Consider the following 144,179-nt stretch of genomic DNA (forward strand, 5'->3'; position numbering starts at 1 on the left):
TCATAATTACTTCTCTAACCCCTTCGTTGTTTCGTCCTATCGCTTTGTTTAATGATTAATAACAAACCGTTGTTTTTTCTAATTAATAATAGTTAATAAACCAGTTTCCAAAATTTCAGACTCAACAAAAATAATACCTCTCCACTTGGATTCCTAAATAAAACTTTTAATCATGATTAACATATAGAGTGGGTAGGGAAAGCCCAATTATAACACTTTATAGAGCTGCGGTTGAGGTTATTATTTTCATCATTGTGTATTTAGGCTCAAGATAAAAATAATAATGATAATAAATTACTATGTATTAAAAAATTTCCTTAATTTATCATGGCCTGTTATTCTGGTTGCGAAAGTCCATAATTCAATTTTTAGTAACAGTCAGCTGCGCGAAAAGAGGACAGTGTTTTATCTATATAACCACAGAATAAATACAGTATGGTTGGTATAGCTGTATGTAGTATCGCAACGCTGAAAAGGACGAATAAAGAGACGAATTTCATACGGATACCGGTACCGGTTTTAATGCAGATATTTCTATTTTTTTTTAATGGGTGAAGACGGAATTGTAACCCCGCCTGTTCTATCGGTATACGCTGGCGGCGCACCAGTGATAAATGATAGGTGAGGATGAAGGCAGGTCAGTTGGCTCATAGTAACCAATTGTACAAGAATTACCCACTATGGTTTCCAGGGAGAACCGCGTAGAAGTCGACCTGATAGGGTGTATTGCTAGAAGTGGGGCTGTTAAATCTCATTACTAATAATCACTTTCCCCCTTGATAAACAACTTGCGATGAATCTTATGCTATGTGAAATTATGCTTGGTAGAAATTAGATCGCCTTCTATTCTTTTAGGATCAAAGATATCTGGTTAAAATTAAATAATACATCAAGTTTGTCCTCAAATAGTTTGTACTCGTATATGCTTCTGTACTTATTACGAATGTACTTTACTAATATTAGTTTTATTGTTAATTATGTAGAAAAAGTAAAGGAAACAAAAAACTAGTCATGAAAAATCATTAAATTTAAAATGTTTGTACAAGAAACTGTATGATACTCAATTTAAATGCCAAATTATGCCGTGAGACCAGTTCCCTTACAATATTTTACTACTTAAAATATATATTGTTAAGTGAAAACTATATCAGCAGAGATTTGAGATATAAAAAATATAAGATAAAATTATGAGTTAAAATTTCGCACTCATGTTTTGATTCATCTTATTGACTTAAATATTTTATTACATACATATGTAACCAGTGATTGCACTAATCCAATATAAATGAATTGAAGCTTGAACAAGATAGCTGATCGTAATAATTATAAAATACTTTTTAACTATGTACTTACTTACTGCAGATGTATTTAGTTTGGGTTCATTGGCTTTATTTCAAGAAACTGTTGGCTCACAGGATGTCAACCAGTATCTGATGGGGGGAAGGGATTGTTAGTAATACAGTCCACATTGCACCAGTACCCATTGCAAATAATATACCCTATCAGCTCGACCTTCCCGTGGTTTCCCTTGAAACTATCGTGCGAATTTCCAGGTGCATTCATTACGATGGGCTAACTGACCTGCTTTTTTATTCTCACCTATCACCTCTCACTGGTGCCCCGTAGTATATCGTTAGCGAAGACGGGGTTATCATTCCATTATCATCCATAAAAATACCAGTATCTGATGATGACCTAGGTCTGATTATGGAGCAAAGCGGTGGTTATAGAAACTCACATTTATTAAAGGTACACAAATTAGCTAGTTTGGAATTGTGGTTTAATCTTAACGATTTAGTCAGTAGGCAAATGGTGACCAAGACTCATAGTGATGTGTAATAAAGCTCATATCTAAAGTTTGATATTTGTACAGGAAGAGGTTAAAAGAGGGATGTGATAATAAGTTTGATGTTTTTATTTGTGTATTCATCTGTTAACATCGTTAGATTCCATAAAAGGATGGATATTAATGTGATTTTTTTATTATATTTATACATAATGATTTTAGTTATGTTTATAAAAATTTTTTCATCAAGGTTTTTTTATATTATTTTAATTTTATATTAATTATTCGGAGAGAACAAAAAAATGATTTATTTTTCTTATTATATTTTGTATATATTATGAACAAATAATATTATCATTATAATTTTAACCATAGATACATACAGATGCTAAGATTTAATAAAAGAATTGGTAAATGAGTGCTTAAGTAAAAAAACTACAGAAAACTGACATTCACTGCCCTTCTAACTTTGCGAACCACACCACCGCGAGAATTTCATTAGAATATATTAAAATGCGCATAATATTGCAGGTAGGCGTGGATGGGTAATTGGTAAGTAATAGGTCGTTGAGGTAAGGTCGGCGCAGTTTGGGGCGCTATCTTAATCGTCCAGCGTTTAAGCATATTTATGTCGCAATAAGTTATCAGAAGGCTAATTACGGCCGCGAAACCACCTGTCCGCTATCATCTGTACATAGGCCTCCGCATATACTTCCGTGCGTCTTACGCGCGGTCCCTCCCCCGTGGTGCGATTGGTTGGTGAGGGCGGTGCGCGCGCAACGGCCCTCCTCGCAGCCTGGTGTGAGACGTTGCGACTCCGAAGGAGCCGGTCGCGGCCGCGATGTGCGCCCGTGGACAGTGTCGTCGCGACCACGCCGTCACACCGCCGTTGCCGACGCACCCCACATAGTGCACGCCGTCGCTCGGACTGCACGCGACTTTATAACTTTTACTACTTATACGCGCAACCAAATATCAGACAGTTGTAAATAAAAATATTCAATTTCTTATAAAAGTTTAGCAGTAAAATTTTGACTAAGTAATACATAACTTTTGTATTTAATTAGTTTTTATTAATTACGTGATAACTATAGAATCTAAAGACCGGAGGAGTTGGTGATGTGATATGGCCAAGCGACAATTGAACGGTTGCGGAAACGCTTGGTGCGCGCGTCTGATTGTGGTCGGATGCGCTTGGGCATGCGCGCTGTTTGCTACCGCAGTTGCTGATGCTCATGCCGATGTCGACACTTCAACTGGTCTTGGAGATAACACGCTCACGAATTCAGGTATTTTTAATAAATTATCTTTTCTTTTATTCTTTTCTTCTATTCTTTTCTTCTATTTTGTATACCCAGGTATTTATATGAATTTTGAAATTAATGTTCCTCTTAATTTCGAAGATTATGTTATACACCTGTACACCATGAGCATTGGCATGAATGATATAATTTTTACAGTGGGAATAAGATATTTTAAGTAAGATAAATGCATATTAAACGTCACAGAAGAAAAAAGTTAATAATTTATAAAAAATACTATAATAATAGACATACATAATAGTTTTATGTCTACATACATTTTCATCAGAGGATCAAATAACTAATAGAGACGCGGTTAAGTAAAATACAATTTTTAAAGAGTATAAACGATGTTGAAGTAAGTTTTTGTAGTCGTCCTATTTATTCTCGATATTTTCAAGGTGAATTTAGGTTTTGCGGGTAAACAATAAACAACTGCGTTAGAAGTTTTACACTAACTTTTTAATTTGTTTATTGCTATCATATTATTGTTTTCTTTTGTCAAAAATTAATTTATTTAAGGTGTTCTGACGTATACCTTACATATGCAATTTTTATGTATTTTGTTTTTTATATTATTATTTTATACTCCAATATAATATGGTATCTAGCAATATTTGATCATAATTTTTTTTATAAAGAATTTGTTCTGGTGGTTTATTTTTTACTGTTCTAGGTAGTCTTATGTTTTTTTTAAATGCGTGCTAAGTTATATCAAGTATGTTTCGAGGAATAAAATAGTGCAATCTCTAAGTGCCACCGTATGGTTATTCAGTTCAATCATATCTATGATTTTGTTTAAATTTAATAATAGGTAATGTTTAAGAATAAATAAGTAAAGATTTTAAAAAGATTTTTGAAAAATATTTTATCATTGAATCTAAATCAAACACACGTATGACCTAAACCAAAGAGACATAAAAAATTTGATTTTTTTGTGTTGTATTCAGATGAGAAATATTCTTTTAAAAAGAATATAAAGATTTTACTTCTTGTATTGTACAGATATATAGTTATTAAACAATTTTTAGTTAATATCGATTAAAAAAGAATTAGATATAATTTCTTATTACTTAAGTAAGTAATTAAACTTTTAAAAGTCTTTTATCATAATATGTTATTTTGTTGACGGATTTTAAAAAACCGTATCATTAGATTGTCTGACAATATGTATGCGATTATCTGGTAACGCTTTAGGTTACATGATGACAGTATAAAATACATGGTGGTGGTAAACTATCAAAAATAATTTTAACGGCGATTTCTTTGAGGATTTTACTTATTTTTTTTATAGATCATGCTTGGAATTAGCGCTTGCAACACTTATAGAGTGTTCATTTTAAAAATGAATGGATGATTAATTTCAAAATGACACGTGACATCCCTAGTGCTGCAGGCATCCATAAGCTATAGTAACTGTAAAGCATACAGCTTGTCTGATGACGGACTGTATCATATATAAATATAAAAAATGTATAAGAAATAGCTGAAAGTACTTTCTGGATTTTAATATAAATAAATTGTATTATTATTTATTTAGATTCAAAAAATAAATTAATTGATCATGAATCAAGACATGTTTCTTCTAAATTAATTAAAAGTAATTTGATACAATTTTTGCTTCTTTCTGCTCTAAGTTTTTTTATCTTTTTATAATTCTCAAGATGTTATAAGAGTAGAATAAATATGCGAAGAAAAAATCAAAATGAAGCTGTACCTACTTATTTACCAAGTCATCTGATTTGCCTAGTAATGATAGTACTATTCTTCTATCTATTGCTGTTTACTATGCTGATTTATAAGACTTCATAGAACGTAAATCATGATTTGATGGATACCAAAAATTATAGATCTATATAAATTTCCAAGTATTTCAACAGAATTGAAATAGATGAAACACCGTTAACAAATCAAATCGCGCGAGGTGGATAGACTCCCCTGCCATGTTGGAATTATTAATTATTTAGAAAGTTAATGACTATGCTACTATGCTATATAAATTACTTGGTTGGTTGGTTTATAGTCTCGAGTAATAGAAGAGGGTCAACATAGAAAAGTCAGTTTCTTAAGTTGACCTGGGCAAGAATCGAAGTTGGGACCTCATATATTGGAAGAAATCTTATGTGAAGAATTATGCTACACTTAATTTTGTTTAACTTTAGACTTTATGTAATTAAGAGTATAACGCAAATTACGTTTTACGTACCGCCTCCTTACCTTTCAAGGCGCTCCAAAATCATTATGAAATTAAATAATAACTTAATATTAATTGATTAAATAATAATTGTTGTGAAACCCATCTACGTCAAATAATTATTTTTCATTTTTACATGATTTTCATAATCAAAAGAAAAAAAAATGGTTCCATAATTTTCTTGTGAGTGGCGGTGGGCGGCGTCGGCTTTGAACAACACCTACTTATTCGTGTACATAACACTCAAGAAATATATCACAGATAAAATTTGTGCTGTCTTGATTATGATTTATTTTATAGGTTTATTTTTGTTTTGTTTGAAAAACGTTAATTTACGCAGATGCCCTTAATTCATGTTACAGTATAAATAGATTACATGAATATAGCGATGTAATATATACCTATAATATACGAAAATCAGAGGATTTAGTAGTTTGCTAAAATAATAATGTAAAGTTAATGAAAAAAAAGTATAATAAATAGACTTGGATGTATTTCACATATAATCTAAGTCCCCACAGTGCACTCTAGTTTTAATCTATGGGATAGTAATACCACTAGGATACAAATATATTAGATTACTTATATACATACTTAGAAATTATTATTATTAAATAAAATATATCATCATGAAATTTAAGCAAAATAATTAGATAACAATACTTTAAAACATTAATTGAAGATAAAAAATTCTTTGAGGTCACTGCTAACTGGTAGGGCGCCTAGGAGGTTTGCTGCATTTGTACGTTGAATGGCTATGGAGATGCGGGGACCAAAGTATAGGCCAGCCTTCTAGTCACCAGAGATTTCTAGCAGCCGGCGTGATATCTCTTATCTATCTTCTTCTCATATTTAGATAATTTTAGTACATGAAATATATAAAAATACTCAAATATATCCATTATATTCGTTTGTTTTGGAAAAATATATACATTGGACTATTTTTTATAGACTATACATCATTTAATACATATATGGGAGTCATATGGCCGTGTGGTCCCGGCATACAGTAGGCTACCCCTTTCTTTTCTGTAGGTGTCGCAAGAAGCGCCTAAGGGAACTGAATGGTAGAGAGATGGGCAGTAGCGTTTCTCTTAAAATATCTCTAAAAGTCTAACTGCGGTTGTCAACCAGCCTGCTAATCGTAGTAGCTACTGGCAAAACTCTCCTTATGGGAAAGGCTTATGTTTAGCAGTGGACAATTAACGGCTGAAATGATGATGGAAGTCTACCTAACCTAAAAAAATCTAACAATAATTTGTTATTTTTGCTACATTGTACTTCTAAAATGAAGTTTATTTATTTGAATTTGTTTGAGTTGGATTCAGTTATTTTTGGTGTTAAATATAATGATAGATGTATAATAGGGGAAAGTGGGGGAATTGGGAACACTTAACTTCCAACGTCCAAAAATAATAGAAAAAAGTCTTAGATATAGCAACTTTTATTACAATATAAACTTTACTTATCTATCTACTTATCAGTTACAGAAAAACTCTCAAGAATCAACGTTTCATTAGAAATTTTAACGAAAACAAAAAACGTTGTCGTTTCTTTTTACCCGATACCCTATGGGGTAATTGAGATCATCCCGAAGGGTAAATGGGAACGGTATGGGGTAATTAGAAACGACACAATTAAATCTTTATAATAAACTATAGTTTTTTTGGTTGGCGCATATCACACACGTACCCTAGACTAGTCTCGCCAGCAGTACATTTTTCATGTGCCCAGAGTTTACAGATGACGCACATAATCCAATCCTCTGTCGGCGGAGATTCATATTTTTCGTTGCACATTATACAAAAAACTCTTCTTCGAACTTATTTTCTTGCAAAGCCTTCTTTAAATTTTTCCCTCCTTTGCCCTTGACTCTTAGATTCTTTTTTATGGTTTTAAAGTTCTTTTATAGTGTTTTATTCGGAACTTTTTCTTTTTTAGCTTTTCTCTCATTTTGTTTTTTCTGCTTTCCCTCAAGTTCAATTTTTATCGGTGAGCTGGATAAAATTTGAGAATGTCTCTTATTCTGTCGCACAGAAGTGGTTCTTGTTTTAGGTATGATAGGCACATTAATGATTTCGGTAAGAGGCACAGAAGTGGATGGAGAAGGGGTTTTACTTTGACTGAGAGTGTTATCGGATAAATTTAAACTTTGCTCAGCTGTAGTTTTATGAGCATCGCATTCTTGAATCTGACTGATGTAGGATTCATTAGATGTCATATTCTCAAAGATGTCTTTAAATTTGTCAGGATTAATAGGATAAATTTAAGCGGCTCTAAATCCACTGACAGCCTTGCTTATGTTAGCTGTTTTATTGCACGCCTTTGTAAAAAGTTCTCCAACCTCGTATTGGGTTATTCGTTTCCCAGGATTGTTAACCATGTACAACTCACATTCCTTATTGTATGCTATCTTCAGTTTCTTTGTTAAAATTGTGTTTCAGCTTTTTTAAGAATTAGCTTCAGCAAATCGAAAAGCAATTCTACGTAATGAACTTGGTGTTATTCCATAAAAAGTCTTGCAGCAATCAAGTATATATTTTTCTAGCTAGTCTTATTGTTCTCTATTAAATACAGCAGATCGACCTTTTTTTGGTGTCTTGACTTTGTTTTGTTTTAATTGTTTGAATAATGTTGATTTTGGTATTGAATATTTGGTAGCAGCTTGGCCTAATGTGAGCTTCTTACTTCTAACATCTTCAACTGCAAGGCGAAGATCTTCAATTTTGTATTTCGATTCAGTCTTTCATATATAGTTTCGAGGCATGTAAAACAATTTTTAAAGTTAAAACATTTTTACATAATTAACCAGCAGTACTAGGGGTAAACTAAGAACGCGAGAGGTAATTGAAAACGTTCCCAATTACCCGCCTGATGCCATTCCCAATTGCCCAAATTAGTCAATATATATCAAAATGGCCGCCATCCTCGATAGTATTTTTGATAACCTTCAATCACGTAGGGTTTGGAAGCAGATAGTACATGCATGATAATAACAAAATATGGTGCCTTTGAATTCAAAAATATGATAGTTACACCTATTATAAGACACGACAAAAATTATAAAAGAAATGCAAAAAACATTGTTCGACTTACCGTGACAGCGTACATGTGGTCTTTCACTCTTACTATTTGGTGTACATTGAGGGGCGCTGGATGCGTCCGTTGAATAAGCGCGGGATGGTGTAATGTGGGGGGAAGTATTATTTACCTAGCTGTTCCCAATTACCCACCGTTCTCAATTCCCCCACTCTCCCCTATATCTCAGTATGTGATAAAAGTTAGTGTGTAACGTATTTATTATTATGCTATCTAATGACTTACTAAGCCTCATTTGGCTTCGTTTAAATAGTTAAGGACAATGACAGAATATTTTTTTAATATAACAAGGGAATTAATTAACGAAAAATCTCGAATGACATTGAGACTATGAAACTAAATGAAATGTCTTCTTTTTCATATTGAAAGAGAAGACATTTATTTATAAATTCAAAATAAAAAATATCGTTTAACTTTAGGAGCTTAATTAGACCCATATAATTGTCAGGAATTTTGCAAAATTATTATTTATTTTATTTATTTACACTTTATTGCACCAAGTAAAAAGAGAAATAACAAATACAGTAAATATTAATGAGAAGTGATACAAAAGGCGGCCTTATCGCTAAGCAATCTCTTCCAGACAACCTTTGGGTAGAGGACATTGAGAAAAAGACAAAGAGTAGGTGGCGCACTATTATATAAATATTATCATATACAAACATATATAAATACATACATACATATATACACATACATATATAATATATACACAATTAAATATATACATAACATACATACATACATACACATACATATATAATATATACACAATTAAATATATACATAACATACACATACTTAACAGCATACATACAACAGAAAAAAATGATGAAGGAAAACGAAGAGAGAACACAGGAAAATAGTACTAAAGTGAGAGGTAGTAAGATTTAACAGAGGTTTTGAAGCTAGTAAGAGTTTGAGCGCACCGAATAGAGGTAGGTAGTGAGTTCCATAGACGAACTGCCTGAACAGTAAAGGATCTAGAATAAAAGGAAGAAGAATGAGTGGGAAATTTAAGTCGGAGGTTATTGACACTGCGTAAAGTATGATCATTAGCCTCACTGAGAAACAAGAATCGGTCTTTTAGATAATCAGGAGCAGCAGGATTAAAAAGGATTGTGTAAAGAAGAGACAGGATATGCAGATTACGACGAAAACGGATAGAGAGCCACTTGAGTTGAGTACGAAATTGAGAAATGTGATCATATTTGCGAAGACCAAATATGAAGCGGATACATAAATTTTGGAGACGCTCAAGCTTGTTTAATTGCTCTTCGGTGAGGTCTAAATAACATGAGTCGGCATAATCAAGAATGGGTAGGAGTAAGGTGTGTGCGAGCGCAATTTTGGTGTTAACTGGGAGGAAATTACGTAGTCTATTTAAGGCAAAAGTTGCAGCAAACATTTTTTTACTGACCTCCGAGATTTGTGGAGACCATGACAAAGTGTTATCAAAAATAATGCCAAGATTTTTTACTTTTTTCTGGTAATCTATCATAACCCCATCAAAAACCACAGGCGGAAGACTGGTCGAGGAAATTTTGGAAATAAGTATGGGACTCCCAATAATAATTGCTTGTGTCTTCAAGGGGTTTATAACAAGACCATGAGATTTACTCCAGGCAGATATACATTCCAGATCGGCGTTAACAGTAGATATTGCTAAAGAGATATCAACCAGAGGGGCTAAAGAGTAAATCTGTAAATCATCTGCATAAAGGTGGTAGGAAGATTGAAGTTTCGAAGTGATAGTGCTAATAAATAAGGCAAATAGAAGAGGAGATAAGACGCCACCCTGCGGCACGCCAGCTGACGTATGGCACCAAGAAGATAAAACGTCATCAATGCGAATACGTTGCCGACGTCCAAACAGGTAACTACGAAACCAGTCAATTGCCGTTGGAGATATGTTGAGAGAGGTTAGCAATCCTAACAAAATATCAAAATCAACAGTATTAAAGGCATTGCTAAAGTCCAATAATGTTAAGACCGTTAATTGAGAATTCTCCATGCCAAAACGGATATCGTCAGAAATTTTAATAAGAGCAGTAGTCGTACTATGACCAGGACGGAATCCAGATTGAAGAGGATTTAAGAGATTGTTTCTTGATAGGTAAAAGTTAAGTTTTTGTTGGACAAGGCGTTCTAAGGCTTTGGATAGAAAAGGGAGTATAGAAATTGGACGGTAATCTGAGAACGAGGAAGGAAGTTTCTTTTTTGGTAGAGGGATTATGAAAGCTGCTTTCCAAGCTGAAGGAAAGAAACCGGAGGACAGGGAATTGTTGAAAAGTAAGTAATTACTCGAGGAACTCACTCTGATACAGGCAAATAGTAAAAAGTAGTTAGATGCCGGGATTAGATGTTTATGATTTGTTTCTAAAAATATTATTATTATATAATATTTTTAATTACATAAAATCTTGCGTTTTTAAGTTAAAAAATATTTAATCTCATATTTCTATTACAAATTGAAAGCTTATATTGTTTTTTGTTTCAAATCATTTTCCAAAAGTGCGGAAATGAGTCTTTCTTAATTTCAGATCAAAAATTTTATCTCGAATCTCCAATTAGTCAAACTAAAACATGTGCTTAGTAGTTTTATATTAAGATTTTAAATAGTATCTTAAGTTGTACTTAATAATATTTTTTGCGACCAATGATGGCAAAAGATAGCATTATATATAAAATACAAAATCCAATTTATAACTGTGCCTATGTAACATTGATTGATTGAGCTTTTAATGTAAAAGAAGATGAATCTAAAATTCTTGATTTTAGCTCTAGAGGATATTTTCCAAAAAAAATGTGGAAATATATATCTTTTAAATATTTTGGATAATACCTAATTTATAGAGTTTGTAGTATTTATTATATTTATTTATTGAGATTGTACGAGTAGTTTTGAGATATTTGGGAATTTATTAATTGTAAAATGTAATATTGCCATGTGGTTCCAGCATAGAATGGGCAAATGTTTTAGGACATTTCAATCTCACCTGATTATTTGATCAGGTGAAATTGAAATGAAAATGAAAGGGACGAACGGTCTGAATATGATGTTTCTGAACCGAAACATTAAAATAACTTTTGAAAACTTCAAGAGGTACAGATTATGTTTATCCGTAAAAACAAAGGCTTGTAGAGCACTTTATTTTTTCCTTAGCCACGGCTGTGAGAAAAGATAACGGATACATTTTCGTACTAATAAGTGGAATACATGTATCTAATATAAAAGTAGAAAACTGGAATTTCTGTTGTTAGAATGCTAGTCTGAAAGGTGAATATGAAGGTTTGTATCTGTCCCTGAACACATTCATATATAGGTACTATGGTTATAATTATTTATTATTATAAAGTGTAGTTTGTTAATACTAACGATCATAACTACTTTGAAAAAAGCGTACAAAGAAGAAGATGTAAAAAGTAATTTGCGATAAAATTATGACAATTTTTTTCTAATTTAAACTTCTACAAGATTAATCCAGTGACTTGAAATTATTTGAAGAGTATTATGTTTGATTCAAACAACATTCTACAACTTCAGTTTCTTACTCATAATGTATATGTATACTATAGATCAAGATCTGTAATATGTAGGTACATTATGAATACATTCGCTGGGACTCAGATTTATAATTCATCCAATAATTCTGTGACTGCTTAATTACATATTATTGCAGCGAGACTATACATTGAATGATTGCTACAAAGGCACTCATTCGATTATCATTGCTGTATGTAAAATATATCAAATCTAAAAAGAGTTTTAATAGTATACTTAAATATATTTTTAAATTAAAACTAAGGTTGTACTGAATTGAAAAAGTTGATTGTGAGAAAATATTTATTAGGGTTTTAATAAGAACAGATTTTGCTTTCTGAAGTATTTATATATAGTGGATAAGGTTATTAAATAACACGTTGAAATTACAGGTAGCTATATCAGTAAATATCGTTTATTTATAGTATAATCAAGCGAACTATTCATGTACGCATCATAATTGGTATGTTGTGTATCATACCTCGCACACTTGTCAACCGGCTCGTTGGAATTCGCACAATTTGCATTTATCAAATTGGAATACTGTATGGATCGTATTGTTGTTAAGGCTCGTATCAAATAGTCGGACATAGTGATGCCAGTAATTTGGCCAGTCATAAATTACTCGTTTAACTGAATTACGCGAGTTGAAAGCATTCCGGTGCTGCCGAATTCAAACCATTTCCATTTCCCTGCAACTCTCACGCGGCCACTGATATGTAGGCATCCAACGCACTTCGCAAATGAGCTTTGAATCAATGAAATTTAATTAGCGACGCATTCGCCGCACAAGTGTTACGTGATTGCTTCTTACCACAAGAATCTAAATTGAACAACTGTTAAAAAATATAAAACAAGTGAGCAATTTATATTTATTTTAATACGTTAGTTTTGATTATATTTAATACGTTAGTACTGATTGCCCTTTTATTTGACAGGTCTACTTGCCCATAGGAGAATCTTACTTTATATGGAAAAATATAAGTGATTATGTATCGAATATATATTATATAATATAAATACTTCTTTATTTTACTTCTAGTACAAAATATTTGATTTAATAAAATGTTACATAATTTAGTTGACATATTCAACATAGTCCTTAGGAAAGGACGTGAACCATGGGCATCATAATATATTCTACGACTTCTATGGAGCTGTCCATGTCTACAGGCTACTCTTGCTACTTTCTATTAGGTAAGTCGCCAACTTGTTTGCCTCTCTAAGTATCATAAAAAATACTTAATCTTCTGTCTTAAATTTATAATACTTAAAGTTACTAGATAAATAAAATGTATGGAAATGCATCAGCTCTATTATAGGTAGGTACGCGACAATGCAACTCAGAATTTATAACGATGTAATTATAGTACAATTCAAGCCAATCCTTTCATTGAAGTTTCTTGGCTGGAACTATCGATAACTATGAACACAGTAACGAATTAATCAAAATTTCACCTCCGGCCTAATATGAGTCACGATTCAGGGTGTTAACAATAGAGGAGAAGGCGCACTCAAATCGAAGTTGAATCACTACGTATATTTGAGTTCCTTTGTTATCGGACCGAGTAATGAAAGCGCTAGCTGATAATAATTTACGAATAGCAGAAGTGTCGTTGTTTAATGGCGAAAATGGGGGTCCGAGGAGCATTCCAGCGATCTAGCGGGCGGATGCGCGCCAACACCGACTGACGGCCGCGCCGACAGCAAACTAAAATAATTATCATCATTGTCCTGGCCACGGCAAGCGCTTTAATTGTTCATTTACATTTGCAACGATGATACCAGTTCCGAACTATTTCACCCGGCGTTTATTTTACTCTCGCCGTTACGCTGCTGTGTTATTGTCCAGGATTAATGGTCTGAAAAATAGAAATGTATTGCATTTTGTATAATGCTATTATATAAATTACATATACAATGCACTCACTTATATTGATATGCGTATGGATTATATAGATTTATTAATAGTAAAATAGATATAACGGTCAAACTACACTCCTAACGATACTATATTAAAATTTTCTTTACTTTGTGTGATTTATTTTGAGAAATGATTCCTCTTAATTCCCTGCATTTTCGAACTAATGGATTTAATGATGAAATGGATTATAATTAGACATCTTGCTTTACCTCTACCCAAAAGAAAATCTCTAGTATAGTTTATTACTCATTTGAAAACTGGAACTATCCTACTAGTGAAACCTCAGTCTAAGAGGGAAATAGATTATTAGGACCAGAATAAAGACTAAGGGCTTCAATGTTAGCGATATATTCTAACAGGAAACCATCGTGGTTATTTCCTGGTGAATTCGTTAGAATAGACTAACTTACCTGATTTTATTCTCACTTATCATCGACCACTGGTGCACGTCAGCGTATACCAATAATGGGGGGGGGGGGTTATCACTATTTAAAAAAATGTAATTTCTTCAGCTTTACAGATGATAGCAGCAGGAAGAGATAAGTCTTAGGTTAGCACCGAATTGCCTACTATAGGTATCCTCGGTACTTTTATTACATTTATACAAACATATATACTTTACGTGTATGTAAAACATTATCTACATTTATTATTAATATCTGTTATTAGATAATTTTTCTAGAAACAAGAAAAATTCTAAAGCAAATCCAACTGACCAGCGTGGTATCATTATTAAGAATAAATAGAGTAGAAATTATGTCATTTTGTTTCCTACCGCAACGCAACTTAGTAACAACGTAAACTATTAAATAAGTCTTCAGTTGTTGTAATGTTTTGGTGGCATTGCGTTCACGCGACTCTCGTAGGGTTATAGGGGTGCGGAGACAGTAGCGGTGGCGCTGTAGTGCGATGTGCGGTAGTATTACGAAATGAAATTAGAAGAGACGCTCGCGGAGTCCTCCCGAGGCATTAATTTGTATCAAGAATTTGTAGAGATTTAGCTTGGGACGGAGTGTTCATCGCAGCCGGCGAACGTTAACACTTATTAAGGGGGTGCATCCCTGCGACAGATGTAGGGGAGGACCCGCCATTTGCGTAATGTCAAGAATGGTTACACTCGATTTAATAAAACTCCGACAACATTTCATTCTGAAGAATTTAAGAGTCAATTCGTTTTAAACGCCACAGTAGCATAGCGAGAAAAAACCATGAGCCGAAACGTGCCGCGAATACATTCCCAAGGCTTGGATTTCTTATCGGTAGCAATTGAGATGAGTACTTATGGCTTTTCGAGTGGCTCGGCTTCGTTTAATTTGTTGTTTCAGCGTGGAATTTTTATTAACGTCTCCCCTCACTTTACATTTTTAGGGACGTGGTCCTTATTGGCAAGCAAGGTGAAGAGAAAGTTGAACTTTGTCGTATATATTCGCTTTTATTATGAAACTCAGGCCTCTATATAAAATAATATTGTCTCTAAGTATAAAATATTATATAAATATTTTTGAAAAAAGAAATATTTTATTGTACAAATTTATATCTACGCTACATACAAAACAAAATCCAGTTAAGACAAAATTCGTAATAATAACATTTCTATAACTTTGTAGGTAGGTATGTACCATTTCTATATCTTCAATGAATGTTTTGAAATTCCATTTATTTTATAGGACTGTATTTATATTAAATAAAATATTAATATTATTTTACTATAATTGTCAATAAACTTATTATTATTATAAAACAAACGTGTCTAAAAAAAGAATTTATGTTAGACTCTTAAAATTGAGACTTAGGTATTAAAAAAATAGTTTTCTGAGAAGGTAGTGAACGTTTATACTTTGATCAATCTATAAATAACTGTTAACTAGTAAGCTGCATTTTTATTTTAAAATTACTTTATTGGCGACGAGGATGGAATATACACTTTAAGAATAATATAATTGGTAAAAAATACGAAATACCTATCTGATGCCAAATAGTATTTATATTAAAATGTAACTTATAAAATCGATTTTTAAATGCGTATCTTTGCGTAGCCTTTAAGAAACTTTTTTGTACGTAAAGTTTATCTATCAGATCGCATATATCTCCACAGCAAAGTATATGTAAGTGGCTCTCACAGGATTTTCTCTAGCGCGATAATATCGCTGCATGAAATTATAGCCGTAAACACATTTTACTTGCAAATATAATCACATTATGTCCAAGCCTACGTATTAGCTTTGTGACAGGGTTCAGAAATTAATAGCAACAGTGAACGCGCGATCGGAAAACACAAGGGGACCACTCAGCAGATGCTTATCTACACACACGCTCGATGATTCTATCGACAATTTTCTCCTTTCATATACATATTATACAGCACAAGATGCTTTCTTATAATACTGAAAATAGGTATGTTGTTAAATTTTCGATTCGATTTAGCTTTAGAGAAAATTCGAGAACAATAATTGTACGTGACAAATTAACAAAATCCACCTTGTTAAAATTCCAAAGTCACATAATGAAGTTTAGCTATTAAGAAGGTTCTTACTTTGTTCATAATTTTTACTGTAGGTAAATAATATAAAAGGAACTATTTTAGACAAATTATTATTGGGTTAGTTCGTTTATAAGTATATCTGTTACTTTCTTAATCCCTTAACAATCTGTCCATTAGTCACAGCAAGAGAAAGCTTCATAACCCTAGTTAAAGATTTTTTATCATCTAAACTTATAGATAAATAATGAAAAATATGTATTTTTTCTAATAAAGTTGTTAAATAAGGTGACATAACAGGTATGTATTCTAGAATTAATTTTTTGTAGAGTTGTTAAATGTCGGTACAGCATTTACCATTTACGTGTCTAATGAATATCATGTTTGTTTTAATATGATATTATCACGTATAATTGTTCCAAATTGAAAGTGATGATGGGGATGAACCAATGTATTTGTCAGATATACCTATCCGACGCACTTTGAAATGTTTGTACATCTATCTAGTTTATAATTTATAAAAGAGACGCCCAACATTCTAATCAATATATTTCAATTAATTAGAATAGCCATGTGGTCCCGAAATAAAATAGGTCACCCCTTCCTTTCCCGTTGGTATCGTAAGAGGTGACTAACGGTGGACAAGAGATGGGCAGCAGCGTCTCTCTTAAAATATTTCCAAAGCCTAACTGCGTTTGCCAATTCACCTGCCAAGCGTAGCAACTACTGGCAAACTCCCCAAGGGGGAGGCTTATATTCAGCAATAGAGAGTTAAAAGCTGATATGATGATGATGATGATGAATTAAAATTATTCTATATTCGATATAGTAGGTACATAGATATATAATTAAAGATATAATTGGAAATGCATTAATGGATTTAACACAATGACCAATATATGAATATGTATTTATCCATATTAGTATAATAAATGCGAGCTTAGAATACGCACATCTTAACATGTGGCGCGTAAATGTGACTAAACGTAATTAATGATCGATTGTAGCTTGTCGACCATAGAGAATGGACTGCAACCCTCCGCAAATCTTTGCCAACTAAAATAGAAGTCCCCCAGGAGCGCCGCGCCTTTTAATTTGCGAGTATTAGGGGTGCGTCGCTGTACGCTCTTAGTTCTTACAAAATAGACAATATTCGCATACTTTTTTTAAAATTATTTTCTCGATTTAAAATTGGTTTATAGCTCTACGTATAGGTAATTAATATTATATAAGTATTTGTTACTTATATATTATTATGTATTGCTACATATTTCATAGATGTTTTTACCGTCTAAAAATATAATCATATGGAATATGTAGGTATTTATATAGTGAAAGTACCTAACAACCAAGTGAGGGGATGTTTTTGACAATCCGATTTTCAACCCTTTAAATTTCAAAAATAATTTGTTTTTAAATAAATTAAGGAATGTAGACATACATAGATAAGTAGAGATTATAGAAACTAAATGTACATACACAAACACTGAGATAAAGTAGGTATTTATACTATTTATGTATGGGATTAATTGGTGTTTCACATGACGACTTTTTTATTATGTATAATGAATAAAAAATATTTACAAAATTTGAAATTACGCCAATTAATCAACATTTATATATATATTTTTTATTATTTTAATATGTCAAAAAAAGCTTATTTATTAATGCGTATTATCTTAAGTGTTATGGTTTTATATGAAAGCCGCCCCTCTGTGAACGAAACGTCTGCAGTTTGATAACATTGGCGAATCCCTGTCGAATTTTTAATCGTACATTGATGTCGTATATGGCTCGCCGAGGTGCGAGGCGCAGTGTACCCTGTGCCGCAGGCGATCGGTTCGGCTCGCACGCTCCCAGCAGCGATCGTTCCCCGTACACCCCACACCAATTTAAAATTCATATCATACTGGCTCCGTAAATTACTTTTCTTTGTTCACTATCTGTACCAAATCTTAATAAGAAGAGTTAGGACATTAGAGTATTAATACTGTATAGAGCAATGTAACACTAGTTTTGAAATACGTATCTAAATTCACTAACGTTCGTGAATTTAAAAAATAGCACTGGGATAAAATCAAAGGGACTTCGTGAAAACACAAATAGATTTTATTTACTTTGGTATCACGTCCGGAAGGCAAAAGGTACAATATTTACATTGGTGGGGGTTGTTACCTCCCTTAACTTTTGACTTGGATCCCATTGAGGTAAAACTAACACAGAATAGAGAATATTTTTTTTTGTAAATAGTTTACACTTGTAGATATTTTGTAAAGTTCAATGTGTATTTTAATGAACATGTAGATATTATATATTTTATAAAAGTAAATAAAATACTGTCCTTCATAAAGATGTTCATCGATTTATATAGTCGTTTTGTGGGTTGAAATTTGTGTTTATTTTATACAAGTTTTTAAATTTAGAAGAAACTAATCACTTTTATGAAGAAATTCATTTATTATGTAAAGCAAAGTTTGAAGATTTTTAATCCTCCCTCCTTTCATGTAATACGGTGTAACAATTTTCTGACCTCCCCCCCTAATCGTTTCGTAACCACGTGACCATTTTTACCCAAAAGTCACAACTCTAACAATTACTATCAAAATGACGTACAATATAATCGAGGAATTCGCCGTATAACATAAACGAAAAGGGTTGTCAATTCCTAAGTTGGTCAATTTAAATTACTTAGATTTTTATTTAAATAAAATAAAATGTTACGTAACGGGTTGTTCGAAGCCCCCTCCTGCCGTTGTAACACATAGTGACGTTTTAGAAAACTCCCACAATTCTCCCCAAATTGCGTTACGTAATACTTAAACGTCGTCTAAATAGTATATCATGATAAAACACGCACCAGATTTAAAGCTAGAACTTTAGGAATACAATTTGTTAAAAATGCACATTCGATTTGGTAAAGATTTGGTTATATACATAAATAAAAATTATAAAAAAAGATTGTTTTGGCTTCTATTTTTCTTATTACGATCATTCATAAAATTTTTCTTAAATATCTCTTATATACAGACATATGATAATTTTCATACTTTTAAGTTACTTAAAGAAGTTTTCAATTCAGTTGTATTTTTTTTTTTGTTTGTTTACCTAATAATTCCGTCAGTTGTATACCGATTTGAAAAAAATATTTTTATCTGAATATATTATCCTTTATTTACAGACTGGTCCCATAGAAATTTTATTGAAATCGGTTGAGTAGTTTACTTTTTAAATCAAAGTACAGTTACTTTGATATAAAAATTTAGTTATGCAATAATTAAAATAGTTTTTGTCTGTAGCACATATTTTACCAGAAGGAAACTTTGTACAAAAGTCGTTTGCTTGGGTACCTCTGTCCCGTTCGGGTTTCAACCGTAAAGCAGTTGTGTTTGCATGGCTGTGTTTCAGCTTGAAGGGTGGAATATGGCGTGAATTTACAGGGTACAGAGAAATAACATCTGAGTCCTTAGGAATAGCAACGTGCGCGTATCATGGGCGAAACAGTATACCTACTCTGTTATGTCCATGGTACTGCTCATGTCTATAGGCGACTGTTACCATTTTCCATGAGATGAGCCGTCAGATTGTTTGCCATTCTAATTTGTACAAAAAAATATATTTTTTATATAATGTAGGTTTGTAGTACGTAGGTACCTGCTAAAGTCATGTAGGTATACAAAAATCCATTATGCAGTCCACATCAATATCTAGCTGCTGTTCTGTACACTTAAGCGCCAAACTAGATTGTAATAAGCCGTGGACGAATCTAATCGTAAATCAATTTTGTTACGGAAAAATGACGATATCGTTATTGGTAAAACCGCACACGTTCCCCGATTGTAATATCTATGAGAAGGCGAGTCCGGCCGCCAGCGTAATGTTTATTTGATACATGTAATCGCCACATGATGTATGGGTGCGATCGGGTATCGTAGTCCGTCCGTTCACTCGCCCATCGGCGTACCACTCGCCGCGACGACGACGTAAGGTTTATGATGATTATTCGCTCTAAATGATGATTTATTACAGGATTAAGCAGACACGCGGTCCATTTTTGGGGAGATTCGCTTTTTATATTATAATACAATCCACACATTAAATCAGAAAGAAATCGCCTTACTGAATATAAACGATCGTGTTATTTGTACATTTAAATGTCGGGTCGATCGCTGATAATAAATTAATTTACGACCTTAGAATTATTATTTTAAAAGCAGGGTAATAATTTTAAGATCTTAAATCAAAACTCTCTACAGAGTAATTACGATAAGAAGTGACATCTACACTTTTAGTATATATATATATATATAGTATATATATATATATATATATATATATATATATATATATATATATATATATATATATATATATATATATATATATATATATATAATTTTTGTCTGTAGCACATATATATATATATGACAATTATTTTAATACAATAACCCATTATTGGCCTGCAGCTTGATATGGGTCTCTCCCGAGGAGGAAAATATTAGTCTCTTATTAGCACATTAGTCAACGTAGCCCATTTGTTTTATTTCACTAAGTTTTATTTTGAAATTTTTCACAACAACATCTAGTTTTAAAAATAGAGCTTATTCTGTGGGTGGTACTTAATTATTAGATATATTGAAATATATATTCTATTCATAAATATAAATGTAATATTATATATAGCAAGTAACGATTGTCCATGAACACATGAATTTACGTGTATAGTACATTTAATTATAATCCATTTAAAGTGACATCACTTAGCTTCATAACTTTAAATTGGAAATAATTATAATTCATAAAATTGTGCAATTTTATAATATTTATGTAAATTTTAATCTTGTTGTGGTTTATATCTCATATTCTTTATGAAAATAATTTAACCTTCTTCAAGATTTAAGAATTTAATATTAGCAGCAGCTTGTATAAATGGACGGATGGTTTTTTGTTGCCATAATTTTGAAAGCTGAGATAATTAAATTACAATTTGACGAAAAATGCGGTTTAAAAATTGTTGGAATTTCTCGTTTGTGTTGAACACTGTAGTAAATAATAATTACCGCGAAAGTCGTCCCCTAGCATGCTCTAGACAAAGCTGATCAAATTATAATTTTAAATTAACCTTTGCTGCAGGCAACTTGTAACAACACAATAATATATTAATTTAAAATGAGTCTTTTAATTTGCTCACCAAAAATAGTATAAGGGGCGAAATTGCTTTGGTTATTTTTAAAATGAAAAGACAAGTGTTGTCTTTAAATCTCTGGAGAATATTGCTACTTGAAAGAATTTAAGCTGCCTACTCATTTCATATTAGAATAATGAGTAAATGATATAATTTTATTATTTTTAAACGATTTAAAATTGGAGAAGGTTTATATCTGCGATATCGTGAGTGGATAATGAAACAATGCTAATTATAGTTTTTTAATCAAAATACTTATGTCGTTCTCTTATTTTTAGTTAAGTTTAAAATAGAATTTTTTGTAGAAAATGTAATGGTTTAGAAAGGTCAGTGAAATGTCAATTAATATAAATATGTTTTATATTGTTAGCTACCCGCAAAAAAATACGAAATGCATAACTTCTGACTTCGGGCAAAGAATAACAAAGCTGCTATTTAAATTACTTTAATAATAACTTTGTTTCTTTGGATCGCAATGTTGAGGGTAATTTTTGGAATTTCCTTTACAGTATTTCTTGTAAAGAAGCTTCCGACATTGCTTTGAGTTAGACTATAAGTTAAATACAAATGTAAGTGAATTTTAAATACACTTCCTCTTATTTGAATACAAAATTATCATTTTTAAAATGTTTATACCTATTGGTATACAACACAATTTATACTCGGTTATTTTACTAATACGTCATATTGAATATAATTTTTTTTATTATAATCTTCTGAACAAAATTCTACAATATCTTTTAGTGGCAATAAATTTTTCAAGAGAAACGTTCTAGTGAAAAACGATTGCAAAACTACTATCCTTGATAATACAACACGGCCCCGGGCGGCCATTGATTCCAAAGAAAGACAAGTAGAAAGTTTCCCGCCGAAGACGTGGAATCATAGAGCAATTTTTTACGACTTCGATTTCAACTTCATAGCGATGAATTATGCAGAAAGGATGGAGATTTCTTAAAGATAAAAGTCGTAACGTTCAAGAGTGATCTGTAAACTGATTTTAGTAGATATGTTTAGAACTAGCAACTTTTAAATGTTGTGTTATTATTACGTCATGTTACGCGATTCAGTTCGTAAACACAAACAGAAATGTATGAAGAAAGATAAAAATGAAGAACAGGATAAATTTGATATTGTGGTCAACGTTATAATAGTCATGGTTCAGCAATGCAGTCTTGAAGTGAACCGAAACGAGCTGCGTACCGCAGTCGCTAGACGCAGCGAGCGGGGTGCGCTACGTCGCGCGCGTCCTGAATACCTAATTGACTAATATTAGTCGCTGTAGGGGGAACTTCCTTAGAGGTGAGTACAAAACTTGAGACAAAGAACACGTACGAGCTTTGTAAGGGCTACTTTTTAACTTTTAATACGAGAACTTGGTCGATCCTCGTCGTCTCGATACACCGTTATTGAGAAACTCATTTTAAATAACTTATGAATTTTTAATTACAAAGGTTAGCCTGAAATATAAGAACACCTTATTTTGGCAAAGAATTATTTATTAAATTAAAATTATTATAGTAGGTATTGTTATTGTACATTATTTAATGCAGTTCATATCTGTTGATATAAAATGATTAGGTAAGTAAATAGTACTTCATGTATTATTTGTTTATTTTTTACTCCTAATCTAATATGATATAATTGTTTTCATACATTATTCAACTCGTCATTTGAGGATATAATATATTTACTATACACCTACGATATTTTTGAATACTAAAGTATATAGATAAAACAACGAAGAGTTTATTTTTTTTTAAACACAGACCATCCAAAACAGGTTTTTGAGAGTACAAGATAATTAAGATTGTGCTTCATAAAACAATTGATTTCAATTGTGGCTAAACTAGTTATTTGGATTTAAAAACTACTGAGCTGATTTTGATAAAAAAATTTACAAAACCAATTTGTAAGTATGCCCATTCATATAAAAACAATATTTTTTTAAATTGGTTTACAATTGACGAATTTGAATTTTTGAATCGAATTTGATAAAAAAAAAATACAACCGAATGAATACAAAAGAAGGAGGTTCTCACCTCCTTCTTTTTGAAGTTGGTTGAAAAATATCAAAATGTTTTTTGAAAGCAGTTATTTATTTTTATTGTAATATGTAGGTACATAAATGAAATCTAAACTAATATCTGTCTGTACTAAATTCTAGTTTTTATAGCATATACATATAAAAAATATGTTTTTATTTTTATATGTTGACTACAAATAAAACTTTTTAAGATAACTTAAATTTTCGATTTAATCGTTATAAATAGATATACCTTTATAAATGCACTCAGACTGCACGGCGCGTCTAGTCGGAAAAAAACATGGATCCGAAATGAAATAAATTCCATTAACGTAATTGGTACTCAGTTCAGTTATCGAGGCTCGTTTGTACTGACGGCTGGTGGACGACGCGACGGGTGCCCCGCGTTGCCAAGTGGCCTGCTGTACCCATATTATGGTATATGTCATTCATACATTTGTCTTGTTAGGATCAAATTATTTATGTACTAATACTGAAATTATTCACAGATATTAGTAGATGAATTTTCGTTGCTTCAACAAGTTTTATATATTTACGGTTGTAACGATACACTTTATATTAGGTATTATATTTTAACAAAATTATATGTACTTTTCGAATCTATTTATAATTATAATTTTCATGATACATATAAGATGTTAGTATATGGGATGGGCAAACAGGTAAATCGTCGCCTCAAGCATATTTTAATTATTTGGTGATATTAATACTAAGATTTGTTTATAAATAATGATAATATGCTTACTACTTTTAGAAGGATCAAGCTCCTTTAATAAATAATATTTCAAAACACAGTCTTGATATGTCCCGTCTCCGGAATGACAAGTCTTAGGATGAATATTTAATTCCTTCATTAAAATAGGTGAATTTAAACATATGTAGGCAATAATAGAATACGGATACGATGTTTATAAAATACAGTGATATTTTAAGAACATTTTTAATTCTAAAATTGTCACTTGAATATTGTCCGCATAATTTTTGCACACACCCTTAGCACTATTAAATAATCACACCTAAAGCAAACTATTCACTATGATATTATTCATAACGTACAATAGAATGCAAACGGTATGAAATCCGTTAGGAATCGAAGCTAAAGAAGTCATCACGATATGATTGATAATGAATTCATCATCATTATCAGCTCTATGTGTGTAGAATATATTTCACTTTACAATTTAATTTTATAAGACTAAAGTAGTAATGGAAAAAACTTAATTAATTACAAATAATAAAAATGTAATTTTTATTTCGTATACTCGTAAACAGTCCTCTGTCAGCAAATTTTAAAAAAATCGCCTATAATTCGCAAAATGAGATGAAATTACTAATACACTAGCTTCGTATCTTTTCTTAATTTTCAACAAAATTAGGGCTGAGACAACTTTGTACGAATGAGTTTCCAGTTTGAAGGGAAATGTCCATATATTAATTTATTTATACTTCTACATAAGGTTATTTATTTTAAATATATGTAAAATGCTCTACTATTAGATATTCAGATCTACTAAGGATCATACGTTATTATAATACATAAAGAAAGTTAGTTTATACTAATTTGCTTAAAATTGTTTATATTAAGCATCGGAGTTATTTAAAAAACACTTATATAAATAAAGTGGGTACGAGATTTCTAAGTTGTAAAAGACGCATTCCCTGAACACAGTTTCAGCTTACTTTGTTATGCTAATCTTCATAATTCTTTAGGCGGGGGAAGTTTTGGGCAAGTTGCTTTTTTGGAAATAACTTGTAACTCAGTCGTAATTTGTTATGCCGAAATGCGTACTTGAATAAAGCAAAGGATCTACAGGTTGAAGTGAAGGATATAATATGAAAAATATTCTTGTATATTATTTGTCTACTGTATTAATTTAAATGTTGGATTAGCAGTATTATGTATATAGTAAACGTGAAACTTTGTAAAGAAGTTTTGATGTTTGTTATACAATCACGATTAAATACGCTGTATAAACTTGGTAGATACATAAAACATTATACCCGACTAAGAATATATATACATATTAAATGGACAATATTCATAATAGTTATGAAAATCTTCAATTTCAACACATTGTTCTTTTATCAATCTTGTCAGTTTGGCGAAGCTCCTTACTAGTTCAAATTAACGGAGAAAACTTCTCGATCAAGTCCATCTACCTGAAAACACAAAGTAAACTCCGTGCCTTCGCAACTTATCCATTAACTTAAGTAGAATCTGTAGACAGCACCGGGAGAATAGTGCCTTCGTCGTTCGTTGTGTTGGTAGTTTGAACGTTAAACGAAATTTATGATATTAGATTGATAGGTAACTACGCACTTTGTGTTATTCTTGGCTCGTTTCGCAGATCGAAAACAACATACATTTTTTACAGAAGCTTTCGTAATTTTTCACATGGTTTCATGAAAGGACTCTGGAATGCGACAGGGAAAAGATGAAAAACGACGAGTCATCCTTTTACATTATATCTTATAACGAATAGTCTGATCATGTGGAACACGTTTAGATTGCTTAGGTACATAATTTTATTGACAAAAATAGGTAACGTGTGTAATTTATACTTCAATACATTTAAAAAAAAACGTAAGTGCATTTACTTTCTTCGATTAGCTTGGATTTGAAAGTCAAAGCACAATCTCTACGAAATCTTCATTAATTTAAGAAACTTCCAACAATTTCTTTTTGACTCGGGGCCCGAAAATGAAAAATTATTTCTTGAAATTTTTACTTCACTTAAAATCTGCACAACGTTGTAGTCGACGACCGCTTTATTATTTATGACAAGGAACACGAAACTCATCTCGAGTTATAAACTTCTTGGAATTTCTCCTGAAGTAATACAGAGCTATTATTATGATGTCCCCACAAAAAATATTCGTTGTTGCGGGCCCAGACGGCGGGGGCTGTCGGGGCAAGCGGGCAAATATAGTCGGGCAGTAGAGTTCAGGATGAACACACGTCTCCGGAACGCTTTGTGTCTACTTCCCTTTGAATACTTTGAAAATATCCCCAAGTCTCCATCGGGACAAGCTTCTTTATGAATCTCCGTTTTAGACACGATTTTCGTAATTTTTGATGAATGTAAACTGACCTTTCAATATAATTTGCTTGAAAATATTTCCCATCGAAAGCAATAACCTTAAAAATTGTATCGGTTTTTATTCTCATATGCACAATGAAATGCGAATAAATATACCTATAAAATATTAGAGTCCCAAATACGCAGACTGCATAAAAGGGGATTTTGAAATTCTCTCTTTATTATCCTTCGATCCTTTTACGAGTATTTGACAGTCGTAAAATTTTATATCGTTCTCTTATCTTATCATATGAACTTGTTCCGTCATTGTTACGTAGATTTTAATTTTTTTTAGAAAACGCATAATTATTATATATCTGTATTTAAGTGAAACATAAATCCAAAGTATGTTTCAATTATAGGTCATACTGAACCTTTAAAGTATTGTTCTTAAAGTATAATTCTTAAACTATTGTTAAATAACTAGCGACTAAGAACCTCAATATAAAAAAAAAATTGAATAGAAAAAATGCCGTAAAAATCTGAAAAAGTAATAGTGTTAAATCACAGTGTTTAGAGCTTAAGACTCTATATTTAAAATATCTCTGATGCTCTGTGGACTGCATTAGAATTATTTTATATTTCACATCTATTAGAGGCGGGAGCTATCAGATGTATTGTAAAGAAGAAAAATTCCAAAAGATGAAGTTAAAATCATTATTATCCTTTTTATTTAATTATTCGAAATGATGTCCATAGCCACTTTTTATCATCATACTGCTCGCTATTGACAGGGAATTTATCCTCACACGCTAGAACCTAAATGGTCGCACATAGTGCCGTTTCAGTTTAGTCCTGCGAACGCTCTGACTATGGAGTAAGCTCCCTGTCGAGGTTTTCCCTAGAGATTAATGTATGGGGTTCTTTAAAAAAGGTATATTAAGGTTTCTTATGAGTCGGTAATGCGCACGTGACGCTCCTAGTATTGCAGGTATCCATAAGCTACAGTGACCGTTTACCAACAAACGGGCTGTATGCTTGTTGATCACCTTCGTGGTACAAAAAACCCCTTTTAAGGCAGCGTCTTACTAGCCTGTAATTGAACATTTTTGTCAAAGAAATATGAGCTGAATAACAATAAAAAATTGAGCTTTTTGTACAAATACGACACGTCCAGTTATCAAGTTAGAAAGGGATTATGTGTATTTATCTTATTATTTTTGAATCTAGTTTGTTTTTTTAAATGTTTAGACTGCAGGTACATTATTTTAAAGTGGCATAATTTGGCGTTTATTCTGTATACTAAAATCAATTACTCGATAAAAACATGTACATAAACGTAACGTAACTTTTACATATTAGTTAAAGCTGCTGGTATTTGGAAATATAATAAAATGAAAACCACATATCATTCCTATTATTCAGCTATTAAGTTGTGTTATACAATCACGTATTTTCAAAATATTTACCGAAATTCTAATGAAATATGAACACATTGTTTACACCACACATTCCGCTTTCCATCTCCAACATTAGATACCTATTCTATCAATCTGATAAGCGAGCCTATCCTCAATAATATAATAGTACCAGTGACAATATTGCAAAGAAGATACATTTCTTTTCTCCCATAAGCCGCTGAAATATATAAACTGTGCTTACCTATACAAAGGAATATGGCTTAAATGGCCTACTACAATAAAAAAGTTTTTGTGATGTTTTTCTTCCAAACCACTTAACAAGCTTGGCGCACGTAGACATGTTTGTGTCTTGCTTGCATTATGACACCGTGTTGCTATAAGATTTAGAGGGGACAAAAGTGAGCAGACTCTGTGGCGCCAGACACGTTGCCTGTTTCATAACCGCTGGCCAGATGCAGTAAATAGTTAAGTTAAAATGTGAAAAAGGTTTATTATTTAAATGTACCAGTTTCAACAGTAAGTGCATTTAACAAAATAATAGTAGCATAGAAGTTGAAAAATGAACAACTACCTCCTTATAATTTACTCTTATTTAGAACTAGCTGTATCCCGTGGTTGTGTACATATGAATTAGGATAGAAAGCATCCTTAAAAGTGTGTAAATTAAGTGTATGGTCTTTTCCTCTGTGTGCTAAATTTAATTTAAATCTGTTTATTTTGCAGTTTAAGCATAACTTAATAATAAATATCTAAAAATAATTAGACTTTCATATTTCTAATTTCATCTATTTATAATATTAAATAGAAAGTATGATCATTAAAATAATATGATGGATGGATTAATTAATATTGAGATTGATTTTGTGATTACATTTATAAAATGTAAATTTGGAAAATCTGTTAGTAAAGAATTAAAACCTTAAGAAATAAGATAATGAATACAAATAAAACAGAGCTATTTAAAATGTAACCATATTTTGATGCATATAATTATTTTAATAAAAACTTGTCCTATGAAATGCATGCATGCATAAAATCGAAACGGTGCGTTTCTTGTTATTACGACAAAGTCTGCCGACCGCGTCCCGACTCGTTAAGTAGAGGGGCGTCGAAAAGTTGAACTTTGTTAAATTCACCAATATTTACACACCCTATAGAGTTAACAAAATTAAAATTAAGTAGATTTTCCACATTATTGCAATACCGTAATATTATAATAAAATATACACTATAATCGTCAGATCATAAGGATGCACTTATTATGAATTAATTAATAAAATGTTAAAAAACATAAGCGAACTTATGCTATTACTTTTGTTAGATTTTATTTAATACCTAATACAGTTTGTACCGTAGAACTAAATTCTGATCATAGTTTTGTACTTGACGTATAATTATGTTCATTACATACGACAGCATAAAATACTTTCGTTAGCACAGTTATCATAATCACCTTGTAACATCTGTTTTGTTGTATGTTTCTGTTACCTGTCTCTTTCATTTGTCGCCATGTGTTACTATTACACTGCCTAATTTTTCGATAGTATTGTATCATTGTATAATATCATTTTATTATTAGAAATGATTTACTGGAAATGGACATTTGCTTTTCCATATTTTTGTATGTCTATTCGTCTTTAAGCAAAAAGTATTATGATTCAGCGGTAAAAACCGCTGAACCATAAAACCAATTTGGATTAAAATTGGTAAAACATATTTTGGATGGACGTCATCAAAATTTTACGTAGCCAAAGTGACTAGTATGATTGGTAGAATTCTGAGTATCGTGGATTGTAGTTATGGACAGAACAAATAAGGATTCGACATTTCAAGCTCAACAATTCTATTCATCCATTTGTTATTGCAATGCTCTTATACCGGCTTGTTATTACAAAGTTACCTCCGCTAGTGGTGTCTCTTATTCGAGGAACAAACTTTTAATAAGCTACGATATACAAAATAGAGCTAACTTAACTTGATTTAAAATATAAAACTGATCTGATGCTGATTTTTTTTAATTTAAAATCAAAATTTTAAAGTATTTTGTTTCTTTTTTTATGTAACTTAGAATGACAAACAAGCTGACAGCCCACTGTACAACGAACTACTGATTATGGTACTCCATAGACATAACAGAGTATACTGTATGGTCTATGACATCTTTCATGCGTAGCTGTTTCTGTGGACTAAAATATTATGCCCTGAAATTTCATCAATTATATTAGTAAAATTGAACAAATTTCGCAAGGAAATGTAAAAAAAAAACACGACACAAAATTTTTAAGTAACTCCATAGCTGGGTGAGTTATATAAGTATGAGAGACAAAAAAATTTATGTTGTTCTTCAACACTTGTTTTTCCAGTTTTACTAGTAGAACACTGCTTTAAAAGGAAGCTAATCATTTCGATTTCACCCTGTTTAGAATTATTATAAAATTAATAACTACATTGGTTTTTCTTTATTACATTATGTTATATGAATTTCTTCTATGATATTAGTTAATGGTTAATTTTATATTAACGATGAAATACGAAGTAGAACGCCGGTGTCCCAAGCTAAGCGGCGAGTGGCGTACGGCGCTCGGCGTAATATACGCTAACGGTCTGGGACAAGGCAAATGTGCTTTCTCTCGGTAGCTATTAGACGCATTTCGTTGGCTCTCGCTGTTTACCCCCCGGGCCTTGATTGAAAACAATAGCTTATTATTGGATAAATAAAGTTTTCACATGAGATACGTACCATAAGTACTTTATTAAATAGAAAGATTGGGTTTAACCTACATGAAAGAAACTCACTCATTCATCAATCATGAAATTTTAAAATTATTGATCTATACGTAATGTCGCAAATTAAAAACAAAACCAAACCCCAGAAAAATTAATTATATTTTTTGATAAATTTTCTTTCTCTTTTTTTTTAATCTTCGCTTTTTTGTGTAGATTACAAAAAAAATTCATCATTATAATTCCAGTTTTTAACGTAATAAATATATTTTACACCAAAGCTAACCCGCCTCACAAGCGTGGCAACTACTGGCAAAACTCTTACTTATGGTGGAGGCCTAGATGCTGAATCTAGGCCTCAAGTGGACAATTAACGGCTGATATAATGATGATATGGTGAAGTATATTTTTATTAATATAAGCCATTGATTATAAAATCAATATAACCTATTAATATATCGAGATAAGTTATAGTAGTACAGTAATCATTCTTCCAAGTAGCAATGTTGAAGAGAGATAACTTGTTTAGTTTCAATAACCTCACAATTGTAATAACTTTGGTGTATTTAAATTCGACTTTATTACGTTTTATTTTAAATTTCATTAATATTTTGGCAGCAATTTTAATAATAAGTTTTGTTTCTTGGATTTGTGGGTGTGGGTGTCTATACCAAACAATTCAGTTAGGAAACGAACTTTTCTGAATTGCCTCAGGTCTGGATAATCCCCAGTTGTTTTTAATCTACTTTTTTCTAATTAATAAGAATTATTTAATTGCAATTTTTTTTATTACCAATAACAAATGTATTTTTTATATTTTGTTTTAATAAATATAAATTAAGTTGTTATTATCCTTCTTGTTCTCATTCTTTTTTTTATGTGAGGTTAATTCTTTAAATAATTATATGGGTCCAGGTCGTCGAGTGTTAATTAAATTGTTATTTTTTAATAATTTTATTACAGCGGACCATTGTTATTCTTAACCACTCGTAATAATACCAGTAACTTTCAGAGTTTAGGCTCATTCATTCAGAGTATGTTTGACTGAGAATGTCTTAGAAAATCCCAGCTGTTTTCTCAGAACATTAGATAAGGGAAACGAGGACTTGATTCGTTAGATAGACAGATATAATATAAAGACACGGGTGGCATTCACGTCTCAGCTAGTTAGCAGCGCAAACTGGCTCGTCGCCGGCGTTCGCGCAAATTGAATTTATCCCGAACACTCTGCGAGCTGGCAGCGGCGACTACCGTATCGCATATTGTGCGCTCCCTTCAATAACTGTCATTTTCGACTATGGAACAAACGTCTGATTCAAACCTGGAAAATATGTTTGTCATAACACAATGACAGTAAATATGAACAAGCCTGTAGTGAAACATTAGGTAACAGGAAATAAAAATTTTTTTTTTTTGGTTACGTCTTGGAATGGAATATCCATTCTGAGTCAATATTTTGAAAATTATAAAAAGTATTATGTATGTATTATTGGTGTAAAAATAGAAATTTTGATATTCTAATGAAATCATTAATTATATCAACCAATTAAAAAAATATATTTTATGGCGTTTGTAAATATATTTATGTTCTTATTTTAATTTATATATTTACCTAAAAGATATAGAATGAGGGATGACATTGGATGATTTTTTAAAAGTAAACTAAATAAAAATATAACTATTTGGTTTTTGCGAGGACTGAGATTAATTCTTTAACCTAAAATGTTTTTAGTAGAAAGATAAATCTATTTACTAATTTTTATTTGGTGTGTTGCCTGCTGTAACTTTTCAGACTGCATGCTATATGTACCAACAATTTTTAACAGTTAAGAAATGTTGCCACGTTTAATATTTAGTTGAAGTAATACTAACAGTGAACGTTAAAATCTGAAACATTTAACGAACTTTTTCGTGCACGTTAAGGAATGCCAAATAAATATTACATTGTGTGATGACTTGCGCTTTATCGAGTGTTAGCGAGATTAATGTTGGCTTGTCGCACGTTCGCGGCAATTACACGCGCAATGTGGCGCGCGCCTGTGTCGTACACTCGCCAGACGTACGGAGAGAAATGACGCGCGGTAAGAATTGGAACACATTTGGCTTATGATGCTGCGTGTAATGAGAAACATTCTTTGTTTTAAAGAATTTAGATATTTTTTTTCCTTTCTAGACGTAGTGTCAGTTCCGCTTGTAGCTTTAAACCTTTAGTGTTAGTAGAAAAACAATCAAAAGAATGCGTCAGGGGCAGATCAACAATAATAATTATTTTTGGTAACCAAATATCAACAAATGTTTAATTTTGAAAATTTAATACAAAAATAATAATTATTAACAGTTTGAGGTAATTTTAAACCGGATACTATTAAATTTTTACTTTCATAAATGATGAGTATGGTTTTGTTATGTGTGCTTAAGTGTATTTCTTGTTGGGTATTACTGCTTTATTATTATTATATTTAAAAAATTTGGTACTTATAATGATATAATATAATTAAGATATGTATAATAATTATAATATAACAATGATATGATAATAATAAAAAGATCATTTAACGTGATGTTCGAGATGTAGTGGCATTCTAGACGCTTATACACTTCTTAAGAATCTACAGTTTCTAACGTTTATAACGATTTTCGTATAAATTTTAATGGAATATATTAATTTTAAGCCTTTGCTGTTATGTGATTTATAGTTTCTATAAGTAGAAATTTAAGGTGATTATGCTAGTAAATATTATATACAAGAAAATATTATTAGCATTGTCAGTAATATATTATATAAAATCGTAACTATAAAGGTTATTAATAGAATTGAATGTACTATAAATATAAATGCCAAAATTAAAATCAGCCGTAGGATTTTTTAACATAAATCCGCTCATTAAGAATGTAAATTTACATAATTTCCCTCTAGTAGCCAAGTCCTCATACATATGAATTTCTCATTCATAAAATATTCAAAATGGTTACATGCTCCTTAATTATCTGTTTGTACGGCGGCAGAAAGTTTCATGAATAGGAATCGCATTTATTACTTTTCATTTCTAGCGTATATATTAGCACGACAATTATAACATAACGTCATATTTGTGAAATACCGATATAAGCAGGAGTGGGTAATATATAAGAATATTTACCAGAGGGAGACTGTACAAAAGTCGATTGCTTAGGTACCTCTGTCCAATTCGTGTTTCTACCGTGAAGCAGTTGTGTTTGCATGGCTGTGCTTCGGTTTGAAGGGTGGGATATGGCGTGAATTTACAGGGTACAGAGGAATAACATCTCGAGTCCTCAGAAATGGCAACGCATGGGGGGTATCATAAGCGAAATAGTATACTCCGTTATGTCCATGGTACTGCTCATGTCTATAGGCGATGGTTACCACTTTCCTTTAGGTGGGCCGTCAGCTTGTTTGCCATTCTAAGTTGTATAAAAAAAATTTGATTATAATATCTATATATTGGCCTAAGAACGAATATGTTAAATGTCTGTTATCCAATATATAATATCGAAATGAAGAACCCAATTAAAATGAACATAGACATCTGATCTGTATGTGCGATTTCGAAATGGATAACGACCATGTTCCCGTCATCAATGTTCAGAGGAACTCAAAATATAGATATCGGAACGGTACCGACATTGCTCCTGTCTAATAAAAAGATATATCTTCCAATGTGACGTATTTGTTTAAATTTACCTAACTAATTGTTAATGGATTAATTATTACAGAATTCTGTAGTAGACTTGAAAGGTTTTAGTGTAACTGGCATAGGAGTGATCTCATCAGGCTTACTACATTATATGATATCTTTTTCTTCTTCTTTGAGTTTTACTCCTATCGGAGATTATATAATATAAGGGCCAATTTAGCTAGTTCTTCAGCTAGGAGAGCTGCTTACTTTCGGCATTTCTTTTACCAGCATTTTTGTTACGGATGTTAGCTAGAGTATTCTGTACTTTTAATTTTCAATGATGTGATCGAAGTACGACATTTTCCGATGCTTAACGGTGTTCATAAGCTTCAACTGTTTTCCTAAGCTTATCTAATATTTTAATTTCTGTGACTCTATCACGCTTGAGATTTTCAAAATACGATGGTATGCCCTCCTCCAATTGTAGGATTGGAAGGGATTCTCATTGCTAACAATATACTCTGACCATCATCGTGCCGAATTCCAGGTATATTTATTACGATAGGCTAATTGACCTGCTTTTTCATTCTCACCTATCATCCCAAACTGGTGCATCGCCAGCGTATACGCAGTCGGGGTTACGATTCCATTATAATTCATTAAAAAAAAAAAGAAACACCACCAGTTTTTTCATATAGGATCTCTTAAATATCAATTTTATGCTATATTTTCTAACTATATATACAATTATATATGTTATATTAATAAAAATTCTTTTTAATGTTATAAATTCTTGTTTTATCGAAAATATACATAAATTTTTTTAATCTTCGATTCAAATGTCAATGTTAATTTATATATTGCAAGGTTTTTTTTTTGCTGGCATTGTCAAGTTTACTAGGTCAAAGACATCGCAATCTTACGTCAAAGTTCCACGTCATACTGTATATGTTTTATTTAGTTGTTGTGTATATACTATTTCTAGCTGCAGTGAAAACTATTTCCCGCGGGTGTACCGAAGTGCTGTTAATAACAAATGTTTGCCAAACTTTCCATGGTAGGATCCTCTTTGCTGTTACATCTATATTGTTGCAAACATGGATTATTATAGTACCTGCGGTCCCAATCTTTATACAGTTGTAAAACTTTTGTAAAATGTATCATTTTTTGTAAATATAATCTCATACATATAACATTTATATTTAAAATATAAATATCAATGTTATATTTTGTTTAAGAATTATTAGAGTCTAAATTCTCCATACTTTTTGTTAATCTTGATAGAAAGAAGATACGTACTGAATTCCGTAATAATATATTTTACTAAGTTTTACAATTGTAAAAATACCGACCACATAGAACTAGAAGAAATGTTATGTGCTGAGTAATAACAATCGTGAATGTCACTTAATTATTTTTCTCACGGGCTTGCCTAATAAATCTAGTACTCATAATAATTTATCACCGTGTGGTTCCGGCATAGAATAGGCCACTCCTTTCTTTACCGTGGGTGTCGTAAGAGGTGACTAAATATATAATGGTCGAGGAATGGGCAGTCCCTTTTAGAACATCACCAATACCAACTGCGGTTGCCAATTCGCCTACCAAACGTGGCAACTATTGGCAAAACCCCCTTTAGGGAGAGGCTTATGTTCAACAGTAGACGGCTAATATGATTAATTAATTATCAAGTTTAAAACTAGTATGGCAACCCCTAAAATAACAAGCATATAAGTAAGAAATATAAATAAATGTACTCGTATTTATGTTAAAATTATAAATAAGTGCCGTACAATCACAATCAATCGCCTCGGTTTAAAGCTAAGATATGTATGGTATGAGAATGTACTACGAAACATCAGCGGGCAAAAAAGATCATCCTTGGTATCAGTAAAGATCAGTACAAAAATCTTCAGCGATATCCGATGGGTTAATAGAATTTTCTAATATAATATACCGTACAACGTAGTTGGCAGCTACATGTCGCGTAGCATTCACATAGATAGCGGCTACCGTAGAACAGCTACGAGCTCATAGTTTGTAGACGCGTCCTCGTAGCACGTGTCACCGCGTCAGCTGCGCGACGCAATTACACGCCAACGTACGATCCACAATTGCTAATCTTGTTCACCACAACATTATGTTTGTGCGTTTGATGAAATTATTAGATTAGATAAATTCTTTATATACAATAATCTTTATAAACGAATTATCGATTGTTCAATGTTCAATACTGAAACTATTGGTGTCTAGAAATATAAAACTTTGTACAGGAGTCCCTTATCAAATGCAAAAGAGCAAAAATGATATTAAGGATTTTTTTAATTCCCACGGAACAGAAGCAAATAGTTTGATAAACCATGGACCATAGTATATTAAATTGAAACCAAATATTCTTTGTAACTGATTATTAGTCTGAATTATACTTTACACTACGACTAAAACTATACAGTCTTCATATATTTACTCTTTGTGCGTAAATTAGGATAAAGAATGTCATGTTAACCTGGAATACGGTTTGTTGGTGAATCAAATCAATCATTTAACTCTTTAAGCGTAATTGAGGAACAAATTTCTAAATATAATTACAAATTATCATAGCTCTGTATCTGCAGAATATATTAAATTTATATACAACTTAGAATGGCAAACAAGCTGACGACCCACCTGACGGAAAGTGGTAACCGTCGCCTATAGACATGAGCAGTACCATGGACATAGAGTACACTGATTCCCCCATGCGTTGCCATTCCTGAGGACTCAGGTGTTATTTCTCTGTACCCTGTAAATTCACGCCATATCCCATCCTTGAAATAGAAACACAGTAAATATAGTATCAATAAAAGGACCTAAAATTGACTTTAAACTAGACCAGATAGAGATTTTGGTCTTGATTCTTTATATTGAAGAAAAAATAAGACGATATATAGAAGAGCCGTATACAAACCGCAATCTTGTTTCAATCCCTTTCAATAAACAGTACGGCGAATCTAAACATACGCTTACGAAATCTGCTAAGAGGCCCATCTCGGCGTTACGTGACCGAATCGAAAAGAATTTGTCCGCAAAGCCGCAGCTTTTTCTCACATTCGATAGACGGATAGAGATAGTGGTCCCTTCCAACGAATTGCTCGCTAAATCCTTAACACTCAACTTCACTGTAAGTTGCAGCTCTTTTAGGAACAACATCAGATATAGGAAATAGCGACGATGTTCGTGAGATAACAGACCTTTTTTTTCTTTTGGAGATATTTATATAATGCAGTTTTTATAGAAAGCTGTTTATGTAATATAAATTCTCTGGTATTAAATATATAGAGTATTTCAACCATGAAGCAGTTGTATTTGCATGGCTGTGTTTCGGTTTGAAAGGTGGGATATGGCATGAATTTACTAGGTACAGAGGAATAGCACCTGAGTCCTCAGGAATAGCAACGCATGGGGGGTATCATGGGCGAAACAGTATACTCTGTTATGTCCATGGTACTGTTCATGTCTATAGGCAACGGTTACCACTTTCCATCAAGTGGGTCGTCAGCTTGTTTGCCATTCTAAGCTGTATAAAGAAATATAGAAACTAGTCATCTACCAGAACTATCTTCAGACAATAAAATGTGTAGTTTCGTGTAAAATTCTTTTTAATATTCTTCAAAATGTTTTTATTCAAATAGATTTAATTATAAGAATATTTAAAATACTCATTTTTTATGAATATACCATTTAGTTCATAATGAAATTTCAGCTGAGAAGAACGGCCAAAAACTTTAGTTTTAGTATATTATTTCTATGTAATTGTGTATTAAAGTTTATATTGCTATTTAGTGTAATTAATAAAAATCAATTACTGAATGTGTGCATTTCATTTCAGAACATTTGACAATTTTTTTTATTATGTAAGTGGTGAAGGACACAGGTTAATGTTTGCCCTGATCAGTCAACATATATCGGACGAAGTTTTGGATAAAGGCTAATATTAAAAAATATTATACATGTTACAATTAAAATTTTTTTAACACGTCAATAGTATTACTAAACTCTTATATTATAGAGCGTATTTTACAAAAAGAATTATAATATTAATAATTTAATGTAATTAGATTTCTGAGCTTAAATATCTTTTAATTTATTTATAATATTATCGCCATTAATTCAATAAAAATATGTAGGAGTCGATAATTTGAAACAGTGCAGTTTCAGACAAGGTTCATAAAGAAAATAATGAAAACAAATCGTCAGTCTGGAAACGAAGAAAATTGTCTCACGAGACTTCCAGGTGCAAAGATGTTTCATGATTTAATTTGGGACTCGGGGATATGCTCTGCTGAATCTGTTCGATCGTAAAATCTCTTCGTCGTTATCAAACCATGAAAATTTTATCATTGTATAAAAGCTTTATATGAGTACGTTATCAGTATATACTTAATATAAAAATATTAGGTCGTAATTAAGCCCGTTTTTTTTGGAGTATTTACTACTAAATAATAATATTTAAATTATCTTCTTTTTATTTAGAATCCATAGAATCGTAATATCTTTTAGATGTTTTGCTTTGTCTGTTGCTGGTATTTCCCTTGTATCGGAGTAATTTTTCGTCCAATATTATTTATTTATTTATTTATATGTATGTATGTATGTATAATGTAAGAAATTTGAGATATTATATGTATGATATCTTTGAATTACTGTTATAATTTAATATTATTCATTACAGTTGCGTCGTCAATTATATTTTCTGTTGCTTCTGTCTACGGTCGACTGGTAGCTAACATCATTTGGTATTAAGATGACCATTTACACTTTCTATGTATATTAAAGTTTAATAAATAAATTTAAAATTTCAATATCACTAATCATTGCTTTGAAAGGATGTTAATGATTTTAATTTCACCTGTAGAAGTGAATTGGTTAAAATATAATAGAAAATGTTGTGGTCACCGATATCAGTTTATCAATAACAGGCAACTGTTTTATTTCAGGATAAATGGTTTTCGAAATATCCAAATAACCACAGTAAAGCGCGCAGACACTGAACAAACGCACAAAAACAAAATCACGCATGGTTGAGCGCGCCGCGAACCGCCGGAAAAATGAATGGCTATTTTGCAGTAATTGCTACCCCACACACAGACAATGGAATGCATTTATTGATATTATCTAACGATATTTCGTATTCAATATTTATGAATAGTTTGTAACATTATAATTGATGTATTAACGAGTACATATGACATGATTGCTAATATTTATTGGGTGTTTCTAAATTTCTACTTATTTTTTTTTAATTATTTCAATCAAGAGAGTCTGAGAGAGAAGAATATAGATATAGCCTTTAATATTCGTAAATGTGAAAACGATTCATGGCTTAACATAGATATAAATTTGATTATGTATTGACTGTAATTCAGCTGTACGTTTACCAAAAAATAAATAAATAAATACTAGCAGAGTCAGCACAATAGTGTCTTAGATTAAGTCTACATTATGAAACTAAATTCATAAATCATGACCATACATAACATCAATACATATATTATTTATTTATCTATAAATTGCTCACTACACTATTACTTCATTATTACTATCACAAGTTTTTTAGTATAATATACAACGCTAATTTCACATAGCATTTTCATGATAAAATTAGTAGCATGGCACTAAAAATATTACAAAGACCTCAAAGTTGTTTCGATTTTATAAAACTGATATTGCATTAGAACAAAATTAATGTCATAAAACTAAATTCTTGTTATTATCATGAACATTAGTTATTATATTTTTATTTATTTATACATATTTTTAGTCAAGTTAATTTAGTAAATATTCTAAAATTAAATAGCATAAACACACAAACCAAGTTTATCACTGTATTTTATTAATTCTAATTTATGGTTATAGAAAAGTAGAGATATTCTTTATCTATGATTGCTCCAAAGCTGTCAATTGTGGATGAAGAAACATGTTGTTTTTTTTAAAGTTCATGTAAATTCCGTTTATAGGATAGGATCATTTCATAGGACATATAATCGTATATTATAAAGGAATAGTAACTTTACAAAAAATTATAAACCAGTTCTGTAATACTAAACGCAATATCTGAAGCTACGGATTAGAATCCATATACTCGTATAGGTTTACATAGAAATAAAAATATTTAGTAGGTAGCTAATATTTATATCCGTATTATCTTTGTCGTGTTAATAAATCATGTCGATTTGTACTTAGTTGCTAGTAAACGTGTTCATATCTTTAATTCAATGTCTAGAAGCAGTAGGTAACATTGGGGCAAGCGCAAGGCCGACGTCGACTGGACAGGGATGTTGCGCGATGAATACCAAGCAGTTCTCGGCCTCACCAGCCCTCGGCTAATATTGTGCTGACTCACATACCTAACTATCTAATGTGCTCCTTTTACCGTTATTTTCTTTTTACATCACTGAAACTTTTTTAATTAACGTTGCCAGTATCATCATCTTAATAAAGATGTTTAGTCTTATAAAGCTGTTCTTATAAATATGTACTCTTAATTTATTTTTATAAGTATTTACTTAGGTAATGCTAATTAAAATTTAGATTGACAATTTTTTAACGCGTATTAGTTTTAGTAAAAAAGATAAAAATTGACTAGCTAATAAATTTTTGCCGAGGTTTAAATTTATTAATTCAATCAGTTCAGATCCATTTATCTAAATCAGTAAAATTAAATGCATTAGTTTACTTTTTGATCATTTATTTTTTCAAAAAAGAACAATTTTTTAGATTAAATTAATTAAGATAGTAAAAATGGCATTAACGTTCTAATAACTTGTTCCACAATTTACTTGAATTTTGTCAAAATTACGAGTAATAAGAGTTCAACTTACATCTATATTTGATTTTTGAATATTTTGTAAAAATGTATGACAATAGAAGATGTAATAATGACTGCATATATTTATTTAAATATCATACATACTTATAAGATATTAATGAAATCCACATATATAGATGTTACTGGAATGTAGGCGATAGACTTGATATCTAAATTGTGTTATGACAGGCAACTAAATGCACAATATATCGTATGCGATGCACTGTCATATTGTCATTATTATTACATCAATATTAATTGCTAATAGTATAATTTTATGAGTGTATCAAAGATATTTTCGAAATTTTGAATTCGTTATCGTTTTAATATCTAGTTTTTAGTAACAATTCTTAATTTTAATTGCTTTATTTTGGCAAAAATTACAAACAGTATATATGTAGCACCTACATAGTCATAGTCAATAATTTATTTATAAACAATATTTTGGTAAGTATGACATCTACTTTACATAAAAGTGAAACATTCAGCATTATGAAATCTCTTTGATATTATGATGTGCCTTTCCTATTAAATATTATTTTCTTTGCACACAAACATGTCTTATACTGACGACTCCATTATATACAGATAAGCAGATTATCATAATATATTTATCTACCTGTTGCCATATGTTGATTTATACTTATATATAAATAATATAAAAATCAGAACGAATCAATAAAATGATAAAAGTACACAAAGGCAAGCTAGCCGTGCGTTAATCCCAAAGAGAATATAGTCAATGTGTAACTTCTCGCTTCTTTATCGTAGGTACCGATGAAATCGTACTTCTTTGTGAGTAATCCCTCCACGTCCCTGCGATGTCGCCGACGAAGATAGAGCACGATCTTCACAAATAATGTCACATGCGATTCGTTTCAGACGACGTGACTCGCATCACCACGGTTGCCGTCGTGCCGTGCATAATGGGATAAATATGCTGCGGTTATGTGCCCACACATGGCCACAAATTAAGTGAACGCTATTTACTGCAGGCGGCAAAACTTCCTTGCTCGCTTGATTAACTAGACTGTTTACCTTTACATTTGCCTTATTAAATGCAAGACGTTTACTGAGCTGATGCTTAGATACAACGTCGCCGCATCTCTTTGTCGCACGTCAGCTGCATCTCATTATAATAATGTGGAAACACACGTTTTATAAGTATGGAATTAAAGTTAAAGATGAGATGAAAAGAATTTCGAAACTTAACACGAATCTGCAATTAAATATATTTAGTTTGTGTTCTTAGTTTTGTTTCCAATTTATATTATGTATTTATTTGTACATGAAACATGGTTAGTCGAACAATGGAATGATATTAGAATATACTTTTAGTACAATGTTACTAATATCGGGAGTAAAAGAGTGTGATTCCAAGAATGTCTCAAGTAAAATATGTAATTTAAGATAAAGCAGCATCCCATTCCAGATAAGACGCAGCACGACCCACGTCGAGAGCCATCTGACTCGTTACGAGCCGCCCGAAGCGAGGTGTGATACAAAATCATCAATCTTACCCGAGATTGTACTATTAAATGCCTCTTCGCTCTTTTCCTTCGAACTCGAGACCAGAAACAAATGTAAAAAGTTGTGTGATAAGTTCAATTTGAATTTGTAAAGCCCCTTTCAGCGTTTCTCGCCTGTTTATCTCGGCGAGGAAAGAACGAAAAATACAAAAGTAAGAGATAGGAAATGAAGAGGCGGAAAAAAGTGTCGGGTGAGGAACAAACGCGGAAAAGTTGGCGTTATCCGGGAGACAAGTTAAATCGCAATTTATTAGGGCGTACCAGTGGGCTTAACGCCGGAGCGCATCATACAACCACTGCCGTGGACGCTGTTGACGTCGATCGCGCACTCCTTTTTATATTTTAAAACCCCAAAACTTTCTTTTCCAAAAGAATTTATATACAAAACCAACTTGTCTTTGATCATTATATCAATTTAATGGCGTCTATTTTTTATACTTATCTTCAATCCAAATTCTCTGTGGGATAAGTAGAGAGAAATGAATGCTAAAGCTATCTATATTTACATACAACTCTTGTTTCATACATATCGATTGCGGAGATCCCATTTTTAAATAGAATTTGGTTTATTTGTTCTTAACTCTTGGCAATCTTTGATAATCACTTTCGTCCCGGTCAATCAATATATACCGGGCACACAGACGATGTCGTAAGAAAAAACTAGTGTTTATGTAATTTCTGTAACCTAAAGAAATATGTTATTATACGTTTTTTGTAGCACATTGTAATATAATAGAGACAGAGACGGGCATCGTAGACTACACTTGCATCAGGGCATAAGTAGGCACGTGCTTATGACTGCGTTGTACTATCGCGGTTCTCAGCATTGTTCACAAATCTTTATTCGAGTTTATTTACTTGGTGCACGGTGGAGTGTGCTACAGAATACGTTAACCTTTTACAATGTGTAATGACTGTGTTGGCATATTAGGATTTGGAATAGATTACAAAGTTATATGAACAGTTATGAATTTACTCACAATATCTTGTGGGTAAATCGATAAGTAAACAAACATATTAAAAAAAAATATTTATTTTTGATATTCAAATACCCAGTACTTACTACAAAATATTAAGTTGAGCGTTTTGCCTTGTTTCATTAGAGCAAGTTTTGAAAACTAAAATAATTAAAATAAAAATTATTTGATATAATATTAGTACTTTCTAAAATATTTTGCAACCAGTTTTATTTAATTTAAACATGTCTTAATATAAGAAAGAATTCAAAACATTTATTGATTGTGAAATCATATTGCAAAAAAAGAAACAATACCAAATGAAAAAGAAAAGTTTGTAATTAAATATGTTCTTATACTTTTTAGTTATATGATATTATAGATTTAGCTGCACTAAATTAAACAGCAAACAATGCAAGTGAAAAAAAAAATCGTAACAATATTAATAGGGAATATCGCATTTAATAAAATCGGTATAGAGTTGATGAAGATATTACGTAACATTTTATATTATACAACATGGTAAAGTACGCAAAAGCAATAGTATGCAAAATACAAAGCGATAACCATTGCATATAGACTAAACAGCATCCATAGACATCATAGTGTAATATATGCTGAACATACTAGAAACACCCGTTTAAACCATAAAAAAGGATCAATTGAGATTGAGAGAATTGAATCTATCTACTGCTTATGGAGAGTGTTTAAAAATTAGTAAGGTAGTTTTTAATAAATATAGTTTTCTTTTATAATATGAAAATAAATTTATTAATTACGATATTTCTAATATCTTTTCAATCTTTTTATCGCAGGTCCACTGCTAATTGTGGCGGGACTAATCGGATCCGCTACCGTGTGCAGATTCCATTATCTGCAGGATCATGCCCACTCGCCCATACATATTCATATGACGTCCGTCGACTCATGTCTCTTTAATCAAATGAATCTCGTTATTAACTAATTTTTACGTCCATCCATGTTGCTATCTAAATTTATGGGCACTTGCGCCGAGTCGGCACCGTTCTACTTCGACCCCACTTTTGCGTCGAACTTCAGGAAACAAACTTTTTAATTAGTCTGCCAGGACAAACAAACTGTGTCTCTTTAGTTCCGGATGTTCCGATACATGTACGTATTTGTCTTCCCCAGAATAGAATAACTCGCTCTAACTTCTTAGTTGTTTACATGATTTATGATTTCCACACCTGAATATTTGAAAAAGCCGTAACAATAACGATTATTAATAAACTTCACAGACGTGTAACGTATAAAGACAGAATTGTAGATTAATTAACCTCATTTTACGTTTGTGTCTATGTGTTATTGAATAGCTGCGACTATGCAGGAAATCTAATAACATAACAGGATTGTTTGTCTTACGGCGAGATGCCGTAATGAATAGTCAACATGCCGACGACGGCACATTGTATCCTCGTTACGAAGTTGATCATGGTTGTTTTAATACCGCTATTACGGTTATGTTTACTACATATTAAACTAGTGTTGCTAGAGTGACACAGAAGGAGCGTGTAGTCCAATGGGTTTTTGTTTCGTTCAAATGCTAAACGAAAATTAATTGCTGGTACGTGTTTTAATTATTGTGGTATTAATTTGAAAATGGCGTCGAGTGAGCGGTTAGCGGCGCCGCTTGGCGCATTTAAGATTGGTGGTGTGGTGTAGTGGTTGGTTCAGAGGAGTGCGTAGACTCCCGCGCTAATACCCCGCGTCGCTATACTCCGACCGCGACTGCCAGGCGCCACAATTACACAGCCTCCGTAAATCATAAACATCAACCCTCCATTTAACCCAAATAGTCCGTCGTTAGTCGAGCAGGCTGCGTCTAATTTGTCTCCGGTAACTGGAGATTAATTTATTAACATTAATTACATGACAATACCTATTACAGTCTGCGATTCGCATAATTATATAATACGTAATACATGTCTATAAGTGGGTATATGATTATCGATGATTTTTAAAATGAAAGGGGTTATGACTAAATATTATTATTGAACTGATTATTATTTTTATGTTGATAGTAGATGTGCTAATGTAGTTGATGCTATTATAATGGTAGTTTATGCTAAATAACAATAATTTTTGTTATGATTTTTTTGGATGTATTTTTTTATTGATGAATCTGAATTGTACTGTTTGAATTGATATTTGTTATTGTAATTGTTATTATAAAAAATCGTAATTTAAAAGATATTATGTAATAATATTTTTGCACCTTATTATGACTGTAAAACATAGCGCACTACATATTTTATAATTGTATCTATGTTTATGCAAATAAATTATTGATTGATTGATTTGTCCTCCAAGTGTTAAGTGTAATAATTAAATGTTAAATATCCCATTTCATTGAATATGAGTTGGTTTATATGAGTGTGTATGTGACTCTTGGATAACTGCATTCCTTTGTACTTGACTTCCAATAACATACAAATTCGGAATGTAATAAATTGTACAGGAAATGAATTAATTATATGCGGTTACGGAATTCCATTACGTAGTTTCGAACAGTAGAAATATTTAGTAATATGAAAACTTATTTTTGGATAAATTCCATATTACTTATACACAAATCTTTGTTATATAGACCTATAGATTGATGTTCATTTTTGCAAAAAAGACTGCGGTTGCTTCCTGCCTTTAAATCCATATAAATATTATAAGTATATATATACTTCAAATATTTAACATAAGTTCATTATCAGTATTATTAGTATTTCAGTTATTTAGATAAATAGGTGTATATTTATATAGTGTATTTTATACCTGCCTTAGGCGATAACAAAGTAAGCAGAAGTTTGTAGTGTAGGGAGGCAGTGGAATATAGGAACGAACTGGGAAAGCAAAACAAGTGCACGACAGCAGTCGAGCACATCTTTTTCCTTGCTAGTTGGTTGGTAGATAAGTTCGTTTTAACTTCAATATATATTACTAACATAGTCCAAAAATATTATTAACTGGCTGTATCTTTTTTATTCAATTTAAAATGGCAAACACGCTGACGACCCGCCTGATGGAAAGTGGTGTGAAAAAACTACTATAAAGTGGGAAATAGGATATAACATAGGATACGTATGTGTGAAGTCAGGGTTGACTTATTACAAATTTTATAAAGATAAATTCAGCTATTTAAGCGTGATTGAGTAACAAACTTCCAAACATTTTGTATTTGGAATCTTTATAAACTTTTATTTTATGATATTACTTAGTAACATGACAAGTACATTTGCCTCAGTAAAAGAAACGTTGAAGACACGTTAGCTTATAAATATTTAAATTTAATGCAGAATCGTGTATCAGCATGAACAATTTATAAAAAACGACAGTTTCAATTGTGACGAAATTAATATAAGAGTCAACCATATCGTTTGCTAAAAAAATATCAGAATAGACGAAAAAAATAGAAATGTATCAAGACCCTCCTTTTGGTAGTCGATTAAAAATGATCTATTTTTGTTTTCCAAAAAGCCGCAGATCGACGCCACTCACATTTACTTTATGCCATGGGAGCGCCTGTTTCATTTTTCTATTTTATTAATTTTCTTCGGCAATATGTTGCACCGGTTTCCTAAACTATGGCTCGCTTGTATGTAACTAAATGAAGCATAACTTTTTATAGGGGTTTTGTTTCGGCTACGAAATTTTAATATAAGTTTACCTGTTTGAGTGATTGCCGGTACTTGGTTAAAATTTGGTGTACAATATATATCACAAATAATATAAAATGAACATAAATATGCCTCAACATTTTAGCTTTGACATCATATAAAATGTATAAAATGTTTATATTGGTAGTTAATTAGATTTAAAAAAAATTTGATAGTAAAAATAATTTTAAGTGCTTTTGATAAAGGTAGATATATGACCGTCCAATTTGTATAAATATTTGTATGCAGTAGCCGAGTTTCCTTTTAAACATAATTATATTGTTTGTTTTTATGTATGTTTGTAGTTTTAGTTGTTGTTGAATGATTTTGTATATATGTGTAAATAAATATACATGTTTGTAATGGCAATTTATACTGTAGTAGAACAATTTATACATTGGTATATCTATTGACACTGGTACTTTAATTTTAAAACGAATACCTACTACACTTAATAAAAATTGTAATATTACCACTTTGATAATTTATAATTAAATTCTTAAACAATTGAATAATTACTATAATTGATAATTTTTATGAGAAGTAGTATAAATTATGTAAAACTGTAGAATTGTTAGAAAAATATGCTAAATAAACACTTTGTTATCAAATTAAAATCTCAAGTCAATTAGATGAATTTCAGGACAAAATTAAATACACAATAGTAAAGTGGCAAAAGTTTTAAACTATATTGAAGTAACAATGTATTTTCGACTTCCTAATCTGTTCTATTTCAAATAATATACAGGCTATTGGAAATGCCTATTTTTCGAATAAATTTTGTATCATTTTATAAAATTGCAATTAACATTTGCATAATGTAGTTCAAGATAAATGAGTTCTCAGACGTTTGCTGTACGTTTTTGAATAAAGAAAACGGGTGTAGTGGTTCTGATCGTTGTTTGGAAAATTGCGGAAAATTGCCTGCGGAAAAATTACGTGGAGAAGCGGCCGGCGAGCACATGGCGCGCGACGATTCGCCCTACATAACTGATGACTTTCCAATGGCCATTCATTCGCGGACACGCCGCCGGCCGTCGCCCGCGCCCTTACCACCACACATAAATTCATGAAATCGCTTGTGTGCTCATGTGTAAAACAATTACCATAGCCCTGTACACTCGATATGGTAACGGACTAAAGATTTTTTATGCTGTGTTAATTTTTGTTTTAATTTTGCATTTTATTACAATTCTCCAAAAATCAGGTATATGTACTTTTTTGTGCATATGTTATGTTATATTTTTGTTTTGAACCGATTTCAATAATACATTTCGAAATAAATATTTAAGATTGAAGCCATTGTTTAATATTTTCTTTAGATTACAATATTAAATTGTTCTACCGTCTGTAAATGCGTCTGGATACTCCATTAGAAATAACAATTGTGAGCGTATTTAGCTTCTTAATTTTTATATACATAATAAATTGTCTCTATTTGGATTTGGTGAAGATAAACAAGACTGAAAGTACTAATGGCATGTTATCTATTAAAATAATCATAGATTTCTCTGTTTACTTGTAAAGATTAAAAAATAATGTCTAGTTTCAGGTTTATTACATTTTGATTTTAAATAATTAAACGATATCGGATTAGATTTATTTAATCTTATATTTATCAAATACTATACATACAAGTTTAAGTTATGATTAAGTTTAAATTTAATATAAACACTCAGCGAGATTAGGATAGCGACAATACAAAGTAACAAGACAGTTTTCTATTGTTGTCTTTAAACTAATTAAAAAGTTAAGAGTCAATCACTGAGCGCTAAGCAGTAGGAGACAGTCCGAGCGATTCTCTATTAGATAAAAATACGATGCACAGGAAGTTATGAAGACGCGTTTATTATAATGTATATTTATGGTGTATTTGAAGGCTATATTAATTAACTTCTTTTCTTTATTACTTCTATGTTGAGATAACATGTTTAATGATGATAAAATATTATTAAAAAATTGAATAAAATGTATATATATATATATATATATATATATATATATATATATATATATATATATATATATATATATATATATATATATATATATTTATTTATTTATAATTATTATATAAATAGAAATTATATTCTTATTCTTTATTGTACACAAAATATAATTTTAACCAAAATTAATTTTAGACGTAATGTACAGGGGCGAGCTTATATATGTGCCAATGAATGAACACACGCCTCTTTCTAATATTATTTTATTAAGTCTTTAGTTATAATGAAGGCAATGGGTTGTTGTTTATTTAAGCTGATTAAGGTAATTAATTTATTGATTGACGGGTCCTTCCACGATTGCTTCTTGATTGTGATTGAACTGAACAATTCGTTTAGATTTATAAGGTAATCAGTGCAGCTGATGAATGCCCTAAATTGTAATGATTTAATTTTAATAACTCCGAATATATTTTTACATGCAGCAGAATATAATTTACTTTACAAATGATAACAGAGTTTTGTTGATTCGCCTGTACAGGCTTTTTAGCAATTGAAGATAGAACGGTGCACTCGCCTATGATCATGGTATACAATTGCGAGATTTGTGGAGGATGACTCAATGTCTCCAGAGGAGAGGAGAACGCGTATACAACCTGATGGGTATAGTCACTTTCGCCCCACTCTTGTATTATTTATGTTTGCTGTAATATTTAGTACAGTAATTATTATCAGGCAGAATACTTCAATACTTCTGTTCGACCGCCTAAATATAGCATAAGATGCTATTGCGATTCCAAAACAATTTTGTAGTTTTGCGACGAAACTCTTGGTAAATGAACACTAAGCGAGCACTCTACAACGAAGTAGGACGTTGAAACATCGCACAATAACTTCCCCGGGTGGTCCCCAAGAAACAACCCCTTCTGCGACGAAAACTTCGTTTATTATTAGTATCCCTATATTGGTTCTTGAACTTTTTGAACTAATGGACAGTTCGGTAAGGAGGCGATTGAAAACATTATTAGAGTTTAAAATAAATTTAATAAGTGGTTACTACCAAATATTAGCCTATAACTTAAATAATTTCTTTGTTGTGTTGAAAACCACTTTCAACACAACTTAATTAACAATTAATTTCAATCGGCGTCAAAAAGAACGAGGTTCTAAATTCGATTGTATTTTTTATGTTTATTACCTCATAACCTCGTCAGATATAAATCAATATTGCAAATTCTGTCTTATCTGACAAGGGCGTATTTACAGATTGGTTAAATAGAACAATTATCAAAATCGATTCAGTAGATCAGTTTTTAAATAAAAATAATTGATTTTGCTATAATTGAAGTGAATTGTGGAAGACAATCTTAAATTATTATGTAAATCCCATCTGTCCACTGCGGAACATAGGCTTCCCCTTAGGCTGTAATAAGCAATGGTCTTGAGTCATCACGGACTCCCTGCAATCTATTTGAGGTCGTCACTTCGTCTAGTGGGGGGCCGTTCTACACTCCGTTTTCCCAAACGGGTCGCCTCTCAATTCAAGGGCCTTTTTTCCCCATCGGTCGTCGGTTCTTCGAGATATAGACGAGCCCATTGTCACTTCAGCTTGCTTATTCTTCGAGCTTTGTCGCATACTTTGGATCTTTTGTGGATATCCTCGTTTCTAATTCTGTCATGCAAAGAAATTTTGACTTTAGCCCTCTCCATAGTTTGCCGAGTAATTTGAAGCTTTTGCATACGGGCAACCGTATTGGAGTTTTATTATATAAACGACATGTATTATATAAATTGTCAACAAAATTCTCTCAATAAATCCCTAACATTTTACATTTTGAGCACATTCAAATTGTCTTGCTATTATATTATTAACTATTTTATGTAATTAAATTGGATCAAGTCATAGAGAAAGTAATCACTACGTTATAAGAGTTGAAAGCAGCTTTATATCCATGGAATCTGAAAATTAAAATGCATGTTACTTGTTCGAAGTAACAACATAATGAAAATTAAAAAAAAATAAATATCCATAGTGTTGTACTACTATCTATGTAGGCCCACAACCAAAATATCGATATCAACAGTTGCTATAAAAAAACTTAGCTAGTTCATAATATAAAATTTTTAAATTTTACGAAAAACACGAACAATAAGACAAGTATCTATGTTTAGTTGCTTTATTTTGCTCTACTACATTTTTAATTTATTTTTATTTTTGACAAACAAGTAAATCAAATTCTCTTCGTGTGCCAAAGGCATCTTAAATAATAGTTAAAAGTATTGTGCAGTGTCAAATAGCATCCAAAAAAAAACACGTATTCATTTCTAAAATATATATATGTACTATGGTATGTCCATATAAGAGAAATACTTGCAGTTATAATATTATTATAATTACATACACCTAACTATAATATAACTAAAATTGTTTTCAAAAGGTGACATTAACAAAAAACTACATACTACAAATATAATTAATTTATTATTTATGTATAATTTTAAGTACTGTTTAACTTTCAAATATATCATTATTGTAATGCAATTTCAATTTATATCGATAAATAGTAGGAACAACACTAATGGAATTTAGTTAATTTTACAAGTTCTTCTAAACTGGTAATATAACATTTTTTTATACAACTTAGAATGGCAAACAAGCAGACGGCCCACCTGATGGAAAGTGGTAACCGTCACCTATAGACAAGAGCAGTACCATAGACATAACAGAGTATATATACTATTTCGCCAATGATACCCCCCATGCGTTGCCATTCCTGAGGACTCAGGTGTTATTCCTCTGTGCCCAGTAAATTCACGCCATATCCCACCCTTCAAACCGAAACACAGCCATGCAAACACAACAGCTTCACGGTTGAAACACGAATGGGACAGAGGTACCCAAGCAATAAACTTTTGTACAAAGTCTCCCTCTGGTAAAGATAGACATTAGCCCTGGTACTATATGAACGAGTAAATAAATTTATTAGATAATACATGCAAACTTTACTTAATTAACTTACCCTAAATTACTTTAATAATATAATTAAAACTTAATTAACTTATTCTAAATTATATTAAGTGTAATTATTGTTTACTCATCGGTATAAACCTTTTGAAAATTGAGTTGAAAACGTAGTTTAATATTTGTATTTAACACAGTGAATACAAATTAATTTTATTATTTTAACTTATTACTATGCAATTTATCAAAATATATATTGGTTATTTTAATATTTACAAATAAAATATACTTATTAGTGAAGCGCTGTTTTTGAAATAGCACCATATCTCTGACTGTCATGGTACCTATTTAATATGGTCATGATCTATCCTTATTTTGGTAACATAGTTTTATACAAAAATGACATTCTCATAACGATATTCGGACTGTTACAGTCCTAATTCAAGTTAAAATTTTATTTTTAGTATATTAGAATTATTAATGATGAATAATTACAAAACAAGTTAATACAGTGTGTACATTTCTAAATATGTTTGCATTTTTTAAATACCTGTTCTTAAATAACGATTCTAATTTTAAAATATTAATTTTTCCATATAAATTCTTTTATTAAGAAAAATACATAAACATCCGTAATTTACATGTAAAATAGATAAAAGTACAATTAATATCAATTTAAGTTTGAGTGGTGCTCGAAACGCAAGCGATTCACTCAGGCAAATAGTGGTAGCATACAAAGCAACATCAACGACCATTCGCGGACCGCTGCACCGTTTTTCCGCCCCGGAGTTTTTGCGACCTTTAAATTGAAACAAAATCGCACAGGCAATCCAAATTGGTGTATCCGTACCTTACCCGAGCGACCATACGAGCATACGAATATTGGCAAACACAATTATTATTTATACCCTCTGGCGTACAAAGACGAAAATAATTTGTATACACCTAAAGTAAATTAAATATTCAAAAGCATGAATCACAATTTCATTTGCATTATGTCGAATACAGATTAAATTATTAATTTGTGTTCAAGTTTTCTTCTGAGGTATTTGGAGGTTATATACAATTAATATATATTTAACATTTAATACAATGCTTTTTATACTTTTGTATTGAAAACATGTGTACATAATATTATTTCTTTATAATTAAATTTTTAATTGTAAACCACACAAAGTAGTTATTTAGAGTTTACTATATTTACTGACATGTCTCGGAAAATAATTTAAACAATTAAATTCTGTTTTTAACATGATATAGTTAAGTATATTATCTATATACATAATTAGGTATATTACGTATATGTATGTAATAATATATATGTAAGTAATAAGCTATAAGTATTACCTTTCTAATTCCATTTATACAGCACCTAACTTAATCGTAGTGGCACAGTAAATGTGCATCTCATATTTATGATTAGAGTTTGAATAAAAAAAAACTGTTATTAAAGACGTAGATTGTTGCATTCAATAAATGTTTATTATGGTCGATGTGATGTGAAGTAAATCGTTATTCAGAGGTGCTAAGTAGTGGGGAGTGAAGTGTAGTCGACGATGCTCCCGAGGGGCCCGGACTCCGGACACAGTCGGGAGTCTTTTGATAAATATTTTATGCCCCTTGCGACTCACAACACATAACTTGCAATATTTCTTCTAGTTTAGATTAAAATAGTTTCTTCTTTCCTTTTTGTGATACTCATTGATATTCATCCTATTTTATTTTGAGAAGATAGAGAATATGCGAATGTTACGGAAGTTTGTGCGACTCTATTATTAGTTATGTCGCTCGGATTTTTAAAAACATATTCGTTTCAGGAGAACCATTATCTTAGACTCACGAATTGTGTTTACTTTTTGGCTTCGTATCGTACTAAAATCGAGAAAGATATATTTTTTTGACTTTGGAAAATATAGAAAAAGAGTATAAAAATTATTTTTTTTCGAATTTGTAAATTGACTCAGCTACATAATTTATGCTGGCAAGCTCATATTACAAGACACACATACTGATATAGACGATTACACAAAAATAATTTAATTGTTCATTTATTTTCGGTAAAATAATTATAGGTAGGCACTTATTCAAAATTTTATCTATATTAAATGATAGAAAGTTTCTTATAGTACTGAAACGGAGATATAGGTATATAGAAAGTAATATGAAACTAGCTCTTTAATCTCGTATAGCTGAACGCTTGTTTTCGATGAGGCTACGCTAACAGTTAAATAAATTAGATAAGACAGGATATATGCTGACGTAGACCCTTGCCGACTTTTCGTGACGTCAACACTTTTATGTTTGTATTGAATTAACCATTATGCTGAAATGGAGATAACGTGCAAATGTGTTAGATATAAACGAATGATTTGTTAGCGATCAATGAGTAATTTCTGATAAATAGGATCACAGCATTAAGTTTTATTTCAAATAAAAACTTGTGTACTTTATTTTATATCTTATACAAGAAAATGTTTCAGAAATTATTTTGTATTTGCCTAACGAAATTGTGATTTCTTTAATGGCAGCACTCGAAAGCTACGGGTTGGTTCGTACGCGCGCTTATACTGTTTTGCATAAATCAGGAAATCAAAGTAGCATTTTTCTTTTTATCGTTTCCTCCTGGAAAGTCTTATAAAGCTAGCTACCGCAGACTACATAGAGAAAACGTGAATACTATCTGTTGCCCCGCTTTCTAAACTTGGACGCTTCATTTAATCAAGACCTCATCCTTTGAGTGTTTATTCAACCACAGTATTCGAATTCGTCCGAATCCTTTTCATTTTTTTCATCTGTTTCGTACCATTTAGAATTGGTTTCAATAGGATTTTACCGCAGAAAATCTTATTAATGAATATAAATTCAAACATATTGCATTAACTTTATAGGAAATTATTTGTGTAATATCTGCGGAGGAATGATTCAGTGGTAAGAAAAGTTTTAATATCTATTCCGATTAGATTCAGTGTCAGGAAGGAACGCAGATAGCGCCGGCGGAGTTGGAAGGAAATATTAGATGGATCGGGCTTCGAATACAAATATGCGGAGATAGGGAAATCGGATTTGCCTGTAGTCCCAGACGTGTCGTATTATCGGACTCTTTTTGTGAAACATATCACATTTTAATAAGGAAATCTCTAGTATGATACTCATTTTTAAGATACATGATATACATGAAATGTTATGTGAATGTTATGTGTATAGAAATAAAAATGTAATTATATATGATTTACTCTTTTAGTTCATCATGCTTACTTACAATATTAGAATATTAATATCATACTTAACTAATAAAAAATATTTATTTTAAATCTTAACATTTTATTAAATTTAACAGTATTTATATATTTTGAATTAATATTAGTACACCTACTGATGTACCATAACATAGCAATAGTAGCGAGGGTGGCATCGTCATAATAGTCCCGATCATGCTCTGAACCGCATGGACATAAAAATACTGAAACGGTTATTCCGCTATTATTATTATATCTAACCTATTTAGTTTTATGTACAGATCCTAAAAAATTCTTTATAATTTATAACTGAATATAATTGTTAGAACAAACAAGAAATAAAATTAGAAATAAAAAGAATATTGCATATTATGGTTATCTTTTTATTTATAAATGCTATGTACAGTGCTTAATAAATATGTTCTAGAAACAATCGATAATACGTTTCTAACCCTGTAAATTAAATGCAATGAAAAATTAGAGCGAGAAGTATTAAATTATTAAAAAAATTAAAGTAAAAATTCTCTTACCTCAGAATTGAAGGTACATTGTAATTAAATAGACTTAGATGGTAGACAGAAGACAGATAAAAATATTAATATTATTTATTTTGCATCAGATTTATTTTGCACGAAGAATTAGATTATTGAAAACCACTAAATTTGATGAAATTACTTCTAAATTAAATAAACATTGTTAAAATAATAGTACGATGTGTATATGTGCTATACTTAAATAGTCTTGTAAAGCATTTTCATGTAATTTAGAATGACAACCTAGCTGATAGTTCATCGGATTCAAAGTAACGTTAAAAGTGGTAACCGTTGCCTATATACATAAACAGCACTATGGATATGACAAAACAATATAAAGTCTTAAGATTTTTAAAAATTTTATATATTAGAACAACAAATAGTAATACTTTTGTTGTTAGTATACTATATTATAGTATAATAACAACAAAAGTATGTACAATATTATCTTAATACAAATGTTGATATATAACTGATGTGTTATATTTATACTTTTATCAAAGTGAACCATTCGATAATTTTGCTTTTTTGAGAAAATAAACATCATCATAATTATATTATTTACCAAATAAAAACAAAACAGGTGAAAAAATGGAAAAGCGTACGTATTCATAGCGAAACCGTCTGTTACTAGACATCACAAGTCCGCCGGTCAGGCAGCGCTGCCGGGATCCGTACTCCGCCCGCAAACTGCGCTATGGATTGTACCCTCGCTAATTAAATCTCGCCGACGACGACGCGGTTTCAAACCGACAGCCTCTTAATTATTGTTCCGGCTCTTAACATCTGTCTTAATGTCACTTTACATTTAATTCAGAAATTCTTTAGACTTATGCTATAAATGGTTCATTCCTTCGCGGTCTCAATTAATGCGAGCAGGACTTTAATTACTTATATCTGTGGCTACAGGATACATATACTAAGATTTGCTGTAATTTAACCAACCGAAATTTAATTTATTTAGGTTACAATACAACAGTTATATTAATCACTATGATTTTTATATTTTAATAACAGTTTTTAAAAATCACAACCTTCATTATTCGTACACATTGAAAACAAACGGCCCTGGTTTTATTGCTAGCAAAGTCATAGCAGAATATAGTTAATATTTTGTTGGGATGTTAAAATGTTATATTATTTTTTCTATTTTTTAGCACACCTCTATAATAAGCGTGAAGTTTACAAAGTGAAATAAAATCATAATATCATTTTAAAATGTAGGAACACAATGTTATATTTTATTTCATTATAACGAATTGTAGATCTTAATGTTATTGATCAAAGTTAAAGTAGCACTTATTACGTTAACTACAAAAAACTTCCTAGGGAAGTTTTTAATTTTCTTACTGGTACACAAATTGGTTTCTGAAGCTACAAAAGGAGGAGCACACGCTTGCGCCTGCCGGGCGAACCGAGAGCCGAATACAAATTAAGACGCAGACTTCGTTTTCGCAAAACTAGTTAATGTGTGCAACCTTTGGATTTGAGATAGTTTACAAATGTTTTAGCTCTGAAACAAATTTCAAAATTAGTTTGTTTCCGCATATAAATTTTAGTTTAATTACGGTGGACACAGTGGATTTTTTCCATTTCCCATTTTTATTTTCTTGGCACAGATAAGTTACGTAAAATTCAGTGGTTTATTTCTTATCTCATATTACAGATAATTATTGTTATTTTTGAAACACAAAACAATTTCATGAAGAGAATTTTATATCATATGTACACCAAACTGGAAACATCTAACTTAATAATAAAAATATCACAAAATATTTAGACTACAATCTTTTATCATGCATTACCAATTAGCATTATTAAAGTAATAGTGAGGAATAACAAATTAATGCTACGATTCAAACGAATAAAAAATTTTAACTAACAAACTTTAATTAATTTTATTCAATTTTGTTTCCATTACTGAAAGTTATGTAATTATAACGAAAACTGCATACACACTTTAATAATTATTTAATACAAAATAGGAGAAATATAATATAATATTATTTTAGCACAACTTGCATTTGAAATTTCGTATTTCATGCTTCATACAATTTGGTTTCTGCTTTTATGAGCTGGGCAGTTAGTTACTTCGTTAACACTTGTCTCTTTATATTGTTATACAGGTTGTAAAATAATTTTTTACATTATAATTAAAGGAGTATTATGTTTTTAATGAGTTTTTATACTTAATTTTTATTGCCCATCTTGTTTTAAAGTAGGAAAGTAAGCTTGTAATTCTAATTAGTACTCACTTGGGCCGAGTCGAGGAGGGCTGTGTCGAACGACTTCTTAATTATTTATGCGCTGCAGGCTAAATAAGGAAGAAACATACTCTTTCTCAATGCGCAAAAATAAAGAAAGTCAAATGATTAATCTACTTAAATAAGTAATGGGTAAAATTCTTGTACAATTAAGCTTTAGAGAAATATGTTTTTGTGTTTTTGTTTATTAATTTTGATGATTCTTTTGCAATCCACTGTGTTCTTTGTGAAACAAAATCGATTAACATAACAAATGTTTGTTTATAATATAATAAAATTCTTAATTATTTGAAATTATTTTCTTCTGGTATTAAGGACAAATGTCAAAATTAGTAAAAAATTAGAGAGAGCTAAAGCTGTTTACTATTGGTTCTAAAATCCTAAAGTGCCTACAATGTAACGCGAGATTGAACCCTACGTAGCGGTATTAGATTTTATTACGTAGGAAATGGCTTAAAGAAATGAAAGAATAATTGAATTTAACCTTGCAAAAATACATTCAAGATTAAATAACTTCTTCTATGACACCAAGTAATCTAAATTAAATAATGGTTATAAAAAAATACCATAATGAAAGAAGTAAAACCAAACACGTAGTTACTGAAGAAACCCTATTATGTGTATCCGACACGCTTTGTTTTTTTCTGTTTATTTGTAATTTGGTTGAACTTTTATAGATACCTACTGTCAAATTAGCTCCGCGTATCTTTAAAAAAGCAGATCAAGTTTAGGGCGGGAATGGGGGTGCACTCCAGTCAGTGCCAACTACAAAGGGCTACGGAAGTGCGGACGGAAAGTTTTAATATCCCTCCGATTAGATTCGGCCGCAGTTGAAACGTAGGTACGAACGCCGGAATGTAGGGAAATGGTTCGTCGTTGAACATGAATACGAATTCTGATAAGGAAATCGGTTAAGACGTTCTGATTATCTAGATTTGCTGCTGTCTCGTCTCATGGTTTTATTATCATAGTACTTAGTGTTATTTTGTATCTAATCCATTTACACAAACTTATATTAAAATTGCAATACATTAAAATTATTAAACTGAGTGGTTGTAAACTTTTAGACACACACTCTTATTCCTAATTTCACAACGTTAGATAATTATTATTTAATTTGCCAATAACGTTGTCACATGGACAAATGAAGATCGAGAGAAGAGATTATTTTCTGTACAGAGAGGCATTAGTTATGAAAGACAATTAATGACTGAATTACAATTGATTGAGGTTGTTTACCTTAATTAATTTTGAAAAATTTCATAATAATCAATAACATTATATAGGGTATGATTAGCTTGTTATGTTTTTATTTTTTCTAACATTTTTTAAATTTATACCTAAATATTTTGAGTAACACATCTACAAAAATAATTTAGTGTAACTTCAAAATATTTCCCTATAATTTTTATATTTATATGTGTATACAGAAACCAATCTACGTAGATACTATTGACTAAAAGATTATTTTTCGGTTGTCCAACTGCGTCTATAGGGCATTGGGGTGCGTCGGGCGGACGAAATGGGGAAGACTCTAAATCCATATTCGATCAGTAGGATCTGCACTGAGCCGATCTGACAAGCTGCCGATCTGTTTTGCATTTATATAAACAGCTCTTACCTTTATACGGTTCCTTGAGTGACAGATACTTTTTGACAGCAAAGGGTTCGAGATTTCTCAGAAAATATGTATCGGGAATAGTAGGAATAGTTCCTAAAGTAGGTTAACATATACTAATATCTAATACATACTTATGGAAAAAACTAGTTACTGAATGAGTTTATTAACCATCCATGGGAGTAATGATGAATATTGACCTCATAGTAGAGCTAAGCTTGAATATGGAACCACTTACAAAAAAAAATCATTAAAAGCATTTAAGTATGACAAAATCATTGCATAACCAAATTTGACTTAAGTCATTAATTAATCGTAACTAATATTATAGTATATAATAAATAGCATTAGGGATTTTTTTTAAAGAAAGTCTTTAAGTCTAGAACCCAAACTTCCTCTTATAATCAGCTTATGTGAAAGTATACCTACATGAGAGTATTACTTTATTACTCTATGTTTAGTATTTATTTACTGTATATAATTTTTTTTAAAGGATGAAAATGGTATGGTAACCCCGCCTGCGCTAACGGGATACGCTGGTGGAGCACCAGTGAAGGGTGATAGATGAGAATGAAAACAGGCCAGTTAGCCCATCATGATGAATTCATCAGGATAATTCCTGATGAATTCCATGATAGTTTCCAGGGAGAACCACGAGGAGGTCGACATGGTTGGGTATATTGTTAGCAATGGGATTCTTAGTCTCCATTACTAACAATCCCTTTCCCCCCACTGTATATCATTTATATTAACTCACTAACATCCTATTTCTGCCTGCGTACGTGTAATGAGAAACATGCCCTTTATTTTATGCAACTTAGAATAGCAAACAAGCTGACGGTCCACCTGATGGAAAGTCGTCGCCTATAGACATGAATATAGAGTATATATAGTCCTGTGTAAATTATTCTAAAACGAGTCATTTCTCACTTCTATGTAGTTCCCGTATATCATTCCCACTGGAACTCTTCATGAATTCGGTCTTACATATATTGCATAATACACTTAAATAATAATTATGTACCTTCATACCTTCAATACCTTCATAAAGTTTCAGCCAATTAAACTAATTAATAGCATTTTATATGTGATTTTTTAGATTAATATATTTTTTTTTATTTATGAACCAATTGAAATGAAACAAGCACTAAATGTTAAGTGAAGTAAACCGCAACACATTAGTGAAAACTGCGTTCAAATCAGTTAAGTCGTTTTTAATTTTAGCGCGCACAAACGTACAGACAAACAGACAAAAATTCTAAAAATCATTGTTTTGGGTTCTCAAGCGTTCATAAAGCTCTCCTACAATAGTTTTTCTTATATATCTTCCATGTAGAGACCGCGACCAGTTACGTTATTTTATTATATATATACCAGTTTATTATATGTATTGATTAATGATTGATATAAAATAGTGACCCAATCCAGTGCATATATTATTATGAATTTAGCCAATTCATAGTATAGTCTGTACAAATCTTTTAATCAAAATGTTTTAGTCAATTATAAGTAAAGGTACCTATGTGGTGTGACATACAAGAGCAGCCCAGTACTGGCTGTCGAGAGGGCGTAAGGCGGGTGGGTGCGACTGGACCTTCATCAACCGGTTGACTGGTATTAGGGCGTGCAATTGTTCTGCTGCGGCGCATTCCACGCTCCATACAACACATATTTCACTCTGTGATTTCACAAATTAGCACCCATGTCTTGAAAGGGATCAAAATTATAAAAGTTGGTGGCTTTGTATTAAATAGTTTTTAAAGAATCTCAATGTTATTAGATATATACGTACTTTTATTTTAATACCTTGCAGGCATATATAATCTATCGAAACTGCAAGAAAATACCTAATTTTAAGATCTAATAAAATTTTACAAATCACATATTAAAGTAGACGATGAATACGAATATAAAGATGATTATGACCGTATACAGCAAAAATTTGTATGTTTCTGAAAATTTAATAACATTTTTAAATTTTTAAATGTTGTAATTGTATTTGGAATTTTGAACACTCGTAGTGTTCAAAATTTTTCTGTTAGATATTTATCCTGTAGTTTTACCCTGTATTAGGTTAGAATATAAACTACCCATATATCAAATTTCATTCAAATCCGTTCAGCTGTTAAAGTGTAATTAGGTAACAAACATCCAAACATCTTTATAACTTTCACTTTCTTGGTTTTTTTAATTTTTGTTTATTAACATGGTGTGGAAATTATTATTATTATATTTAATACTACTAGTACTATTAGTACTATTATAAAAACCCATTGTATTATGCAGGTTATTTTTTGTGATCAATATGAGTAAAACTACTTGTATTAACATACTTATATTAAATAAAATTTTGCAAATAATGATACTCTTTTTTATTTCACATCAAAGAACAAAAACTGTTTGTTTAAGAGGTGTAATTACAAAATCCCTCGTGTACCAAAATTTTCTGATGTTTTCGCGCGGCGTTCATGTACGTGCCGTAAAAATAATTCGACGCTCCTCTGGGATCGTTTGTAAAACGTCACGCGTAAAACATATTATAAAGCCAATAAAACGTGTTTACAAGGGTGAGTAGAGCTCGCCGTCCTCGGGGCGTTCTCGCTCCCGCACCATATCCGTAAACATTTTAGCGCTGCAATAAATTTAACATTATCCAACTCGCGAGACATTCTGTTTTCTTCCGTGCGGGGATCAGTTGGTTAACGGTTGTAATCTCGGTTGTTCCGGATTTCCTACTCTTTGCAACCAGGAATTATGCAATTATACGACTTTCTTATATTATTTTCGCTTAGCTTTATTTATGGGGTTTTCGAGCGTTTTCTTTCAATTTATTGGTTTAGATAACATACAAAAGAAAAAAAAATGCTTTAACCAGCCAGTGTATATTTTTGAAATTAAAATTACAATAATCTGTATTGATATATCGATCATAATGGTCTTGTTAATGAACTCATTGAAGACCTTTGATTCTACCTAAGTTGAGTTAAAATATATGACGCGATGATTAGTTGCTAATTTGAATTCTAATGCGTGCAACGATTGCTGTTCGTATGATACCTGATCAAATTAAACCCTACGTCAACGCTATAAAGTTTATTATCATATGCTTACATCAGAATTCAGCATGACCGCATGAAATTAAACCCATAACTGTAGCGATAGCTTAATTTCAATGATGGAGATCTTTGGTCAGCAAATGGAATATGGAGTTATTAGTATTGTCATAACATGTTTTATAGATGATGAATATTATGTTGCATGCATTTATTTATATTATCATTTAACTTTTTCTATTGTGAACATTATGACTTTGACGATAATATTATAATAAATATAGTCATGACTGTGATCCCTAATTGGATAAACAGATATAGATATTTGTAGATAAATGCTACTGATAATTATAGAATTTAGCAATGCACAATAATTTTCTTTTTCTTAACATATTTCTCATACAGAATTATCAGTTCCTTTGTCAAACTCAGTATTATACAGTAAAATAATTTCTATTCTACAGAAAAGGAAGCAGTGACTTCAATCATGATTAACTTTATGTAGGACCAATACAGAGAGGAACTCTTATCAATTGCATAAAAAGTTATCAAAATTAGCCTGGAATTGAAGAAGATATGCATACAAGATTATATATTTTCCAATTTCCAATAAACTGAGAAACTTCTCTTTTTTAATGTTCTTTAAAAACGACAGTACGTTTAAGAGTAAATAGAAAGTAGTGTTAATAAACTTTTTCAAAAGTTAAATATATGTCCACTATTTTTCTTTCGGTTATGTTTACAAGCCTTTTGCAGACATTGCATAAATAGTTTCTTAGTTTATCGGGAATCCGTTGAATAAAGGATACGTTGACCTCGGAATTCCGGTGGCGTCAGTCGTAGAGTAACCTCAAATTAGCCCGAGAAAATAAAATCCCCTGTTTTCCCCGGACAAACTGACAGGGGTGCGTGGAGTGGGCGCCCTAAGGATACTGTTTCCGTCAATGGCCGCCCATCTGCTCTCATTATGTCGTGAAAACATTTGCTACACTTTTTTATGGTATGTTAGTTGGTCAAGATTATTTTAGTTTTTAACTGACTTCGAAAAAGAAGATTTTTAATTGTTTAACGAAATTTAAAGAAAAACTAATTTAAAATTTTGTAATTTTTATGTCGCCTCACTTCATATCATTATTAGTCTATGTAGGTATTTGACTTTCAAGCTTATTTAACAAGATAACAACGGCTAATACAGACACAATAGATTAATCAGCGACGCGTCTGCATTGCAATGCCCTTTTGCAACGCTGATCTACTTTTCTACGGATGCGAGATTAAAGGGGAGAGTAACAAAATGAGAAATGAAACGATTTGAGGACGCATTGTTGGATGGCCGGCCGTTGTCGGATTTATGACAAAGAACAGCGGATGATTCAATCAGACCGTCTCTTTAGTTTGTTATATTCATGTTACATTTGCCATCTACGAGGCTTATTGTTAGTACCGTTCGTTCTTTTTGCTCCATTTCATTTGTTCACATCTCTATTAGATCATATTATTTTCATGATTTTTTTTTCTTTTAACGTACCTAATAACGGTATATGCCTTGTGTTTACTGTTGACTACGTAAATTTATTACTCTGTATATTATCTATTATATGAAACTAAAATATCTGAGTGTTACTTTGGCAATGAATATATTTATACTTATTTTGAATACACTACCGAGATTAAAGCATGTAAATAATACCAACATACCTGATATATATTATTGCCATTTCAACACCACGTCGTGATCATGATCGAACTGGAGTAGCATCTTCTTCTGGTAGCCCACGCAGTCTTCGACCACCCTCATATTGTCACTATTATTGTCAATAAATTTTCGCATGTTATATTAATATTAGTATTATTTGTCGTGACCACTTGATGATGTGTTGCAATCTATATCGAAACGTCGGCAATAAAAATCAGGTATATAGGTATTATTCACCTACAATTATCTTGTGTTAAGTCTTGATCATGTATTTAACAATTAATTATAATTATATTATATATTACATTACCTGACTCGCCTGCTTTGACAATTGGTTTTGTAAGTAATTTATTTATGTGATTTGACGAATTTGCATTGATATGGTGCTTTGCTTATTGTTAGTGTAGTTTTGGGGCCTTTATTTAGGTATACAGGGTTTTTCTAAATTGCAGCTCAAGCCTGCGTGTCCTTATTTGAATATCTTGATATTATTAGATTTTCACAGTTCCCTAGCATGATGTACAAAACCGTAGACATGAAGTCATAAAATTCTAGACAACTAAATTTATGCAAAAAAGACAATATTTTGACACAGTATTAATAAATGATATTTTTAGGTTATTGTCGCAAATGCATCACTAATAAGTCTACTGCCAGTTACCCAGCAGCTAATTCTCAATTATAACGGGGGCAAACTTTTGGTAAATAGGTATTCAGTACAGGGGAGCAATTTACAATTTAAATATTCTTAATGTCTCCAAGTACTCGAGGTGGCGGGGGAGGGGTGAAGGGGTGATCGGGACTCGCGACCGGAGCCGGTACCGACTTCCACTACATCAATCACTCGCGGACACTGCGCCTGAACATTTCTAATTATTCTGCTCGTGCAGAACTGGCAAATGTTTGCTAACTTTAACACTTTCATACAGGTGTTTTATTTATTTTAATAATTATATGACCATAAAATTGTATATTATGTCGGTGTAATTATTGGTTATGGAGGCATAATACCGTAGCCTTTAGGAATACCGACATATCTTAGGTATCATGAGCGTTATGAAGCATTGTGACGCTCATAGTAATTAAGGTTACTTTTTTTCAACAGTTATGTGGCCGATTTGTTTGCCATTTCAAATTATGTACTCATACAGCATCTGAAAATTTTAAAATAATGAGTAACTTGAACATGTTTTTTTTTTACCAGAGGGAGACTTTGTACAAAAGTTATTTGCTTTATTCGTGTTTCAGCCGTCAAGCAGTTGTGTTTGCATGGCTATATTTCGGTTTGAAGGGTGGGATATGGCAGTGAATTTACAGGGTACAGAGAGATAATACCTGAGCCCTCAGGAGTGGTAATACCTGGGGGTATCAAGGACGAAACAGTATATTCTGTTATGTCCATGGTACTGAACACACCAATAGGCGACGCTTTCCATCAGGTGGGCCATCAGCTTGTTTGCCATTCTAAGTTACATAAAAAAAATGTGTATATTAGTACAGAGTTAAACATACAAACGCTATTTGCAACTGAGTTTACAAATAGCACTTAATTCCGTAATTTCTTATTCTCTGTGACAACTTAAATTATTCGTAATTGAGAAATTTTTAATTTTTACATTTATTCCATGTGTAAAATATTCCACTTAATAGATACGAGTATATAAGAATTAATAGAATAAGTTTAGGAATTAGAGTACACATTTTTTATTAAAAGAGAATATTATTGGTAATAATTTAAAATATCTCATAATTATATAAACCTAGTTGTGTTATTTCGAGTTCATAGTTGTGTATGGCTATAACTAAGTTAGAAGGTTTTGAGATCATTAAAACAAACTTGCGTGTTACAGCTATTGTCCTAAGCTTAATTTGAGAGCGTGTTCTGCATATTTTGCCAGGGCCATATTTGCTCACAAATGTCGCAGTGGGACCGCGCTCGTCTCGAGAGCCACTCCATATCGACGAGAGCCCTCTCCGAGGGTGACAGCCCCGTCTAATCTCCGCAACTTAAAGCCTTTCTCATTGATCCACTCAACACTGTTGTTGTACACTTTCACTTCCTCGATTGTATTTCTATGTATTTCTTTGTTTTATTACTTGACATTATTAATTAATTAATTTATTTATTTATTTAATTTCCTTGTTATTAATTTAATTAATTGTTATTTATACTTTTTTAGTTAAATAAAATATCTATTAAAATAAAATTAATGTATATATGTATGTATATATAACCTTAAGAAGTTTTAATATTTCTTATTTAATCATATATAAATAGCTAAATGAAATCGTATCACAGAGAAATTATATCTTGGATAAACATGCAGGATATTTTTTATCTTAATAAATAAGATACAATGCTGTAGCTTGAATTTTGTTTGCGTAATAATTCTTGTTATATTATTATCTATAACATAATACAATAATTACGTGTGTATCACTATTTTGCATTGTTGTTATAACATTTAGGAATATCTTAAATACGAATGAATATATTTGTATATGAATTATGTTTAGTGTTTGTTAGAGTAAATTAATTTCCATCATTTTGGCCGTGCTCATAACCAATCTATTTGTAAAAGTATTTTAATTAAAATTATTTGCAAATATATAATTGCTATTTATTTCGGATTTTGAAAATTACTATTCACTTTAGTACAGATAATCAATATCAATTGTAATGATTACAGAGAATATTGAAAATAACTTTTAATATAATATCAATATCCGCCCATTATTTCCAATTGGCGCTTTGTATATCCATGAACGAGTAAAAAACATTTATATATAATGATACTTTTGATTTTTGTCTCTTAGAACTTCGAAACTTGATTGTTAATTACTGGAAGCAATACATTTTCAGAACATGGTCTGATCTCGGCAGTCTAAATCCGTTTAGCTTTACTTTAATTTATGCGTGACTGAATAATAAACATTCAAATATCTTCACAAACATTAACATTTATAAGTAGAAAGCAAGTTAATTGTCCAGGCACTTTGTTCATGAAGGGAGTGAGGTTGCCGACACGGCGCGCGACGACTCACGGCTGGCGTCAAGTGTCGGGACACAATAGATGTGTTTACAGGAAATCAGAGTAAACGCCTTCTCGACCCCGAGACTGCTACATACGCAAACATTCAGTCTTCATGCACAATAAATTTACCATTATACGACTTCGACAGAGTTTGGGAGATCTAATTTTCCAACGGTTCTCTTCAAGACCGTAATGGAATTCAACGTAGATTAATAATTTAATCTAGCGCATAATTGAATTATCTATGTGTTTCTACTAAATGTATCTAATGTATTATAGTAGTTTACAGTTTATTCTATTATTATATGGATTGCGAGAATTCTACGCATCGTCCCCGTAGAAATAGCCTTACTTTGCTACAGAAGACATGGATTCATGTAATTAACGCTGTTATTGAAGCAATACTGTCGGACATGGAATGTTACATTCCTAACCTATTAATAAAAAGGCAAAGAAACGGCCGTGGTTTAATCGGTCTTGCAGAGAAGCTAGGTCAGCTAAACAAACTGCATAGGAGATTTGGACCATAGCTCGTTCGAACAGGGATCCTATTGTCTTTGATGTAAGGCGGTAATTAAATGCTGCTTCGAGGTTCCATAGAAAGATTATTGTCAGGACCAAATTCGACTTCATCGGCAAAATTGGTGAACGACTGTCGTGTCATCTCTTTGAAAGTCGAACTTTTATGTTGCTTTTCAAAACGGTCGGAAGAAACTTCAGTCAGTCGTCATTACCTACTCGGAACTACTTACTACCATCCCATGGTGTAATAATTCCATGTCGGAGATATCAATATCACAACAGAGAATTGAATCTGAGAGTTCTTTTTTCTTGACATCAACAAGTCGCTTTTTTTTGATAGGTGAAAATGAAAAGGTAACTCCACCTGCGCTAACATGGGTCGTGTTTTTTTTTTTTAATGGGTGAAAATGGTATTGTAACCTCGCCTGCGCTAACGGGATACGCTGGCGGAGCACCAGTGAAGGGTGATAGATGAGAATGAAAACAGGCCAGTTAGCCTATCATGATGAATTCATCAGGAATTAACCATGATAGTTTCCAAGGAGAACCGCGAGGAGGTTGATCTAGTTGGATATATTGCCAGCAATGTGACTCTCAGTGTCCATTACTAACAATCCCTTTCTCCCCAACATGGGTCGTGTTAACATTCCTTATGCCATTGTGAATGCAAACCTCGAACAGCTTATGTCTTAAATCGGGAGTACAATCAAAGTCACCGATTAAAATAGACAAATCAACACTACTAAGATACAAGTTACGCGTTTTCCATCAAGAAATACCCATTTGTTATAGCTTTGAAATTCCAGAACATAATTATTACTATTTTCAATAAATTGGGATCCTTGGCGTCAATATCTACAGCACAGTCGAGTTCTGCCTAAAAGACAAGGTCAAACTAGCGTCTAAAAAGCTCGGACTACTGAATAGAGAAAAGCAGTACTTTACTCTGGGACAGAGATTGCTATTATATAAAACACAAGTCCAGACGGACCGTATGTTTTTTTAACCATAGTCATTTAAAAAATCTAACTAGCTAATTTGTTCTGTTTTTACTTTGATTATTATAATATTAGTAATATAAATTTATATTAACTACATAATGCCGACATAATAAACCAAGTTTTTGGATACTTTATTAATTATATATATATATATATATATATATATATATATATATATATATGTAGTTTTTGTCCATATCTAATATTAAATTATAAAAATGAGTTCTTTTGTAATAATCATGTTTTTTATTTATATATTTATTAATAACACCATGTAATTGTGAATGATAATTATTTGCCAATCTATGTATAAAATGTTAATATTTACGTCAATATTATCAAAGCACATGGTTCACACAAATATTACTCAGCCGATACTATAAGAAACTTATAAGTAAGCACACGTCGACTACTTGCGTATAGTTGAATTTGTCAATGCACTAGTTCTTTATTCAATTTAACTGTATGCCCGCGGGATATAACTGGAAGTAGCTACTTTGTGTTTGTACGGAATAATGATATATATTACATGTATTTAACTATTTAATTTTTATATAAAGTTCGTTGTAAATAAAATGTTGCGAACAAATTATTATCTAATATATAAAATTCTCGTGTCACGGTGTTTGTTACCAAATTCCTCCGAAACGGCTTTACCGATTTTTATGAAATTTTGTGTGCATATTGGGTAGGTCTGAGAATCGGCCAACATCTATTTTTCATACCCGTCAATGATAAGGGTGACCATCCCCAAAATATTTTTTTTTATTTTTTCGACAAATTTTTCCATTTTTATTTTATTATGATTTAGCATTGAAAAATACATAAACTTAAAATTTTCATCGTTTTACGATCAACCCGTGTATTTTAATTGCGATTTTTATATTTCGCAATAAGTGGTAAAACAACGTTTACGGGGTCAGCTAGTTATGTTATATATTTTACGAGTATAAAGTATAACTTTATTTAAGTAATGATAACAAGTAACTAAATAGGTAGTACTTGTAAATGTACTAAAATGTAAAATATATTGATCTAAATTTAAGTTCTTTATTTTCTACTTTTTTTTTGTCTCAAATCCTATAAAATTAACGAATTATGACAGTAACCACAAAAACTCTGTGCACAGGTATTCTTTAATAAACATTTAATCATATTTTTGGTCTGAGTAGTTGTAACGGATACCTAGTGAATGTCTATGAAGTCTAATCACATTGTTAATAGACATCAACTACCTGTACCTACTTTTACGTATATGTGTAATGATATAGGTATAATAAATTTACTTATTTTTGTTAATGGTATTTATTAATTTTATTTACCCAAGTTACAACACGAAAATTAAAAATTTTATCCTTTTAATTTTACCATGAGATCTAAGTGAGTTTTTCTTGTAGATATAATAAAGAATGTACGGCATTGCGTAAAATTTTCATTGGATTGTAAACGCATTGTCAGTCAGGCGGATATCTGTATTCATACGCAGTTTGCGAAGGCGTTATGAATACCTATGGAATGTTGCTGGCATTATCTGCGTGTTTGGTAATGTATTCAAATATGTATCAAGCGCCATCCGCACCATGCCGTTGTTATTTTATTTCACGCGCGTGACACCGCACAAGCTTTATTTTTTCGCAGTACAAGAATATCATATATTAGCTTTTCCCTGTGACTTTGTACGCATGAATTGTGGAAGTAGGATCCAGATGCCGTATCAACATAAACAATATACCAAATTTTAAGATCTACCTTCAGGAACACAATTGTAAAAACTGTGTGTTTTGGTTTAGGAGTTTTTGCATCATTATTGCAAAATATAAAGACAGATTAGAAATGATAAAATATTTATTTCTTCTATTACTTTTACCAAAAAAATCCACATACAAATTTTTTTAGATATCTATTATAGTGAAATTATAATAGATATTGTTTAGTTACAATTTTCTCATATGCACCTATATTGTTATTTCGTTCCGCCAATACGTTTTTGCATAGGCGTCTACTGAGGGAGAGTATTTACGCTGATCGAATAATATTCAGGTACATAGAAATCAGTTTACATTTTCTTAATTAAATTTGCTAGTGAATGAAACACTAACTGAATTTGAAGTTATCGGAGTATGCTGTTATTACATAAATGAGCATTTCTATTTATGTGACTTTGATTGAATAACTGAGGCAAAGTTGAATATTTGATTCAAATTGTTTCAACTAGTTAATAATAATTTGAAGTTACTAAAGAATCAGTATTAAAAATGTTCGCTTCATTGTAACAACTTCAAAATAAAAGGTATTTATTTAAGTAAAGAACTTCATTATAATTTCTACATATAACAAATTAAGCAAATTGTTAATATACTTACAAATATGGACATTCAACTTTTACAAGGTTTGTCAATAAAACCGTCTTCGTTTCTCGTATCTCTTCGAATTTAGAATAGTTCAAGTTTTTGTTAACATATGGTATCCAACTTAATGTAACTTTATTCATCAATTTTTAAAAGTGTGTAAGTATTTATTAATTTAAATAAAAAAAAAGAAAAATTAATTTATTGGAGATAGCTTTTGATAAATTATAGTCCAATTGTGAATTTTTTCGTGAAATAATCATATAAAGTATTTTATTTGACATATTGTTTATAGTTCAATAGATTTTAATGAAAAAGTAACCATGTTCTGTTGAAATTATCACAGAAACATCTCCAAATGATATTATTAATAAATCAAAAGATTCGGTCGATTAATCGATTATTTATTATAAAATTTTACCCATTATTATTGGATATCAGCAGATTGTTTTATAATCAAGTCAATTATTAGTTTATTCTTATTTTAATTTAGTTTTATTGAAGCAGGCTGTAGAATACAGAATTTTACCACAGTATAAGTAATATTGTCGTGTGGTCTCGGCATAGAATAGACCACCCCTTCCTTTCTTGTAGCTGCCGTAAAAGGCGACTAAGGAAACTTAATTGTCGAGCACAGGCAGCAGCGTCTCTCTTAAAACATCACCAAAGCGTTAGGCTTACGGTTGTTAACCTGTCTGCCAAGGGTGAAAACTACTGGTAAAACACCCCAAGAGAGGGAGACCTATGTTAAGCAATAGGCTGGTATGGTATATGGTATAAATAATAGTACTATCGTTTAACTTTTGTAGGAAAGTGCGCTAGCGCACGAACTTTGAGAAATATTTTTCCGCAAAGGCGACATCCCTGTCCACGCTGCGCGTTCGAACGGATATTGATTACTTGTCTGTAAGGAATACAAATGTATCAGGAAACTACTCGCGATGCTTCGGGCGCTATTCTTTTTACTGATACCTTACATTAAACTTCATAGTGTAACCTCGTGTCTTGTGTTGAAAATAGTCTTTGTTAAAATTGTTATATTTGAAATAATTAAGAATGACAATATTATTTATATTGTTACATAAGAGATCTTTTATGCGGGAAACATCTTTTAGACTATTTAGTTATTGCTGAGCTTATTTATACATATAAACAAATTTTACCATAAAATATATTTATTTATCTCAGATATCTGATTAAATAATTTTAATCAGATATCTGGGATGAAATTCATCATTTTCTTTCAGTCTTAAACTTTAATATAAACATAATAATTTAGACTGAAAAAATACTGTCATCATCTATCCAAATTCTAATATATGTATACAAATTTGGATGTTAAGTAGTTGTTATGGTCAATAACTAATTAAGTATCAAAATAGGTATCTATTAAATAGATACTCTTTATTGTTTCCTCCAAAAGATTACAATAGTAAATTTATTATAAATATAAACAATTACAAGAAAGAATTACGATTTATTATTACGCCTATTAAAATAAAAAAAAAAAAACAAATGGATATAAAGAAATAAAATCTTCTTCGTATTAATTCAATAATTGTTAGTCATAACTACTTTTAAATTATAGCTTCTAAATATAAGCTATATATGTAAAGGAAAGATAAACTTTATTTCTTCTTTATGATGCCCGGAAACGTCCAGCTAACATTGCAGGAGCAATGAGAGCCCACGGCAGCTAACTAGCAGGTGCACGTTAGCAAGGAAAAATGAAATAACACAAAAAGGAGAAGTCGAGTCGGGTGAAGGGGGAGGGGAAGCCGTCGGGTGGATCTTTCGTAGAAAAGCCAGTTTCCTTTAGTGGAAACAGATAACGATCCGCTGCCGACGACAGAATACGTAACTGCACTCACTAAGCATACATCTACATACTAACGGAACGCTCGCCGATCAAAGGTATCTAACACAACAGATTTACTTTATTGAACAGGGAGAAAGTGCTCAGTCAGTGTTGTTGCCGTTATGACATTCCGGTTCATTCATCTTCGTGTGGGGTGCGTACCGACTTGGCATTATACAGAGTAACATAGCAAATTCACTAGTGTCCAAAATGAATTGATTAGTTATGATAACAATTTTTATATTCGCTGACCAGATGTAATCAAGGAAAGTACACAATCGCGGCTCGGATCGCCACGGCAAAGAGTAGAACGTCGATTCCCGGGAGACGCCGCGTCATGCATCCGTGCACAGCATCGCAATGCAGACCTAACTAGCAGCAATGCACGAACTCGATCTGTTATTTAAATAAGTATTCAATATCTAGTAGATACGATCTGTGCGTATTACTGATACTAATTACTAAAAACAATCATTAGAATGTGTTCAAAATTGTCAGATTTGAGCATAGCATTATAATTATAAGCGTTATCGCTTACCATCATGTGGCTTGAAAAAGAAAGATTAAACAAAAAAATATCAGGGGAATTGAAAACTATTTTTATTCTGAAAAAAAAAAATTACATTTTTTTTTAAAAGAACACTAGTCTTAATCTTTATTGTTAAAATAATTAATTGCGCTCTTCCTTCTTATCTGAAATAAAAGTAAGGAAGTTGAGTAGGCCTTCCCAAGCTACTGTAACTGTAGTGTCAAATAGCTATATGCTTATTTAATCCATTGATGTGGTATAACAAAGTAATTAAAAAAAATACAATGCGTTATACCTAATTTAAAATTTTATTATACTGTTATTTTAATATAATATGACCTAAACTAAAACGTGCTTGCATTATAGGTACTAAGTAACTCGTATATATATGCTTTAATACACACATTTATTAATTACATTAATATTATTACTCCGACTTTCCTATTAGGAATTATAATTCTGAGCACACGATTAAATGTATGAACGAATATTATTGTTCTCTCAAACAAAAAATGACAGTGTACAATTGTGTAATTGTTATATTGATAATTTTACATTTATATTTTTTATCAATGGAAAAAAGAAAATGCCCAAACCAAATACATGTAATTACTAATATCTAATTTGCAACTATTGCAAATCGAGTCCGTGTTTTAAACTGATACGATATGGATATTAAAATAGCTGTATGTGTAACCTATTACTCTTTTTTTTTGTGCCTACAGTAACTGTAGAGTTGTTATTACCACAGTCAATATTTGTGCAAGCTAGGTAATGATTGCGCCGGGACGCAGGGTGCTGTCGTCGCGTAGCTGCAAGCATGTGGGTGGTTATTACGTGCGTGCATGTTCTCGGGGCGACCGGCGGTCGTGACCTGCATCTGTGCCTAACTACGAAAAATGTAATTCAGCTTGATGTAACGCTAGACTTTCCTGCTGTAGTTTTTAAAATTGAAACGAATATATATTCTGTAGATAGTTTAATTATACTTGTAGGAGGGGAAGAAATGGTTAGTAATGGAGTCTAGCAGCCCTATTACTAGCAATATATGGTATATATTTAGGTCGACCTGGGTATATACCTTATATTGGGTAAATTCGTTACGATATGTCAACTAATTAACGAGTTACCAGTATAGATGAAAATAAAGTTATTTTCACCTATACTGGTACCTCGTTATCGTATATATCAATAATGTAGTCGATGTTGCTATTTCATTTTTACCTAACAATATTAAAGTACTCGTATTTGTTATTTTATATAGTATATTGTATAGTAACACTACTAGTTTTATTGGTAGGATAGCAGTGAAGCTGGGGATTATATAAATTAGTTTATAGTGATAAGTTCACCTAGAATTGACCACTATGATTTCCAGGAACAATTGTGGAGATCATTTTGATATGTTCCCTACAATGAGATCGCTACTTCATCATTAAAATCGTTGTATGGTGTATATTATACAATAAATAGTATATTATTATATTCATATATAATATTGATTTCATGTAGTTTAGTTAGCTAGTACCTATATTATAGATTTGATCTGATTTCTCGAATGCTACCTTTCGTGTGGTTGCCCCACTGAAAATCAGCGCTGCATCAAGAAACCATTTCAGTAGTTACCACAGCATGTGAACATTATTATTTTAGCACACTATTAACATTACCCTTCGTCTGATATAAAAATATTGCAATAAGAATTCAGCAATTAGCTTTGTATTGTTTCTATTTCTAATAGGACTTTAATAAAATTAGCTAGAGGCTAATTTGTGGCATTCAAGAGTAAGGTAATAGGCAATCGTTACGAGGTCGTAGGGCCGCAGGGGTGCTGCACATTGCGGGGCTAATGGCCGGCATTACCATTCCAAGTCGGTAGGTGAGCGGCGACGGTAGAGAGCGGTAACCCGCTACACCGCCTTCTGAATATGCAAAGTGGGCTACGTTAAATTTCGAACTAGCGTATTGCGAACGAATGTACTATTGTATTTTCGATAGGCATTTTATCTCATTAGTACACTCATAATATAAATAAAAAAATATAAAAACTATTCTTATTTTATTGTAAATATTATGTAATCTATATTTCAAGTACATTAAAGTAAGTTTTAAATCTAAACTCCAAAAATATATCACCCAAAATTCGTCCATTATCCGTGGAAGTTAGGGAGGGGAAGATGGAGGAAGATGTCGAATTCTAACTAAGGTTCGATTCATATTCATATTTCGGGAAAGAACACTGCTAAAAGCTGGATGTAAAAAATGGATCTCAGAGTATTCAAATCTGCTACCCTAAGACTTAGGGCCAGTGCCTTGACATCCAATTAAACTTATGACCACCTCCGATACGTCTGTTACTTATTAAGAGGTACGTAGACACTTCCGTTTATGCAATAAATATCTACTCCATATTTTCAAATTAGCAATTTTTATAATATTTGTATACAATAAGTTGTTTGACAGTTTTTGTTTTTATTCGTTTGTTAGTTATTGGCAGGAGAACAATGTAATTATATATAAAAAATCCACAATAAGCATACATTTATTTGCTAAAGGAGAAACTTCATGGAAACAATAAAAATTAAAAGTATTTTCTTCCTAACTTTTATAAGATAGAACCTATAATGGACTTTTCCTTGGCAGGTAACACTATTTTGTACTGTAACTTGGTTGTTTATTCGTATTTTACGTCGAACTAGTTCGTGAAGCTCGAGTTTAAATAAAGTGCTTCGACATAATTAAGAAGTATTTCCCTATATTTATTCATATTATTTGTATGCAATATATTATCTTAAAAAAATATGTTTTCTTATTAACTAACTATATGTACAGCAGCAACCTGTGACAACGACAATGATATATCTACGTAGATAAAATCGTATTACTTTCTATCTAAGATGTGTCACTCATACAGAATTCAAATATAACGTGAGGCGAATATAATAACAGTATCCGCATAAAATATTTCTCGATAAACTGATAAAAAGCACGCGTTGCCATCATGTCGGAGTAAAAATTGCCAGGCGTGGGGTCCCTCGCTGTGCGGCATTGTGCCCGAAATGACACGTGAAAGCCGTCAAGAGTGGCGCGTTCCAGGCTTCACAAAAGGCTTACAGATGCGCGCACCAGAAGATTTTAATGAGGCAACGACTCTGTGTGATTTTATCGCGTGTGTCGTAATGAGAAATAACCAAGCGCATCCTCTTTGACTGCACTCGTGTGGAGCTGCTAGCAAAAAAGCTACAAGTGACGCCTTTGGTACCTACGTCGTATGCATTTTGTTTCCTAGAACCTGTATATATTGCGAAATAATGAATAATTTCAAAAAACATAATTGAAAACAAAATAAGAAATAAACTATAGAAAAATAGCAATTCTATAATTAAAATTGAAAACGTAAACAAACAATATGTATAATGTACACGTACGTAAAAAGCTATTATATAATGTATGTTCCTGTAAACGCGGATATGAAAATAATGATATAAAATACTAATCTGTTTATTGAAAATCTACATAATTTTCTATAACGATATTTTGCAATGTATTTTGTGATCAGATATTGCAGCGTTTACCTATAGTCAGCAAGAACAGCCCCAAAGTTATTGTTAATTATACGGTTCAAACAGAACGGTATCAGACGTAAAATCGTTTCAGTTTTACAAACGCAATAAAAACAAATTAGGCGACAAGTAAGTTACGAGAGCCGAGTACACCGGCCAATTTTCATCAATGCAAATCACGTTGTCGACTCGTCAACCCAATTACCAAGAAGTGAATTTAAATAAAGATAAGTATCGCCCTCGAGGAGACAATGCTAATAGGAGGCGGAGGCGTGATAATAGGCTCCGACTGGCGCTCGGTGGCGCACCGCGGTAGGTGCTTTAATTAGATCTCCCGACTTACGCCCGTCAGCCTCAAAACACTTGTTCAATTAGTGATCAGCCTTAAGAAACTTTATTATACGAACGTTGATTCGCTCGAGTACTCACTTCACTATGCCACTCGTACTTTTAAATTTTCTATCACGGCTTTTGCCCTTTTATCTTTTTGTTGGCCTTGACTTTGTTAAGTTTACTTTCTTGTACAAATACTTAATAATAATTAAAAAAAAAAGATTAATTATTATATTTAAATTAACAATTTATTTGTATACCTATTACTCGTATCTATATAAATATTTAGTATATAAACAATAATAAATATTAAAAATAATAATTTAATTTTACAATCTATCAATATGCTAGAAAGTTGTATAGTTTTATGCGCATACATATAATTTGATGGTATCTATTGTATTTAGTTTACATATTTATTGTACATAATGAAATATTTTTTCACATGTTATATTCCTATTTCTTTTGTATGTATTTGCATGTAAATTTTAAGAAGATACAGTGTCATTACTTAAAACGTATTTATTATATTGTTTGAATATATATCCTTAAATTATTAAAAAAATATATACCTAATATGTAGTAACATAAATAATATCTATAAGAGTACCTACTGGAGATGTTTTCCACATAAAATAAATTGGCAATAACATTTCTATTGGGTAGCCGTAGGAGATTGAATGGACGTTGTTCGTTGGTGATTCGTGAGCCTTAAGCGTTGATGACAGGCGGACGGGCGACACGGGCGGACAGCGATAAGAGGGCGGAGCGGCTTGTCAACATCTGCCTCCAAGCTTCCGACTAAGTGACCGCGATATTACTCGCCGGGGAGATGGACTTACAACAAAATGTTCGCAATTAACCTAACAGAAAGTGGTCAAGTTTTGATGAACTCATATGATGTAGACGGGTCTTTACAATATAGAGATAGTTAGGTACATGTATATACTCGTAAATGTTAGTTTAGTTGTTTTGATAAGGGATCTATTTAAAAAAATGTATTAATTAATAAATTTATTACTAATATAACAATCGTTTCAACCTGTATGGTATGAATCGATTATGAAACATTAATATCAAGTTGTGTACGGAAGTTTTGCCATTTTACAAGTTAGAGATGTTAAAATTAGTATATTTCTAGAGGTACTCAGACAAAATTCAATAATATTTGATTTAATTGACAAGAAAATAAAAAATACGGGATAAAAATATACGTGTAAAACTTAATTATCTAAACTAAGTTAAGATAAAGAAAGAAAACAACCAATTTTTTATGGTAATCATTAAAAATCTTCATAAACATTAGAATAAAATTATTCTCCGTATGCAAAGCTACAATATTTTGGTTATATTATAAAAAACAATCACTTGATACCCAATGGATAAAAAATTATATTTTATTGATTTTTTTTTATAGATTTTTATTAGGGTAAACCTAATAACAAATTATAAAAAAAATATAAATATATGTAATTTTAAACTTGTAACACAAATTATAAAATTAAAATTTATTACATTAAATTAATTAAATATCTGAATAAATTATCTGTTGCTTCATAGACTAAAAATTACATTTATATTCTGCTTATTATATGAATATATCAATTAGATTGGTTTTAGACCAGATCTTAGCGAATTCGAAGTGTTGCACGCATAACTGAGAAAATGGTTTTAAAGCTTAAATTTAAAAACAAATGTTTATTGACTTGGATGTAAGTCATTTATAGCTCTTTTCAAACTAATACGAATGTGCAGTAAATCATCTCATTTACATAATTTATTGGAAAATAGGTTACTGAAAATTAACGCAGAAGACGCTTCAAGAAAATATCTGTCACTTGTCTTTCTGTCAAACTTCTTAATACTTAAACAAATGTGTTAAGGTACATAAGTATATTTTCTAATAAATGTCCAGAAAAATGTGGCGAGTAATTCATTTTGTTTCCATTCAAAAACCACGATATGGATAGACATAAAACAAATATTTATTTTTTTCCACAATCCGTCCACTAAAAGATAATATGTTACTTTATTTCTATTTTCTGTATTCACTCAGGGTTTATGTATCTCGAATAGTCACGTTTCCGTCCCAACGAAGGGTAGAGCATACAAATAAGTGAAAGTCCAAGACCGGCCAAACACCCGACGCCATGTACTTTATCTACGGATCTCTTAAAAGAATTTGATCGTATAAGAGAATATTACAAACAACATCTGTGACAAGGGACGTATAAACTTAAACATTTGTATACGGGGACCGCGTTTATCACGAAGAAATGAAAAAAAGATAATATTATTATATGGTCAAGAATGATTTATGTTTTGTTTTGTTTATTAAAGCACGGTTTACAAATAAAAGATGATGAAGTATTTAAATATATCAATATAATATATAAAAAAAAAGAACTAAAGGCAAGCACATACTATCACGGGTGAACAAATCATATAATTATAAATGTTACCAGACTGGAAAAATCTTCATCCATTCCATTCTAGTATAATATTAACATCCATAACCATAAAAATCCATTAACGTCCCGTTAATAGATATGGAATTCTCCTCATTAGAAGATACTAACTTATTACTATCATATTGGCCAAACAGCTTAGCATAAAGTTATTTCCAGTTTTATTTTTCTAGCAATGGTTTATCGCTTCGTTCCCTTAATTATCTAGAAATGAAAAGATGTGGTACCACAATGTAATTCTACTCCGTTACAGCAAAAAATATATAGAATACGTATGATCTTGTACCTATTATTGTTATTGGTGCATAAAATAATAATAAACTTTAACATATATGAAGAATTCCCATGTTAGGTATTAATAAATACTATCATTATTTTGAGACATTTCGGATAGCAAACACGCGAGAACGATATATTGTTTGTCAGCAACATATCGTTGGTGTTATAACGAGGTCTCTGTGTAGCCGCAATCAATCTGTCGGTACAACGGCTGTCAATTTGTGGCGGTAGGGTGCCGCCGCCCGCCGCCGCTGCGGTTCGGATAGCGGCGCGCCGCGCGCCGGTCCTCGGACCGTCCGCCATCCTAGCCCTTCGCGTCTGATGACTTCCGAATGACCGCCTCTCATTTGCATAAGGGCCAGCCTTAATATGAGATTATTCTCGAGTTAGGAGCGTCCGGCGAAGCGGTCGTCCTATTCATTATTAGTTTTGGAATATTTAGTCGACCCAATCCCAGCCGCAATTATTAGAATTGCTACTCGCATCGACGCGCAACTAGACAAATTACGACTAAACCAATTAATCAGTTCAATACGAAAATCTAGTTGCAACAATGAATTTATTATACTTTATAATTATTAAATTTCTGATAACATATTGTATTATAATAGAGTATCTATCTATCTATCTATCTATAATTACCTTTGATACTTTAAGGAAAACTTTGTCATTATAAAACTTTTGTTTTATTTAAATCTTAAATTAAGATACTAAAGATTTGACGTCATATTCTTATAAAGCAAAGTATTTCATAAGTTAACTTTTTCATTTAAGCAAGACAAATTAAATAGCTGAACTTGAAAACTGTTATATGTTTTATTGGAATTAGTTAAGCATGAGACAGCAAATATTTTTTTTGTATGAAATGGCAATTGGATACAAACTTAATTATAAAAAATCACCTAGATAGTGTTACTAACATACAAACAAATTATTTGTGTATTATATTAACTTCGACTACCTCGCGAACGAACGGACATAACTATTGTAATATAAAGATCTTCCCTTCTTGAGTAAATTCCTTAAATTGGCTTCTCAACATTGTAAAGCACAATAGTCACATGGTAGAGTTGCCTTTCTATTGGTTACAAAGGGATTACCCGTTCCACACACCAATGTTTGCGGTTTCTTAATTAACCCCTAAATACCCTTGCATACGCCACATCACCTTATGCGGCATGTAAGATTATTGCCAACGTTACCCTTGTTAATTTTAATGTATGGTATTATTGAAATAAATAGAACTTCTCCGCAACACGTGCTTCGTATTAACTTGATATCTACACCTGTACAATGCGTATATACATTGGCGAGAAGTGGGTACATTTAAATTCGAGTCAATGTTGGATTAGCAATTCTATTATCAAAAGTTTCGTAGGTAAAGTTATATTTTAATTGTAATAATAACCGAATTGAATTACGTCTATTTATGTGCACATATTATTATAATTGAAATATCTAAATTAAAATATCGAGCCGCGTAGTTAGTTTTCAACAGGTAACGTTGAGATTATTTAATATAAATCAGAGTCAACACTTTTGATTAAATAATACAGTCATCGGTTGAGAAACGCATACACAGCTAATAGGGTGCGTTATGGATCGTAATGTGCGATTTACATGGGTTGAGTTGGAAGCAGCCGAGTAGAAAATGGAGCATCGTGCTTACTAATACGATCAGGTGAGCAAATACGTAACGCTTTCATCTTCAGCCGGGTATATCTTATTGACAGTCTCCAACAAACACAAATATATAAATCTGAATGCTAAGTTTTGAATAACCATAATTAATATTATTACTTGTTATTATACTAACATCGTATAATACGATGAGACTCATCTACTTGTAATTTTTTACTTACTTTAATGGTGTAACACAACGGAGAACCAGGAAAGGATGAAACGACAAGAATGACGTCAACTCAAATGACCTATTGTGTTGAATTTATTTTGATTTAACTAAAATAGTTCCCATAGAGGCAGCGTGGAGATTAACTTGATTAGACATACAATTAGAAATGGAGGTTAGCGCTCTCATTACTAACAATTCTTCTATCCGGACTAATGATGTTAAATAGTTATTATAAATTCATGAAGATGATTAGAAGTTAAATACATAAAATTATTAATACTTAGTTAAAAGAATAAAAAAAATAAAGTTTTTGAAGTTGTAAAAAAAACTTTAATGTTACTTCTATTTTGTATGGTTCGCTATGGAAAATTTATTCTTTATGAATACGAAATCCATTGTCCAAAAAGGGGATAAATAAATCTATTGTTGTCAGTTTGAGCGAGATTGTGATACGTAAACAAGTTTGCAGCAGGCAACTGTGGACCAAGTTTATTCAACAAACAACGATGCGAAGCACATGCACGCTGTGCAACAGAACCGACACGTCGCGCGACGCTTCGCCGCCGCTCCGTCCAACATGAGACACAGATATACTTTTCTGACCCATCCTGTGTGTTCACTGAATGAAATTTTTTTATTTACAACTTACATATACGTAAAACTCACTCTCAATCTTCATAAAAATAAGCGATACATGATTTAGTCATGTTACATTACGGGTACATAAAAATAAGAACTTAAGAGAAAAACAAAGAGCGCCAATTTGGCAAGTCGTAGACAAACGCATTTAAAATGGGCAGAGTAGAGCAGCAGCCATCTATCTTGGAGCTTGATAAACGACGACATTATTCCTTATCGCCCACTCAATTTGTTTAAAAGCGTTCTGCTTTGATAATTTGAAAATTACAAATCGTATTTTGACACAAAAATGTCCTCATAACTGCAAAGTCTTGGCAGATCGTTGATAAGATAATTCGAGGGGATCTTTCTAATTTTTCTCAGTTTATATATATTATTTGAATATGACATTTGAATCACTTATTAATAAATAATGCTTGTGGTAATAAAAAGTATTACAGTTTATGTAACTGCTAAAGTTAATATATACGTATAAGTGCCTTCTTAAAAAAACCCTAGACTTTTATTACTATTATGTCCACTGCTCTATCTCATAAGGAGGGTTTTGCTAATAGTTGCCATGCTTAGCAGGCGAATTGGCAACCTCAGTTAGGCTTTGGAAATGTTTAAGAGGGACGCTGCCCATCCCTCGCCCAATAAGTTTCCTTAGTCGTCTCTTTCGACATCCACGGAGCAGGAAGGGACGGTCCATTCTATGCCTGGATCACACGGCGGTATGAGTAACAAGCATATTATATTACTAGTATGATTTTATATTAAAATAAAAAAGTACTTTTATAGTCTTCTAAATTTTGTCTTCAATAAGGTGGTTTTCATTCTTAATATTTCTACCTACGTCGTTACATGTGTCGGGAATGATCAATCATTCTCTTCATCTACCTATGTTGACATTAATATAATAATAACTGAAATGTAATATACAATGTTTTCTATTATTATCTATTATATTGTTACTGTTATTGATAAGCTAATATAATTGTATTGTTTTGTTTTAGTTGTGGAAGAGCCCGAATTCACTGACGTTATACAGAATGTGACAGTACCAGCGGGTCGCAGCGTTCGCCTCGCCTGTTCTGTCAAGAATCTTGGTTCTTATAAGGTAAGTAAATAATAAAAACTATTTACAAATTATACTTAACTAAGTCGTCACTGACATAGCTCGAGGGTCGAGCAAGTAGATGTAACAATGGGCTGGTCAATTAACTCGAAGAATAGACAACCGCGAACGGACAAACGCAATGTAGGACGATCCCCCACTTGATAAAGTGACGACCTCAAATGTATTACAGGGAGTCAGTGGATGCAGGTGGCTCAAGACCGTTCCTTGTGGCAGTCTATAGGGGAGGACTAAGTTCAGCAAGATGCGGACGGACGGATAATAGCTGAGATGATGATGAAGTAAGTCGGGCCTTTAGTAGACATAATATTATTGTGACGTTTATTAAAGAGACTGTGATAATGATAAGAATATCCTGTATCTGTAATCATTCTTTGTCACAGCCAATGTAAAGAAATAGAACATATAAACAAAGGACCTATATATATATATAGTTTCTTACTGATACATCTAAGTATAAAACATTGATTTTTATATTTGTACTTACGTGAAGATTATGAATTATTATATTAATTTATGAAATAGGTGAATAAAGGCCTGTGGTATATTTGGAAATGAAAACTAAAGAATCAAATTTAACTAGATTAATCAAATAAATTATTGATCGATTGATTTTTATGAGCTAATTTTAATCTGAGGAACACATATATCCTTATTGATCTAATACAAACACCATTATTTTAGTCAATAATTTTCTCATATAAAAATAATGTTTTGTAAAAAAAATTGCCAAGGTTTTTATCTTTAAGAGGTAGACTAGAATCAACATTCCACAAGCATACGACATAGGTAGCAGACACCAGTGTACACGTATATATAGTGAAAGGAACGACAATATGCGTGGAGCAGCGAAAGGAAACATAAAATAAGAAGCATTTTATCATTTGATTTAGAACGCGCCGTCGTAATAAAGTGTCCATATAAATGGAGAAGGATATGATTTACAACCCCTACGCCGAGTCTGTACCTCTCTCGCATAACTGAGGTGGTTTAAAATGTCTTTACAATAATGTACTAGCTATAATTAAATCTTATCGACTCACAAAGTCTAGACTGTATCAATAAAAATACGTAATAGATTAGAATATTCAATATTTTCCATGATTTTATGACATTAGGCATTTCACGCCATCTTTATTAAATAAATAGTGTCTATATATCCCTACATATATGCACATTTAATTATCGCAAAAAAATATCTATTGATCCTAGAAAATAAACAATTATATATAAATAAATATTTTATCTAATAGAAGTCTGTCTACAGGCTGATAAAATGGTAAAGGGATTTCAATGAAACTTTGTAGTTGATTCTTCTGATATCGTAAAATTCAGAATATGTTTAATTATAATTAATTAAGCGAATCATGTGATTTTGAGATATAATTGACCATTCTAAGAAGTCTTATACCTGTAAAGATGTTTTATTAGTTATAACTATGAAAAAAAAATCTTCTCAATGAGAACTAGAATAATGTTTTTATGAATACAAATAATTCCACTAACACACTGAAGAAATCGCAGATACAACTAGTATGAAATACATTTACGAGTACATGCATTTAAACTATTTTAAATGTAATGAAACATATAGATAAATATTATCTAAATAGCATTGCATTCGCTATAAAGTTTCTCAAACTTCGGTGGTTGCAATTAGGTTTGGATTTATCTATAACGGAAGTGACGGATGTAGAGTGCAGCTGTCGCCAGTACCGAGCGTCTAACTCGGTACCTAGTGTTGGTATCGGCATGTACTAGAAACGACGACCGGTCGATCCGTGTGAGCCAAGAGCCGGATAACCGATAAGCCGCAAGGTGCCGCCGTTGCCTAACTGCCCGACCGCATACTCCCACGGGGGGCTCTGCTTCATTTGGGTTCCTCTCCCCAGCGTCCACCGCTCCGAAACGCAGATTAGAATTAACTTATCGTTAAAATGTATGTGGCTATTGGATTTACTTTGATTTTACGTTTCTGTTTCTTGGTAAGTTATATATATTTGCTCTTTGCCATAATCTTCTGTACACTATCATCAATTCACATAACTATATTCCGATTTCAAGATTAAGATAATATAATAACATTGGTTTGGCAATATGTGAGTGAAACCCCCAAACATCCATAGGTCGAGACTACTGCTTACCAGCAGATAGACTGTATACCTGCTTGCTAATCTTGCCACCTTAGGGAGGGAAATTATGTATCCCGGAATATGCCTCTTTGACTATCGAAAGTTGTTAATTTTCTTGTTAAAAGATTTTGTTGTTTATTTTGTTTAATTACTGGACTAATCAATAAAATTCAATTATTTGGACTTCTAAATATTTATTTTTCATTATAGGCATGTAACTGAAGCATTTAATCGCTTGTCTACGGTGTCACAGCTCCTAAACAGAGAAACTAATTTCAACGCATTTTATATATTTATATGAATACCAAATCTCCTCACGTTGATATTTTGCGAAGTACACTTGACTACGTTTGGGATCATTCAGGACTCTCAACGCAATCCTTATGCAATATTTTATTTTAAAAACCTCTTTTAATTAAGACATTTTATAGCTTCTTTTGTTATTAATACTCGTGCATCAGTTTATGAAAATGTAAAGTACGAAAATTAATTATAATTCATAACTAAATAGGCACAACCATTTTAAAGATTGGTTACTTATTTCAAAGTAAAATATAATTTTACGCTTGGAATGTTATTCTTAGATTGAAAAACTATTTAGTTAAAATTTTAATATATTTCCCATTATAATATATTGACGAACAAAATGTAGTAAAGTTATATAAGTTAAAATGACATAATACCGTCAAATTTATTGAAGGTACTGAGAATAAAAGTGTAGATCTGCGTTCGTAGCTATCGATTGATATCTGATCAAGTTTTTCTCTTTATTTTATTGCATTTACTTACGTCTGTGGCTGTCTGCGGTGCGAGCGCAATAAAAGCCAAGATAGTGTTCTTCTGAAATAAAGGCTTAACTGGGGGAGCCATCACGGTTGCCCCGTATTGACAACAAGAAGCGGATTTTCCCGAAAGCCCCGCCTGTGCCATTAGTTTCTCGCATCAGTTAAAAAGATTTGCCTCTTCGTCCGTATTTTTTTGAATTATTGACTTATGAGAAATATTGCGGTGAAAGAAAAAAATATTCTTTTTATTTTATTCTGTATTGCGAATCATAAGATTGTAGAAAAATACTAACAATTTTCTTTAATTTAGTATGAGATATTTTTGCTATAGATAGATATTTGATTATTATATTGATTATGATAGATATTTATAGGATTGTGACAAAATTTTAAATTAGATAATTAGGTAACTAAACCATTACTTAGGTGACCTATTTCTGTTTTAGAAAACCAAATACGTAACATTGAAAATATTCCATGTCCATTTTTAGTCATGTTACTTATGATACTTAAGTATGTAATGGAACATTATATCACAATACAAATAGATTGTTTAGGTATTTTATACAAATGCTGGAAAATATGCGCAGCGCACGTAGGTTCATCGGCATGAAATGTCAGATAGTCGGCGGTAGCACGTATGTGGGTTTGCAATAACATGCCACAATGAGTCGCAGCAATGCTACACTCGCGGCACATGCGAGCGCCGGCTGTTCAAATTCTGGCGTATTTCTAGAGCCTTTAGGGCAGTATTACACTATCAGACATAAACATAAAAACTAACAAAAACATACGAGGAATTATACAAACAATATCATCATCATCATCATATCAGACTTTAACTGTCCACTGCTGCACATAAGCCTTCCTCTTGGAGGGGGTTTTGCGAATAGTTGCCACACTTGGCAGGCAGATTGACAACCGCAATCAGGCTTTAGAAATGTTTTAAGACGGACGTTGCAACTCATCTCTTGCCCTCGTTTAGGCGAAGAACAATATAAGGCTTAATAATACTTTACGCTCTTGAGAAATTAAGATTCATCTTGTATTTTTCTAGATAAGTTCACGATTTTTGTACCCACCTTTAGTACATCCAAGTTTGCGATATATAATGTACAACTGTTTGCATCCGTAGTTTACGGTAGTAAAAAAAACATTGTTATTAATGATTCTTAATCAGATATAACATTCATGTTATTCGTATACTCTTAGTACTGTGAGACCCGTAACTTTTGTATGAACGAAGTATTGATTGATCATGATAAAAGATCCTATGTTGTTTCTATCTCAAATATATTTTACAATTCATCATATACGCAGCTCTAAATGTCATAGCGATTAGTTGAGCAGTTAGGGTGTCAAGTGATAATAAAGAAAACTGCTTTCGCAAACATTAATTATGACTCTGTTCCACAAAAGAGAACTGACTTAAATTATGGCAAAACCAGTTAATTTGATTTCATAACTAAACTAGTGAACTAATTTTGATAAAATTTCTATGGGTTAAGTCTGTAAGTATATTCTTCCAGATAAAAAAATCCAAATCGATTTATAACAAATGGAGTTATGAGGTAAGAAACAAAAAATACAAGCAAATTGAGAACCTCCTCATTTTTGAAGTCGGTTGAATACTAAAATATTTAATGTTAATAAGATAACATGTCACGTTCAAGTATTATAAATACAAGTAATAAAATATATTTTAATGGATATTTTATTATCAGTTTCAATGATAGCAATTATTTTTAGAACTGTCGTATGCGCTCGCTCTAATACTGCTTAATATGAACAAACAGCGTAAGATTAGGGGACGACACGCTTTTGTCGCAATTCCGCAAATAATGCCTCCCCCTCTTTATTGTTGTCTTTGGAATGATCGAAATTATTGAGAATACATTTGCCTTTTAATTAAAAACATGCAAGTATGTAAACAAGTATGTAGTTACGGTATGCTTATAACATAGAAGATGGTGTCTAATCTTCATTATGACATTAATGAGCTAAATAGGTACTGTTTAATAAAATACTTATAGACACAGACAAATAAAACCTGAGTGGCATTTGAAAAGTACATACAAAATGTTCACTATTTTACTATTTATAGTATAGTCATATGAATTTAATAAGCTAAATAAAATCAAGAATCATAAATTAAATGTAAAAGTTAAAGTTATATAAAGATTACCATTTATGTGTTTTTTTTTTTTATTAATTTATTAATATTTTATAGCTTAAAAACAAAAAAAAATATTGATATTAAAAGTCATCAACACCCTTTTAATAAGGTTAATGATTCAGTGAGATGAGAAAATTGTCGCAGTAAAACTAAACATATTTTCCACAAAATGATAAGTTAGAAATCGAAAATATACTACACATGTGTGAAAATGGTACACTCTAATGTCAAGTTTTCAGGTCATATGAAGACCTCTGACTTGGGTTACCGGACGATGGTAAAATAAGATTTTTATACTACTCTGTACTCTTCTTATGTCTCTCACCGTAGCCTTATGGTACCGTAGCCTGTATCAAACACGCAATGTAGGATTTTGTGAAACTATATTTCGAAGTGCGATGGAAAATACTAAATCTAAACTACGTTTCGTACTAAGTAAATAGCTTAATAAATTGTGTTAATATAACAAAGTCGATATATTATAACATTTTTAAATTTATGATTCTATAAGATAAGCATTTAATTTTACTGATAGAATACTCCCTTAAAAGAATGTTTTTATGATATATATCTGTGTATGTAAGTAATATTTGTTTAATGTATTCATGTAAGTATATTTATATGATCATAACGTGCAGTTATAATTTGTAAGTCACTATAGATAATTACAGTATAGTACGTATAAACAATTACAGTGTTTATTTACAACAATTTTCAATTTTTTAACCGTAAGATTACATTTCTGTTTTGCCAAAGATTGACTGAGACTGCTATATAGTATTAAGCCCATTTTTTGTAACAAACAATTTTTGTAGTGTGGTCAATAAAGAATAAAAAATAAGTAAATGGCAATGAATTCCATTTTACTCTATATGTAGTAGCTATTGTAAATAATAAGCAAAACACATTCACTGATATAGCATTCAATATAATGTTCATATGTATAATACATTTCCGGGCGGTGATGGTGTAAGAATACCATGTGTCACCACTTCTTTTCATCGCCTGAAAAAAGAGGCAAACTAAAAGTGACACAATACACCTAGAAAAGGAAAACTCGAAAGTATACAACAAAACATTACTAAAAATACACTAAATAAAATATACTCGTATGTTCGTTGAATGACTTAAGTAAATACATAATAATATACTCTACTATACCGTCCATGTACATTATCATAATGGTGGACTTATTTAACTTATAGATATTATTATTATTACCTTTTAGAAAACCTTCCTAAGGGTAGTTACTTAATAGTGAAGTGACATCAAGCAAAAATAACTTATTGGCTGTAGAAATCGCGAAAAGTTCGAGAGCCTTCGGCACAAATCCGCGACTGAAGAGATTTCTAAGTGGGCTTTTAGTAGAAGTAAGCTAAGCCGTCTGGTGCACGATGTTCACTGATTCTTGTCTATGCCATTAGTGTCTTGCATTAGAGTGTTAGTCCATTGCATTGTATACAGATGGATAGTATTAGTAATTGTTTAAATTTTATTTCCATTTTAAAATGCTTACATAAACGTTGAAAAATAAATGTATATTTAAATTAATTATATTATTATATATATATATTATATAATAATATAATTAATTATATTTAAATTAATTATATTTATTTAAATAAATTATACGTAAATGTTTTTCTCTATGTAATTATTGTGCTATTAAAAATATTTTTACATTACTATAATATAAAAATATTTCTTTGTTAATATATCATTATAAAATGTATCTAATCGAAAAACCTATATTTAATCTAAGGCTGTGTAAACTTTATTTTTTTTACGAAATATTTACATAGGAAACTACTTTTACTTTTTATATTAAGAATTTTGGCGTTTTTCCTTGATAAAAAATGCCTTTGGCGTTTGATCATATCAGTAAAAAGTGTTTTATTTCCATGGGCATTATTTAACAACAATATTTATTTATATATCATATATCGAATGCCCTACATTTGCTGTTATAAGTACATTACATAAGTTTAAGTCGAATTAGAATTTATTTGCTAAAAACTTTTACGTTAATCGTGAAGCGTATTTATAAGTTAGATATAATATAAAACTACCAACAAAGACCCCATAAACAGGCGATCAACTGGAAACAAACAAAGTACGATAACAGAGTAAGATGAAGCTTCTTAAACGTTCCATAATTAAATCTGTCGTAATATTATTAAACACGTCTACGAATCATCTCCTGCGGCGATAGGGTCCGTCGTTAAAGAGGTTGGTGCGGTGTGCAGTGCGCGGGTATACGCCAGAATGGGCAAAGTTTCCAACGAGTCCATTATAAATCAAACGACGCCTCCGAGCCATGTCCTGAGGGACGAGCGTCTCCCGTGCCTCCTAAGTTGAACTTCGCCTCCTTAATGCCTCAACAATTAAGATAAAAAGAAAGAAGGGCCTAAATTAAAGGTGGTTAAAAGATAACGAGTTAATAGGCCACTCTAACTTTGCCACTGAAACGTTGAAACGCGGTGGTTATATACGTACTAGAAACTTAACTTCAGAACTACCCTAAAATTCTATATCCATATTATAACGAACGTATAATTTATGATTTGTACCATAAAAATGAAGGAGCGGTTTCTCTCGGTGCAAAATATTGAGCATATTTGTATAAAAAATATACATCGGCGACACTATCGACTGCACCGCCGATAGTGTCGCCAATGTATACACTGATGATTGTACATACATTATTTTAATCGCGTATTCTGTGTTAAGTTTGCATATTCTATATAATTAGTATCACAAATTTGTAATCAAAAGTGCCAGACCACTGAAACTATAAAAAACAAATAACTAAAATGTTACTAACGGATTGAGCAAAAGTTTTGATCGTCACAAACTGTAATGAAATTAACTTCGACTTCAAAAGTCAGTACAATACTTTTTCGCTAAAACCTGCCAAATAGGTCAGTTAAAATAGAATATAGGTAAAAAAGTAAGTTTTATTTACTATAGTACCTTAATAAAAATCAAACATAAATAGATATACCACATATTTCTCTAAAATATGCGATAAACAATTAATGTAGAATGTAAGTTACAGGGTAGCGGCGAAACTAATTCGTTTAGGATCCGTAGACAAATGAAATTATTTAGCTGCCGCCGCTATTTCTAATATTATATTTGCATGCAGTAACTTCATTAGTTACTTTATAACACTACTTTTTGAAGCTCTCTTATATTCTATCAGTGTTTGATAAGCTACATCACAGACCTCCGTCTAAGTGTGTTTTCCTCGTATACATATTGTAATAATATTTCGTATATTGTATTTAATTTTTGTCTAATGAATATTAAATGAAATAACGAACATTTTCATAAATAAGATTAACTTAATTATTACGTACGAAATAAAATGAACATCAAAGAAGGTAGCAGACTTTCATCTAGCCGATTATAATTATAACACATGTGTACTTTTCATTGAAGCCTGGTCACGTTCACGGTTGCTTCATAAAAATCTCCGTCAGCTCGGAAAGAGCGCAATTTATTTCTGAAACCGATTTCATTCTCGTTCATTCGGCACTTTCCCTCACTAAGCAATTTTATAATCCTAATTCCGACAAACTTGGGACGTTACAAAATATTTCGTGCCGACCCCGACCGTGCGATGGCAACTTCGTCAAGTTCAACACTCAACGCTTATCTCTAACCGCTAACAATTTTGATTCCTCCTTAATTTTATCTTAACTGTGGGAACAATAAAAGAGAACTTTCAAGAATACCTTTTATGTTTTATACGAATCCGCGATAACCCTAAGGATTCGGATAGATTGGATATGTAAGTATATAGGAAAGCCCAGTTAAACTTTGTACTTTTATTGCGAATTACACTAATCAGAGAAAATGGCATTCTACGGAAAACCAATTTCTTTAAATTCAGTATTTATGTAACTTTACATTTTAAGGGTATGATATTATTATGTATTCAATTAAGTACTTAAACTTAATTTTTTTTTACACTGAAACGTTCGCTGTATATGGAATCCATAGGTAATGGGGGTATTGAATTTTTAACAATTTATATTTTTCTAAAGACATATTTTAACTCTGGGATTTTATTCTAGACTAAATTTATTTTGTAGCTAAATTATGAAAATATTAAAATAATAACGTAATCTAAAGATATAACAATAATATATAAGATATAATAATATAATCTAAAGATTGTAACATGTTGTTTTTAAAACGTTAAATTTGATCGAATAATAGATTAAACAAGGATACTGACAGACAATATAGATAAAGGCCTAAAATTCTTATTCAAACTTTACATCTTGCTTATATTGGCTAAGGAAAATTTTTAGCAAATATGTACATGTAAACAGACTTTATTCTTCTACAATTTCATTGATTTTCTCCTCGAGTATGGGCCATAGATGATAGATATTATTTATAAATAAGTCTTTAAAAATTTATCTCTCTATAAATTACAACAGTATAATTCATTACCTACGCCAAATAATAATTTATTACTCAGAGATTACCTCGTCATCTGGTGATTATTAAGAACACCGTCCACTGAGCGGCGAAGAGACGCGAAGCAAGGCGTGGCGAAGCTTGTAATTCAATCACAGCGGTGCTGAGGGACACCGCGCCGTGATTAGATTAGACGCCGGCCACAATTACGCAGATCAGATTTACATCCGCTGCCGCTGTCTCCGCTGTCGTGTCGCTGCTATCAACCGCGACACTCTCATATTGCTTTCCATATAATATACATATATTACACTAAGAACAAATGAACATTAAGCTTTACATTATAACTAAGAGTTCTTTTCACTATAATGATAATTTTTTTTAAAGTTATTACAAAATATATGTGTACTCGTATAGTAGTAGTATGACATCACAGTATTCTGTGATTTGAAGGAAGAAAATAGCTAGCATAATACCTTATATTATGATAGACACATGATCTTATTTAAGGTTTTATTTAGCTAATTTATATTAGATAAATTTGGTTAATAAAACCTTAGGTATGTTTTGTATTAATATACTACAATTTTATAACATTAGTAACTTTATTCTAGATATAATTAAAGCATATCAATCAAAATTTAATTTATAAACGATATAAAGAAAATATTAACATCGTTAAAATTTTAAATACTTTACTTACAGCAGACAAAGTCGCGTACCCAATGTAAACTTAAAACTTTTGTTTTTTATGTTGCTATTTCAAGTTTTATAAAAATATTTTTCCACTACAATATATATTTACTGCATTTTATTGAAATCTAGATTATATTTAAAATAAGTATATTATTTGATTCCATTATCCTATTAATGTATATATTAAGGTTTGTAATATAAATGTTTAGCTGTACATAAATATTTGGATGTTTGTTACTCAAACACCTGCAAGATGCTAAACTGATTTAAATTAAATTTTGTTTATATTTGAAATTATCGTAATGCAAAGGGACACATTTCATATAATTATTATAAACCTATAAGTAATTAGATAGAGATAAAATGTTAATTTTCTCATTAAGAAAGCTACCTTTGAATTTTACATGAAATTATTTTAACATAAATCACTTGAAATATTAAGCCTTGTTTAATATCCTTGAGCCCCAGGTTATGCCGACAAGTCAGGTCGCGTCATTAGAGGGGTTACCGTCCCATTGCATAATAAAATGGGCAAAGTTTCCTCAAGTCCATTATAAATTAGACAGCGGTTGAGAGCCGCATCACTTAAGATAGGTAAGATGTGACCCGGCACGAGTTTTAGCTACCAAACTTCCCCTATATTGCCATCGCAATCTTGATAAAAAGAACTACCCGGCAGCTCTGATTCAAATTTACAGCTGGATTATGAAATAAAGGATGCATCTAGAAATTTCGAACTTTAATATCTTATATCTTCATTAAATTTTATCTTTAACAACTTTAAAACAGCAGTAACTCATAACCTGGTTTGATGATCTATATACTAAATAATCTTACCTGTATAATTCCTGGTTTCCTAGTATATAATAATTTTTATTACTAAGTAAAGTATAGTTACTACTTACTAGTTGCGAATTATTTTGCGTAAAATGAAGTTCCATGTTCGATTCTCGGTCGGGCCAATTTAAGAAACAAACTTTTCTGTAATTAGCTCAGGTTTGGGTGTTATGGATTATGTTTTCATATGTCCATTGCCTGATTAATTATACACGGGGCATTCTAGTTTGTACCTTAGTCTTCCCCATAATGGGAGTTATGCCAGTAGTTGCCACGCTTGGCAGGCGGGTTGGCAACCGCAGTCAGGCTTTTAGAGATGTTTTAAGAGAGGCGCTGCTGCCTATCCCTCCACCATATGCTCTCTTAGTCGCCTCTTACGATGCCCATGGGAAAGGAAGGTATCGTCCATTCTATGCCGGTACCTACACGACGACTGGAGGTGATTGGTGTAATTGTGTGATATTATTAAAAAAAAAGCTCCCAATAGGGACGCATAACTACACACACATAATTGATTGTGTAATGTAATAGTAAAATATCAGAAAACATGGCCAATAATGTAAAATAATTTAACAGTAAAATAGACTTCTAATACTGATATCTGAAATATCTAAATATGTTGCTACTAGTTTGTTTTGATGAGATTGAATCATTCCGGAGCTAAGATTAAAAGTAGCGAGATTGCTTGAAGTACAACAATCTCTGTAAAATGCATTTTAAGCGCTTAATGCCGTGGAAATTGGTGTGAAGCGGCGAGGACGAGCGCGGCTTGGCGGGCGATGGCAGCTCCCTGCAATTACACAGATGTCGTGCTAAAGCCCGACATCTAATGACTACTCGTAGAGGTTCAAGTTCGCCATTTATATTGTTTTAGATAGGCACCGGAACATTACACACAGTTCCCATTACTGTAACTAAAATTCTATCACTTTTTCTATAATTAATAAAAGAAGTCGTATAATTTATAGTTATTATTTCATCCTATATTTAGATGAATGACTATTGGTATGTACTTAAAGGCATTCTCAATGGTCATCTAATTAATAAAAACGTCAAATTAGGTCTATTATTTTTCATGATTTTAGTCTCTTTGTTATTGTTATATCAGCTATAAGTTAATATTTGCATATTTATATATACCTATCTAGTGTTACATATCCGTAATTATTCGGAACATCAATAATCATTAAAAATAATAAATCAATAATTCACTTCAGAATTAACATCATGTTAAATTCCAAATTTCAAGAATGTCGTGTTGTACGATCGCTTCGTTTATAGGTATTTTTATTTTCTTCCTAAAAAAATATCGAAGGAAGAACGGCGCTTTCTTTAATTTCCGTTACGTCACTGCTTCAATTGGAAGAACGATTGGAAACCATTGAGGCACGATGTTCTCCACCCTAAGTTCTTGCGTTATTAACGTTCCTTAAAAATACATTAATATTTGGTAACATATTTTTCAAATAAAATATTCCGTTTTCTTTTTTTCTTTTTGCTCTCCTTGTGTGGTCATGATTGATTGACTGCTACGCCCAGTTAAACGACTGATGTTCGATGAAATTTACACACCAATAATATTTGCTATACAATATATTTTTTTCGAATTTTGTATTTTTTGCTAACTGATATTTTACCTGTAAAAATGTCGTGACATAAGCGGTTACGGCCCTAAATACCTCAGTTGTGACAAGTTTAAATGTAATAATAAAATTTGTTGATAATTTCAAACTTATAATAAATATATAACAATTTAATATATGAAAAAGTTGAAGGTAACGTTTGGTCCAATGATTCACACAATACTAGTGCCTCTGTCATCAAAGATGTGAAGATATTTTATTAAATTGTTAATTTAATTGCTGTTTAGTAAAAGTTCGAGGAATAAAATTTAAGTCCCTACAAAACAATCAAATTAGTATTAGAAAAAGCAGGAAATAGATGAAGTAAAAAATTTATTAAATTTATTTACAAAATTTATGACAATTTATTAAATAAAAAAAAAACATTGCCATTCTAAGTTGTATAAAAAAAAAAAACAGAATTTTATTTAGATGCAAATTGTAATTTCTACAAAAACCGAGGTTCATGTGTAAACATATTATACCTTATACGATATAGAAGTACAGATTGCAGAAGCTAATATATATAGAAAAGTCGTTTTCTATATAAACATTTATATTTTTTTATGTTTATAGGTGGCGTGGATGCATTTCGAACAGTCAGCCATTCTTACTGTCCATAATCATGTGATTACACGGAATCCTCGAGTGAGTGTTACTCACGACAAGCATCGGACTTGGTTTCTTCACATATCTGACGTACGGGAAGAAGATCGGGGTCGATACATGTGCCAGATCAACACCGTCACTGCTAAAACTCAGTTTGGTTATCTGCATGTTGTCGGTAAGTTAATTTGCTTTTTCAATATCACATGAAAAATAATAGATTTAGTATAATCGCATGTTATTGATAATTAAATATACAGAAAAAATAATGTGTCCTGGATAAAATCAGTTATATAATTACTTAACTTTATACAGATCGACATCCTTCTAACAGTAAAATTGAAAATTATTTTTCAAGGAGACGTAGACTAGAAAATGACAAACTATTTCGAGTCTTCCGTACTAATGACATGACTAGCAGTTAAATTTATATGGGGGGGGGGGAGGGCTCTACATATTTATCATTTTTAGATCAATCATTCTTTATAAAAAAAATGTTTAGTAACACTTGTAAAATACTCACCCTTCAATCCGTATGTAAGTTTTTATATAAGTTAAAATATTTTTATAGAGGTTTTAAATAATAATAAAGTGGACTTATCGTTTATTTACAGTGCCACCGACGATCGACGACTCTTTGAGCTCTAGCGACGTTATCGTCCGAGAAGGCGCCAACGTCACTCTGACGTGCCGCGCTAATGGCTCCCCTAAGCCCACCATCAAGTGGAAACGGGACGACAATTCAAAAATATCCATCAGTAAAGGACACACCGGTTAGAAATCGATTTTGTTAATGACCAAAAAATACCCCTTTACGTTTTAGATTCCAATCACGATGCGTTTCTTTTTTTCAGTTTCCGAATGGGAAGGAGAAGTGCTAGAAATGGCACGAATTTCCAGATTGGATATGGGCGCTTACCTATGTATAGCTAGTAATGGAGTACCACCCACAGTATCTAAACGAGTAAAAGTTAGCGTTGATTGTAAGTTAAAGTCGTATTCAAGCTTTACGTGTAATTAGGTAGATTTAATTTTTGTTTACTGTCAATAAAACTTTTTGTTTTAGTTCCTCCAATGTTATGGATTCCTCACCAGTTAGTTGGCGCTCCCCTCTTCTATAACGTAACGTTAGAATGCTTCACAGAAGCTCACCCTACTTCTTTGAATTATTGGACTAGAGACGATGGGCACATGATACATGAAAGTGCAAAATATCACATGGAAAACACTGTTGGTGTACCAGCTTATAAAACACATATGAGACTGTTAATTAGGCATATTACTACTGAAGATTATGGAACTTATAAGTGTGTAGCCAAGAATCCAAGAGGAGAATCGGATGGAACAATACGTTTATACAGTAAGTAATCAATAAAACAAGCGAGGTAGATGTATAACCTCGGTATATTACTATAATAATTACATCCTTATGTATCATTTGGACTATTGTGACTGTATCGCAATTAAAAACAACTTTCTATTCAATATAGGCCTCTCCTAAGAATTTATCTTAAATATGTCAATGCTACCATCTGTATTGGCTGAATGACTATTGTATGTTTTTCTTTAAATCCAAGCATTTTTATAACAAATATATTTTTCATCAACAACAAAATGTAAATCAAGTATATTTATTTATATTCCATTACTCTGAATTAGCTTCGTCGCCACCGACCACAACTCCAGATCCCAGAGCTATGACTGTCCCACCGCCATCAAGGCCGCCGCGTAGAGACACGCCGCTAACAGATAAAGGTAGAGTAACTTACTGTTAATAGAAGTTTTGTGAAAATATAAAATTATATCACTCTGCTGTGTTAATGAAAAAGACAAGTTCTTGACGTGACATAAAAAAATAAACTATTAATACATAAATTATATCATGAATATAGGTAAGATATAAAGCTATGCCTATTATTTAGTTTGTTCCATTGATTGATCGGTATACGTGTATAAGCCCATTGAAGTTCTAAACTTATCTAAAATGTGGAATAATTATTTTGTATACTAGCGACAGTGGTTCTAGTTAATCCAGAATTTAGTAACATTTTTTTTGTATATGACACAAGTTGAAATAAAATATTTACAAAAGAAAATTTTATTAGGTGGTTCTCGTAAATGTACAATATATAAAGTAATCATGAATATAATATTACAGCAAAATAATCTGGAAAATTTGAATTAAATACAATATTTAGATTAGAAGTAGCTGTAAGTAAATAGGTAGATAATAGGTAGTAGTTTTTTTTTTATATGCCATCTTCTTTATATGGTAAAGTAGTCTTCTGCCATTTACTATTTATAACGCCGCAACACTTAATGTGTGGCTGTAGCCCACTCATACATATACGATATATTTATTTTGGAAAACACACTCTATATCCTGAGGAGATAAAAACGTCGCTATAAAAAACATCTTCAACTTCAACAACTTAAAATTTCTATCACGGATAGGAATTAGCAGGGAACGTTAAAAAATGGGTGAGCACAAAATATCATGAAAAGCTTGCAGTGTCACAGGTTATTTTGCCTGAATTAGTACATCTTTCAATAATAATAATAATAATGTCGTAAGATACATACACATATGCACACAGATACACAATACTACAAGTAAATATATCAGTACAAGTATACATGCAAGCATATTAAGCAAACTAGCTTTGTTCCTATAGAGAGCTACGCTCAGCAGTAGAGTATTAAAGGGTTGTTAAATTGATAGCGATTATATGCCTTAATTTCGGTACAAAAATAGTATCGAACATTTTATTAATTCATATATAAAATGCTTACAACAATTCATGCTCGAATAAACTCATCAATATCTGATACAGTCGATAAAATGCAGGGAACAACAATTTTATGTCGGCGTTTCTGTTTATTAAGAGATAATATTACCTTTACGAGTTATATCTATCCACAAGAGCTTTCAGTTTTCATTGTTTACTGCTGTTTCAGTTATTATTAGTGGTCGTTATATGTATTTGTTTATAGGTCATAAACCGAAACGCCGATCTGCTTGTCGCCAGCCTGTAGTTTGTTAACTGGCTTCGAATATTATGGGCCCTCATAAAACATAAACAAATCGTTTACAGACAGACGTTTTACGAAGTGGTATTATATGTATTTTGTTCGTATAACAAATCATAAAATTAGATTTTATGATTGAATAATAGGCTTAAAATCTAAATTGATTTTGTTATGATAGAATGAAGAATGATGAATTGAATAAATGAATTATGATGAAGGTCTGTTTATGCTTACTTATTATGATATATATATATATATAAACTGTATAGCAGTCAGATATAAATATATAGCAATGGGATGCTATAAAAATATTCATTTCGAACTACAGTACTGATGAAGTACTACCATTTTAGTTACTCGTATTCTCTCCAATATATTTGATATAACAAAGATCACTGTCATTTCTCTTTCTTAACACAGTCCATAGCATAAGTGATCCTGTCTTTATCTTATAAAAGATATAATATACTTATTCTAGTATCAAACAACTAATGACAGTTTTTTTACGAATCAAATATATAATAAACAGTACAAGTTTATTATACGTACACAAGTTGTTGGTGCGCGTCATTACTCCAACGTTATTGGCAGTTAGGGATGTTCTTGGTTATGTTACAGCTGATACAACTTAGAAAACATCTTATATGACAACATTTTGTCACCAAGTGTTGATTCCGTCCCTTTCTACGTTTCATTATTGACAATGTAATTTTGCTTTTAGTTAGTAGTTAGTTTTAGTTTTCCAATTAAAATCTATATAGACAATCTCCATTTTCATCGCAAATAAAATATATTTAGCACATTGCAAGATACAATTTTAGAGGTTTTATTATGATCCATTTAAAATATACGCCGAAATTTGTCTCTGTATCAAACTTAAAAGTTCAAGAAGAATAAAAGAAAATTTTATCTATGGACAAAATATTCCTAGGCCATTGTAGTATAGGTATATATATTTTTCATAATACTTAGAATGGTAAACTAGTTGACAGCGTACCTGATGATTTCCATTATTCATTATAGCTTTTTTTCTACGACATTAAAAATCGTGTTAAAATAGTTTTAATTTTTCAATTTCTTCAAAATGTTATTATAAAATGCATCGATGAACTTGAAAAACCCATTAGATCGCTACTGTAATGGGCTGTTTTTTGTACGGGCCGGGGCGTAGCGGCTGCACGACGCGCGGCGCGTCAACATACTCGTAGACTACTTTATTTTTTGTGGCCATTACGAATTTACGCGGGGCCAACCATGCGACAATATTGGGCAACTTTTCAATAACCGACCGCCCGCCGACCCCTGTCCACTGTCCCTTTCCATATTGGATCCTTTACCTAATGACTTCCACAATCTCTGTAAGAAATCTATACATTTCTTGTTTCCGGTTACATAATTGAGACTTATTTTTTTAATCTTATCATAAGCTCTGTATAATACAGACCTTTAAAGTATACATAATACGTACTTCAATGTTTATACAGCTATATTTATTATATTGCAGCATACAATCCTTACTTATTTATAAGTATATACATATATCTAATATGATCTGGAATAATAACTAAGATTTTTTTATTTAGGGTGGAGAAGGATTTACACGTTTTATGAGTTTCATGAGCAAAGTCGCGGCTCACAGCTGCTATAATTGTAAACAATCTATAATTACGGTCGTAAATTTTAATATTTATTTTTTATATAATATTTCAAAGGTATATATTGGAATTTTTTTGTTTGCCAGGAACAAAATATCTATCGAATCTAAATGAGATCGATAAAGAGAAGCAGAAGACAGACGAGGGTGGTGGGAAGACGCACCTCAACTGGGTGGGTGGTGCTTCCCAAGTTACAGGTATAGTCTAGTCGTGATTATCGGTAAGACTGGTTATTCTTATAAACATTCCTGTTCATTAGGAGTTGGAGATTCGGAAATTCATCTCGTACTACATAATAAAATGTTCTACCACATACATTTGTAACATATGTGTATTGAAAGGATTTGTGTATTAATAAATCATTTATTTCTATACTTCAATCGCTAGCATCTTATTATTATTATAAGATAAGCAATTAACACCTTGAATTTAGAATTGGAATAGAGAATAAAAACCAATCTACTTATTATGTTATAAACTTAAAATGTAATAATAAATACTTCAATATACTAGATAGTGTAATAAGTACAATAGTATCAAACAAAGCCCGATAATAATTATTTCCTTATTGAAGACATTGCATACACAGCAGTACTTTTTGTTTACAGGTGATGCAGACTGGAGGAGATGCCACCTATGGATTTTAGTGTTATCGGTTGCACCACTTTATTTTTAAGATATCAAATTATATTTATCCAAATCCACACAGTCCATTTTATACACAATTATTCTATGTATTATGAAAGTATAGCTTATATCAATAGCGCTAAGTTTATTAAAAAAAAAATATTTAGCTATACAAAGACTTGAAATTTATTATTTGACACAATATACCTAACAATAAAACTGCTACGCTTTTTGCTGAGCCCATACATTTTCTTATTTATTAACCTACGGCTGTATTAAAACAATATAATGGAAATTATCATTATTATAAATCCGCTTAATTTTTTTATAAATAAATCTCTTTTGGAAGATACGGAAAACCGTAATTATTTTTTTTTATTAATAATGACAAGAGAGAAATGTAACTGACAATTTACATTGTAAAAACGCCACCCCTTGATGTTTCAATTGTAAACAAAGTGGGTACACCTACACCTATAAAATCTTCAGGCCGTGAAAACCCCATGTTGTTATCACACAAGTAGATTTTCATACAAAGCTTCAGCCGATCAGCTAATGGGGTTTCTATAGAGTGCGTGTTATATGAGTCAAAAATGTTAAAATACTAACTTAACTTTTTTAGTATAATACATAAAGTCATGGAAAGACTTTGCAACCGACTTCAAAAAGAAGGAGGTGTTCAATTCAGATGTTAATTTTTATTTATAAATATTATGCCTGTGATTTCTCTTGCTGAATTACACGTATTAGATAATAATCATTTCTAGAAAAGACAGTTATTACTATCCATTCCATTTTTTTTAGATCAATAATACTATTTGTCACATTTCTGTCACTGCCATAACTCAGATCTGCCAGTCAAAAGAATCAGTTCTAAAATCTCGCTTTATCCTCTATGTTTAATTTAATTATATTTCTAAAATATATTATAAAAGATACTTGTTAGAGAACAAAAATTAAGAGTGGTCAAGTTCATATATTAGACATATAAATTAGACCAATATTTTAGAGTACCTGACAAGTAGATGACCGAAAAATACAGATATCTTTTTTTATATATTTAATATTTTGCGATTTAAAATAAATATATTGAATACCAATATTGTCCAGTAAAGCCGTCTTATTTATTATTTTATTTCAGGCATAATTTGCATGTTGTTTACGCGATAATTTAAAAATATGTAAAAGAGCTTAGGGTAGATATACAATGCTTCTAAATCGATTGAAATACATACCAAAAATTAAATATAGGTGCATGATGCGAAAGCAGTTTTAGATTGAATTACCTTTAAGTTAGACTAAATGTCCTTGAAAACAGGTAAATTAGTATAAAAATATATTAAACGTAGAAGCTACATCGTCGTTATATTGATTATACAACAATTGATAGATTTTTCTGTTCCACTCAATCGATATGTATAATATATGTATAAATAAACATTGTTGTTAACTAAATAAAATATATACATTGTAACTATGGTGTACAACAGTTCCTTGAACTTTAATGTTCGTGGTATAGCAGATTTCCTGTTTACATTCCGTAATAAATAAAAAAAAAGCCATCTGCTAAACCATGAACTAATATAGATAAATAGTAAATCATTGGCACACGTATTGATATAAAATAAAGTGCACTATTATATCATAATGGTTATTTTATATTAAATAGATTAAGACTGAATGAATATATTATTAATAATGGTATCTCTGGATGATATTAAATAATTATTTTTGTGCATGTCTTAACCTCATGTTCACTGTGATAAGTCCTATACTGAATGAAATATTGGGTATGCCAAATTTAACAATGATAGGTGTACTATCCATCTTAGTGAGTGGGTGTATAACAAAATTACATTAGCTTTATTTTATTATTTTTGAGTGATATAAAACTCTGGTCCATACAATCAACCGTTTTGTTTATTTTAACTGTATCGGGTTAAGGGGGAATGTGAGTGTTGTGATCTTACGTTAGATTCAGAATAATTGTACTAACCTAGAAATTAAATATATTGTTTTCTTTAATCTCACTGTTTATTTGAATTAAAACATAATTTTATTATATTAGATAAAATATACACATGGATCAAATAACTACTACATCTCCGGTAAACGACAACTATGGCTTTAAGTTCAAATATTTAACTAAATCAGTTTATACACAAATATTTTAAAACTGAATAAGTAAATCAAATTTTAAAGTTTTCATAAAAAAAAAAAACAGACAAAAATGTACATATACAAATACTCTGACTTCACCAAGAATGAAAACGAAACAACTATTAATTTTATTTTAGTTTTTTTTTTTCAGTAAAAAATATTCATTGTCCATAATTTATACAACATCTAACTTTCTTCTGTCAATTATAGTTTATATACTATAGATTATTGTAAATGTTACCGTTAATCATGTTGCCAAATTGCTAATATAAGAAAATAGCTATCTAGATAGATTTTGTAAATATATCCCTAAGCTAAAGCAATGGAGTGTGTTTATATTATAGAGTGTATTGATTGTTTAAATTGAATGGGATCTGAATGAATAAACATAGCTACATAACTACAGATATTAAGGATGATTAGGTTAATATTAAATAAAGCTTGTTTTAAATATTACTCTTTTATTCATATTTTAAAAAAGTGTAAAATTAAAAGTGTTAAATGTCACCAAGTGTTCGAGCAGCCTATGCTGCAATCATTGGTCAAGTAAGTATCAAACAATTCACGCAAATTCAAAATAAACAAATCATTGTAGTTTTAATTAAAATTTATTCTATTAACACTTATTAAATAACTTTTAATCTCTCTTTCCACATCTTTCACACTGTATAATTATCCATTTTTTTTACTATTACTCGTTTATTCATTAGACATTACATAACATTGATATCAACCATATATTTTTTATAGTGAATTACTTATCCCTTTTTTAGACTTCTTGAATATTTGTGGACATGTTTTGTTTACGAAATAATTTATCATGCTAAAGTTTTCCGCCGTTATATTTTGATGGACCGAAATGGTTGCAAACAATCTGGGACGAATCTTTGAAGATTAGGCTGGCTTTGGGGCGGCGAAAAGGCTCCAACTACGTATGGCCCCACGCCAACTCCAGTAAGCCAATCTAACTTCTTTTAAATGTGTTTTTGATGTAAAGAACACATTACGGTACGCATCGCTTGCCGACTCCCAAATTAGCTTTTGATTTATAAGGCTTTAAGTTGGTTGTGTTCGGAAATCTATAGATTTCGAATTGTCAACGATCAAAATATCACATCTAACAGTTATGCTGCATTTCTGTAATAACAATTCTTAAATTTACTATACCAAATTAATTACTAATGTAAAACAAATAAAGTGGAAAACAAACATAACTGTCATTAATGCTCATTCAAGGGTGGCAAAATACTTATTGATGCCTATACATGAATGGCGATTTCTGTCTAAACAAAATAGAGTTATTCTCTCTATGTTTAAAGTTCAAAATGTTTTGTGCAAGTTAGGTTGATTTATTGCCTTATCCATTGAGTACAATGTTTGTAACAGTAGCCTCATTACTTAGCGGTAGCGGCGGTAGGCGTGAACTTCCGTCGAAACCGGATATCGCTGCCGAGTACAAATAAAATTAACGCTTATTGCCATCCAGTGAAAACAGCCTTAAATATGTGGTTTAATCGTCATTGAATCGCATTAAGATGTATTATTGTGATGAAGTTAAGTTTATCACAAAAAGTTAACAATAATATAACTGCTATTAAGTTAGCAATAATATTATATTGAATATAAAGCCGCAATTAATTCATTGCATAACCTATATTAGTCTTTATTACATTTTTTTACTATTTAATATAAATAATATAATATAATAACAGTATACTCTGTTATGTCCATGGTACTACTCATGTCTATAGGCGACGGTTATCACTTTCGATCAGGTTGACCGTCAGCTTGTTTGTCATTCTAAGTTGTATAAAATATATATATAATTTTTAACATTCATAACAACAAACGGCTCTACAAATATATTTAGATCTTACATTATTGTGATATGATATATAAACATAAGTAAATAGTTTCTCCAATATTTTACAAAGTTTTAACTCTTTCACGAGCTCTCAAGTTATCAATCACTACTGAAAATACTTTTACAAATTCGGACAAACTACTGAAAATAAGATTATAAACCGATCGCTTTTATTACACTGTAAAAGTTATGGAACTTTAGTAGGTACTATCTTTGCCAAAAACTGTCTTGATAGTTACAAAATTTACGGAATATGTAAATGTTAACTAAGTGAATAAATACTTTAAATAATTGTTTATCTAACAGAATTAAGCTATTAAAATAAAAACATGAAATTGTTTTTATTTTAATAGAAAAGGAATAATATAACCTGTATAGCTTTGTATGTAATATATTATATATGTATTAGTTAGTATTATATTACGTTATATGTTATATACGTATTATATTATATGGTTTATGCGTACATATATTATTAATTTCTTAAGAAGTAAGTAAATTCTATCGACAAAAATTATATTTAAATACTTAATCTAATTAAAAATACTTTAAAACAGTTTAGAAAGTTGTTAACTGTCGAGATGAACCTGCAAGAAACTCAACAGTTATTCTTTTTCAAATTATTATATACAAAGGAATTTTACATTTGTATAGATACTCTGAGGGCCTACCATGAAGGATTTTCCGAAATTTCGGGGACGGACGAAACAGAAATTTGATGTTAAAATTACATAATACATACTATTTAAAATTATTAAAAATGTTAAAATATCGTTTCTTTGGACTATTAGAATAGGATTAATGATGAACGAAATGTTAAGCTCCATTTACTAGGTCGATTTTGATACGAACAAAAACACGAAATTGAGCCCGAAATTTCGGAATTTCATTTCATGGTAGACCATCTGACTATAATTAGCATTAAGTTCTATTTATATGTATTGTTAAAAGGAAAACAAAACAGACAAACATGAGCAGACATATCATTACGCTCAACCTTATTTTAGGGAACTCAACAACGCGGCCTAATATGCCGTCACCAGCCAGGACCTTTCCAGAACTTTCGCTTATCATGTTTTATGAGCAAAACCTATTAGTAATTAATTGCAAGTTATACCTTTAGTTGTTTTAAAAAGCATAAAAAACATAGTTAACACGAAAAAGAATAGACTAAGGTTACTAACTAACTAAACTAACTAAAATGGTTATCTACTATTAAAGTACATAATTACTGTATGTAATAGACAATAGTAAAAGAAGATTCAACAGTTACAGTAAAGTAATAACAATACGAAGTAATATTATCAATTAATACGATCGAAAGCTATCGCTCCTCGACCGGGCGGAGGACTGAGGAAACAAAATATCTACAAAGGGCAGTGGAGCGCACAAGTGAAAACAAACCAATATTGTCCGGCCCGGAGTGATCGTTACGCCCCACATAGACCTCCATAATTTTCAGAAGGCAAATTAATCCGAACACGGGCGTCGTGATCGGCGGCGGTCAGCGCGTCCTCGCATACTAATGCTATTGTTTATCGAAGGGGCTAATCTGTGCGCGCCAGCCGTCACTGTCCACCCTCGAAATTATAACGGATCACTTTCGGCCGCGTCTAATCCGCATCCAGCGCCTCGATCAACGTGAACGTGCTCCGAGTACTCAACAGCTGTTGATTGATCATATGTTTGTATGTTTACATTTTTATTACTCATTACTTATTATTATATATTATTATTCATTTATTACATCACAAAGATGGTAATCAAGCTTCACTTGCCTTACCATAGCATATAAATGCTACGGTAATCGTTTCCACACCATACTCAGTAGTACAAAAATATTATTGCGTAACGACAATCAAGATAAGGTTTTAATTTTATTTTTTGTTATATGTTACCATTCCTAAGGGTAAAAGTGTTTTTATCTTATGTGCATGCATTGACTTCTGAACTTTAAGGTCGAAATATAACAACACAAACAAATATAGGTTCGAATTTACTTACTTATTTAGGTGAGTAGGTAATAATATACTATATTACTTGTGAGCCCAAAGAAGCCTACTATAGTCATATTATACATGACCTATGTCATATATATACACGTTTTCAACCGGAAACCTGTCCCTACACAAAAACTCTGATAACGTCACAATTTAAAAACAACGCTACTGAGTAGCTGAGCATGAACTTCTATAAAATAAAAATGTTACACTAGTTATAGATAACTTTAGTAGTATTAGGAGAATTAATGATTTAATTTGTTTTGTCACAAATCATCACAGGATGTAATATGATATCTAGATAGTACATATTCTTAAAAATTGTGCATATAAATATTAAACAAAAATTAAATAATTCTCATTAACATCTTATAAGTATTTAATCACGAGAACCGCAAAGCCGCATGCTCGTTTGCCCCCTGTGTTGTAAAAAAAAAGTTTCTTTGTTGCACCGTGACTTTGGTCATTTTGAAAAAAAGCGATTAAGGATTCGTTAAAACTGAAAATTAAAAAGTTTATTCTAGTATTAAATAGAAGAGAACTATATTATTACATCTATAATTATGACACGTACTGTTGAAATAAATTAAAATATAAAAAAGCAGAATGTTGATTTAATATATACATACCTATGTGTAACCTATTTGTGTATCATATTTCTTTAAAAACCGTTCAGCCATTAAACGATTGAGTAAGATACATTAGAATAACTTTGTAAACTTTTACATTCATAATATTAATTTTCAATTTAAACCTATTACCAACATCTCAGAAACAAATTAAATTTGAATTTTTAAATATTACCATGTAAGTTTCAATGTAGTACATACTCGTATATACAATCAAAATTTAAAATATCACAGTCTTCCCATTCTGGTGATCGTATAACATGTGTAAAGTTGTAAAAGAGTCGTTCCACACTGAGTGATAATAAAGGTAAGCCTCTGCGGCACCTTTATTGTTATCGAATAAAAATAATCCAGGGATTTTTGGGGATGATCGTAAATTATAACAGGATTCGCAGGGGCGGTGGCTGGCGGCATTCGCTTCGCTACGGTTAACGGCTTTCATACTGAAAGTGTTAACTTTCACCATGGGTAATAAATTCATAGGAAGTGGTGAAAAAATAGTATAATAAATATCAATATTATTATTGTCTTGAACGCACAACATTTTATTATACAACTCAACATTCACGAAAGTCGTAAAGTTCGATACTAAAAAATAAATGTAGCAAATGGCAGCGTCATCTATTCTTTAAATATTTCATAAAATATGCCCCTCCACGATACATTTTAAATGAACGAGACTGTAAAGAGTACAGTCTAACAATAACCAGCCCCTCAACGCATATTTTTGACGGTGTGAAGCGCTGAAAATCCACCGATACCAACAAAAGTGGCAACTGAAACTAATGAATTATTCATACCGGCGGCGCGGTGCATGTTCTATCACTGTTTTATCTATTGCGAGGCTTACGGCGAGCGCGACCCGCGACCCGCGCCCCTCGTTCGCGTAGCCGACCGCCGTCGCCGCGCAAGGGTTAACTACCTTGCAACAAGCAATTTTAGTAGCGTTTGAGAACACTAGATAAGCTTCATGTTACAAATAAACATTAGGATAATGTTACCGCTAATGCGATAAGTGCTATTAAACAAAGATCGCTTATTTATTTAGTGACCAACTAATTTTTAAAGGGAAGAAAATAACTAGGCATGGTTTGCAGTTACTACGAGTATGATAACGGTAATATATACGATAATATAACATAATAGTTTAAAATAAATATTTACCTATAATTTATCATTTACAATATAATAATATACATGCTGTGTAGGTCCCAGCCTTTTCTTTCCTGTGGGACGGTGAGGCGACTAAGGGAGCTTATGGTGGAGGGATGGGCAGCAGCGTTCCTCTTAAAACATCACCAAAAGCCAAACTGCGGGTGGCAACTAGCCTGTCAAACTTGGCAACTACTGACAAAACCAACCTTATGACGGAGGCTATGTTCATTAGTAAACAGTTAACAGCTGAAACACCAATAATATACCTACACATTACATTATACTTATGATTCCAGAGATAATACCGAAATCCATGTAGGCAATATTGTAAACATAATAATAAGTATTAAAAATTTCAAGACCTTACAGAGAGGAGGGGAGGTCGACTTGCTATAGTAATATACCCCGTTAGGTCGACTTCCATGTGGACCCCATGGAAACCATCATACTGAATTTTATGTGCATCCCGATGGGCTAATTGACCTGCATTTTCATTGTTACTTATCAATCCTCACCGGTGCCCCGTCAGCGTATATTGTTAGTGCAGGCGGGGTTACCATTCCATTATCATCCATTGAAAAGATCTTTATAAAAATTATAATGTACCTATATTTTTAGCAAACATAAAAAATATCATCAGATTGATAAATGATAATGTATCCATTACTACATTTTTTTATTGAATCTAATATGATAGATAACATTCTATTCAGTAATAAAATTTGAGCTAATGTGCAGAAAACTGCCATTTTTACTAACATTCCAGGTAATGTGGCTGTTTTATATATAACTATGAGTTGTCGTTACTATACTATACTTATTTTGCAAATATTGAAGTCACCATTGTTTTTGTGAACCAAAGTCATAAATTATTCTCTTTTCTGTTTACAATGACGTGACCGTGACGTGATAAAAGCTATAGGTTTGTAAGCTTGCTGTTTCTTTCTTAGACAAATAAAGTGAATTTCAACGTGTTTCTAGTGCCAGTATGTACTTCAACAAAAATAAAACTTCAACAAGAGAGATATATTTCGAGTCATAATAATATTAGATAAATTTGAAGCCTCCCATTTATGCAAATCTTTTTAAAGTTATATATTATGCTTACATACCTAACAGTATCAATTTCTAATATAGTATTTAATTAGATATCAAAAAACATTAATTCTTCTTCTCTTATAATCTGCAGGCAAGTACAGTACTTTGTGTTAGGTAACTTATTGCAGGTTGAAAATGGTGACATGCAGCGACGGCGGCGCGGCGCCGAGATAGCCGATCCATAAGAAAGATAAAGATAGATACATGCCAACATACACGTTAATCTACAGATAATACTTATAACAAACACTGGCTGACCTTGTTTTTTTAGATAAATAACGATCAAAATAAGATATTGCTAATTCTGTATAGGATATACCTATTTTATAAGGTACTCATATTTGTATAATTACCTTATAAAAATTGATTGTAGTGGACTGTACTTTGTGTATGACATAGGCTTATTTTTAAATATATAATAGTTGTAACATCGCCTGCGCTAACGATAGGCTTTGGCAGACTACCAGTATAATAGATGATGAATGGATCAAAAAATAAATACGATAGTTAACAAGGATAATCATGTGGAGGTCAGGTCGACCTGATAAGTATATGGACAGCAATAAAGTCACTAAACCCCATTACTGACAATCCCTTTCTCCCCTTAACAGAATCAATTTTTATTTATCGCCAAAATCTCATTAATTAAAGAATAGTAGTCCACTATTGTACATTAAATACAGACGGTATTTTCAATAGATGATAGCGTTTCCTTACAATGAATGTGACACAACTTGTGGCAAAAGCTTATTACGAGACATGAGTTACTTAAAACAATACAATTCACTTTGCTTTATGAACAAGATAGTGAGTGATGAATTTAAAAACTATTTCTACCGAGAACCAGCAATATGGAACATAATTGCAACAGTCAATAATAACCCCTTCAAATTAAATAGCTGCTACATAAATTCGATTTGTATCTAGGATGGAACTTATACTACTACCTGTGATAATTTGGTTTTGTTTACATAAACAAGAGAGCGCAGTGCGGATCTATATCAGCTCCCTGACACTTATGTTACCTGTTCTATTACCTAACGAGATAATAATAGTATATATGGAAACGTTGAGTATATAACAAAAATGTTGCATTCTTTTTTTGAATGGTAATATTTGAGTTACAACAGAGTGAGTTTAACTCTAGCGAAGGGTAGGTAAACCCATACTGCATAAAGTAGTATCCAAAGTTGTATTAAAAGAGACTTGTTTTAATACAGCTTTGGATACTATACTAACTGGAACTATAATCGTACCACACAACCCATAAATATTTTTTTATTTTTAACTTTGGGTTAGGTTTAACCTAAACCAAAGTATAAATAAAAACTCGATTGAATATTTGTTACTAATTTTAGTTAGAGAGTGTTTCTATTGATGATTTCAATAAAACTTAGTTCTTTTTACATTAATTTCTATTGACATAGCAAATATATAGTACGTAGTACTATTAGTATAAATAATAGTATCCATATGAGTACGAGTATAAGAAGCAAAAAATATTAATCTATTTCAATTTCTTTGCAATACTAAACCTTTTCTCCAAGACATACAAAAACTCATCGTTACTTTGAAATACATAAAATTAATGTCCAGCTTAAAGGAAATCAAATTAAATAACTAGTTATCTATTCACATCCACTCCCCTTCAATTATGCACCTGGAACCTTACAGAAATATGGATTTTGTGCAATTTTAATGATTAGGGTAATCGAAATTTCGCTTCTGCCAACTTCAGATAGGTTTTGTTTCTGTCGTGTATAAAGAGTCCTATATTATTTTTATTTCCCTATTCGTACCTTTTATCTTTTATAGGTTTTTTTCTTATACTACTTAGATTGGCAAACAAGCTGACGGCCCACCTGATGGAAAGTGGTAACCGTCGCCTATAGACATGAGCAGTACCGTGGACATAACAGAGTATACTGTTTCGCCATGATACCCCCCATGCGTTGCCATTCCTGAGGACTCAGGTGTTATTCCTTTGTACCCAGTAAATTCACGCCATATTCCAACCTTCAAACTGAAACACAGCCATGCAAACACAACTGCTTCACGGTTGAAATATTTGTGTATTTACATGTGTATATTGTGTATTTGTACACATATCTACAACTTTTAGCTCTTCTGAAACTTTTCTTTTGGTACTTATTGTAAATATTTAATTAATAACTATTATTCAAATGATTCTTATATCTATTGGTAGTTTATATATAATGAAATTTATATAATATGCCATTTGGGGATTAAATCGTATAAAATCGATAATCTTATTAAATTGTGACTTGAATATACAAGTTGACAAACTGTTTAACAAGGCGACTGGTATCTCAGTTGTCCGTCAAAGTACGACGTCAGAGTTGGATGCAGATTGCGCGGCTGCAAGCGTCGAGCGCCGTCTGCGCACTACCTATACATATAAACAACTTTAGCAATTAAACTTTTATTGGGGAGATCAATATAGCTCCTCGTCTATATTTCGCTTATCAACTAACAACTTGGATAAACTTTAGAGTTACGAATGTCTCATAGCTTGAAATAACAAACACTAAGTTAAGGCGGGGGCGGGGGGGAGGAGGAGGAGAAGGTAGCGATTGTTAGTAATACGAACTACCAGTCCTATTGCTAGCAATATACCCTGTCAGGTCGACCTCCACATAATCGACCCTAAAAACCGTCGTGTTGAATACCAGGTGTATTCATCATGATGGGCTAACTGATCTGCCTTTTCATTCTCGCCTATCATCCCTCACTGGTGCCCCACCAACGTATACCGTAAGCGCAGGCGAGGTTACCATTTCATTATCATCCTTTAAAAAAACACTACGTTAAGAATTAAATGATTCATATGTTACCTATTTGTTCGCCGAGCGATCCCGGCATAGAATAGATCACCTCGTCCTTTCGCGTCGGTGTCGTAAGAGACATGTAAAGGAACTAATGGTCGAGTGATGAACAGCAGGATCCCTATTTAAATATCGCCAAAGCCTAACTGTGATTACTGAATTGCCAAGCGTAGCAACTACTGTTAAAACCCCCAATAGAGGTAGGTCTATGTTCAGCAGTGGACAGTTAATGGCTGATATGGTATGGTACAATATATTAATACCTATTTTATATCAGTGAGATCCAGATAGATCAAACAATAAATAAAAATCATTAAAAAATATTTATAGAGTAAATAACAATGAGTACAAGAATTATGTAACTTTGAAAAAGACAATGCACAATTTACAAATTTAGAATAATTAGCTAAAACAGTCACTTTTATAAAGTAAGTTTATGTACTTAAATAGATACTATTGTTTTTGATCTTATATTAGGCCTTATTAGCATATATTTTTAACTAAGCAAAATTTTCTATCTTGTTTAATAACATAACTATATAGTAATATTTTACTAAGTTGGTAAAAGCAATTTTGATAAACCTAAACGATAAAATCTTTTCATCTGATAAGCGTTTCTTTTCACTACCTTAGCAATTCTGTCGCCTCATTTTTTTTATTTCTATCGAACCCTTTAGCAATTCAAAATACCCCATTTTTTACAAAAAATCGATAAATTAATTTACTTATTTTAAACAATAACTATAACCAACATTTTATATATTTAGAAGTATAAATATATTACTTACGTACTTCTAAATATATACCCCGCGAAAAACAAACTACGGCTGAAATATAAGCAATGTAAAAAATACTTGAATATATTGCACTTTCGCATTACCATTTCCAAAATACGTTTCGACATAGCTTAAAATATATTTGTCATTTGATAATTATTACTTTAAAATATAATAATGTTTTCTACACTAAAATATTATTTGTAGGTATAGGAAGCATGGTAGACATAGAAAAAAGATCTTAAAAATTTTCTCGTATTTTTTTCATTTTCAAGAATGTCGTATCACTGCAAGAAAAAAGTCAATACTAATAAAAATCATGCTATATTAAAGATTATTGTTAGTACATTTCAAATAACTTATTCAGTTCTTCTACTTGCATATATTTTTTATTATGTATTTTTTTCACCATTCAATTCTTTACATTTAAATTTGTCAATACATATTGCATGAGTTTTGTTTGCATTGCTTCATAATTTAATGACGAAGTTAAAATTGATTCCAATTTTATAGAAGCAATAGCTTTATAGATGCAGCTACTTTTTATGTCCGTAGTTTCTGATGTTATTGATAAAGTTTGCTTATTACGATTCTATGAGAACATGTTCTCCGAACCGCAAACTTGTTTACATAGAATTCAAATCCGGTTTTTAGTTTAAATTATACAGTCGTAGACTCTGCCAACTGAATGCAGTGGCAGTAATACGATGTTAGTATGGAGATACTTTGAAATTTCGATCTTGTTTTTCACTAGATAAAGTAGTGAGGATAACAATAACAATGTCTTTTGAATAGCAGATACTTTTAATACTGATTATAATAATTTATATTATGCTATTAATCGGTTATACGCTATTAGTTAGAAACAATAAAATATGATAAGACTTTATTTACTGTCTGTCATCTTGTACCATAATTCTAACAAAAAATACATTATTATTATTAAAACAATTACATGAAATATAGCAATAATTACTCTATAGTAGTATAAATTATTCGTAAAACTTTTTATAGATACAATGCACTCGACGAAATATAGGTGAACTGTACATAAATGATTACAGTCGATTATCGCCTCTGATTCTACGAAATTAAAGATTTTTTTGTCAAAAATATGTTACAAGTTTGAAAGATAATTTCCAATATGCATTTTAGATTTATAAATATATATAAGTATACTTGCCATCACCCGATCGATCCTTATTTAATAAATATTTTTATCATGAAAGATATTTAACTATATAAGGGTAAATAACAAATAATAATAATATAATATACATTATAAGATATTTATTTCTCCGAGTTAACATTAAAAAAGGATAACTGAAGTAAAATTAAGACGATCTAGAAATTTTTGACACCAAAAAGTGCCACTTTCACACGAGCAGTAGTATAGTAGTAGTAGTCTTTACACATTATTTACATATAAATAGATTATGTAATAAAATTACATATTAATTTGAAACATAAATTGTTTACAAGCAAATGTGACATGAAGCAGCCGGCGGCGACGCGACTGTGCGACGTACCCTGTAATGTCGTACGACGAGTCGTGGATGCGACACATACTGTCCGCACATAAATCTTGTCGGCAATATGAGACACCGCAATATAACAATGGCTCGTTCCCGCTGAGATGCCAACGCCTTATGGACTATGAGACTAAATGGAAATAGAAACCTTGTCACTGCATTAATAATGATGTAAACAATAAATATTGTATACTAAAATTAATGGTAGTTAAAAATTTAAAATTTGAGCAAGCAAGATATTCTAAGTATACATGAGTTAATTACATCAGTCCTCATTCATATGTTTTCTACATAAATTTCCATAGATAATTTATTAAATAATAAATTACATTTAGTTAGATCTACTAGCCACCGAACTAGGCCGAGCTTGTATCTCAGTGGATAGTTAAATAACTTGCTTTGACTTAAATATGTATAAAATACGTTACAATATCGAATATAAACACACTCAAGTTTATAATGTTTAAGATACTTTTGGTGCAATATAATTAAATGTGGGTAGCATCAAATTACCTCTTTTACAGTTACATTATAGTTTACCCACCCAATATGATAATTAATTTGCTAGTCATCTTAGCAACAATATAAATTGTTGATTGACAAATATTAAATTAATTAATGGAAGCAGACACCAAGTATTGTTAAAGATATTATTAAAATTACAATGCATGTATATATTGCCATTTCACATACAATAATTGAGTACATTTGTTGGTTTTTTGTTTATTATTTAAACACATATGAGTAATAAAGATAAAAGAGATAAAAAGAAATACTAATAATTATTATATATCTGTATAAATTAGTGAACGAGAGTGTGTATGCATGCGGGTATGTGTATATGTACCGACAGATAAAACGTATATATAAAATAGTACAAGAAAAATTTATTAGTAAATGACATCTATTCTGTAAATGTATAATCATATTTTTAAACCAATTGGTTACCATTTCCTTGCAATTGTATTTATTTAATGAGCGAATTATTAGAATTTTATTTATTTTATTATAAAGAAGAGGACCCAAATAAATGTGGAATTTATTACAAAATATATCCTAATCTGTACTGTAAAACACACCTTATCTTTTCTACGAATAGATAAAATGTTAGGATTATATGTTAAACCTATGTGCTGTTTTAATATTGTCTCCAATATAAAAAGCTGTCTAACTGTTATAACATCACTTATTGAGTACAAATCTTTTGTAAAGAATCTAAATGGTATGAAATTAATAACTTTTAGAAGAGATGGTTGTCCGCGTTCACGTCCTTAGGTACTTTAGTTAATTGCTTTATCTAGTAGGCAATGATCCTAATAAACTAGAAAACTATTAGTATTATTTGACCGGCTAATTGACCTACTTTAATTATATCGGTCACTTTGAATCTTATGCAGATATTAAAAATGTCACTTTTTCAAATTGTATAATTTATCTAAAATCAATTGAATAATAAAATGTGGTACAAAAAGTGGATCTTTTCGATGCGATTAGTTTGATGAAGCCAATGTAGATAATATGGAGAACATGGAACATAACATTAATGTCCTATAGACATACTACCGTCTACTATCCGTTCCAGTCTTGGAGTTTGAAAAGATTTCATTCCAATGTAGCAACTAAAAGTTGGGATACAACATTATACTTCTTTTCTTCTTTCTATAGAACTGGATTCTTTCTTTTGTTTTTCCTGCGATAGATATCGTTGTTCTACGTATTATATGTAATCGCACTGAATAATTAATTCTTATTTACTTATAAAATATTAAAGTAATTTAGATAACAACATATAAAATATAAAGGAATAAGCTTCAATGTCTATAACATAATAAATTTCACTGAATACCAATATGTCTGTACAAATAAAAACAAAAGTTGATACACAACATTTTGTATGAAGATATCTATAGCACCATGATAGGAAAGCTAATTTAGATAAACGGGGTACCAAATCATTCTCCGTCAATCTAATTTGAAAAATAAACTGTTTAATTATCACAATTATTAACAAGCGGGGATTGACTGTTTTGATTTTGTTTCCCTTTCTATACGAGTATAAATTATATGAGTTTTACGACCAGACAATTAAAATGATTCTATAGCACTTTTTATTATTATTTTACAAATAAACCAAATTTAAAACTATTGAAATCAATCCTGGGTTCGTAATCCCCTCATCCATTAATATTTCGAACGATAATGCGTTTCACAATTGAGTAAGTTTCATAGATATCCAAAGGCTGTACCAGAGGGAAACACGTTCATTATTCAAATGCATCGAAGCAAATTATGGTAATCTGGGAAACCTGTTCTGTTTCACTAATATTAATACACAAACATCGCCGTGCGTCTGTGCGTCCATGCCGTATTGCTTTGCTCAGTTGTATCTTCCCTCGTAACAGGAAACTCGCTTTTCTATAACCGATATAATAATGAAAATATTATAATTTAATTTTTAACCTTGAATACAAAAGTCATGTATTCCAAAGTTGACGTTTTTTTATTTGTTTGACTGTGTGATCTGCGAACAAATTTAGGCTAATTAAATCGAGATATTTAAATTATTTATTTATAGACCACCGTTACTTTAGTTAAAAAAAAATTTGCTACTTCAAATATAGTATATTTAAACATATTAAATAAATAACCGAATGCGAAAATCCAACCAGGTATATCAATCAGCCAGTATTAGATAGAGCAATACTATTTCCTGTGTTGGTAGACATCTGACCTGTTCATTGACAGAACACGCATCCTGCCGCGGAATAACTGACAGGAGCGCGGATAACCTGACGCTGTCGACGATGTTCCATCATGTAAATAGCATGATATTTTCATGCATTACTGAGAGCATATGGATCCAATAAATACGTATATAGCAATATTGGATATCCTAAATTGGAAATGTAGTTGAACTGAACGGAAAATAATTTCGTATATTATAACGTCCTAGATATAAATACAATAGAATCTTAAATATAAATGTTAATTGCAAAATTAACTTTTACCACGGATCTAAATCCGTGGTAAAAGTTAATAAATAAGGACTAATCCTTATTTTTTATCTTAAATATTTGAAATCTAATAATTCTTTCTTAGTACCTTTCCGTTTATCTGCACATCATAAAAGATTTTTTTTTAAATTGAAAGCTATAGGATTAGAATAGGATCCACATTCCATACATATAATAGATGTCATAGTTCGACTTGCACTTTCCGATTTTATTTTTTAAATACGGTGTTTCTGTAAATATACTCGTATACTTATGTATTGAATACACCTTAACATACTCGTGTGTTCATATTGAAGTAAAATTAATCTGCTATCATGTCTATCTATTTCTGTACAAAACATCTGAGGCTCTCAAAACAAGTTCCTGTTATCTAATATTTTATCAGTTTTATTTCTATAACATCGGAAATTTCATGCGGCTAAAGTAATTTTCCGCGAGCGCAGAGCGGAAATTACCACATAGTGTAGTGACGTGTTCGACAAACGTCACGTAGCCGGATCCGAGCGCGCAGATCCTTATATCCAATTTCCGGCCGTTTTTGTTGGAAATGAGAATTAGCTGACGTGACGTGACGGAAGGCTAAATATCAATGTCGATCGTATCATCGCTCGCCGACCACATTCAGGTTAGCAGCTTACGATAACAAGGGGCAAACGGGCGCAACATAATAAACTATTGCTATTCTCTATACTTTATTTTATTTATTTATATATATAACACTCAGCACAGTTATTAAATAATTTTAACTTTATATCGAATTTAGTCAGGTAAAAATATAAAGAGTCAATTATCAATTGACACATAAGCTTTTTAATTTGACTACGTATTTGTATATGTACTTTCTTTCGAGACGTGCCAATATGTTATTATTTATATTGTTACTTGTACCAAATACCTATATAATTTTTAAGTATTGTATTTATTGGTAGATTTGCAGATCACAGTTAGCTATAAGTATAAATTAAGAAAACATCCAATAAATATATACTTACGACTTTATTCCCCAAGGACTAGTTACAGATAATGTCAATTAGGTAGGTACCTGCCTAAATTCACAAACATTTTTTCTTAAATGGGATGTTATTGCAATAAGATTACTATAGTATTTGTTATGTTCCCCCCCTCCATAGAAATTTTTTGAAAGAAATATAGGTCATCAACCCTTTTAAACCCTAAACACCTAAATATAATTAGATCATTATAGTGAACACTCGATCATTTGGCTAAATTAATAAATGTATGATCGTCTAATAATGTAAGACCCGTTGTGTGTGTAATAACCAAGAGGTTCTTTAATTGGTATATGACAGGAGTGAAATAATGAAGATGATTGATAAATCTTTAAAGATTAAGAATACTTAATGAATTATACTCATATTTCATGATACTAGAAAGTTATGTTAATTTAATTAATATTAAATTACAAAATAATTGAAAAAAAATAGGGGAGTGGTCGAACCCCCCACATGCCCAGACCAGTGGAAGACTTTCCAACTATCTATAGCTCTTCCTCCTGAAAAGACAGGGGTATTGAAGATGCATAATGTACTGGGTAGGTAGGGAGGTACAGAGTATTTTCAGTTCCAAACCAAATCAAAATTACATTAGTACATCAACACTACAATGGCTCCACCAGCCCCACAATGCTTCTAGTAGAAAAGTAGTTGTCTTGCCAATGGCAAAGAATCGAAACTGAAATCCCGGGATCACTAAGACACGAGAGTTTACTTTGGATGCAACCCCTTTCGGTCCTATAAGGTGACATTAAGAGATCAACCCGTAGATACAGCACGTAGTCGAATCTGAAATCCCAGCATCACTCAGCTACGAGCTTACTTATGGAGGTTTCCCTTTGGTTCAAATGTGACAATAGAGATCAAACTATGGAGACAGCCCGAGACGCGACTGAAATCACGAGATCACTCAGACATCAGAACTTATTTATGGGAGAGGCTCCGTTTCAGCTCTATATTGTGACATTAGAGATCAACCCGTGGAAACAGCCCGATAAATATGTAGAATAGTGCGATAGGATTTACCTTCCACACCGTAAAATTGGCAAAGCCAATATAATGTTGATAACTGCTATATGTAAACATAGCATATTTAATTTTGTATAATTTACTTAATATCAAGAATACTTAAGGATTAAGATAGGTTTTATGAATGTTGAGTAGGCCGGAGCCAAGTATGAGTAGATCAACCCGCAGGAAGAGAGCTACTAAGATCGTTTGTTGAATAGGCCGTAGCCAGGTATGAGTAGATCAACCCATAGGAAGAGAGCTACTAAAAGTGTTTGTTGAATAGGCCGTAGCCAGGTATGAGTAGATCAACCCGTAGGAAAAGAGCTACTAAGATCGTTTGTTGAATAGGCCGTAGCCAGGTATGAGTAGATCAACCCATAGGAAGAGAGCTACTAAAAGTGTTTGTTGCATAGGCCGTAGCCAGGTATGAGTAAATCAACCCATAGGAAGAAAGCTACTAAAAGTTTTTGTTGAATAGGCCGTAGCCAGGTATGAGTAGATCAACCTGTAGGAAGAGAGCTACTAAGATCGTTTGTTGAATAGGCCGTAGCCAGGTATGAGTAGATCAACCTGTAGGAAGAGAGCTACTAAGATCGTTTGTTGAATAGGCCATAGCCAGATATGAGTAGATCAACGACCCATTTAAAGAAAATTAAAGACAAATTAAAGACCCATTATATTTATGAATGTAATAAAGCCAAAAATAACGTTTTTTAGAACTTTTGACTGTAAGTTTGTGCACGATAATCTTAGAAACGGCTTAAACGATTTAAACGCGTTCATTATTGCATTGCGGCTTACTTTACTAGACATTAAGTGTTTGTTTTATTTCAATCAGTTCATAAAAAAAAGGTATCTCAATCTAAATAATAGTGTACGAAATGCTATAAAATTACCGATCAGCTGATATGGCCGAAAGTTCATGAAGGTATTAAGTACATCATTATATATATATAAGTAAGAAAGACTCTGTTTTCCGCACTTAGCCTCTCATTTGGGCCGTTGTGCGTATATATATATATATATATATATATATAATACAATATAAGACCGGATTTTTAAGTACTCCTTTTGGGAATGACATACGAAACTATATAGCTAGAAGCGGGCAATGTCGCGGGGAACGACTAATGGTTAAATAAAAGTAGTTATAATCAATTTATCAGATAATGTAAAAGATGGTAAATACAAAATCTTCTCAATAGATTTAATCGAAATTGCCTCATATAAAATATAGTATTTAGATAAATAGTTTTTTAAATTCGGGTTAAATTTCGGCTTATTTGGATAATAAAGGATTAATTATATTTAAGTAAAGAATAATTAAATATTCCTAATTAACATTACATTACTGTAATCAATAGATAAAAGAATCGTTGAAATAGCTTTAATCAAGAACAAAATAAATCATTAAAGTCAGCTTAACAGATAATAAAATGGCATTTAATAAAACATCAAGAAAATTTATCTAATAGATAAAATAAAACCATAATAAGTATTTAAACTAGGTTATCAATATCTTAATTTTAGTTAAATGAGTTACTGAAATAGGCTTATCGAAAGAGTATTGTATTATTGTTTGAATAAAATGTCATCAAAAATATTATTAAAATCGATCAAACATTGAAACTAATTCACTTAATTACCTAAATTATTATAAATGCTAATTCATTGTGATACGTTTGAGACCTATCCTAACATTACATTCATTATTACTGAATCAGATAGACATGCAATCGTACCCTTTCTTTCATTACTTTACCTAGTCAGGAGATAAATTTAAATTCTTCCCGTCTACGTACAAATATTAATCAATAAAAATAAAATATCATTCAATTCATAGTTTATCTGTGGTAGTAAATTTAGAGTCCGATTAGATAGATTTTTCTTTTTAAAGTTAATTAAGTAATTATATTTTCACAATAATGCTTTCTTATTTTATTACTAACTTTTATCATAAATTAATATCTTATAATCAATGAATTTCTATTAATTTATATACCGCAAAGCGCCCTCTTCACGTAAAAATGTAGAATATGTTTCCAACTTCCTATTCTTCTGTGAAATTTGACAGTGAAATAATTAATTTTAAGTCTTAATTGTATGCCTATAAGTTCACAAAATCCTACTCAAAATTTATTAGATATTCTAATTTATAAAATTTTTAACATATATGATTTTCATATTTAAATAGTAGTTTTATTAATTCTGATCCATTATGACGTACAATTTTTTTTATACCACTGAGTTGGCAAACAAGCATACGGCCCATCTGATGGTATGTGGTTACCGTAGCCATTTTGAACATCTATTTAACAATGCATCAATATCAAACACCATAAATTAATATTAAATGGTATTAATTTTGTTAGATCGTTTTCTAGCTTTATACATTTTTCTGTAAACAATAAAATATTAATTTATTATTTAAATATCTTGCAAGTTCAACATCTCTCCACAAAATGGCGTTAAATGTATTTTTACACATATGACGAACCGTTACATATTCTAACGCTTAATAAAATGGTCAAATGCTGCGCTTTTACCATTTTATGCGCTAACCAAAATATTCAATGTATTTTTTTATGGGTAATGAGAGGAATCGTAAACGTGTCTGCCCTATTGCTACTGGGTACCAGTGAGGAATGATACATCAGTTGTTACATTGTTACAAATTCATCATTAGTCTCTTTCTCAAGTCTAGTATTGTGTGAGATGTGTAGTCATATACCATACATTCTTGGTCAGTAATGTTCCTCTAAGCTAATGTTATTTAATTTTTTCTGGGCTTAGTGGATCGCTAGTATAACGTTCTGGTTGGAAATATCTCGGATCTTCTATTCATCATCTTGATATTCATTCTCTGCTCTTCCTCCCCTAATGCTTTTAAACAGTCCTCGAGTCCTTGAAATTTCTAGCTACGATGCCGAAATAATTTTGGTTTCGTTGAAAATATATAGTAAATCGGTCGAGTTTTAACATTAAATCAAGTTTTTCATTTAAATAAAAAATACATCATTTTTAATGAAACCTGACGTTCTCTGACATTGCCTTAATAAATCCAAGTCCACGTTTAACCAACCGATCAAAAATTGGATTTATAGGTTTCTTTAGTTTTTATATTTAGACTTGTTTGTTTGTTTAGACCCGTGGCGGTAAGTTCTTCAAATATCACTCTGTATTCACAGATACCTCTTTAGATAGTCCTATCGTTCGCCTCTATGAATTTATTTAGAAACTTGAAAAAGATCTTTTATTTAATACATTTTTTGCGAGGTATATTTGGTTGTGAAGTGACTCGTCGGTGTCACTCGCGAAGTCAGCGAAGCGAACTTAACGAACTCGCCGCGACGTACCGCCGCGCCGGCTATCGTCTACGCCACGAGTTCCACCTAGCGGCCACATTCGCATCTAGTATTACTACTTATACTCATATATATGTGGTATAATATTTTTAAGATAAATCACCTGTATGACTGTGACATATTATTATAAAGATCAGTAAAAATACAAGAACGTCAATGTCAATTTATTTAGAACTAGCTGTGCTCACGTGAATGAGTACATACAGTATTATACCAAATTTAACGTCGTTCAGTAGTTTTCATCCATACATACATACATTCATCCATCCTTCCGTTCATCCATTCATCCTTCTATCGTTGCAAAGTTTCACATTTATTATATTATAATATTGAATTAAGATACAATAAATGAAATAGGTATAAATATTTTTTTTAATTATACTGCTTGTCTGCCTGTCTGTAGTGCTATCAAATTGATAATTAACGATTCTTAATAATCAACTATTTATTTATTTATTTTAAAACATATTTTTACGGTATACCTATGTAAATAAAGATAATCACGACTTGGCCATTTTATAAAAGATATTCTAAAAAATATATAAGATTGTAATATTGTATAGACGTACAGGAAGGAATGATAAATAATCTCACTCATTTGTTCCTCATTACAAAATGGTTTTCTTACTTTATTCGTACATTTTTCCTACCTTTATCCCAATTATATAAATTTTAGGATGGGCGTAATATATTTTTATCCATATTACTCTCAAGATTTTGGCTTTTAGTTTTATGACCGGCCACTTGCCTGACGCCAATCATCTTTAAAAATGCATTTATTGGTAGCGTCCGTCACCTACGGTATGAAATAAAGTATCGAGGAAAAAAGAGGAAGACTTTAGAAGTGGCTAAAGGAAGTTGGTAGAAAAAGGAATGAAGGGATTTATATGGGAAAAAGTCACAACTAAATTGATAAATTGAATAAGATCTATGATTCTATATATCTGATAATGAAATATACTCTTATGACATGCAAGCACAGAATAAACCTCAGAAGAATTACTGTATTTAAAATAAACAGTTATAACTGCAAATACCTTCTCTATACATGAGAACATGTCATTGTAAGGAATTCTTACCTACGTCGGCACTCACTTGGCGTGTTATTGAAAACCAGCTCGATGCTTATGAAAAATTACTTTTTCGTCTTACCGTACATTCCTTGGGTTCCCTTCGTTTCTATCTACGGTCGGATGCAAATACGAGATTCCTTTACTCGAGTACAATAGACATAATGCTGAGTTCCAATTTAAAAATGTTGATGGAGTTATATAAACTGTATCCTTCTATAACGATGTTCTGATAAAATGTTACCGAAAGTAAAAGAAATAAGTACTCGTAGCAAGCAATACCAAAATAAATAATTTTGAATATTTTTGTATAATATATTTTTATTATATATATTAAACTACATTATAAAGTGAATTTTACAAACTATGTATTGATATACTGTGAAATTATATTTGTAAACGAAACATTTCCTTAAACGAGTAAAAGATACTTGGCTTTTTATAAACAATAACATAAGATTTAACTGAATCTTATTTCTTATTCTAATTATATAGAAATTATTAGGTGAAATTTTATTTCAATTAAAATTTATTAAAAAATTATGAATTAATAAATTTTATTGTAAACTAGGACCAATAATAGCAATAATAGTATTTAAAGTAATAATAATAATAAAATTTTTATTAAGGTCATATCATAATAAAATTATGGAAGTAATTTTTGTGTCATGTTTTTAATTATATATATATATATATGTACGTATGTATATATTTTGTCTTTGTATATTAACTCGTAACATACGATATATGCCAAAATATTCTTATTTAAGTTGTGAAACAATACACAACTGATATATGCAAATGTATAATAGAAAAAAGTGACATCGTAACAATCACAACCAACGTAGGAAATAAAATTGTCTCAAATGTGATAACATAAGACAGCATGTCAACTTAATATTGGGCTGGAAGTTCTGTCGGGTTGGTTCAAGTCAGCGTGGTTGGTTAATGTGCTAAGGGGTAGGAAAAGTTTCAGGTAAGCGTCTCCTTTTCTGGGACGTGACCAGCCTACCGTATGTCTCACCTGCTCGCACATAAGCTAACTTGTTTCAGTCTCTGAAATAAAAAAGTCGCCCAACAGCACCGTAATTCCCAGAGTCCTCCCAGCCAATTAACAATTTTAACACTTTCAGATTTATTATAAAACAAAACAAATACAGATATCGGCAGAAATAACAAATAGATATGTAGATATCTATTTATTGTTTTTGCTGAACAATTATGTAGTAACAATAATACTCAAACATTTTTGTTGCACATAAAACTAAAAAAATTTCAACATACAAATAAACTATTACAGCGAGATTTTTTTTGTTAGACAATACATTTTAAACCATAAGAAACATAAGTGGAAACAAAGCGAACGATAAATAAATCAAAAACGAATCGAATTTTAAACGTGATAAAAACATTCAAAGAACCCGACTCCCTGTCATGGGACCTACTGGAGATGAAAATATAATAATAGAGGCGCATCAAACGTGATGTTATTAAGGGCTTCCGTGACCGGGGTAGCGATGGCGGTGTGGGCGTCGCGAAGCGGCGCGGCGCGCACGCAACCTGCGTGCGTCGCATACACCACCATTCACATGCAAAATAAAACGCTCACTGAGCTTCATGCGACATGCGAAAGTAAGTGAACGATATATCCACCGGCCCAGTAAATAACTAGCTGCCAACTGAAATCATTCTTACTGAGTAATGGATGTGTGAATCGTTTTCGATTTGGCGATTTCTCCTAAATCTTTATGGGCAGTTACGATAACCAACGCCCCATGAATATTAAATATCTCATATATTACCTTACTTTTTATACAAAATAAAATTCAATATATATTGAAATTAAAAATGTAATTTACATGTTATGCATTAATAAGAGTATTAATATTGAAGTGTACGAATTAAGAATACTATAAACTATTCTTGAATATTCCAATATTAGCTGGTTTAAAACAAATAGTTTTCTCATCTTTTTAACTTCCAATTCTTTAGTTGGTTGAAAAGGTGGAATCCTTTTTATTTTGTTGCAGAAGTGAAGCAACGCCCGTCGGCGCCTAATCAAGGAGTTGGCCGGGACTTGCGCTAACGAACAGGTGTACCTATAAATACTTTCCGGGGCGATTGCTCGAGGCTTTAATCAGCGCAGCGGCACCACTTTACCGCTTTTCATTGACTCCCGGCTGACCCGCTAGCGCCGATTGGAAACCTACACTCCGGGGAAATACTGTCGAAGGAAAATTTACGCGCGTTTTTGGTTCCTCCAATACTTCTCAGCTAAATGTTGTACACTTTTAATTCCCCTGGCACTAGCTGATGACATCTATTCGCCTGTGACTTTTTTTTTATTTAATAATATTGTATTCTATAAATTTTTAAAGATAATATTTTTCGCGCTGAATTTTAAGAGTGATAATCTCAGTGAAAGTTCAAACAATCATAATTAAATAATTTTATATTTTTTTAATAATAATATAAATATAAATAAATATAAAAACTTTTATTGACGTTAATTTAACATTATTTTTTTATTTTATGATTACATATAATAAATAAGACAGACAAAGACATCTAGAAGTATATTTTTTTTTATCGAAATTAATTGTCGAATGTAACCTGACTTCGGTATTAACGCTATTTAACGAAACGGAAAGATTATATTATATTTTCGGTCTACTTATCTGAAATACAATTAAAAACGAGACTATTAAATAATAAATAGGTGCAATGATATAATTATATAAGTTAATACAATGGTATACAGGATACAGATCTCTGTAGAGAAAAGGCGTCATTGTAACATATTTGCCTTATGATGAATAGCATTTGTAATGATGTAATGCTTAGAGTTTAGGTTTACGCTATATGCTATATTTATATATAAAATAAACCTAGTGGATACAATAAAGTGTGACAGACATGGGGCAGATATTTCGTGCAACCCCAAAGGTGACATAAAAAACTAATAAACCCATAACTGACGTTTTTATAAGAATTTTTAGACGTAGTAGTTACATATATGTGTATGCAGGGAGTTATAACTAAATAAATTCTATTAATACAAATGTGTTTCAAAGAATCAAAGCTTACAAGTGGCTCATATGCTTAATTTAATGTAGTAGACGGTTGCAAAGCTGTAAGATTAGAGCGGATATTGAGTGGCTGAAAAATTTAAGACGATGAAATGTAGATAAGTATAATATTAATATCTACGCGTATATACTATATATAATAAATTTGTAAATATAAGACGTCTATACACAGTATAAGTATATCTAAAAAAATTATATGTGAAGTCTCATTACGAACAATTAGAGCCAGTATTTTTTAATATTTTGTATCTCTATAATATCGTTATTAAAGTTATAATTTTGCGTAATTCAAAATTTGTCACTTTGCAGGAGAACAGAAAAGAATGAATTAAATGCGTATTTCTATTTATGTTGCATTAATGTTTTTAACAATAAGCTTTAATTTTTCAAAATCGAGATTTCTGATTAGTTTAAACGACCGGCACTGCTCTTTACAGTAGATTTGAATCAAATATACCTATAACAAGCAAAAAAATAAAAACATTACTTCAATGACTACATATGTTTGTTCCGGCATCATATAAATACCGCTATACTAAATTAGATGTGTTTTTATATTATTATTTCTGAAGGTAGAACTTAAAATCTGATATACAAAATATTTTATTATTTAGTTCAAACAATGTGTCAACAGAGTTTATATTATCCTACTCCTACTATTATTATAAATGTGAGTGGTTTGTACCGATGTTTGGATATTTCATTCTTAATCATGCTTGAAAAGTTGAACAAAATTAAATGAAATTCGCTACATAGATATACTATATCCTGATTAATACATACTATTATTAGTAATTAATGTGAAAATTGTTTGTTATTTTAACAATAAGTATAGGAAGATTAACTTACATAAGTTGATCTTTTTAGATTAAATATTAATTTATTGTGTGATATTTGTTTCTATCAGAGGGTTTTGTCACTAGCTGCTATGCTTGATAGGCAGGTTGGCAATCGTAGTTAGGTTTTGGTGACGTTTTAATAGGGACACTGCTGCTCATCTCTCGAACAATTACTTACTTAGTCGCCTCTTACGATGCCCACAAAAAAGGTAGAAAGGCCTATTCTATGCCAGGATCACACGGTAATTAATATTTAGTTATTTAAACTTTATTGCACACAAAGCTTACAGTGTTACAAGTTGTTTTAAGCAAAAATATACAACAGGCGAGCTTAAGAGATCTTCTCCAGCAAAGTAGAAATGAGCTTTAATTATCAATAATAATGCTGTTACAGATTACAAATATAGTTAATATTAATACTATATCAAATTTTATTCAAATCCATTTAACTGTTTAAGCATAATAGACAATCAAACTATGTAAATTTTTACACTTATAGAAGAGTTACATTAAATAAAAATGATAGTCCATAAACCCTGTTACAAAATTAAACATAACGAGGTATGTCTGTCTCATAACTATTAGATAAACCACAAATTGAATATCTAGTATTTCAATAGGTACTAAGTTGACTCAGTCCCTTTAATTGGATCCGCGTCGCTGCCCACAACTTGTATCCGTTAACACTGTACCACTAATACCACCTAAAAATAACAACTTTAGACAAACAGTTTCGACTAATTAAAATTTTCATTTTGTCCTCTCGCAGAAACTCACTAATTAGACAGTGGACAAATCAAATACATTCGTTATAGCCATCTGCATAAGTTAAATTAGTTGTTCGTGGGGTTAAGTAATATTCAATCAACACTTAAGTAATTATTTTTATGCAACTAGGAATATAATAGACTGATTAAAATTGTAAAACGTCGCCTATAGATATGAACAATACCATGGAATTTACAAAACACTGTGACGTAAACTATGCCCCTTATGATTTGCTATTTCTGAGAAGTTAGATGTAATCCATACCCTGTGATTACAGGGTACAGCTATATCCCATCCTTTAATCTAAAATACAGTCACATAACCGCAGCTGCATGATGACAGAAGCGCGAGTAGGCCAGAGGTAACCAAGTGGATGACCTTTGCACAAAATTTACTTTTGGTAAATCATTGGCAGTGTTCTCAATGATGACCGATATATGTAGATATGACATGGGAGTTAGACATGATTTTAGTCTTCTCCATCTTCATCTTAAGACCTACTAGTTGAGAAGCACTATGTTAGTGTAATTTATACATCACAGAAAAAAATCAGAAACTAAATAGCTTCATTTAAAGTTATACAATCCTCCGTGCATTGGTATTTCGAGTCTAAATTATATGGGTTGCCAAGTTCGAGTTCTAAACATGCTTAAATATATTTTTGTAACTAGGCATATAACAGACATACAAAGCGCCTAGATCAATATAAATAAATTTATTCTAGAATGTTTCTGATCGTAATGAACCCACAATTATTGAAGTTGAGGCATTGTAATAAATCGTTACACCTTCAAGGTCATTGAATACCTAAAATATTATTAATTTTACGTGTAATTATAACTCTCAACAGATGCTGTCCTTCAGTTTGATCGCAGCTGTTCCTTCTTAAGTGTTTCTAGTTCTGAGAACTGCTTTATACCGACAAAGGGTTTCATGATTATTCCAAATTGCTTTTCTTATTATTGTATCTATACCTACTGTAAACCGCGGCTTCATATGCGCCCGAATATTATCAATCTTTCCTGTTCGAATTTCAGAAAACCTGTCCTTGGCGGATGTCTGTCATAAAAACATGTATATTGATTTTAAGTCTGACTTGAGCTTTATATACCAATCTGTCAGATACAATTAAAGTATAAAACTGAAGTATTAAAAAAATAAAAAATAAATCGGTACAAGGATATATCATAATATCCATTTGTTGGAGATACGCTAGATTTGCTATAAAATTATTTTATAGGTTGTAAGGTTAGATCAACTGAAAGCTTTTAAAGTATTAGTGAAAATAGACTTTGCAGATTGATTTGATGTTTCACCGGGTATAGTATAAATTATTATGTATGGTTTTTTAAATTATATATGATTTATAGTCCATAATGATTTATATTGAATTTACAACATATCAATATAATTAAATTATCATGAACTAATTAATCACTTTCGAACTTTTTATATATAAATATTTATTCACGTTACAATAAAATATGTGAATAAGCAACATAACCAACGTTATGTGAGTTGTGTGTAATATAAATGCATATTAAAGCAGCACTGAGAGGCCGAGACTACGAGGCAGTAGCTAACAGTGACAGAGGTTTGCTTGTGGTAATACACTGCACACCACTCTCTGGCCTCATTAAATCCAGCTATTTGTTTAGGACCCCAGCTCAAATACACCGCCACCCCACTAAGAATAACGGATTTTCCGATTTAAAATATTTAGAAAACAATTTTACCTTTCTGCATTTATAACAACAAACAATCTGTTTATTTTTGCTTTTTATCCGGACCAGAGATATTTTGTAACTCTTAATTTTTAATTTTTATGGGTGTACCTATATTATTTATATATTTTTTAATTCTTTTTTGGACAATAAACTTTATGCAAGTGGCGAGCTTAATGCTCTGTATGTATCTAGCACGATTTCATCGGAATCATCATCATAATATAAACCGTTAACTGTCAAGTACATACTAGACCTACCCCTATGTAGGGTTTTGCTAATAATTGCTACGGTTGGCAAGCGGCTTAGCAACTACAGTTAGGCTTTAGTGACATTTTAAAAGGGACGCTGCTGCCCATCTCTCGCCAACTAAGTTCCTTCGATCGCCTCTTACGATACGATACGATACTCACAAGAAAAGAAGGGATGGCGTATTTTATGTTATGACCAAAGGGCGATGTCAGAAGTTTCATCAGAATGTTAAGAATCACAATTTGAAAATGCTGTAAGTTAATGATGGTATTGTTCGTTTATTATATTTTTACTGTAACATATGATGTCCCAAAAATATAAAGGAGTTTTTTATATAGCTAATAAAGGAAATATGAAAAATATAAAACAATATATTAATGTATTGGTACCGTGAAACAATTTTCCAATGAACGTAACTTGAGAAATTAGGTAGGTTGGGATTTCATCTTGCTATTCCTAGTTCATAGTTAAACATTGTTCATACGATAACAAAAATTAATACAACACAATGTTTTTTTTATTTAAAAATTCAAGGATTGAGTATGAGGTGGTACTTCTTAAAATTTTAGAATTCTTGTTGTTAGGCTCAATTAAGGGGTATCGTTCTACCTATCAATGTAACAGGTTTATAATAACATAAAACATTTATGTTAATTTCAATATGATCGTTTCTTACTTTTATTACAATCTCAGTCGTATGTTATCATTACACGCTGTATATTACCATTATTATTCGATGGGAACATACAGTTTGTAGCCAGATGTCAGCTCGCAATTGCAATGCACGTTGACACAGTAAATTTTCATTGCAAATTCCGCCACCGTACTACATGGGAGAGGCTGGCTACACAAACAATCGCGTTATGGATGTCAAACTTAAACGAACCGAAACCGACTCGTTTTCTAAAAATAAAACTTTTTGAAATAAACCTACTTAAATACGTAACACAAAATATAGAAGTCAAAATACACTTGGAAATATTCAATTTTAACTAAAAACATATTTTATTTCATTTAATACTGTCGCTGTTTCTATCCATACGTAACCAATATGATAAGTCAATTTGGTCCATAATCATTATTAACATATCTAAAACTATCGGATAGACAGACAAATGCGTACATTGTCTGACTGTCATAATTAACATATAACTGATTCTGACTGTCATAATTAATTATACTAAGATTCCAATAGTAGCAGACTATAAACGTTCTATAAACCTGATTGCTATTGGTTACTTAAAGCATATTATACAACATTCATACCAACCATACCTATATACGTACTAATCCAGTACAAGAGCGGAGAAGATTGTAAATAATTTATTGCTACTGTATCTTTAAAATTTGTGATAAAATTTTAAAGATTACAATAAATCATGATTTATTGTAATCTTTAAAATTGGTCTAGTAAAAAATTATTACATTATTGTAGCATTCAACCTGGTCCTTTAGACAAGTGGCAAGTGAATTTATCGATGGAAGCGACATTGCTAGAGAGTCTATGAGATAGAATATGATAGCATTGTCGGATGTCTCGTTCCAACTAATGGACTTGATTTCAATAACGATTCCATCGATGGATTCGCTTGCCACTGATCTACGGGGGCTAGCCCACTTATCGCGGAACATTTTTATTCTATTTCACATTTATTATTTCACTTTTTAATTTAGTGGGATTAATAATTGATGACTAAGTTTTCATAAATTTCATTTTCATAAATACAAACAACATAAAAAAGCAAGACGAAGAGAAATTTCTTGTAGTAGTTAGCCGAATGGCGGAAGGTCTCGCTATGTCGCCGACGTAACTACAAAAATATAACGCTACGACATAGCGTTATATTTCTGTAGTACTGGAATTCGCAAGTCATCTAGGGTTTTATATAAATAACATACAAATGTCACCCAGCATCTTGAATATACTCGTAGGTACACTACATTAGAAAGTGTTGGCGGTAGAATTTAGCAGGAGACTTTTGTACGTTCCTAAATGCTTCACTACTACCTCTACGGGCTGTTTCAAATTTCGAGTGTCAGTTAGTGACATTTATATTATTTTATTCATACAATTATTGTATTATATCTGGCATATAACCATCCTTACGATTACATAAACGTGATTTAACATTTTTGTGATTTTTCAGACTTCAAAGTCACATTATTCTAAATAAAATTATTTAAAATTTATAGTATTGTACTATATTGTAGAATCTTTGTTGTACATACTATACATTAAACTCATTAAGAAGATTTAAGATACAATGATTGACTTATCGCATAGAGAATATTTGAGAAGCTAAAAGAAAATTATAGAATAATAAAAGGTAAAAATTGTGCAGCTAAAAATACTTAATAATACTTACTTAAAATTAAACATATTTTTCCATACGTAGTCTATTTTAGATTGTAAAATCAATTTGATAAATTTGTATCTTATTTTTGACCTTCATTAAATTTGTAATGTTTGCTGACAATGGATTCCTATTTCGTATAAGAACACAAATATAAAATATGTTATAAGGATATTATATAAAAAAAATGAAGCCAAATCCGGAGAACCAAAAAATTCGGATCTGGTAACACAGGGTCTGGCGATACCGCATGCATATCCTAAACATTTAGAAACTAGTCGAGAGATAGATATTGTGGTATATTGATCGAGTCATTGATGCGACAACAATTTGCCGGTCCGCTCGGTTCGAGTGGTACTATGCAAATGCCCGCGTTCGGCGCGTTCCATTTTACGCTCGGGCCGATCAGTGCGGCGGCTGCGGCGATGTACGGGTGCGCCGCCACTGTCGCCGTGTGGGGGCTCTGCATGGCGGATGTTCCGCTGTCGTCGCAGGAAATTGAGAGCGCTGCATAAATCCTGATCCTACAAACCAAATTTGATTCGACCTAATCCGGATATTGATACGAAACAAACACCGCTGACGCATAAGTTATTGATTTTCTTCTTAAATTTTATTTGAGACCATTTTTACATACACCCATTTAATAATATAATGCTGATTACCTGATACACTTACCTATTCGATACGAAAATTTTTTTGAAACCTTGCAAGTAACGTAATGTCCATAAAATAAATTACCTACTATCGAGAAAACTGAATATGAGTATTCACTATAATTTAAAACTTTTTAACTTTATCAAATAAGATCGACATATCAAATGTACACTATGATATTTTAATGTTTTCTGCGGTTCATAATTATAAAATTTCATCAGGACTAACTCTTTAAGGTTGTATATAAATTACTCATACAGTAACACCATAGAGATTAGTATTACTATGAATATTAAACGTGTGTACCTTTTGAAAGTAACTAAATAAATCGCGATAAGACATTAACATGTAAATGTCTACTAAACATAATTACATACTTTTTTACAGTAACTTCAAGTAATAACATTTTTGGTAAAACTTATTGTTACATTATTAAGACACCTAAGAACAAGTAAGAAAATATCTCTATCTTCTAAGTTCTTACGAATGCAATCTCGTCAAAATTATCTGTTTATATATTCCGAGTGTCCCGACCCCCTTACCAATTCAAGTTGTTGCGAAACAAGTAAAGTGGTTATTCATATAATTAATTTAAACTTTCATGGCACGCATGGTTTTTATATACTCATTTATTTATAATCAAACAATTGTCAATTACGGATTAGTGTTGTTGTGAATATCTTGTATGTAACAAATAGGTACAAGATAATGTATTTTAGTATTGTCTTTTAACAAGTTACTATTATCCTCACCCTAGCCTATTTATGCAGTAATGGATTTACCTATATGTTGAATAAATTTTCATATTCTTATTGTCACTAAACCGTAATAACATGTCATACAGCCTAGTCTAACGTGCACAGCCCCTACCTAAAATAAAATCTTAATTTGCCATAGAATTTTAGTTGCCCCCTTCTTGCATTTACTTTTTGTTTTTTATTTGGTGTTTATTGCATCACTTATTTAAATATGTTCTAACAACATGAATCTATTTCAATAAAGATTATGGGACTGTAAAATCATTGACTCCATTAACATATCTTACGTAATAATCCAAAGGGATTTAGGATCTACACACTACAGCAAAGATGACATTTATCCAATATTTTCCATTCCCTAAAAACGTGATTTAATCAGATATTCCAATATGAAAATTGCTCGTCGGTCCGTACCCACCTGTTCGCCGTGATTAAAGTGCGTTTCCCGCAATCGTTTGCTCGGAACGGAACGAAGACGACGCCAAATGTAAATGTTAGTACAAGCTCAGTGGCGTACCCAGGGGCTTGCTCTCTGCTTTAATTATATTTTTAACTTGGACCATTATGACTAACGAAATAATAGGAAAGAAATTAGTCGTTGATTATGTAGTGAATATCTAAAATTGAAATAGTAGTTTTTGTACTTCCCTCCATCATTTGCTGAAGTGGGCCTCTATGTGTTCATTATTATACGTATTGTGGGCATTAGTAGAGAATTAAATAAAGTGAAAATAATGTGAAAAAAGTGAAAACTCCTGATATAATCGCGATTTTTTTAAAACATTAAATCTTAATAACTATTTTATAATATGTTTCAATTATTAATAATATTACAAAAAGCAAAAATATTAAAAATAATAAAGAACAAGATGGTCAGTGCAATCTCAACACAAAGTATATAATATTTAATTCTTAGAAGTCCTAAGCTAATGTACATGGAGCGTCATCTAAATCTATAAAAAATTAAAGAACGCAATATTAGAGAGCTTGCGTGCTTTCCGAGATCATATAAATCAAGCTTACATAACTCATATTAAAAAAATATTTAGATTATTTTATTACGACCCTTGCTACGATACTGCGAATTGGAACCTTTTGCGGCACCGAAAAAACATTTACACTTTACTTAGTTTGTACGCCATTTACGTATTTTCTAAACAGTCCACGTCAAAGAACATCAAACACAATTTACTTATATACATATTTATGAAAGGGTTTGTTAGCACTAAGCTTATTCGCAAAATAATTACATTGGAATCTGTAAATTTGAATACTTCTATCTAATAAATAGAAAAAACTGCGTCTAACTGCTTTTAAAAGAGAAAATTCCACAGTGCCTAACCATGAAACATAAAATATTCAGAATTAAAAGAGAGAGAGAAGCCACTCGTAATGGAATTTGGTCGTAGGTATATAATGAAATAATCGCATATGATTTTATCGTCGCCGTGTAAAACCAGGTACGTGCTGGGGTACGTTAAATTCAATAACAAGAGTTAGCGAGTTCGACGCTCGCTTCGACCGCCCTCAAAATAAGTAAAGAAGAAAAGTTCAGAAAAGTTGTACGTATGTGAGAATTTTATAAAGGAATATAATACGTTTTATATCGGCATCTGAGGTAAATCTATGTTTAACATTAGGTAGACATATCACATTACTTTCAGCTGATTTTGACTTTCAACAAGATTTTTTTATTTACAAAAGTAGAAAAGTTTACATAATTTTTACTTAACAATAAAATTTATCTTTCTCCTTTAAAAAGTTAAAACTGATATGGCTTACTTTTAAATATTATAATACCATTTATTGTTTTCAATTCTACATCGATATGTCTAATAAATAAATTCGACTCTCATATTCAATGCACATATGCCTGCATAGAGGACAGTGCAATTGTTAGACCATTTCCACTAGTACAAATCCCCTTTGGCGTCTAACCCGATGAGTGCCCCGAGTTTACCCTCTAATTTCACTTACGACCATGTTATGTTAACATAGACTAAACTACAAGTGCTCTACAACTTCGGACGCACCCGTGTCGAGTTCACAAGTAAACAGCCCTTGTATAAAAGTTGTTAATAATCTTGAGTTTAAAAGTAAAATACGTTTCGAGCATAGAAACTTCTGGAGAAAGAATTCAATGTTAGATAACTATTTCATAAATAGTAAGTGAAAATAGCCTTACTACCTACCATAATAAGTCATTACCATCCTCATACTGGACATAGATCTCTTTTCATATCATAAGCGAAGCATTTACTGGCCAGGCGTAAATGCTTTCCGTTCGTGGCCTGGAATAAAGTCACTGACGTTGCGAACTTTTCAAAAATGTGCAAACAAACTTATAAGGGCGCATAAACACAAACAGGAGGAGTGTTGTATGGGGAAGGTATGTAGTCGTGAATGATATGGCATGTAATTTCGTATATTGTATATATTTGGACGAAGACTAATGTACGACGAGGATATTCCATCATCTACAACTATTATTACTCGAAAACTCGCTTTTTAAAAAATTCTTCTCACGTATCTGAAGCTAAAGAGGGCCTCAGCGAGAGAGCAGCGGGGAGAGAAGTGCAGCAAACTGACGCGTTTCTCATCAACCAATCATTACGGACGCGCCACGTTTTTAAAACGGCTTGGGATATTGTACAGGCTGTCCAGGCTCGGCTCGAAATTAATCCTAGTAATACAATATTATTTCATTAAATTCGAAATTGAAAATTATATTTAAAGTAAATGCAAAATAAATTTTAGAATTGAAAACAATTTTTATTTTATTCTACAGTAGTTTTCATTTTATTAATATTGAAATATGCTTGTATTTCTAGGTAAACGATTGCACCAAAATACATTATAGTTATAAAATTAGTTTTAGATACTTCAGTATTTGCTACATTTGATTTTATATGTAAATTATACTAATTGTGGGTGAATTTATAAATTCATTTCTTCATTTATATTTTTATTTGAAATCAAATTTGCAGAATTAGAAACATATTCTTAGTAGGTAATTGCATACAAAGTAATGAGTAATTCTTACAACTACAATTCCGAATGGGATAGTCAAGAGTCGACTATTACAGAAATTTTTAAAATGGTTTTCAACCTCTTCTTAAATAATTCAAAATTGTGCACACAAAATAATATCGACTATAAATAAAGTCGATTCGACATGCGTACAGAATTAAGAAACAGACGGCTTTGTTCTTCTTTAAACATTAGGAAAAAATTTTACTATGAAGTAGATATGTATGGAGATTAAAGAAGTAATTACATAACTAGAAACAAATACTTAATAAAAAAACTGTATTCAGTCTTAAATTATGGTGTGCATCTAAATATCTTTAATATATTTCAAGATTTAATTAAATAATTAATTAAATAGAATACTGATCAATTGTCTTCATGGTTGTAATGGGATGCAAATAGAAAGTAAACAAAAAACTGACAAGTAATATTAATTATTTGTCGGGTTAAAAGTACTAAGTTACGGAAAAGAAATATATGTATTTTTTAATAATTAAGCAATTTCAAAGCAAATAGAAGAAACTAATAATAAATATTACATAAATATATAAAAAAGAGTTTAGCCGTGGTACCTCTATTATCTAAGTAGTAAGTACAGATATAAAGTATGACCATTCTAATGTAAATTGCTCCAAGATCAGCTCTTTTTTATTAAAACTGTTTTGTCTATAACAAAGTTTTAAAACAGATATTGTATTATTGCTATAACTCGACACTTTATTGTACAAGTACCTAGCGAATGGCAGGCCGCGACGCACAGCGCGGTCCCTTCGGAGGCGGCAGTAATAAAACTAAGCATTCCACTTGCAAGTCACGGAGTAGATTACCGCAATACACCCGTGACATCCCTTCGTTGTGCTGATCAGTTCCTGAACACAACTGACTTGAAATTGCAAAATATTACGTTAGTACAAGATCATAATACCTAATAATTTTCAAAATAAGCTATAACGTCTTTATCGATAAAAAAGTGCCTATGTTAATCTTAATAACGTACAGAAATTAACACTAAAAAGTGTAAAAAATAACTAACGAATAATTTTATGAATAAAATACAAACAAACTTTATACGTCCTGTTATTAATTATAAAGTTACAGTTTTGTTAATTACTTTCAACAAACGCTTGAATAAATAAAAAAAAACTCTTATTAGATATAATTAACATAAATTAATGCTGCATAGAAAATAAAAGCAAATAAAGTTGCAAAAAAAAATCATTAAGAATTTACGACGCTGTCACATACCATAAACTAAAAAAAAAAACAGACGAATTTGAAAATCATCCTGACCGTTTTTTCTACAAATATGTAACATTTAAGTAGATTCCTACACGTGAAGGAACCCACATTAACTCTTGAATGCTAAAATATGCCACAATAACCCAATCTCTAGCTTTACTTGGAAAGCACTGTAATCTTCTTAAGGGTAAAAAGGTTCCTGAACGTCCCTAATTGACGCTCATGACTTGAATTACGTTAAAATAATTACGTCATTATGAATTTCATAATCAGCTGTAATCACTTTTAAGAATAAGTCGTTAAACTTTCTTATTACGGCAGTAATGTCATTACGTTACGTCTATATTCTATTTAATAATAGAAATAAAATAAACTGGATGAAACAAGAAATGTGCTCTTTACTCACGCCACAAAAGATTTTTTAAAATGAGAATAGAATGATAATCCCACCTACACTGTCAGTATACGCTGGCGGGGCACCAGTGATAGATGATAGGTGGGGTTGAGATTATAAAATACCAACTTTTGAAATAAACTGTAAACGGTATTTTTCATCACTCAAAAGATGTATTTTTTTATTCTAATTCATTAAATTTATGATATAAATCGGGATGATAAAGACATGATGTATCTATTGGTATACAGTATATGGTATAAGCGATACACCAAGTCTCTTGCGACCCGAATGCCAAATACATCCTTAGATCTAATAATTCACCCAATTCAATAACTGGTCTTATGCTTACATGATTCCGGACACTCTTAATCGTCCTCTCTTTCATCGTCATAATAGAATATAATTCGAATAATCTCTGGTCAGTCTAAGTCTCCCTTACTACCAGTAGAACTATATTATTTGAGGTTTTCCCTTTAGCATTACCTTTTTTAACCTTTCATCTTTTACAGTGACTATAAAATGATTACAGTTGCATATCCTATTATTAAACGACTTACAATGCGCTACATGACATGACTATAAAACTTAATTACATACTAGTAATATTATAATCAACAGTGATTATAGCCAGTATTTACTAAATTGAGAATATACAAATATAATCCTTACTATTTATTATACTATATATTTATTATACTATATATTTATTATACTATATATTACTATATATTATAGAGTTTATTTATAATTTCTTATCGCTATTACCAACCAATCCTCGCGTGTGTATGTGTAATATATACATATACTATTTGGAAATAAAAGGAATTGAAAAGGACATAGGCTACTTTTTGTCCTGGTCAATCAATACTTACATCCCGGTCACATAGACTAGTTTAATAATCTTATCTTTTACAGTTTTTAAACCTTACACTAAATAATTTAATTTATTATTTACCATCATTTTAAAATAAGCATATTGAGGGTCAGGGCCTGCAATTTCATTCTACGTGAATTACAGGCAGCTTTAAAAAAAACTTTAAGAAAGTCCATTATTTCTTTGACGACATATGTCAGTACCAGTCAGTAGATTATATTATCTATACATTTACATCTAGGGTAACCAATTCGAATCAAAATTTGCTCAAAGCGATCAAAGATCGACTCTCTATTTATTTATTTCTTATAGGTATAGACCTTATTCTTTAAAGGTAGTATATTCTATGCATAGACATATCTAGCGACATCTAGTGTTGCGGTCATATGAAGGAAAAAGCTAAGATAGCTTCCAAAAAGTTGAGGGTGCTCAATAGGATGAGACGGTATTTCACGCCGGAACACCGCCTGAAACTGTATAAAGCTCAAGTCATGCCACATATAGAATTCTGTTCTCACCTATGGACGGGAGCACCACAGTACCAACTCCTTCCGTTGGACCACATTCAAAGTCGGGCAGTTCGAATTGTTGACGATTGGCGCCTTACTGTCTGGCTCGACCCACTGAAACTGCGCAGAGATGTTGCATCTCTGTGCATCTTCTACTGAAGAATAAGTACGCTGAAGTGACAATGGGCTTGTCACATAACTTGAAGAACCGACAACCGAAAAGGAAGACTGGTTCTTGAATGGCTAACCTGTACGGGCAAACGCGGTGTAAGATAATCCCCAATAGATAGAGTGACGACCTCAAATACATTACAGTGAGTCAGTGAATGCAGGGGATGTACAACTGTTCCTTACGGCATTCTATGGGGAGGCTCATGTTTTGCAATGGACAGATAACTGCTGACATGATAATGATAATGATGAAAAATATAATGGAAATCTGAATTGTATTATGATAACATTTTAATATGTTGTAGCAATATATATGTGTGTAAGTTAAGGCTTATCAATGTGTATATTTATTCAAGTAATTATATAACTAAATCTCGTATAACAGAGCTTTGAAAACAAATAGAATATTGTTATACCCGATAGGGTGTCATGTAAGAAATTGAACATTGTAAACCTACGTAATAAGCTTCAATAAATCAAAAAATCATTGTAACTCTTGAATGTAATAAATAGTTAAACAAATGTGTCAATTATAAATAAATGTATAAATTATTAAAAAAGTATTCGATTACAAATTCAATTTTGAGTTGGTGATATTAACGTATATAGCCATAAAAATACAAACGAGTTAAGAACCACATTCTGTGGAAGTGAGTAAAAAAGTTACGGAAATCATCTGGTATCCAGATAACGTTTGACCACTGTTGTGATTTCGACGACGACGACAAAATTAAGTGGGTATGAAGAAAGTATGTTCTATCAATAAGTGGGGGAACCCACAAATTGAATTGAATAAAACACACAAGTTCGCTAACGAGCCGCTGTTTACCCAAGTGGCCGCTAATTGGCTTAGCCAACGGTCGCCACCGCTGTCAACTTAGAGCTATTAAATGGAGGAGCTTGCTCTGTTTTGGATGTGGTATATACCAAATGAGCTTGACATCTTTCTTATTATATCCAAAACAAACAAAGATTATGTCTTAACTAAAAAACATTTCCTAAAATAACATTAAATTATGAAATTTCTAAATATATAAGGTCGTTTTAAAAATTCATTATTAGTAATTAAGTAACAAGCATTCAAAAGTTGTTATTCAATTTTATAATAATCAGTCAACTATTCTATATGCTCAGCTCCTCAGATACAGCGAAGTATATAGGATAAAGTATTGTCCAC

At 31.4% G+C, this 144,179-nt stretch overlaps 1 protein-coding gene across 1 annotated transcript; it reads left to right on the top strand.

Annotated features, from left to right (window-relative positions):
* The first annotated feature begins 2,593 nt into the window (after window positions 1-2,593).
* On the top strand, window positions 2,594-105,402 carry LOC113518328 (lachesin-like). The gene is made up of 9 exons (XM_026903193.3): window positions 2,594-3,075; window positions 84,087-84,190; window positions 97,467-97,674; window positions 98,111-98,269; window positions 98,351-98,479; window positions 98,563-98,856; window positions 99,156-99,251; window positions 102,268-102,378; window positions 102,790-105,402. The coding sequence occupies exons 1-9, from the start codon at window positions 2,913-2,915 to the stop codon at window positions 102,855-102,857; spliced, it is 1,332 nt and encodes a 443-aa protein (XP_026758994.1). The 5' UTR covers window positions 2,594-2,912; the 3' UTR covers window positions 102,858-105,402.
* Window positions 105,403-144,179: the final 38,777 nt, after the last annotated feature.

The sequence above is a fragment of the Galleria mellonella genome, unplaced genomic scaffold (assembly GCF_026898425.1).
Source record: "Galleria mellonella isolate WM207_F2 unplaced genomic scaffold, CSIRO_AGI_GalMel_v1 utg132, whole genome shotgun sequence".
NCBI classification, from domain to species: Eukaryota; Metazoa; Arthropoda; class Insecta; order Lepidoptera; family Pyralidae; genus Galleria; species Galleria mellonella.

Bases quoted from the DNA above. Each gene is read 5' to 3' on its own strand.
- LOC113518328 (XM_026903193.3), top strand. From the start codon at position 2,913: ATGGCCAAGCGACAATTGAACGGTTGCGGAAACGCTTGGTGCGCGCGT. The intron at 3,076-84,086 runs GTATTTTTAATA...GTTTTGTTTTAG, and splicing joins TAACACGCTCACGAATTCAG to TTGTGGAAGAGCCCGAATTC. The intron at 99,252-102,267 runs GTAGAGTAACTT...TTTGTTTGCCAG, and splicing joins CACGCCGCTAACAGATAAAG to GAACAAAATATCTATCGAAT.